Source organism: Sciurus carolinensis, chromosome 1 (assembly GCF_902686445.1).
Source record: "Sciurus carolinensis chromosome 1, mSciCar1.2, whole genome shotgun sequence".
Lineage (NCBI taxonomy): Eukaryota > Metazoa > Chordata > Mammalia > Rodentia > Sciuridae > Sciurus > Sciurus carolinensis.
Genome location: NC_062213.1, coordinates 156,167,727 through 156,301,726, shown reverse-complemented (window position 1 = coordinate 156,301,726; position 134,000 = coordinate 156,167,727). Strand labels below are relative to the sequence as shown.

Below are 134,000 nucleotides of genomic sequence, written 5' to 3'. Positions count from 1 at the left end.
GCAGTAAGAATGAAGGAAAGAAGGACTGTGTAGAGGGAAAAGAGGGGTGGGAGGGGTGGGAGGGGTGGGGGGGAGGGGAAAAATATAATAAACATCATTACCCTATGTAAACGTAAAAAAAAAAAAAAAAAAAAAAAATGTTAAGCAGTTTTTATGTGTTAGGTACCTTACTCCTATTATCTCTTTTTGGCTTCAAAATACCCCTGTGAGACAGTAGTTACTATCTCCCATGTCATGGATGCTGAAAATGGAAGGTGGGTGAGGCTAAGTGATTGGTGCAAAGTTATGCAGCCAATAAATGGTAGAGCCAAGATTCTTACCCAGGTGTGTATGTCCAAAGATTATGCTCTTTCATTATACATACTGCCTGTAAGGGCAAAATGTTTTGTTTTAAAGTCCATTTTACAAAAACAGATTGGAGAGGATCTGCCTATGTGCAGTATTCATGCCCTCCCACCTCAAGTACTGGGGATTGAACTCAGGGGTGTTCTACCACTGAGTTACACCCTGAGCCCCTTTTGTTTTTTACTTTGAGATAGTCTCACTAACTTGCTAAGGCTGGCCTTGAACTTGTGATCTCCCTGCCTCAGCCTTCTATCTCTGGGTACAGGTGTGTACCACTGCTCTCAGCTCTACCAGTGTTTGTTTTTTTGTTTTGCTTTGTTTTGTTTTGTTTGTTTTGTTTTGTTTTGTTTTGTTTTTACAAAGTCTTATCAACTTGAGTGACAGCAAACTCTGGGTGAGTCCTGGGTGTTGGGCTGGGTCAGGGCAGGGCTGCCAACATATCCAGAACTGTTTATTCATTCGGCAAATATATCAAGTGCCTACTTTATGCCAGGGCAAGTACTAGGAATTTGGCGAACAGGACAGATACCTTCTCTACTCTCAGGGTGCTTACATTTGAGTAGTTATTCTTTTCAGTTATAGCCAAGACAATTAAATTGGGACACTACTGACAAATTGGACAACGCATTGAGAAGGAGGACCATCTGGTGGAAACATGGGAAGGAACAGCTGGAAGAACTAAGAACAGATAGAAGAGAAGACCTAGAGATTAGATACATTGGGCACTTTAAATTATAAATATGACTGATATAGTTTGACCTTGAATGTATCCCAAAGGCTTATGTATTGCAATGGGCTTTTGGAAGTGATTGGATCACCAGGACTCTGACCGCATCAATGGATCAACCCATAGATGGATTCATAATTGAATGGACTATTGGGAGGTAGTGGAAACTGTAGGAGAGAGGGTCTAGTCGGGAGAAGTAAGTCATCCCTGGGGGTGTGCCCTGGAAGGTTATATCTTGTTCCCAGTCCCATTCTTTCTGTCTCCCTACCTGCATTTTCTCTCCCTCTCTCTGCTTCCTGGCTACCAGGAGGAGAGTGGATTTCATCTGCCCCCTCCCTTCCATGATTTTCTGCCTCACCACAAGCCCATGTCATGATGCCAAACAACTATGAACGGAAATTTCTGAAATTGTGGGCCAAAATAAATTTTTCTTCCTCTAGGTTGATTTTCTCAGGTACTTTTTCATAGTGACAAAAATCTTACACAAAGATCAATGCCAGAAAGCAGGCAACATAAAAAAAGAATTTTGTCATAGTTACCAGTGGATTGCCTCTAAAATTACTGGAGGTGTCCAAGCAGATATTGTGATCACTTTTCAATGACATCTTATAGAAAGACCATGTACCTGGGGCAAAAAATATGAAATCTCAAGGTTGCGCACCAGAAGTTTCTACCTTGACTTTAGTCAAGTAACTAAATCTGTTTCTTCATCTGTAATGGGGGAAAAAAAGGATGTTATGGGTTGCATGATATGATGGAACATATAGCTGGTAATCCTCAGAAAATGCCACCAAATATTATTAGTGCATTTCATAGAGGTTGAGGTAGATTTAAGTCCCTTCAAGTACACGATTCTGTGGTTCTACACTTAGTCACTTTGCTCCTAAGTGAACTTTTACAAATGCTTTTTGATTGTGCATGATTCCTATCCAAGTACCCTGGCTGAGGGAGGGCAGACAAAGAGTTAAAGGAGAGGAACATCTTCCTGTGGGTTTTTGAGGCCCCCAAAGCTGCCAGTATAGTGAACTTGTGAGACGAAGGAGAAATATCAGACTCTTCTGGAAGATGTGCCTCTCCTCACTCAGCTAAAGACTTTCTGGGCTGGAGAGATAGCTCAGTTGGTAGAGTGCTTCCCTTGCAAGCAGCAAGGCCCTGGGTTCAATCCCCAGCACCACAAAAAAAAAAAAAAAAAAAAAAAAAGTCTTTCTGTGTTTGTTTTGCCCTGATGTCCTTTGGCACATCATCTAATAATGGCACTTCTCCAGAGTGCTTGCATTTATAGTGCTTGCATTTTAGTGAGAAACACCTTCAAACCTAAAAAAAGAAAGGAAAGAAAAGAAAAAGAAGAAAGAAAAGATCTCTAACCAAAGCCTGACCCAGCGAACGCTTCTGTTATGAATAGCGAAGGCCCCAAGATCTTCCTGAATAAATAGGGCTCTGCCAGTGGGAAATGTGATCTGATTTTTCCTCTTCCTTTGCCATGGAAAAATTCCACTCCCACCACTAGCAACTCTTTGGCTAAGGGCCAGGAGGCGGTAGAGAAAGTAGCTCTTTTTCTACTTTGCTCCTTCCCTAGAACACAGAGGCCCGATGGGCCACTCCAGAGCTCGGGCTCCTCTGGCCCCTCACTGCAGTCACTCAGCAGGCTGGTCAGTTCAAGGAAAGATGATGAAGCAGAGATTTTCGGCCTCTTTCCCTGCCTTTTTTTTCTAGAGGCATACTATTATAACGAGCTAACCAGGGGAGCCTTTAGGAAGGGTCAAAGCACCAGCTGAGGGCTTTTATCTTCAAAATCTGTATGTGAGCTGGGCGCGATGGCACACACCTATAATCCCAAAGGCTGAGGCAGGAGGATCACGAGTTCAAAGCCAGCCTCAACGGTGAGGAGCAAACCATCTTAGGAGCAATCCATCAAGACCCTGTCTCTAAATAAAAACAAAATATTAAAAAGGGCTGTGGATGTGGCCCAGTGGTTAAGTGCTCCTGGGTTCAATCCCTGGTACCAAAAAGAAAAAAAAAAAAAAAAAAACTATGAAAAATGCTGGGGTGTAGATCAATGGTAAAGTACTCTGGGTTCAATTCTCAGTCCAAAAAAGAAGAAAGAGATTGAGATTGAGAGAGAGAGAGAGAGAGAGAGAGAGAGAGAGAGAGAGAGAGAAGAGGAGAAGTATGTGAATGTAGTACATTTCTTAAATTCAGATTTTCCTTGTTTTGTCATCTTTGCAGTGTTGGAAATTGAACCCAGGGCCTCAGCAGTGCCAGAAAAGTACTATACCACTGAGCTACGTCCCCAGCCCCTGGGTTTTCCTTTTGAAGCTCAAAAGCAACGCCAGCTAGGTGCAAGGAACTAAACCATACCATGGTGTAAAACAATCAACAATTTTCTTTTCAATCCCTGATTGAAAAAAGTAATCTTAAAATGGGACCATTGGCACTCATAAAAAATAACTTGTTTTTTCCACCTATAATTTGTTCAAACCCCTCTAGATACACACACACACACACACACACATGCACACACACACACAAACACAAACACATACACACAATATTTATTGTCATTGTTTAATTTTTATTTATTTTATTATATTTTTGCAGTTCAGGGGATCTAGTACCTTGTACATGTGAGGCAAGCACTCTACCATTGAACTATACCTTCAGTCCCAGGTAAATGAATATGATTTTAACATATTATTATTTTTGGTGATGGTGCTGGGGATAGAACCCAGAACCTTGTACATGCAAGGCGAGCACTCTACCATTGAACTACAGCCTCAACCCCTAAGTTACTATTTTTAGTAACTGCATAATACCTATAATTGACATCATATTTTAAAAATATATTCTCCTATAATAAATATCCAAGTGGTGTCTAGTGTTTTGTCTTCTGACACTTCAAACAATATTGCATTGAAGATTCATGTATCTATGCTCTTATTCATTCATAGTGTTATTTTAGAAGAGATATTTAGAACGAGGACTTCTGGGTTTATCTGAGGATTCTGGATACCACCAGAGGGAGAGTTCAGTGCCTTAGCAAAACACATAGCCCTCTGGCGACAGCTTTTTCCTCTTTGTTGGGAAACAGGCCTGGAAAAATAATGTCCCTTTCTATAATGTCCCTTCTCTTCCTTCCCCACACCATTATTCTCTGGCAGAAGAATAGGCAGGGATAATATATCCTTTGTAATAAGAATTATCAGTGAGCTGGGTTACTAGAGGACACCAGAGAAGCCCAAATTAAACAACCACATATTCCTCCAGTGAGTCTTTGTTGCTTTTTTCCCCCTTTTTCTTCATGAAAAGGCAGATAATAAGAAAGAGAAAGAAAAAAAACGGAATATACATTGTTGGGCTTTAATAGTAAAATAATTTAATGATGGCACCTGCAAAACCTTTGGCTTATGCCTTGCCTATGTTTTGAATATGTCTTTCTTCTCTTTGCAGACCAGAAAGAGGGAGCCAGAGGAATGAGGTGAGATCACATTAAAAGTCTTTTTTTCATTATAAATTTTGAGTTTTTCTGGCCCAGGGATTCATCAAAGCTGAAGGGTGGAAGTGTCCTAGGGTCATCTGATCTGTTCTGCCCTTTGTGTCTGGTCTCATCTTGTTCCTAGCTTCCACACATCTCTCCTTAACACAGCTGTGTTGGTCTCTTTCTTCTTTCCTTCAGCAGTTCATTAATATAATGCTTCCTGTGTGCTAGACACCAAGCGAGGCTCTGGGGACAAAGATAAAAGACACACATCCTGGGGGACTGGGGATAAAGCTCAGTTGGTAGAGTGCTTGCCTAGGATGCCCACGGCCCTGGGTTCAATCCCAGCACCATCACAAAAAAAAAAAAAAAAAAAAAAAAAAAAAAAAAAAAAAAAATCCTGGCCTCAAAGAGCTTATAAATAAGGGGGAAGAAAAATAAGTAGACTTAAATTTACAGGGGAATGAGAGAAATGCATGCAGGTCCTAGGGCAACATAGAACATGGAAGAGGGTAGCCTAACAGCAACAACCAGGGCAAATGAGCAGTGAGAAGAGGCTAGAAAGATGAAGTGGTGAACTTAAGATAGAATTTTGCCAGCACTGAATGTACAGAAGTACAGAAGGGAGATCTCTAAGAACATGGCATGAAAGTTGTGGTTATAAGGGACTTGGAGTAGCAAAAATATGATGGAAATGTGAGGTTGGAAAGTGATTAGGCAGTGTCAGATCTTAAAGGACCATGAACTTCTTGCAAAGAAATTTGGGTTCTATCCTAATGAAAATAGGGATATTTTTAAGTATACAAATGACAAGATCAGAGGTACATTTCATAAAGGTTATTCTGGGATCCATGCAGAAGATAAAGCTGGGGTGAGAGAATAGAAGCAGAGAGACCTGTTGGGAAGCTAAGGAGAAGTTTTTGAGGAGAATCTACATGAGACAGTGGCACAGGGCACTGGATAGGGGAACTTGAGAGTGGATGGAATAAACTGGTCCCGTGACTCTTCAAACATGGAAAGGAAGTGGAAGAATTTTTGGAGACCTTTAGATTTCTGGTTTGGGAATAGGTGATCACTCCATTTTAGATCTGGAATACTATGTAAGAAACTGATTTAGGAGGGAACACCATGAGCTTATCTTTGGACATATTGAGTTTGGACTTCCTGGGATGCTTCCTAGTAGAGGTGTATAAAAAGCTGGGGATGGTGGCACCTCTGATCCCAGCTACTGAAGAGGCTGATTCGAGGACAGCAAGTTCAATGCTAGCCTGGGCAACTTAGCAAGACCCTGTCTCAAAATAAAATAAAAAGGACTGGGGATTAGCTCAGTGGTGAAGCAGGGATTAGCTCAGTGGTGAAGCGCCCCTGGGTTCAATCTCCAGTACCCAAGGTGAGGAAGAGGCCAGAGGCAAAGCCAGGGGGAAATACTACCCATGTTTAAGAACTGGGTGTCAGATGAGAAATTCAAGAAGAAAAGTGAGATGGAAGAAAAAGCGAGAGGGAGAAAAAGCAGGAAAACTGGAGAGGATGTTATGGTAGAAGTCAGTAGAGCCTGGCATAGTGGTGGCACATGCCACCAGCTTGGGTGTCTGAGGCAGGAGGATTGCAGGTTCAAAGCCAGTCTCTACAACTTAGTGAAGCCCTAAGCAACTTAGTGAGGCCCTATCTCAAAATTAAAAATTAAAAATGAAAGAAAGAAAGAAAGAGAAAGAAGGAAAGGAGAGAGGGAGGGAAGGAAGAAAGGAAGGAAGGAAGAAAGAAAGAGCTGGGGATGTGGCTCATTAAGTACAAAAAACCAAAATAGTTCTTTTCAAATGGAGAGAGAAGTCAACAGTTGTTATATGTTGCAGTCAAACCTAGTTTAACTTTAAGTGAATAAATTCAAGTCTGTTCTCCCTTTGAATTTGGATTTGGCTCTTTCTCTCAATATCTTTGTGCTTGTAGTTTTTTCTGCCTAACCACCTCCCTGCCCAATATTTGCTTGTTTCACACAGTAACTTTAATGGGAATGTCTGCTCAAATGTCACCTTTGCAAAGAGGTTCTCCTTTATTTATTTATTTATTTTTATTTTTAGTGGTGCTGGGGATCAAACCCAGAGCCTTGGGCATACTAATCACCCAGTCTGCCATTGAAATACAGGGGTGTAGAGGAGTAGCCAGACCATTTTATATAAAACAACCACCATTCTCTCACTATTCCCTTATTTAGATGAATTTCTCATCATGACATTTACATTACTTGATTTTATACTAATTATTACTAGGTGATTGATTGTCTTGTCACCTCTACTAGAACAGAAGGTCTGTAAGAAAAGGGGTTTGATTTCATTTATGGCTATATTCTCAGTGCATTGCACAAAGCATTCAGTATACACAATTGAAGACTAAGTGACTGAGCAGGATGGGGTGGTGTATACCTGTAATACCAGCGACTCAGAAGGCTCAGGCAGGAAGATCACAAGTTCAAAGCCAGCCTCAGCTACTTAGTGAGGTCCTAAACAAACTTAGTGAGACCCTGCTTCAAAAATAAAAAATAAGGGCGATCCAAGATGGCGGACTAGAGGGTGACTGCATCTCCAGTTGCTCCAGAACCCAGGATTCAAGAAGGGGAGGCATTGTGAGACTCGGACTAAAATAGAGCCACGGGGTGAGTCTCCCCCACCGGGTGAAGCTCGGCCTGGGTGGCAGGCACGGATAGGGGCGGCTTATCAGAGCAGGGCAGGGCAGCTAGAGACTTCCGCAGGTAGCCCTGCTCACTCCAGCAGTGGGATCCTCCCACACGGCCAGTTTCTCGGAGCAGGCCCCCCAGTGAGATCCTGTCCGCACAGAGCCAGCTCCAAGCCCTGGAACCAGTAGCGGGCTAGGGGCAGATTTCTTTGGAAGTACTGCATTATCAAGTTCCTCCGAGATTTCAGGCTACTGAAGGCTGGGAGGTGATACACTGGAAATCTACAGGGACACTATAAGCCAATAGAGGAAATCTGCAATATCTCAGAGTCCCATTGACATCTGACCAATACGAGAAAACAAGGGAAGAAAATGTCCCAAACAAACCTAGATACTATATCAATAAAACCCAATGACAGCCCAGCAGAAGAAATGTCAGAAAGGGAGTTCAGAATGTCCATAATTAAAACAATCAGGGAAGCAAACAAGGAGATGAAAGAGCAAATGCAGGCATTGAAGGAAGAGATGAAAGAGCAAATGCAGGCATTAAATGATTGCACCAATCAACAGTTAAAAGAGCAAATACAAGAAGCAAGAGATCATTTCAATAAAGAGTTAGAGATACTGAAAAAAAAAAAAAAAAAAAAAAAACCAGAAATCCTTGAAATGAAGGAAACAATAAACCAAGTTAAAAACTCCATAGAGGGGTTGGGGAGATAGCTCAGCTGGTAGAGTGCTTGCCTCGCAAGCACAAGGCCCTGAGTTCGATCCCCAGTACCGCAAAAAAAAAAAAAAAAAAAAAAAAAAAAAACTCCATAGAAAGCATAACCAGTAGGATAGAACACCTGGAAAACAGAACCTCAGACATTGAAGACAAAATATTTAACCTTGAAAACAAAGTTGACCAAACAGAGAAGATGGTAAGAAATCATGAACAGAATCTACAAGAATTATGGGATATCATGAAAAGGCCAAATTTAAGAATTATTGGGATTGAGGAAGGCTTAGAGAAACAAACCAAAGGAATGAACAATCTATTCAATGAAATAATGTCAGAAAATTTCCCAAATCTGAACAATGAAGTGGAAAACCAAGTACAAGAGGCTTATAGGACTCCAAATATACAAAATTACAACAGACCCACACCAAGGCACATTATTATGAAAATACCTAACATACAAAATAAAGACAGAATTTTAAAGGCCACGAGAGAAAAGAATCAAATTACATTCAGGGGGAAACCAATAAGAATATCAGCAGATTTTTCAATCCAGACCCTAAAAGCTAGAAGGGCCTGGAACAACATTTACCAAGCCCTGAAAGAAAATGGATGCCAACCAAGAATCTTATATCCAGCAAAACTTACTTTCAGATTTGATGACGAAATAAGAACCTTCCATGATAAACAAAAACTAAAGGAATTTACAAAAAGAAAGCCAGCATTACAGAACATTCTCAGCAAAATATTCCATGAGGAAGAGATGAAAAACAACAATGCAAATCAGCAACGGGAGGAACTAGCCTAAAGGAATAGCCAAATAAAGGAGAAACTAAATCATGTCAAAAAACAAAAATGAGTCAAATGACTGGGAATACAAATCATATCACAATAATAACCCTGAATTTTAATGGCCTGAACTCATCAATCAAAAGACATAGACTGGCATATTGGATTAAAAAGAAAAATCCAACAATATGCTGCCTACAAGAGACTCATCTCATAGAAAGAGATACCCACAGACTAAAGGTGAAAGGATGGGAAAAAACATACCATGCACATGGACACAGCAAAAAAGCTGGAGTATCCATCCTCATTTCACATAATGTGGACTTCAAGCCAAAACTAGTCAGAAGGGATAAAGAAGGACATTACATACTGCTTAAGGGAAGCATAAATCAGCAAGACATAACAATCATAAATATCTATGCCCCGAACATTGGCTCATCCATGAACGTCAAACAAATCCTTCTCAATTCCAGAAATCAAATAGACCACAACACAATAATACTAGGTGATTTTAACACACCTCTCTCACCACTGGATAGATCTTCCAAACAAAAATTGAATAAAGAAACCATAGATCTCAATAACACAATCAACAATTTAGACTTAACCGACATATATAGAATATACCATCCAACAAAGAACGAATACACTTTCTTCTCAGCAGCACATGGATCCTTCTCTAAAATAGACCATATTTTATGCCACAAAGCTACTGTTAGCAAATACAAGAAGATGGAGATACTACCTTGTACTATATCAGATCATAATGGATTGAAATTAGAAATAAATGACAGAATAAAAAACAGAAACTTCTCCAATACCTGGAGATTAAATAATACACTATTATATGCTGAATGGATTACAGAAGACATCAGGAGGGAAATAAAAAAATTCTTAGAAGTAAACGAGAACAAAGACACATGATATCAAAATCTCTGGGACACTATGAAAGCAGTACTTAGAGAAAGATTTATTTCATGGGGTGCATTCAACAAAAGAAGTAGAAATCAACAAATAAATGACTTAACACTACAGCTCAAAGCCCTAGAAAAAGAAGAGCAGACCAATACCAAAAGTAGTAGAAGACAGGAAATAGTTAAAATCAGAGCCGAAATCAACGAAATTGAAACAAAAGAAACAATCAGAAAAATTAACAAAATAAATAGTTGGTTCTTTGAAAAAATAAACAAAATTGATAAACACTTAGCTACACTAACAAAGAGAAAGAGGGAGAAAACTCAAATTACTAAAATTCGGAATGAATAAGGAAACATCACAACAGACACGAGTGAAATACAAAACATAATTAGAAGCTATTTCGAAAATCTATACTCCAACAAAACAGAAAACCTCGAAGACATCAACAAGTTTCTAGAGACATATGAATTACCTAAACTGAACGAGGAGGACATACATAACTTAAATAAATCAATTTCAAGCAATGAAATAGAAGAGGTCATCAGAAGTCTACCAACAAAGAAAAGTCCAGGACCAGATGGGTTCTCAGCCAAGTTCTACAAAACCTTTAAAGAAGAGCTCATTCCAATACTCCTCAAAGTATTCCATGAAATAGAAGAGGAGGGAACCCTCCCAAACTCATTCTATGAAGCCAATATCACCCTGATACCTAAATCAGACAGAGACACATCGAGGAAAGAACATTTCAGACCACTATCCTTAATGAACATCGACGCAAAAATTCTCAACAAAATTTTAGCAAATCGCATACAAAAATATATTAAAAAGATAGTGCACCATGATCAAGTGGGTTTTATCCCAGGGATGCGAGGTTGGTTCAACATCCGGAAATCAATAAATGTCATTCACCATATCAACAGACTTAAAGTTAAGAATCACATGATTATTTCAATAGATGCAGAAAAAGCATTCAATAAAATACAGCATCCCTTCATGCTCAAAACACTAGAAAAAATTGGGGTAGTGGGAACATTCCTTAACATTGTAAAAAACATCTACGCTAAGCCCATGGCCAATATCATTCTAAATGGTGAAAAACTGAAAGCATTCCCCCTAAAAACTGGAACAAGGCAGGGATGCCCTCTTTCACCACTTCTATTCAACATCATCCTTGAAACTCTAGCCAGAGCAATTAGACAAACCAAAGAAATTAAAGGGATACGAATAGGAAAAGAAGAACTCAAACTATCCCTGTTCACTGATGACATGATTATATATTTAGAGGAACCTGGAAATTCCACCAGAAAACTTTTAGAACTCATAAGTGAATTCAGTAAAGTAGCAGGTTACAAGATCAATGCTCATAAATCCAATGCATTTTTATACATAAGTGATAAATCTTCAGAAAGAGAAATTAGGAAAACTACCCCATTCACAATAGCATCAAAAAAAATAAAATACTTGGGAATCAATCTCATAAAAGAGGTGAAAGACCTCTACAATGAGAACTACAGAACACTAAAGAAAGAAATTAAAGAAAACCTTAGAAGATGGAAAGATCTCCCATGTTCTTGGATAGGAAGAATTAATATTGTCAAAATGGCCATACTACCTAAAGTGCTATACAGATTCAATGCAATTCCAATTAAAATCCCAAAGATGTACCTTACAGAAATAGAGCAAGAAATTATGAAATTCATCTGGAAGAATAAAAAACCCAGAATAGCTAAAGCAATCCTCAGTAGCAAGAGCGAAGCAGGGGGTATCGCAATACCAGATCTTCAACTCTACTACAAAGCAATAGTAACAAAAACGGCATGGTATTGGTACCAAAATAGACAGGTAGATCAATGGTACAGAATAGAGGACATGGACACAAACCCAAATAAATACAATTTTCTCATACTAGACAAAGGGGCCAAAAATATGCAATGGAGAAAAGATAGCCTCTTCAACAAATGGTGCTGGGAAAACTGGAAAACCATATGCAACAGAATGAAACTAAACCCCTATCTCTCACCCTGCACAAAACTCAACTCAAAATGGATGAAGGACCTTGGAATCAGACCAGAGACCCTGCATCTTATAGAAGAAAAAGTAGGTCCAAACCTTCAACTTGTTGGCTTAGGATCAGACTTCCTTAACAGGACTCCCATAGCACAAGAAATAAAAGCAAGAATCAACAACTGGGATAGATTCAAACTAAATAGCTTTCTCTCAGCAAAGGAAACTATCAGTAATGTGAAGAGAGAGCCTACAGAGTGGGAGAATATCTTTGCCACTCATACTTCAGATAGAGTGCTAATTTCCAGAATATATAAAGAACTCAAAAAACTCTACACCAAGAATACAAATAATCCAATCAACAAATGGGTTAAGGAAATGAGCAGACACTTCACAGAAGAAGATATACAAGCAATCAACAGATATATGAAAAAATGTTCAACATCTCTAGTAATAAGAGAAATGCAAATCAAAACTACCCTAAGATTTCATCTCACCCCAATTAGAATGGCGATTATCAAGAACACAAGCAACAATTGGTGTTGGCGAGGATGTGGGGAAAAAGGTACACTCATACATTGCTGGTGGGGTTGCAAATTAGTGCAGCCACTCTGGAAAGCAGCATGGAGATTCCTCAGAAAGCTTGGAATGGAACCACCATTTGACTCAGCTATCCCACTCCTTGGCCTATACCCAAAGGACTTAAAATCAGCATACTACAGAGATACAGCCACATCAATGTTCATTGCTGCTCAATTCACCATAGCCAGATTGTGGAACCAACCTAGATGCCCTTCAATTGATGAATGGATAAAGAAACTGTGGCATATATATATGAATGATAAAATTATGGCATTTGCAGGCAAATGGATGAAATTGGAGAATATCATGCTAAGTGAAATAAGACAATCTCAAAAAACTAAAGGACAAATGATCTCGCTGATAAGCGGATGAGGACATAAAATGGGGGGTGGGAGGTGTTAGCATTAGGGTTAGGGTTAGGTTTAGGGTTAGGGATAAGGAGGGTGGTAAGAATGGAAGAAGGAAGGACTGTATAGAGGGAAAAGAGGGGTGGGAGGAGTGGGGGAAAGGGAAAAAATAACAGAATGAATCAAACAACATTGTCCTATGTAAATTTATGATTACACAAATGGTATGCCTTGACTCCATGTACAAATAGAGAAACAACATGTATCCCATTTGTTTACAATAATAAAAATATATATATAAGGGCTGGAGATATAGTTCAGTTGGTAGAGTGCTTGTCTCACATGCACAAGGTCCTGGGTTCAATCCACAGAACCACAAAAAAATTAAAATAAAATAAACTGGGGATGTAGCTCAGTGGTAAAATGCTCCTGGGTTCAATCCCTGGTACCAAACCAAACACAATGAAATTCAGTAGAAAAGGGCTATAGGTCTTATCAGGAGAGAAAATAAGGAATAGTGAGGAAAGTTTCAAATTACTTTGAGATAGTCATCCCAAATTCTTTAGAGGAACTATTAAAATCTGCCATGAAAGAATGATGATTATCTATAGCCAGAAAAGTGATTGCAGTTTAAACAACAAACCCTTCTTTTTCAGATCTCACAGCCACAGATTGCAAAAGTACAACTATTAACTAATGAAATCTAGTGTCAAATAGATATATAATCCAGAGGGTTTTTTTCCTTTTGTCTTTGTCTTTTCATGGTACTTGGGATTGAAACTGGGCCTCAGGCTTACTGGGCAAGTGCTATACCAGTGAACTATATCCTCTGTCTTAATTTATTCCTAATGTTGAGAAAGGGTCTCACTAAGTTTCCCAGTCCTCGAACTTGGAATCCTCCTGTCTCAACCTCCCAAGAAGATGGTATTATAGGTGTGTGCCACTGCACCTGGTTTCTGAGGTCTTTTATCTGCCATTGCTTTTTCCTTTTTCCTTTGTTGCATTAGGCATGTTGCCCTGTAAGTTATGGTGGTGATATCAGGACTAAACAATTAAGGTCTTATTGTTTAAATTAAGGAGTTTTTAACTTTTTAAATAAAAGACAATGCCAAAAAATTGTGTATATTATCATACACTTACACACACACACACACACACACACACACACACACACACACGGGGTGGGGAGCTGACTCCATGGCTCATGCCTGTAGTTCCAGCAACTTGGGTGCCTGAGGCAGAAGAATTGCAAACTCAAGGTCAGCCTGGGCAACTTAGAGAGACCCTGTTTCAAAATATAAAATAAAAAGCACTGATAGTGTAGTTCAATGATAAAGTGCCTCTTAGTTCAATCCCCAACACTCCCCACCCCCCAACACACACAAAGGCAAAAAAGAAAAAAAAAATGAATGGCACAGCACACACTTTACAGGAAGGATTGACCCATTAGGTTCCATCTTCTTATATATAGTTTATATTTTAAAAACTTGAAGTTGAGCTGCTTGCAGTGATGCATATCTGTAATCTCAGCGACTAAGGCTGAAGCAGGAGAATTACACAAGTTTGTGACCAGCCTCAGCATTTTTTTTTTTTTTTTTTTTTTTTTTTTTTTTTTGCGGTGCTGGGGATCGAACCCAGGGCCTTGTGCTTGCAAGGCAAGCACTCTACCAACCGAGCCATCTCCCCACCCCTAGCCTCAGTATCTTAGCAAGGTCCAAAGCAATTTAGCGAGACACCGTCTCAAAATAAAAAATAAAAAGGACTGGGGTTGTAGCTCAGTGGTAAAGCATCCCTAAGTTCAATTCCCAGTGCAAAACAAAAACAAAAAACACAACTTTAAAAGAGTCACAAATAAATCACTTATGATCATTTTTTTAAAAAGTTTTTTTTTTTTTTTTTTTTTTTTTTTTTTACTTTTCACTATTTATTTATGACAAATGTTCCGCATCCACAATTCTCTCCAGTCAAAAATTCTTTGAGACGATGCCGTCTGCCTTGGCCAATCGGAGAATGGAGTCATCTGACTCACCGATCCTGCGAATGGCCCCGCAGATAGCGTAGGTTTTAAACTGGCGATTAAACCTGCGGGTGACCTTGTCTACCTCGGCCACGTTCATCTGGATGGACGCATGGTCCTTGGCACCGATGATGCGGTTGCTGGCGGAGCATTTCCGCGGCACGTACAGGTCCACGAACTCGCCGGCGTCGTTCTGCATGTCGAAGCGCGCCTGCTGCCTCCACGGCGAGCGCGAGCGCAGAAAAGCAAATTTTGTTTTTAAAGTTCTATTGACAAGTGATAGGTGAATGATTAGAGTATTTGAAAACATGTACATTTCCATATGGAATATATACATGTTGTGTATATAATATATAGAATATATAATTTCTACATTATGATTTCCAAACTATTTTATGCACCTGTCAATTTGCAGAATTGAAAACTGAAGCTAGAATGTACACATAAAAGAACCTGAAAATAGAACACACTATAAATATTACTTCTTTTCTTGCTCCAATAATGCTGCAAGAAGTTATGGACTCGTTCATCCAATCGTTAATTTTGGCAGTCATGTGTCAGTCACTGTTCTAGGACCCAGGGATACAGGATGAATAAGGCCAACACAGTCCCTTGGAGATGAATAAGCGCAGGCAATTAGAGCCAGACTGCCTGTCTTGAATCCTCTCTTTACTAGGTGTATAATTACTGACAATTCAATGTGTCTCCATTCTGTGATCTGTAAAACAGAGATAATAAGAGTATTGAAAGGTTTGTGTGTTGATTTGTGAAGGGGCAGTGCTCAGTGAATGTTAGGTTTTAATGCGATTCTTGCCCAGCATAATGGCACATGCCTCTAATCCCAGTGACTCAGGAGACCCAAGCCAGAGGATCGAAAGTTCCAGGTCAGCCCAAGCAATTTAGTGAGACCCTAAGCAACTTAGCAGGACCCTGTCTCAAATAAAAAATAAAAAGGTCTGGGGATGTAACTTAGTGGTAAAGCACCCCTGGGTTCAATTCCAAGTACAAAAAAAATTTGTTTTGGATTCTTCACAGAACTTACAGTCCAGTGTGGGGAGAAACGGATAAGAATATTTGTCTGCATTTTACAGGTAAAGAAACCGAGGTTCAGAAAGGTTAAGTAAACTTCCTAAGTCAAATAGATAGTAGGATAGAGGTGAGACTTTGTCCTCTGTCCCAATTGACTTCGAGGCCACTGTCTCTGCCAAACCGAGCAGGCTATTTCATGGCATTTTTTTCTCAAGTGCATTTTCCATGACAAAATCCTATTGGTGTGGGGCAGAGTTTTTAAAAAGGTTTTTATTGGAAGACTTAGAAAAAATCGTAAGAATGCATTTTATAACTCTCCAGAGCCCTTCATTATCTTCAGTCTGTACATGGGGAAGTCTAGTTTCTGTCCCTTTGGATAAAAGAGAGCATCTCTCGCCTCATCAAAGCAGTCATCTGAGCTGGGTGTGGGGGCTTGCCTTTCATCCCAGCACTCAGAGTCCTAGTCTGGGAGTTCAAAACCAGCCTGGGCAACATGATGAGCTCCTGTCTCAAAGAAAGACAAAACTCAATTGTGTCATCTGGAAGGAACTAAAAATGAGTCCTAGGAAACACCATGTAGGCAGGCCGTGTTTGCCTTAGCTTCAACACAATACAAATGGGTCTTTTGTTGGTTGTTTTTTTTTTTTTTTGCGGTGCTGGGTTGTTGGTTGGTTTTAAATTTTTATGCTCTGGGCACTTTTCTGGGATGAGACTATCAGGTCAAATACAATGGTCTCTGTCTCTTCAGTTAGTAGAGTCACACACAAGAAAAAGAAAAACCAGCCATAGGTTTCTCTCTAAGACCAAACAAGACTCAGGAGAGAGTGAGGAGCAAGCTGGACGGTGAGGGACAAGTAGGCCCTCTGTAGCCATAGAAGGGGAAGCAAATTACCCAGGGCCTGAGTAAAGCTCTGGAAGTCTGAGAGGGAAAGAGAGCTAGACCAGGGTTTGGGACACGCTGTGCAGGAAGGAACTCTGTGGCAGGCCAGAAGGAGAAGCTCCCAGGAGGCAGGGACTCTTCTTCAGTTGGATGCCTGCACCTGTGCCCAGCTAACCCCCAGGGACTACTTGCTGGCTAATTGAACAGTAAAATCCTGCATCTTCCCCATGAGACTGATTCAGTAGGTCTAGGGATTAGCTCTGTGTCACTGTAGGGAAAAGGCTCTTATGAAGTAAAGATAGGTTTATTATGGCTGACTGTTCTGGAGGTTCAAGTCCAAGATCAGGCAACTGCATTGGATCGGGCCTCAGGTGAAGACAGCATATCTTGGTGGAAGCAGGAGTTGCCACGTCAGCACATTTGGGCATGTGTGAGCACACCTGGACACAGGAAGCAGAGGAGAGAGGAGGGGCCGGGTCTTAGATTTATAGTTTTCTGTTGAGTCAGGTGACCATACTCTTTTTTTTTTTTTTCCCATTGCTGTTGAACCCAGGGCTTGTGCATGCTAGGCAAGAACTCAACCAACTGAGCTATATTCCCAGCCCTGACCATACTCTTTGAAAACCTCAAATGAAGTGACATTTTCCTGTTTTATTGTGGGGAGGAGGATATAATGTGAACTATCAAAGATTTATTTTAAAATAACCCTGGCAGGTAGAAAACTATTAATAGTATAGAGATGGACATATATGATTTTTTCAATTAAGATGTATCTTTGAGTATTTTCTTAATAAAATGGTGGGGGAACATGAGCTTGAGTCAGGGATAAATCATGCTAATTTAATCTCAAAGAGAAGTGGATATAAATCTGACTGTCATTTAGTCCATTGTTCTAAGAGGAGGCAGAGGGAGGCAGAAGAGGAATTCCAGGCAGGCCAATGGTTCTGGAAGCAGCGTGTTGATCAGCTCCAGAGAAGAAGCAGGGGACTTTGCTGGCAGAGCCAGGATGTGGGTTCAACTGGGTTTAAATGACTTAGGAGATTGGTATACTGTCTCTGCATATTGGTAGAAGTCATTAGTCATATGGTTTTTTTTGTTGTTGTTGTTTTTTCCGGTTTTTTTGTTTTGTTTTTTTTGGTACTAGGAATTGAACCCAGGGGCACTTTACCATTGAGCTACATCCCCTGCCCTTTTTAATTTTGCTCAGGGTCTTGCTAATTTGCTGAAGTTGCCTCAAACTTGTGATCCTCCTGCCCCACCCTCCAGAGTAGCTGGAATTAAAGGCATGCATCACTGAGTAGGGCTCAATAATAGCTATTCAAAGTATCAAACTCAAAGCCATTGTGAAGATCAGATCGTATAAATCAAATGTCTTTGTTGAGATGGTAGTGGTTTTATTTTGTTTTGTTCTGTTTTTTGCAGTGCTGGGGATTGAACCCAGGGCCTGGTACCTGCTAGGCAACTTTTCTGCCATGGAGCCACATCCTGGGCCACCATCATGCAGTTATTCTAAGACATACGCTGTATAGCTGTGGAGTGGGGTTGCTCTCCCCTGTAATCCCTGAAACGTAGCAAGCTGAGGCAGGAGGAGCACAAGTTTGAGACCAGCTTTGGCAATTTAGTGAGATCCTATCCTAAAATAAAAAGACTGGGGACTATAGACTGGGGACTGGGTCCAATTCCTAATACTGCAACACAAAAACAAAACCAAAAATATATGCTATACAAAGACTTTCCAAGAGGTGTGGTGGTATGAATGATTTTAAGGGAATCAGTAGTTTTTCAGATGTCAGTTTTCAGATGCAATCCTTCTAAAAAGGAGGAAAGGCTGGGTGTGCAGAGAGTCATTCCAGTTTTCCTTTCTCAATTCCTCTTTCATAAACACTCTTTTCCCATTTGATAAGAAAAAAAGCATTTTCACCCCAATCTCATTCTGGTAACTTGCATCAGGTGCAAACCACCTTCCCGGCTCCAAACAGATTCTTCAAAAATACTTAGAATAGATGAAGCCTCTTCTAGTCCAGCCCATGTGCACCCAAAAGACAGCTCATATTTTCTGCTGACTTGTACACACCCTGTGAAAGAAGGGAGGGGACATCCAGAGCATGCTGGCCCCTGCTGAGATGCTCCAGATTCAGTTACATCCTAGAGTAGGGTAGAGACATGATGACAATTTTTATTTAACACTCTCAGTCTTTCTAACCCCTGACTATTGTCAAGGAAACTGAACTGTCACTTCTGAGTCTTGTGAGGACATACACACACACACACACACACACACACACACACACAGGGATTGAAACTGGTTGAAAATATTAAAGAGAATAATACCACTTTATTTCATTTGGAAACAAATTCTCATCAAGGTTTTCCCCATCCTATTTGAAATCAGAAGTGAGATAGTTGCCATGGAGATGTGGTTTAACATGTTTATTTGAATAGAAAAAATGTAGTCAGATCTTTTCTGACGGAAAAAAAAAAAAAAAGTTTGATTTGGCCCATTGGTTTGACAGTGAGGGCTGACTTTGCCTATTAGGTGTTAGTTAGGTGAACATCTTCCATAAGTCAAATGAGCTAAAAATACAGCACCAACATTTTAAATAAAATATATTCAAATTACAATGGAAGGAAAATGCCTAGTCAAGAATTTTATTACCTAAGACATTTTGAAATTGATAATATTTTAATATTCTTACTCTTTCTGAATAGAGCAGCTAATCAAACTGCCTCAAGGTGAAAAAGTAACAGGTATGATTTAATAATTGCCTGATAATTCTTGAGAAATGTGTGTGTGTGTGTGTGTGTGTGTGTGTGTGTGTGTAGTACTGGGAATTGAACTCAGAAGTGCTCTACTACTGTGCTACATCCCCAGCCCTTTTTATTTTTAATTTTGAGACAGAGCCTCACTTAATTGCTGAGGTTAGCCTCAAACTTATGACCCTCCTGCCTCAGCCTCCTGAGTTACAGAGATTACAGGCATGGGCCACTCTATCTGATTCAAAGAAAGCGTTTTTGATTGAAATGAAATTCAGAAAGTAAATGATTCTCACTCACAACTGGACAATGAATCCTTTTCTAAAATGCTTTCTAGTTCTTTACAACAGAATTCAGAATTCTTGAAATGAAATATTAAAGTTTTGACCAAAAGACCACTGATAAATGAATTTACTTAATTAATTAATTAATTTTTGGTATGGGGGATTGAACTCTGGGGTGCTTTACCACTGAGCCACATCCCCAACCCCCACCCCCCGCCATTTTTCTTAAAGGAAAGGTCTCACTAAATTGCTTACGGCCTCATTTGAGTTGTTGAGCCTGGCCTCAAAGTTGTGATCCTCCTGTCTCAGCTTCCAGAGTTACTGGAATTAGAGGCATACTCACCACACACAGTGATAAATGAATTTTAATGTTAGATCACTCTGAAGTTTTTGGAATTGCTGTAACAAAACTTGTATTTCCATCCTCTGATTCTCATGAGCAAGTTTTCTCAACACTCATAACTATGAAAATAGAAACTAGAGTAGAATTAAGCTGTGTATGGTGGCACACATCTACAATCCCAGAAACAGAGAGGTCGAAGCAGGAGGATTGCTGAATACATTAGGGTGATCAAGAAAAGTCTTCTAAAAACAAAAATATACCATAATAAAATTGAGGGAAAGTAAAGTAGAAATGTTGGTTCAGTGTGAAAATGCATTGATGTAAAAATTTGGCTGTTGTAGAAGAACTTGCTCATGTAATTTTCTTCTTTGATTGAATGATTGATTGATTGATTGATTTTTGGATGCTGGGACCAAACCCAGCACTTGGCCAGCGCTCTACCACTGAGCTACATCCTCAGACCCTGCTCATGTAATTTTCAAGAGGATGATGGTGGCTATCAGTTTGCAACCTTTCATACCTGTGGGTTTTTGCATTCATGTATTCAAGCAACCTCAGATGGAAAATATTTTCTTAAAGTTTCATCTGTACTCAACAGGTACAGACGTTTTTGGTCATTATTTTCTAAACAGTCTAGTACAATAAATATTTACACAGTATGTACATTGTATTAGATATAATAAGTAATCTAGAGACATTTAAAGTATATGGGAATATATGGGAGGATGTGCATAGGTTATATGCAAATACTCTAGCATTTTATGTTTATTTTTTATTTTGAAATTTTTTAAATTTATAAATAGAAAATATTGCTGAGCATGGTGGCACAGGTCTATAATCCTAGCAACTTGGGAAGTTGAAGTAGGAGGATCTCGAGTTCGAGACCAGCCTCAGAAACTTGGTAAGGCCCTAAGGAACTTATCAAGACCCTGTATAAAAAATTTAAAAAATAAGCCAGATGCAGTGGGCATGCCTGTAATCCCAGGGGCTCAGGAGGCTGAGGCAGGAGGATTGGGAATTCAAAGCCAGCCTCAGCAATGGCAAGGCACTAAGCATCTCAGTAAGATCCTGTCTCTCTAAATAAAAATACAAAATAGGGCTGGGGATGTAGCACAGTATTCAAGTGCCCCTGAGTTCAATGCCCGGTAAATTAATACACAGTGCCAAAAAGAAAGAAATAGAAAATATATTGGAAGAGAAAAAAGTATACAGGCTTATATATATATATATATATATATATATATATATATATATATATATGAATACACCACAGTGAATCTCACCATTATGTACATCCACAAGACTGGGATCCTAATTAGAATAAGATATATTTCATCCTTGTTAAAATATATCAAGATAAATTCTTCTGTCATGTATAATTAAAAAGAACAAATTTTAAAAATCACACAAAAAAGTAGATAGCCAAGTTTTTACTTCAGGACCTTTTCAAATCCTCACTGTTCACTAATCCACAGAATAAAAAACTTTGTCAAAAATATTCAGCCACCCCTTTTCTATCAACCTTGTTTTTTTTTTTTTTTTTTTTTTTTTTTGAGGTGCTGTGCTGGAGATTGAACCCAGGGCCTTGTGTTTGACAGGCAAGCACTCTACCAACTGACTGCTTCCCCAGTCCTGCTACATCTTTTTTGTTGTTATTCTTTTAGTTACACATGACAGTAGAGGGTATTTTGGCATATCATACATACATGGAGTATAGCTTCCCATTCCCGTGGTCGTACATGATGTCGAGTTATACTAGTTATGTATTCACATATGTTTGCTACATCTTTTAACCAGTCAATTGAGTCCACAAACTGCCGACTTGGCTCAACAAACTGCATTACCTGATCCATGATTACCTGCCCACGCAAGCTACCCCTTGAGATGCAAGAGACGAGTAGTAGTAGCCCAGGAGTGGAATGAGGAATTCTTTTTTCTTGTTTCTTTTTTTTCCCCATATGAGGAATTGACCCCAGGGCCTCATGAATGCTAGGTAACTGCTCTACCACTGAGTACACCTCCAACCTTTCTACCATTTTATATAAGGGAATTGAGAATCTTCAGATTTTTGTGCCAGAACTTTTCATAGATATTAAGGGATGACTATGCAGTTTAAAGGAGTGATTGAAGTTTTATTTTAGAATGTTAGAGTTTAAAGTGTGGTTGGGAATTATACCCCTTGCAATATTTTATATTTGTAATGTACAATTTTAACAATGTCAGAACATGTCAGGGTTACATGATTTAAAATTGTTTTAGGAGGCACTGAGGCACAAGACTTCAAAGTCGGGTGGACTAGAGGGAGGCTGTGTTCCTTGTCACTCCATAACTTTGGTTTCAAGCAGAGGATATCTGTTTCTTGGTGAGGCAGTCTTTGCTGCTTATCCATCCCCTGCTGTTTACCCCATTTGTCTACTGCAATCACCTGCAGTCTGCCAGCATATCGACACCTTTTTGAGCACAGATTGCTCACTGTCTGGTGCCTACCATCCGCTATTTGCCTGCTGCTTGCCTGTCCATCGCCTACCTTTCACCTACCCATCACCCACCGCTCAAAGTTCACCTCCCGATCGTCTGACAGCAGTCAGCAGACTGACCTCAGACTGCCAGTGGAGCACCAGTTGCCTGCTGTTGCCTGGAAGTTCACTGTCACAGTACCTGCAGGTTTGGTTACACATGGCTGCTGCCATTTTGAGAAAACAGCCAGGACTTGTAGGACCCCTGGTTGGACTGACTGAGCCCCATCTCCAGGATCCCTCAGACCGACCAATCACTCCCTGCCTCTGGGGCCGTCACATCGAATGACTGCCCCCTGCCACTAGAACCCCCAGACTGACTGACTGCACCCTATCACCAAGACCTCTAGACCAATTGCAACCTACCTCCAGGATCCTGCAACTAGACCAACAACACCCCTCCTCTAGGACCCCTGCCGGACCACCACACTCCGCCTCCAGGACCACCAGCCAACCACGCCCACACCCAGAGCTGTAGCTCCCCATTTACCAACACTTTTGGAACCCAGAGCAGCCATCTTGGTTTATCCTGAAAGCGGTAGCTCCAATCTTTAGGTGGGGCAAATCCCATCTTGAGATGCCTGCTGGAGACTGGAAGCTCATCGTCAGGTACCTCTCATACATCAGGCTACTGAAGACTGGGATGTTTGAATACTATATGATTCTTATAGTGTAGATTTTCTTTTTTAACCTTATTGACAAATTTTAAGTTTTTATTTCTTTACTTTTTTTTTTGCTCTCTTTTCCTTTTGCTTACCTGTTCCTCAGTGTCTCTTTCTCCCTTTTCCCATGCTAACAACCAACTTCTTTTGATTACACTCTCACTTTTTATGATCTAGAACTTCTAAATATTATTTTCTTATCCCATTGATAGCTACATCCTACACCCCTCCACATCCTCTTTGTCCTCTATTATAAACCGTAGACCTTATTGCAAGTCTATTTGTTATACTGAAGATAATAATTGAAATCATTCTGTGTATTATGACAATATTGTTAATGTCCTCATAGGGGCTATTTAGTTTCAGGTTGCATACTGTCTGAACTGGACACTGCTAATATTGATCTCCCCCTTAAAGAAAAGGTTTTGGAAACCTATAGGGTCATGAGAAGCCTATAGGGGAGAAACTGCAATACCCCAGATCTGCACTGCTAGAAGGGAAGATCCATGAACAACATGAAAAAACAAGGGAAGAAAATGATCCAAACAAATCTAGATTCTATATTAACAGAATCCAGTGACAGCATGGTAGAAGAAATGTCAGAAAAGGACTTCAGATTATACATGATTAAAATGATCCCAAAGCAAAGGATGAGATAAGAGAGCAAATGCAGGCAATGAATGATCACTCCAATAAGCAGTTGAAAGAGCAACTGCAGGAAGCAAAAGATCATTTCAACAAAAAGACAGAGATTCTCAAAAAAAAAAAAAAAAACCTGAAATCCTTGAAATGAAGGAAACAATAAACCAAATAAAAAACTCAATGGAAAGCATCACCAACAGATTAGACCACTTGGAAGACAGAACCTCAGATAATGAAGACAAAATATTTAATCTTGAAAATAAAGTTGACCAAACAGAGAAGATGGTAAGAAATCATGAACAGAACCTCCAAGAACTATGGAACATCATGAAAAGACCAAATTTAAGAATTATCAGGATTGAAGAAGGCACAGAGATACAAACTAAAGGAATGAACAACCTATTCAATGAAATAATAGCAGAAAAGTTCCCAAACCTGAAGAATGAAATGGAAAATCAAATACAAGAGGCTTACAGAACACCAAATGCACAAAATCACAACAGATCCACACCAAGGCACATTATAAGGAAAATGACCAACATACAAAATAAAGATAGGATTTGGAAGGCTTCGAGAGAAAAGCATCGGATTACATATAGGGGAAAACCAGTATGAATATCAGCAGATTTCTCAGCCCAGACCCTAAAAGTTAGAAGGGCCTGGAACAATATATTTCAAACTCTGAAAGAACATGGTTGCCAACCAAGAATCCTATACCCAGCAAAACTAACCTTCAGATTTGAAGACAAAATAAAATCCTTCCATGATAAACAAAAGTTAAAAGAATTTACAAATGGAAAGCCTGCACTACAGAATGTTCTCAGCAAAATATTCCATGAGGAGGAAATGAAAAACAATAATGTAGGTCAGCAAAGGGAGGAACTACCTTAAAGGAAAAACCATTCAAAGGAGAAACCAAGTCAAGTTAAAAACCAAAAATAAGCCCAAATGACTGGGAATACAAATCATATCTCAATAAAACCCTGAATGTTAATGGCCTAAACTCATCAATCAAAAGACATAGACTGGCAGAATGGATTAAAAAAAAAAGACCCAACAATATGCTGCCTTCAAGAGACTCATCTCATAGAAAAAGACATCCATAGACTAAAGGTGAAAGGATGGGAAAAAACCTACCATGCACATGGACTCAGTAAAAAAGTGGGGGTTTCCATCCTTATTTCACATAAAGTGAACTTCAAGCCAAAGTTAGTCAGAAGGGATAAAGAAGGACATTTCATACTGCTTAAGGGAACCATAAATCAGGAAGACATAATGATCATAAATATTTATGCCCCAAACAATGGTGCATCCAAGTACATCAAACAAATTCTTCTCAATTCCAGGAATCAAATAGACCACAACACAATAATTCTGGGTAACTTTAACACACCACTGTCACCACTGGATAGATCTTCCAAACAAAAACTAAACAAAGAAACCATAGAACTCAATAACACAATCAATAACCTAGACTTAACAGACATATATAGAATATTCCATCCATCAACGATCAAATTCACTTTCTTCTCAGCAGCACATGGAACCTTCTCGAAAACAGATCATATGTTATGCCACAAAGCAGCCCTTAGGAAATGCAAAAAAATAGAGATACTGCCTTGTGTTTTATCAGATCATAATGGACTGAGAGTAGAAATCAATGACAAAATAAAAACAAATTACTCCAACACCTGGAGACTAAATAATATGCTATTGAATGAAGCATGGATAACAGAAAACATCAGGGAGGAGATAATAAAATTCTTAGAGATAAATGAGAATGGATACAACATATCAAAATCTCTGGGAAACTATGAAAGCAGTACTAAGAGGAAAATTCATTGCATGCAGTGCATTCGAGAAAAGAATAAAAAGTCAACAACTAAATGAGCTAACATTACAACTCAAAGCCCTAGAAAAAGAAGAAAACAATACCAAAAGTAGTAGAAGACAGAAAATAATTAAAATCAGAGCTGAAGTCAATGAAATTGAAACAAAAGAAACAATTCAAAAAAATTGACAAAACAAAAATTGACTTGGAAAAAGTGAACAAAATAGACAAACTTTAGCCACACTAACAAAGAGAAGGAGAGAGAAAACTCAAATTACTAAAATTCATGATGAAAAAGGAAATATCACAACAGACATCACTGAAATACATAACATAATGAGAAGCTACTTTGAAAATCTATATTCCAACAAAATAGGAAATACCAAAGACATCAACAAATTTCTAGAGACATATGATCCTCCCAAACTGAACCAGGAGGACATATACAATTTAAACAGATCAACATCAAGAAATGAAATAGAAGAAGCCATCAAAAGTCTACCAACCAAGAAAAGCCCAGGACCAGACAGATGCTTAGCCGAGTTCTACAAGACCTTCCAAGACTTCTCAAAGTATTCCAGGAAATAGAAAAAGAGGGAACCCTACCAAACTCATTCTATGAAGCTAACATCTGAAAGGGAAATGAGGAAAAAAAACTCCATTCGCAATAGCCTCACAAAAAATAAAATACTTGGGAATCAATCTAACCAAAGGGGTGAAAGATCTCTACAATGTACTACAAAACATTGAAGAAAGAAATTGAGGATACCTTAGAAGATAGAATGATCTCCCATGTTCTTGGACAGGCAGAATTAATATTATCAAAATGGCCATACTCCAAAGGTGCTATACAGATTTAACACAATTCCAACTAAAATCCCTGTGACATTTCTCATAGCAACAGAAAAAGCAATCATGAAATTCATCTGGAAGGACAAAAGATCCAAAATAGCCAAAGCAATCCTGGGCAGGAAGAGAGATGCAGCAGGTATCACTATACCAGAACTTAAACTTTACTATAGAGCAATAGTAACAAAAATGGCGTGGTACTGGCACCAAAATAGACAGGTAGATCAATGATACAAGATAGAAGACATGGAGACATACCCACATAAGTACAGTAACCTCATACTAGACAAGGCTGCCAAAAACTTACAATGGAGGAAAGATAGCCTCTTCAACAAATGGTGCTGGGAAAACTGGAAATCTATATGCAGTAAAATGAAATTATATCCCTATCTCCCACCCTGTACAAAATTCAACTCAAAATGGATCAAGAATCTGGGAATTAGACCTAAGACCCTTCACCAAAGAGAAGAAAAATTAGGCCCGAGTCTCCATCATGTTGGCTTAGGACCAGACTTCCTTAATAATACCCCCATAGCACAAGAAATAAAAGCAAGAATCAATAAATGGGATAGATTCAAGCGAAAAAGCTTTTTCTCAGCACAGGAAACAATTAATAATGTGAAAAGAGAGCCTACAGAGTGGGAGAAAATCTTTTCCACACACACTTCAGATAGAGCACTCATCTCCAAAGTTTATAAAGAACTTTAAAAACTTTACACCTAAAATACAAAGAACCCAATCAATAAATGGGCTAAGGAACTGGGCAGACACTTCACAGAAGATATACAGGTGATCAACAAATATATGAAAAAGTCTCATCATCCCTAGTAATTAGAGAAATGCAAATTAAAACCACCCTAAGATTTCATCTAACTCCAATTAGAATGGCTATTATCAAGAATAGGAACAACAATAAGTGTTGGTGTGGACGTGGGGAAAAAGGCACACTCACACATTGCTGATGGAGTTCAAATTGGTGCAGCCACTCTGGAAAGCAGTATGGAGATTCCTCAGAAAACTTGGAATGGACCCACCATTTGACCCCGCTCCTGGTTTACACCCAAAGGACTTAAAATCAGCATACTATAGTGATGCAACCACATCAATGTTCACAGCAGCTCAATTCACAATAGCTAGATTGTGGAACCAACCTAAATGCCCTTCAATAGATGAATGGATAAAGAAACTGTGGTATATATACACAATGGAATATTAGCCATAAAGTACAACAAAATTATGGCATTTGCTGATAAATGGATGAAGTTGGAAAATATCATGCTAAGTGAAATAGGCCAAGCCCCAAAAACCAAAGGCTGAATGTTTTCTCTGATAAGTGCATGACAATATATAATGATGGGGAGTCGTCGGGGGAAGAGAAGAATGAAGGAACTTTGGATGGTGTAGAGGAAAAAGGGGTGGGAGGGGGTGGGGATGGAAAAAAAACTGAAAGTCCCCCGATATATATGTGAAAAGAATTCCTCTTCCTCCTCCTGCTTTAGTAATAAAAGCTGGAAACTGGTGTATCATACTTACTTGCTTTTTACCTAAGATCTGACCAATTTATTCTATATCCTGGGTAAGCCTCATATTCATTTCTTCTCTTTCAACTCCCCTGCCACTGTGTTATGTGTTGAAAACTTTGTGACCTGGTATGGTGGTGCACATCTGTAATACCAGCAATTTAGACAGTTTTTTTGGGGAGGGTCCAGGGGATGGTATTGGGGATTGAACCCAGAGGGGCTTTACACTGAGGTAGTTATTGTGGGCTGGGGATCAAACCCAGGGCCTTGCACATGCTAGGCAAACACTTTACCACTAAGCTACATCCTTAGCCCTTCTTTTTGTTTTCTATTTTGGGACAGAGTCTTGCTAAATTTCTGAGGCTGGTCTTGACCTTGGGATCCTCCTACCTCAGCCTTCCTCTAGCTGCTGAGATTGCAGGTGTTTGCCACCATGCCCCGTCATACCAGTAATTGGAGGGGCTGAAGCAGGAGGATCGAAAATTTGAGGCCAGTCTCAGCACCTTAGCCAGATCCCATCTCAAAATAAAAAATAAAAAGGACTGGGGATGTAGCTCAGTGGTAAAGCACCCGCGGTTCAATCCTCAGTAGCAAAAAAGATCCTAACTTCCCTTTCTCTCTCTCTCTCTCTCTCTCTCACTAGAGATTGAATCCAGGGGTGCTTTACCACTGAGCTACATCCTTAGCCCTTCTTATTTTTTATTTTGAGATGGGGGGTCTCACTAAGTTGCTTAGGGCCTGGCTAAATTGCTGAGATTGACTTTGAACTTGTGATCCTCCTGCCTCAGCCTCCTAAGTCGCTGGTGTTACAGGAATGTGCTGCCACTCCCAGCTGTCTTTCTTTTTTTATGTATTTGCATATATTTATACTTTTTTAATGTGGAAGAAACAAGTTTAGTATGAAAATCTCATGGAATCTGAAGCATACATTTTATTCTCAAACCCTAGTTAATTTGGAACTCCCTCTTCTGTTTTCTGTTTCCTGGCAGAGTTTGTGTGTGTGTGTGTTTAGTTATTGGGGATTGAACCCAAATGTGCTTTGCCACTGAGCTACATCCCCAACCCTTTATTTTAATTTTTAATTTTGAGTCAGGATCTTGCTAAATTGCTTAGAACCTTAATAAATCGCTGAGGTGGGCCTTGAACTTGAGATCCTTCTGCTTCAGTCTCCCAAGTGCCACCACACCTGTCCTAGGAGAGCCACTTACACTACTTCTGATCCTGAATTCTTTGTATCTGATAATGTACACGTAAGTCAATGAAATCAAAGACTCTTGACCACCTTTCTGTCTTCAGGACTGACTCTGTGCTCAATGAATACTGTCGAATGAATGAGGCAAAACCAGATACTGGGATTCGTCTAGTTTCCAGTGATTAGTCTTGAGGTGGCTCAACCTCTACACCAGTCCTGAATGCTTCCTTATCTGTGGATTTCCTTTTACTTTAGACAATAAATTCTTTATTGCTTAAATTGGTTTCTGTTGAATTTTCTATCGTTTGCAGTTAAAGCATCCTGATATAGGCTCACAATAAAAATTAATCTTAGCTATAGAAAAATTTTAGTTATAATTTTTATACATCATAGTTGAAGAGTTATTTTTTTCATTCATTTCTTCTCCTTTGTGTGTTTGTGTGTGTGTGTGTGTGTGTGTGTGTGTGTATGTGTGTGGTACTGCGATTGAACCCAGGGGTGCTCTTCCAGTAACTATGACCCAATCCTTTTTAGTTTTTATTCTGAGACAGGGCTTCACTAAAGTCGTCCCGGCTGACCTTGAACTTACAATCCTCCTGCCTCAACCTCCTGAGTAACTGGGATAATAGGCATGCATCACTATACTCAGAAGGACTAAGATTCTTTTTGCTTGACTTTTATATAATTCAAATTCAAGTTGTTGTTGCTGTAGTTGTTTTTATGGCGAACCTAATAATGAGTAATTTATACTAATGTTGACCAAAAATTGCAGGAGGTCATTGTCTTGGATTGCTCCCCTGCACTAGGTCCCTAGAGACCAGGCAAAAAATCAAATGGAGTCACTCATACTAAAGTTCTATGTCACCGTGCTGGAACTAAATGATTTATCTGAACTTCTGAGAAATCAGGATTATATACATACAGCCAAGTTTTCAGATGGGACAGTTTGTATGCACATGATAACCAAGTGCCCTCTTTAATCCTTACACAAAAGAAGTAGCCTGAAACAACCCCATCGTAACTAATCATTTATTTCCTATTTTCCTGTCTCCCCTGTCCCAACCTTTAAAATAACCAAAATATTTTTGTTTTTATTTCTGCTTTCTTCAGTCCGTTTCTGTCTAAAAAGCCTACTCAGAAGCAGGGATGCCTATAATCCTAGCCCATTGGTAGGCTAAGCAAGGAGGATAAGCCTGGGAGGTGGAAGTCAGCCTAAGCAGCATAGGGAGACCCCATACCAAAAAAGAAAAAAGTCTCTGCTTGCCCAAAAAGACTTGTTGGTACACCAGATCTATTCTTGTGATATGCTCCATTCAGGGGTCTTGCCACTTCTCTAGGTCCTACCTGGAAAGGGATCCAATCCTTCTCTGTATTTGGAACTTCCCAACTCAGGTACTGTTTCTGCCTTCCTGTGGAGTCTCAGTCCTGGAGCGTAAATGTCACAGGACAAGGGTGGTCCTTGGCATATGTGACAGAAAAGAATTTCAGTATATGTCAATCAGTGTCAGAGATTTAGTTAGGAAAGAAAATACACATTTAAGGGAGAATATGGACTATTTAAGGAAAAGACATCTTTTGGAGTAAAGTAAAAATACACACTCAGATTGCGGGTCATCTTGAGAGTGAGAAACTTTTGGAGTAAAGCATGGATACACAGTCCAGGGAAGATGCAGGCCATCTCAAAAGGGAGAGACAGCAACGCCATGGTGTTGTTGCCAAAAGCTTGGTCCTTGTCCCTGCTGCCAATCCAATAACAAGGACACGGTTTTGAGAAAAAGATAAAAGAAGTCTTATTGCTTTACTAGCAAAGGAGAAACACAGGGGACCCCTGTCCCAGAGGCTGTGATTCTGCTCATCAACGGGAACAGGGGGCTTTTAAAGAGGTGACTCAAAAGCTACATTCCACGTATTCTCTGTTGGAGTTGTAATTCACTTGTTAATTTGGGAGGTACTCATTTCTGACATCTTCTGGTGCCATCCTCAAGTCTGGATTACTTTGTTCCTATGGTGGGTGTGTGTTCAAGGATGGATAACTCTGCCTAGAATGGGAAGAAAGGTAATCCTGTTTCCTCTAAGAGTACAGCGGGAGAGATTAGGGAGGAGAGGGAGAGAGGAAGAGAAAGAGACTGTCCATTTTAAAAATAAGTTGCAGTGGCAGAGAAGCAAGGGTTTCTTCAAAGCACAAAGAGGAACACTGTTAGAGTACGGGGTGTTTATGTTTGCAGAGGGACAGTAGTTAGGAACTGGACTAGAGGTGGAGCCAGGGTGAAGTAATGTCATTTTGCCCCAGTTTTTCTATGACTTAGATATTGCCATCCTGTTACTCTTTTGCAGACAAGGGCATGGGTCAAGGGCAAGGGCCAAGGGTGAGGGCTATGGATGTGGGCTGGTTGCTCAGGAATGCTTGTTTTGCATTTCAAAGGTTCCTGGGTGTTTCCTGCGTTTCAACAGCTCATCTGGCACTTCTCTTTTGACACTCAATATGTCTTTATTTTTTTATATCCTCAAATTCCTATCTTATAAACAGGCACGCAAATTCTTTTTTTCTTTTCTTTTTTTTTTCGGGGAGTTACTTCCACTTAAGTTCTCTTCCATGTCCCTTCTCCCCAGTCAGGGGATTCTTCCAAGTCAAGGAGGTAAGGAGCAGAGAGCCTTAAACCATTTGCAAGCTGCCAGGTCAACTGTATTGTTCAAATACCACATTTTCCCCACTTCTCCTATGGGCCTAGTCGAAAACTAAAAGCCAAGAATAGACTTTTGGTTTCTTTCTTTCTGCTGTGTTATCTTGTCCTTAAGCAAATGGACCTGTTACCAGAGTTCTAGGCCAGAGGCCAGAAGGGATCCCACAAATAAGGTCTAGCCACTCGCTCCAAAAACCAAACAGAAAAGGTAATGGTGAAAAACATGAAAGGAGGGATGGGGTTGTGGCTCAGTGGTAGAGCACTTGCCTGGCACGTGCAAGGCACTGGGTTCAAGTCTCAGTACCGCATATAAATAAATAAATAAAATAAAGATTTGTCAACATCTGAAAAAAAACTATTTAAAAAAAACCTGAAAGGAAGTTTAAGCAGCAAGCTGCACTAGGAAGACAAGTGGACCCATATCCTTAGAGCTATTATCATGGGGCTGACAATGACTTTGAGGTCCTGGAGAAAGAGAAATGGGGCAAAGGTGTGAGGGGAGTGGTCTGCATAGCTGGAGGGATTGCACAGCTGCCCCGGAAGGTGATCTGGACAGGGCGCGATCTATCCGTCATTATCTCCAGATTGGTCAGGCAGGCTCTGACCCTGAAAAGAAAGTTTCCAGTTGCCTGAGGGGTAACTTGCACTTAACACAAGATGTTTATCAAATCAGACCTTGTTCCTAGAAACCAAGGTTCTGGGATTCTTCTGGGAGCAAAGAAGATGGATGCAAAGTTGAGGAAGAAAGCTAAGTAGCTAAGTCCCTTTTTTTTTTTTGACACTGGGGATTGAACCCAGGGGCACTGAATCACTGAGCCACATACCCAACTTTTAAAAAAATATTCTAGTAAGAGACAGGGTCTCGCTGAGTTGTTTGGGGGCTTACTAAGTTGCTGAGGCTGGCTTTGAACTCATGATCCTCTTGCCTCAGCCTCCTAAGCTAATAATATTTTAGGCATGTACTACCTCTGCCGACCCAAGTCCTAATCCTGTTTTTAGCTACCCATCAGACATTTGCAAGCAAAAATAGTCTAAATCCTTGTTACAATCATAAATTTCTTAGCTGCTGCATGAAGAAGGAGGAGAATCATGGGGTGAAAAATGGAAAACACTAATCTGCCATACAAGGAATGTATCCAGAAGAAGGGACTTTTCATCATTGTTTTGTTTTTCTGATACTGAGGCCTGAACTCAGGGATGCTTTACTCCTGAGCTACATCTCTAATCCTTTTTATTATTTATTTTGAGGCAGGGTCTGGCTAAATTGCCCAGTCTGGCCTCAAACTTTGATTCTCCCGCCTCAACCTCCCAAGTCCCTGGGATGAGAGGCATGTGCCACCAGACCTGACTGGCATACTTTTTATTTTGTCACTAAATTGCTGAGTGTGGCTTTGAACTTACGATCCTGCCGCCTCAGTCTCCAGAGGAGCCAAACCAATTTCTACTGACATGATAATAAAGTTCCTTCTGCTATAATCTTTACACAAAAAGAGTAACCTGAAATAATCTGATGTTCATTAATCATTTCTTTCCCTATTGTCTTATTTCCTGTCCCCACTACACAAAGAAAGTAACTTTGAAATGACCAAATTCCTTTTTGTTTTTGACTTTGTTTCTGCTTTCTTTAGCCCTTTTGTACGAAATTGATCTCTTCTGCTGAGCTCATCGGAGCACTGTTCTCCCACCCCTCAAAACTGGGGATCAAACCCAAGGGTGGTCTCCACTGAGCACAAACCCAGTCCTTTTTATTTCATTTTATTGGTACTGAGGACTGAACCCAGGGGCACTTTACCACTGAGCCGAACCCCTAGCCCTTTTTATATTTCTCTTTTGAGACAGAGTTCCACTAAGTTGCTTAGGCTCTCAACAAAGTTGGTGAGGGCTGGCCCTCAGTCCCAGTCCCAGGGGTCACCAGGATAACAAGTGTGGGCCACCCATCTGGCTCAACAGATCACTATTCTATTTTATGGAATGAAGTGATGACAGATTCTAGAATGAAAAAATAAAGCTAATTCAAATCAATCATGGTAGCCAGGTATGGTGGTGAATGTCTATAATTCCAGAAATTTGGGAGGCTGAGGCAGGAGGATTGCAAGTTAGAGGCCAGTCTCAGTCATTTAGCACTGGCTCCAGGCAACTTACTGAGACCCTGGGAAAGTAGCTTGGTGGTAGAGCACTGCTGGGTTCAATTCCCAGTACCCCCCCCCCCAAAAAAAAAAAAATGAAAAAAGAAAAAAAAGAAATTCAATTACTGTTGTGTTGAGGCAGAGCGCCATAGATGGATTGATGATAAAATGCTAATTTTAATTTTCACTGCCTTTTTTGAAGGCCAAACTTAAAAGGAGGTTCCCACAGGTGGAATTCCCTTTACCAACCCAGCCCTAATGAGCTTGACTTGTGCAGAATAAACTCGTATTCAGTTCCAGTCCCTCCATCCAGCTTGGGTAGTAAGAAAGCTACATTTCTCCTGGCAGTTAACTTTGCACAGAGGAAAGACATGTCTAGACACCTCTGATTTCCTGGCAAGTCTACTGACTCAAGGTGACTTCTAGAAAGAGTTCTGCTATTGATCGTGGTTGGAAAGATGAGTGAAGAGTGTGTAAGTTGTTTTTTTTTTAGCGTTTCACAGTGAAAAGAATGAATGTGGGCATTCAACTTCTTCAGTTCCTTAGAGAGTGCACCTTTCAAGTAGTTAGTCTAGGAAGGGGTCCCCCTCTTCTCTCTTTCTCCCTCTTTTCTTTTTCAATAATGGGGGTTAAACCCAGGGCACTCTACCACTGAGCTGCATTCCCAGCCCCACTTTTTTTTTTTTTAACTTTTTATATTAAGACAGGTTCTAGCTAAGTTTCTGAGGCTGGCTTCAAACTTATTATCCTTCTCCTCAACCTTCCTAGTTGCTGGGATGACAGGCATATGCCACTGGTGCCTGGCTTCTTGAAAAGATTTGCAAATAGTCTGTTATTCATGCAGAATAATGGGCTGTACCAGGTAAATATGAGGAGGAATGCTTATTTCTTTCCTCCCAGTTCTTTTTAAAAACTTTTTTTTCCTGTTTTTGGCCTGAGAGAACAGACTTGTAAAATAAGTGCTGTTGCTTGTTTTCAATACTGCTAAGATATAGTAGGTTAATAACCATGTGGGTTGATAAAATTTGGGGCTAATGATTTACCTTTAAGAATGTACTGTGATATGTATATTATGTCAAAATACACTCTACTGTCATATATAACTAAAAAGAACAAATCAAAAACTTAAAAGAGAGAAAAAAGAATGTACTATAAACCAAGTATGGTGGCACATGCCTGTAATCCCAGTGACTTGGCAGGCTGAGGCAGGAGGATCAAAAGTTCAAAAGCCAGCCTTAGTAATTTAGTGAGGTCCTAAGAACTTAGTGAGACCCTGTCTTAAAAAATAAAAAAGGGATCTGGCATTGTGACTCAGTGGAATAGCGCTTGCCTAGCATGTGTGAGGCACTGGATTCAATCCTCAGCACCACATATAAATAAAGGTCCACTGACTACTAAAAAATATTTTTAAATGAAATGAAAAAAAATTTTTAAAAAGACTAGGAATATGGCTAAGTGGTGAAGTGCCCCTGGGTTCAATGTCCAGTACAAACAAAAAAAAAAAAAAAAAAAAAAAAAAGAAAAAGAAAGAAAGAAAAGAACATACTATGGTACTGTGGTCACACATAATACAAGTCAGGCATCAGTCCTTCATCTACCATTTATTCTTCTCATTACCACCTTTTGGGTTTTTGAATATTTGTTGATTGCCTACAAGGACAAAGGAGCATGAGCACACTAGGACAGATCTCCTTTCTTTTCTTTTTTTTCCTTTTTTTTTTGAGGTACTGGTGATTGGTGCAGATCATAAAGCTCATACTGTAGAGGGCTTGCCTAGCATGCACGAGGTCCGGGGTTTGAATCCCAAGCACCACCAAAAAAAAAAAAAGATTCTATTCACACATGCTAGGAAAATAGGAAAATACTCCACCATTTAGTTACATCCCCAGCTATTTTTATTTTTGAGTCAGGGTCTTGCTAAATTGCCCAGGTTGGCCTTGAATGTGCTGTCCTCCTGCTTCCACCTCTGGAGTCTCAGAAATTAAAGGTGTGTCAGGGTGCCCAGCCTTTACTCCATTATTATTATTATTACTTTTTCCTTAATCTTGGCATCTTCAGTCACTGGCCTTTCTCTTACCTGTCCTGAGAAGTTTCACGGAAAACAAAGAAAGAAAGATCTTCCCTCCTTCATTCAGCAGGCAGCCAGCTCTTCAAAGCTCACCCACCACACCTGCATTCTACCCATGCTGGTGGAGGCCACAGACAGGGAGAGGAAGTCAGTGTCAACAGGGGTATTCTCAGATTTCCCTTCTGTAATAAATAATTGAGATATCTGGGCATAGTAGTGGTTCAGGCCTGTGATCCCAGCTACTTCAAATGTTGAAGCAGGAGGATCCCAAGGTCAAGACCAGCCTCAGCAACTTAGGGAGACCCTGTCTCAAAATAAGAATAAAAAGGGCTGGGTATATAGCTTAATGGTAGAGCATGGCTGGGTTCAATCTCCAGTACAAAGAACAAAAACAAAAACAAAAACAAAACTTTTCATTTACTGAGTACCTTCTAAGCACCAGGGAACCTATTGGGTGCTTTGCTATGTTATTATCTGATTTATTTTTTGAATTTCATGAACTAAACTCAAAGAGGTCAAATAATTGGCCCATGGTTAATGGTGATGATGATGTTTATAATTGAATGCTGATTATATGCTCAGCACTTTGCTTAGTCCTTCATTTTGTGGTTTCATTTAAGCCTTACTACAAGTCTTTGATGTGGATATTTTCTCCTTTTACAGAGAAGCCAACTAAAACTCACAGATATCAAGAGGCTTGCGGAGTTAGTGAATGTTGCTGTAGTGACTTTTTTTTTTTTCTTGCACCAAGGATTGAACTCAGGGGCACTTAACCACTGAACCACATGAACCACATCCCCAGGGCCCCCCCCCCCCCTTTTTTTTATTCTACTTTGAGACAGGGTCTCACTGAGTTGCTTAGGGCCTCACTTTTGCTGAGGTTGTCTTTGAACTCATGATCCTCCTGCCTCAGCCTCCCAAACCACTGGGAATACAGGTGTGCGCCACTGTGCCTGGCTGCTATAGTGATTTGATCCTATACCTGTGTTTGATACCACAAGCCTGTTTCTTCCTCTTCTGTACTCCCAAGTCAGTAGTGGAGCTGAGGGACCTTGAGGTGTCTATGTACACAGTGGTCCATTGAGGGCCTTTTTGTGATAGTAGGTTCCAGTGTCAGCTGGGTTTCTCTAATGTGTTACTATTCTTTCTGTTTCATAATTTAAGTTCCTAAAATATAAGTTCCTAGGACCTTGTAGGTAGCTAGCACTGCTCCATGATATTATAAAGTGATGTTGATAAAGACATTTCAAAAGCAGGCAAAAGAACCAGGTCATAGCACAAGGTAGGGGCTATGATTCATCTAGTTTATGTGGGCTAAAAGTAAGTTTTTTGCTTTGTTTTGTTTGTGGAGGTGCTATGGAATTGAACTCAGGGGTTTTCTACCACTGAGCTACATCCCCAGCCCTTTATATTTTTATTTTGAGACAGGATCTTGCTAAATTGCACACACTGGCCTTAAACTTGGGATCCTCCTACTTTACTCTCCCAAATTGCTGAAATTCCAAACCAGTTCCAGGCTCCACCAAAACCAATTATTATTATTATTGTTATTGGTACTGAGAATTTAACCCAGGGACACTTTACCACTGAACTATATCCTCACCCAGTCCTTTTTTTATTTGTTTTGAGGGTCTCCCTAAGGTGCTGAAGGTCTTCCTAAATTGCTGAGGCTAGCTGCAAGCTTGTAATCCTCCTTCTTTAATCTCCAACATCATTGGATCACAAGGTCTAGGCCACTGTACCTGATTCAGAATCAATTCTCTCTTTTTTTTTTTTTTTTTTTGGTGCCAAAGATTGAACCCAGGGGTGCTTTACCACTGACTACATTCCCAGGTCCCCAGGCCTTTCTATTTTTTATTTTGAGACAGGCTGTCACTAATTGCTTAGGGCCTTTGCTAAATAGCTGAAGTTGGCCTCAAACTTGGGATCCTCCTGCCTCAGCCTCCAGGATCTCTACAAATACAGGCTTATACCACCCTCTGGCAGCAAAAACGTGTTAGCAAGCCCTCCAGGTGATTCAGATGCATGCTCATGTCTGATAGGTGCACAGAAGTATCTGCTACATATTATACAATATATAGCAGAAAGAAGAGGGAAAATGTAAGCAATGCCTTCTCCCCCAGAAGCCCTTCTTTCTCTTTGATGCAGTGAAGGGCTGAAGGCGCTCAGTATATGGTCTGCAACACACTCTGAGCTATGTTAGGACTTTAGTCTATGGTATAAATGCTGGTGTAAAGGTTGTTGTCCTGGGTATGGGGTCTGGCCAATTCTGTGCTTTGGAAGAGAGGGACTATGTGGTAGGATACTAGGTCAAGCTCTACCCCTTGCTCCACAACAGAAACAGAGCAGCCAGGAATCTAGAAGAGGTTCTTCTTCACGCTGTTACTACTGTGTCCCTCACCCTCTCTGAGTTACAGGTAGTGGCCCACAGAACTCTGCAATGGATTCCCAAGGAGCAGGCAGCCTGTGGAAGTAAGGGGAAAGAGAGGGTCTAGGCGGAATGGAAAGGCATGTGGAAGGAACCTGCGCCCTTGCTGTAGGTTTTTTTAAAATAACTTTATCCTGCAGTGGGGGAAATATAACATTTATTTTTTTACTTCAGCAATATTTTCAGCAACTATATGGAAAACAGAATGGCGCCGAAGACGGAGACTTAAGGGATTATGGCACTAGTTGGGGTGGGAAATTGGAGGGCTCTGGGTAAGCCCAGTGCAGAATGAAGAAAATAAGGGTTGGGATGTGCGGGGCGCAGCGGGCAGAGACAGCTTCCATTTGCACTAGGCAAGTTGTGGGTGCGGGGCCAACATCTTAGACACGGAAATCCTGGAATCAGTTGACATTACTCTAAAGTTCCTGAGCACACGTGAGTGACAGCCCCTCCGTCCTTCTTTCCCAAGGTTCCCGGGCTTTGGAAATGACAAGGGTTCAAAATTGCTTCTGGAACATAACTGCTATGCGCGCAGCGATTGGATCAGTGGTTCACGGCTCTATCCCAAGCGCCCAGAAAAGTGTCTGGCACATAATAGGCGCTCACCAAAACACTGCTGAATTATGAATAAAGGAATGAATGGTACCACTCCAAGACTCCTTTCCTCATCTGTATCTGAAAGGTTGTTGAATAATGAAATCACATACCTTCGAACTTGACATACAAGAGACGCTCAACAAGTTGTATTTTTCCTTTCCCTTCACAATAGATCCTGGGCAATACAAAAAAAAGGTTTTTTTTTTTTTCTCTTGCGTGGTCTCCACCTCTCTTCGCCCCCGCAGCCCCCACTGGGTCGCGGGGAGCACGTGGGCCGGGGAAGGCGGGGTGGGGAAGTGGAGGGGGCGCCGGCCGGTGGTTAGAGCTGAGCAGGTCTCCCGGCTTACGTAAGGAGCGAGTCCGGCGCGGCCGGCCGGGCTCGGAGACTGTGCAGGCGGAGGCGGCGCCGCCCATCGGGATCCGGGCTGGGAGTCTCCGGTTGCGCTACTTGCAGCGGAGGTGTGTGTTTGTTTGCTTTGGGCGGAGCGGCGCGGGGCTCCCGCTCCTCGCAAGGCCCTTGGTTGGGGAGCGCATCTGCCCACCCTGGGCGGAGGTGGGCCAGTCCGATTGCGCGCGGGCGGCGGGCAGCGGCGGCGGCCACAGAGACTAGAGAATGTGACAGCCGCCCGGGAGGGGCCCAGTCGCGGACTACAGGCTGCCCACGTGCGGGAATCGCTCAGGGGCCTGAGCGTCGGGCAGCGGGGGCGCGCTTCGAGTCACCCCCTATCTTCGTTTCCCTAGCTCGTCCGAGGCTGGCTTGGGGATGCCTGGCCGCACGACTCCCTCCTTGGACAAGGCGTGGGAGTGAGACAGAGGAAGGGGTCGAGGCTGGCCGGCCGACCTCCGCGGCCCCGAAGGCTGACTAGCTGGGCGGGGGCACCGGAGTTCTCCATAACTGCTGCCTGGGGGCGAGGAGGTGGCGGAGGGCGGGGCCGAGGGGAGGGGTTGTCTTAAAAGTCTCTCCTTTCCCCAGTAGGGGCGGCTGGAGAGTCCCCGCGTGAGCAGAGGGTGCCTGAGGCAGGGGCCAAGAAACAAAGTTCCCGGGGCTGCCTCCGGGGCCGCTGTCTGGGCTGCCTGTTGGGCCGCCCGCCTCCTCGCGAAGGCCATGGCTTCCAAACTCCTGCGCGCGGTCATCCTAGGGCCGCCTGGCTCGGGCAAGGGCACCGTGTGCCAGAGGATCGCCCAGAACTTTGGCCTCCAGCATCTCTCCAGTGGCCACTTATTGCGGGAGAACCTCAAAGCCAACACGGGTGAGGGGCTGTGGGGGCGAGGGGCGGGGGTGAGCCGAGCGGGATGGGATTAGGCGGGGGAGAGACACAGCCTGAGAGGGGCCGGGGCTTCTCGGTCCCCGGCGCCCTTCCCCCGCCCGCGTGTGGCGGTGCAGGCTCGTACGTGCAGGAGAGCATGCAGTGGCTGCCCGCGGCCGCGCGGCTTAACCGCGCCCGGGGAGGAGGCAGAGGCTCTGGGGAGGATAGTGGGAGGGACCCGCAGCTCATCTTTTCTCCTGGCTCCTCCTGCTTGGGGGAAAAAGCCTGTGACTACGGGGCTCCCGGAATCAGAGCCAGGCAGCAGAAAACCCCGAGCTTCACTCTCACGCTGCCTCCTTGGGCGAAGCGGTCCCCCAGCCCCTTGGCCCCCTCCGACCCATCCCCCAGGTCCCTAGGGAGCCGCGCGTCTGCTTCCCTAGCCGGAGCTCCTGGTGCCCAGCGCCGCCCACCTGTGGGAGTCCTACCCGGCTGCGCGCTGGGGAGCCCTTGGCACCGCGGTGCTTGCTACCGCGCTCCCTTTCAGCCCTTCGGCGGCGTCTTGGCCTCGGGGCAGAGTCCTTGGTGGCTTTGAAAGGCTTATCTGTTCGCTCCCCCCTGAACTAAACTCTCCCCACCAACTCCCCACCCCCCACCCGCCAAGCCGGGGCCTGGCCGCCAGGAGACTGGAGAGAGACTCGTTCTGATAAATTACATTTTGAATCCAGCCTTCTTGGAAATGGCTTCTTGAGATGCCTCCCTCGGCTGGCGTGGTGGAGCTAGGGATACCGATCACCTATTTCCTATGGTAGCTCAGCCCTTTTGCCTTCTCCCACTCCACGTTCATACCAGTTCCAAACAAATGGGCATTCAAAGGCGAGAGGGAGCGCTGGAGGTGCTGCGAGGTACACAGCCATTCTGGGATACACGCTACTCATAATTAGCCACTCTCCTGAAAACGTGTTATTGCAGACGGGGTCCTTTAGCGGCTGTTCTCATCCCGTCCTAGGCGGTTATTGCCCATTATGGGTTAATTATCCAGGGATCTGCATTTCAGAAGCAGAGATTACTGTGAAGAGGAGGTGGAGGACAATGCTGGAAAACAGAAGGAACGCTTAAAAGCAAGGAATTGAGAAGTATCTGCAAGGCAGTTTATTCATTACTTCTTAAATAGGCTGTAAAAGTAAGCCTTTATTCCCAAGAACACTCTTCCCTCACCCCCGTGTTTGAGATGGAAGCGTTATGAGCACCAGATTACACTTTGAATGTTCTCCTGTGGGTATTGTTACCTCAAGCGGGCCTATTTTAATTTTAATACCACATTCAGATGTTTCTTATTCTTTCCGTATTTGGAATGTGGTTTGGGGGGAGAGTAGCCTGAGGGTTTTGTGTGAGGCTTCTCCTTGGTGGGGAGAAGAGTGAGAGACCACACAGTGATCCGGAGCCCATTCAGAGCACCCGCTGTACCTGACTTTCTCCTTCTGGCATGAAGGTCTTCTCACTGTACCCCCTGGGGCTGGACTAGTGGCCTTCCTTTTTAAAAGCGCATTTGATGGGAAATGGCTTCTTTCTGTGCTTTCTGAAGGGTTTGGAAAACTTTCCACTTGCTGTTTTCCCTTTTGTAAAAAAAATAACCATTTTAACTTCCCTCTCTTTTGAATTTTATTCTTTCAGATACCTTCATTCTTACACCTCCCCCCCCCCCCATCCTGTTTTCCTTTGGAATAAGAAGTGATTTTGAAATGTTCAGATTTTCTTTTTCTGGGTACTGATGGTTTTTTTTTTTTTTTTTTTTTTTTAATGAAACCATTCAAAAACTATCAGGAAAGAAGAGAAATAAAGGCTAGCATTTTGTTATGAAGTGACTTATTCTAGTGGGCTTGGGTTCTGTGGCCTGAGATTATTTTTCACACTCAGAAGGTTTACATGAGGCTGGGCATAGTGGCATATGCCTATTAGTCCCAGCACTTGAGGCTGAGTGGTTGGATGATTAAGAATCCTAGGGACCCACTACCTGGTAAATAAGAAAGCATTCCAAGGTATTTATTTTTCTGTTACCTGCTGTTTGCTTTTTAGCTAATTTCTTGGTAGAGAAGCACAACAACCTGTGTATATGTATGCTTTTGTAGTTGAAGGTTTGAAGGAGATGATGAAACACAACAAACCCCAGGAAACAACCTTGCTGGAATTTGAATTGGAAAGTAGCTCAGGCCATCTGCTGTAGCCTGGATTCAAGCAGACTCCAGGCTACATAGCTTTCTCCTCCTTTAGCCACTCCCTGATGAAAGCCTGCTCTTCAGGAAAGGGCCACTGTGACATTACTTCTGGGAAGTAAACCTTCCCTCACCTGCCCTGGCAGAGTCATCTCTTCCCTTTATACACATGTAACCTGTTGATTCTGTTGCTGCTGTTGCATATAGTTATAAGGTAGCATAATAAATGACTAATTCATCCAGTAAATATTTACTGAGTGCCTGGAATATGTCAAACAGTGTTCAGGTTGCTGGGGGCAATAGTATTGTTTTCTTTTGCAAGTGCTGGAGATCTAAACCAAGGCCTTTTGCATGCTAGGCAAGCTCTCTACTACTGAACTATACTTCCAACCCAAGCATCAAGATAACCCTGTGCTCCTTGTCTCCACTTCCACCTATACCAGGTTCCAGTTCCCACTCTGAAACTGGAGTCTGGCACACTCCCCAATGCACTAAAAGGGGTTCAGTAAATCTGTGTTGAATGTATGGGTCACTAACTCTGTCTACATCTTCCCCAGAAGTCAAATAGCAAGAGTCCATCCTGTTAAATTATCTCTGATCTATGGTAAAAGTTTGTACTTAGATGCATCTGAGATTAGCTTCCTGATAGCTGTCCCTTCCTAGGCTGCCAGGAGCAGTGCAGGCTGAGGCTTATCAAATACCTTCTTTGGAGGCCCACCCCCAGTCTTTGGCTCACCTGAATTTTCTTTAGCACACTGCATGAGTAAATAAAAGGGAGAGTTATCTTAGATTGCCAGGGACTGGATCCTATTCTCTGTCACAAGGAATATTACTTTTTTTTTCCCCTTGTGTGTTGTACGTGTAATGAGTACATAGACACATAAGGCTGATACTCTACAAAATGACTACCATTAAAAATTTTGACATTTAACAATAACTTCTTTTGCTGTATCTGAAGGATATGAGAATCCTGGTTTAGGTGTTGGACAAATAGTGGTACTAAAGAAAGTCCCATTGTTATATACTGAATCTGCTATCTCAAGTGCAGGGAAGCTGGCAGATTTCCATTTGGGAGCATGTTGGACTTGATTGAGAGAAAAGATATTCAAACCTGTTTCTGCTCTTAATTAATATTAACTACAGCTTTTACTGGGGTTTTGCAGATGGGACCAGCATGTCAAATTAGACTATGGGCTGAGTCTCTCTGAAAAGATGACCTCGTTCAAAGGGCTCAGGATTTTTGGGTACTTATTAAGTGTAAATGTGTGTTATGTAAGAGTGAAAATTTCTGAGTAGTGAAGAATAGAGAGGTTGTATTAGACTTGAGAGTCAGAGTTCAAAAGTGCATCTAAATTAACTTTAAATGATTAACCTTTTTGCAGATCCTTCAGGGTCTTGGCTTATTACAGAATCTCTGGAGCATGCTATCTATATTTCATTTTTCCTTCTAGTTTGGAAAGACCTGAACAAAGCCCAGGTCCAGCAAGGACCTGGTTCAGTTTTGAAGCATTCTCTCTAGTCCACAGGCTCACTCTACTTTGGCTTATTATTTTTAGTTTCTTTGAGTATTTTCACAAGAATTTGGAGAGGACTATTTCTGACTTCAAAACAATAAGTCTGCCTTAGCCTCATGCACATCTGAATCTTTGTATTCTTCCAGAATTATCATTTTTTTAAAGCAGCCTTTTGTTTTTTCTTTTTCTTTTTTCTTTCTTTCTTTCTTTCTTTTTTTTTTTTTTTTTGGTAATGGGGATTGAACCCAAGTGCACTTAACCACTGAGCCATATCTCCAACCCCTTTTTATTTTGAGACAGAGCCTCACTGTGTTGCTTAGGGCCTTGCTAAGTTGCTGAGGCTGGCTTTGAGCTTGTGATCCTCCTGCCTCAGCCTCCCAAACTGCTGGGATTATAGCCTTGTTTCATTCAGCCAGGCTTTTGTTTTCTTTTCTTGTGGTATAGTACTGGGAATTGCAGCCCAGGATGCTTTACCTCTGAGCCAACCCCCCACTCCACACACACACCCTAGCCCTTTTTATTTTTTGAGACAGGGTCTGGCTAAATTGTGTAGGCTGACTTTGAAATTGGTGATCCTTTTGCCTCATCCTCCCAAGTCCAAAGACATTTTAATGTTTTTATAATATTTCATTCATTCAACAGATATTACCTATTCAAATATCTCATTGATCCTAAGAGGTGAGAATCCATAAGGGGAATAGAAGTACCTGTGGAATACATAGGGTAGTATGAGAGGTGAGGTGTGTGTTATGAAGGAAGCAGAATGGTGGTGAATTAATGGCTTAGGGTTGGGGGGGCTGTCTTAGATTGTGTGATTGGGGAAGGCCTCTCCAGGGGATGAATGTCTCCCTTCATACCAACATGGGATGATGTAGGAGCAGAGTGTTCCAGAGAGAAAGAACAGCAAGTGCAAAGGCCCTTAGGTGAGAATATGCAGAGAGAAAGGAGACTTATGAGCAGAAGGGATTCAGGAGTGGGTTAGATCAGAGACTTGAGCAAGTGGTAGAGCTTTGGGGATCCTGGTAAGGACTGGATTTTATTCTAAGGGCAGTGGAAAGCCATTGAAATGTTTAAAGTCAGTGATGTGTATGAAGTGACTTTTGATAAGAATGAGTTGACTTTTTTTTAATGCTTTGTAGAGAAGTGATCCCAAGTGAGCAAGAGTGGTACCAGGGAGCCCAGTGTAAATGGGTAGAGTGGACTGTGGCAAAGGCAGAGAGAAATAGTGCCCAGTGGTCACAGTAAATTGACTGTGAGAGATGATAGAAAGAAGTCTAGAGGGAGTCCCAGGATATTGGCTTGAGTATCTGCCTGGGTAAATGTACCTTAGGGGGTTGAACTAGAGTGTGTCTAATCAATTCTGTATGGAGTGTTTGCAGTATTTGCTGTTTAAGAATGCTCTTATGGCCGGGAGCCGTGGCACATGCCTGTAATCCCAGCAACTTAAGAGGCTGAGGCAGAAGGATTGTGAGTTCAAAGCCAGCCTCAGCAACTTGGTGAGGTCCTAAGCAACTCAGTAAGACCTTGTCTCTAAATAAAATTCAAAATAAGCTGGGAATGTGGCTCAGTGGTGGAATGTCCCTGAGTTCAATCTCTGGTGCCAAAACAACAACAAAGAATGCTCTTAGGAATGTCATTTTATGTAAATTACTGAATACATATACTTTCTTTGGAATATTCCTAACTACTAGTCTAAACCACAGAGGAGGTGGGGGAGAAAACTGGAATTGAACCCGGGGTGCTTAATCACTGGCCTATATCCCCAGCCCTTTTTATTTTTTATTTTGAGACAGGTTCTTCTAAGAACCAAGTTTAGGCCAAGTCTGACCCTAAACTTGGGATCCTCCTGCCTCAGCTTCCCCAGTTTTTGGGATTATAGGTGTAAGCCACTGTGCCTGGTAGTTATTAAAGATTTAAAAAGCTAGGAAAGATGAAGACAGTTGTTCGTATCCCACTAACTTGCTATAAACAATTAATTACTAATACTTTTGTATACAGTGTATCATTATAGACTTTTTCAGAAATACATACACAACACACACACACCTATATACAGTATGTAAATTTTGAAAATTGCTTGCTTTATTTAACAATATAACATTTAACATTTTCCAAAGCCATTAAGTGCTATTCTTTAATATGGACTTAATGCCTGGGTACTATTCTAATAGAACTTGTTATTTCATTTTTGAAAAAGTTAATACATGCAAATGATAAAATTTTCAAGTATACAAGGGATAAAGTAGAAAGTTTCCCTCCCATCCCTGACCCTTGTCTCTTGTTCCTCTTAAGAACCTCTTTTTTTCTTTTACTGGATATTCATCCCAAGAATTTGCATTCATATAAATGAATATACATATTTTTGTTTTACAATTAGTATTTATACAAATATAAAAAAAAACCATGAAACTGTTGATAGTGGATACCTAGAGGAGTTTCCCCTTTGGGAGGGGTGCTTGTATGGTACGCTTTTCTGTGTTGTTTAAAATGTTTCCATAGGTTATTTTCATAACTACTTGATTCAATAAGATTAACACTGATACAATTTTATTAACTAATCTACTGGCATTATTTGGATGTCACCAGTTTTCCACCAATGTTTCTTGCCCAGGATCCAATTTAGGATTCCACATTACATTTGCTGTCATGTCCTTCTCATGTTCAATCTGTGAAAATTTCTCCAAAAATCTTACTTTTATCTTATATAACTTTGACCATTTTAAAAAGTTTCTTATTTTATATTTTCATTTTTACTTTATTTCTTTGTAGAATGAGCCCCAATTTGGGTTATCAGGTGTTTTCTCATGATTAGATTGAGATTGTCTTTTCTGGTAAGAATAGCATAGACGTGTTGGGCCCAGTGGCACGTGCCTGTAATCCCAGCTATTGGGAGGCTGAGGGAGGAGGATTGCAGGTTTGAGTGCAGCCTGAAAAATTTAGTGAGACCCTGTCTCAAAGTAAAAAGTAAAAAGGACTGGGGATGTAGGTTAGTGGTAGCATTCCTGGGTTCAATCTCCAATATGGGGAAAAATAAAAATGATACCTTAGAAGTGATATCCTTTTCTCAGGGTAGGGCAGCAATTTTTCTATTTGAAGAAAATACTGAGGCTGGGAATGTAACTTAGTGGGGGAGCACTTGCCTAACGTGTTGGAGGTTCTGGATTTGATCTTGGCACTACACACACATACAAACAAAAAGTACGAATTTATTCTTTGTTTTGCACTTTGTGTGTGTGTGTGGTACTAGTGATTGAACCTAGAGGTGTTCAACCACTGAGTTACACCTCAGCTCCTTATTTTTTATTTTGAGACAGGGTCTCCCCTAGTTGCCCAGGCTATTCTTCAACTTACGAGCCTGCTTCATCTTCCTGAGCCCCTGGGATTATAGGAATGTTCTACAGTGTGCAGCTGTTTTGCACTTAAAAAAAAAAAAAACCCCAAAAAAACAAAATTTAGCAGTTTAGCATAGAGATTAATTTCTATCAAATTCTTTCTTTTTAAAAGGCAACTCTTACTGTACCATAGTTACTTGAAATAGCTATTCCCAAATGTTTTTGTCCCAGGACCTTTTAACACATTTAAAAACTAAGAATTCCGGAGATTTTGTTTGTACGAGTTATACCTATAGATACTAAATGTATTAGAAATTCAAACTGAGAAATTTAAAGTATTTATCAGTAATAACACTAATAAAGTTGTTAATTTTTTTTTTTTTTTTTTTTTTTTTGGTTTGGGGGATTGAACCCAGAGATTTTTTTACCACTGGCTTGGTCCTTTTTATTTTTTATTTTGAGATGGAGTCTTGCTAAATTGCTGATGCTGGCCTTGAGCTTGCAATCTTCTTGCCTCTGCATCCTGAGTTGCTGGAGTTATATAGGCCTGCCTCACTGCACCCAGCATGTTATCGTGTTGCTATGAAAACTAACTTTTCTAGCCGAGTGTGGTGGCACATGCCTGTAATCCCAGAGGCATGGGAGGCTGAGGCCGGAGGATTGTGAGTTCAACGCCAGCCTCAGCAAAAGTGAGGTGCTAAGCAACTCAGTGACTCTGTCTCTAAATAAAATACAAAATAGGGCTGGGGAGATAGCTCAGTTGGTAAAGTGCTTGCCTTGCAAGCACAAGGCCATGGGTTTGATTCCCAGCACCCAAAAAAAAAAAATAGGGCTGGGGTTGTGGCTCAGTGACTGAGTGCTCCTGAGTCCATCTCCAGTCCCCCCCCCCCACCAAGAAGAAAAAACTTTTCCAAAATAAAGTTTAATGAGAAGAGTAATGCTATTTTTGTACAATTGTCAGTCTCATTAATGGTTGGCTTAATAGAAGAAAGTGGTTTTCATTTGTTCTTCATTTAATCAGTGGTGTTATATTATTTTGTCTAGTTTTCCTTTCTTTCTTTCTTTTTTTTTTTTTTCAGTACTGGTGATTGAACCCGGGTACACCCTACCACTGAGCTACATTCCTAGCTCTTTTTAAAAAATATATTTCTTTTGAGACAGGTTCCCACTAATTTGCCTGGGCTTTCCTCAGATTTAGGATTCTCCTGCCTCAGCTTCCCAAGTAGCTGTGATTGTAGCCATTAGCCAGCCACTTCACAAGGCTTTGGTTGAAGTTTGTCCTTTTTTTGGAAGTTTTTTTTTTTTTTTTTTTTTTTTTTTTTTTAATTTAAAGTTTAGAGACAGGGTCTACTAACTTGCCTAGGGTCTTGCTAAGTTGCTGAGGCTGACTTTGAACTTGCAATCCTCCTGCCTCAGCCTCCCAAGCTGCTGGGATTATAGGCATGAGCCACAATGCTGGGTTGGTCGAAGTTTTGAAGATTATCTGGCCTTAGATATGTAGTTAGAGAAAGAGGGGGTTGGAGGACCCCTGGTCCCACAGGGTTAGGGGTTTTCCTGTCTCCTGCAACTCCTCCTCTAGAGCTGTTTGTGGTACACTAGTGGTCATGGCACGCCTTACATATTATCATTTTAGATTTCACTCATCCTAATTATGCTCTCAAAGGAAAGGATTACCTTATTTGAATATTATTATTATAATTTTTTTTTGTATGGTGTTCAAGGTTGAATCCAGGATCTTGTAAAATGTTAAGCACATTGAACTATATATACCCTCCTAGACTTCCCTTAGCCCAAGGAGAGGGTTGTTATCTGTGTTCTATGTCACCTCTGTCACCTCCCTTTGCTTGTGCTTTCTTTTAAGGTACACATAAATATAATGTTATTGTAATTTATGAAGGTTTTAAATTTCTGCTTCGAACTATCTGGAAGTCAAGTAATGTCAAAATCATTCACGAAGCTTACATTTGGCTTCAGAATATTAGTTACAAATTCATCTATTATGAAGGGCATATTGAATGGCCTGTTGTTTTCAAAATCTACCAAGTAAATGGCATTATATTATGCTAGTATATCTGTATATTGGTCTATGCTGTGAGAGGATTTATGGATTGGAAATTGTTTTCCTTGTAGAGTTTTAGATAGTGTTCTTTTACATTGGGTCTCACATCTCAACCATGTATTTCCCTTGGCAAACTTTTATTTTTATTTTTGGTGATACTGAGGATTGAACCCAGGTTCTGTGGTTTGAACTTGGACATGCTAGGTAACTGCTCTACTACTTGGACATGCTAGGTAAGTGCTCTACATTCCCAACCCAACTGGAAATTTTGTTTCGGCACTGGGGATTGAATCCAGGGGCACTCCACCACTGAACTGCATTCCCAGCCCTTTTCATTTTTTTATTTTGAGACAGATTGTGCTAAGTTGCTTAGGGCCTCACTAAGTCGCTGGCCTCAAATTTTGTGGTCCTCCTGTCTCAGCCTCCTGGTGGGATTACAGGCATGTGCCACCATGCTCTGCCAAACTAAAATTTTTTAAAAGGGTAAGTAGTTAGTAGAGGCTTTTAAGGATTACCCTGTGCTCTCTACACCCTGCTCTTGACGTGTAATTCTCAGGTTGGCCTTTAAGACAGTACAAAAGGTCCTGTTTGTACCCCTTCACCAAGTCCAGTTTAGATGGTTGATGTTTTATTTTAGCAGTTTGACCTCCAAGCCCTGAGAGTTCTACTAAACATGTTTGACCACAGGCATTCCTTACTTAGCCAGAGAGATACTGAAATAATGCAAAGTTACTCTTGATCATCATTCTTAAGAAGCTAGACATCAACTATTTTTTAGCACTGCCCTATGTCAACCAGTTATTTTATTTTATTTTATTTATTTTTCTGTACCAGGGATTAAACCCAGGGGTGCTTTACCACTGAGCCACAACCCTAGCACTTTTTATTTTTTATTTTGAGACAGGGTCTCACTAAGTTGCTTAGGGCCTTGCCTAAGTTTCTGAGACTGGCCTCGAACTTGCGAACCTCCTGCCTTAGCCTCCTGAGTCTCTGGGATTACAGGTGCGTGTGCCACTGCACCTGGCTCAACGAGTTATTTAAACAGAAGCTAGCATTCACACCTGGGCTTCATAACTAGGGTTAAACTTCCTATTATTCCCTGCTACCTTCCTGGCACTGTAGGAACTACTGAAACACTGATTTCATGTCTTGCAAATGCCATACTGATACAGTTTGTCTTAGTTCATTTGTGCAACTATAATAAAATGCCTAAGACTGGGTCATTACACAGCAAATTTATTTTTCACACTGTGGGAGCTTTTGGGAAGTCCAAGATCAAGGTATTGCCAGGTCTTTGCTTCCCAGATGGTACCTGGGGCATTATGGAATGGGCAAAATGCCTCTTGAAACTTTTCCCACTTTCTTCTGTTTCTTTTATTTTTTTGGTACTGGTGATTGAACCCAGGGACCCTTTACCACTTAGCAACATTCCCAGCCTTTTTTTTTATTTCTTAGATAGGGTCTTGCTAAGTGGCTTAGGGCCTCACGAATTTGCTGAGGCTGGCCTCAAACTTGAAATCTTCCTGGCTTAGCCTCTGTCGTTGCTAGGATTACAGGTGTGCACCACTGCCCCTGACCTGTTTCATTTATTTATTTATTTAATTGTAGTATTGGGGATCAAACCCAGGGTCATCCCACATGATAGGTAAGTGCTTTACCGCTGAGCTCATCTCTAGCACTTTTATTTTTTTTTAATTTTGAGACAGGATTGCTCTAAGTGCTCAAGCTGGCCTTGAGCTTGTGCTCCATGTGCTTCAGCCATCCGAGTAGCTGGGATTACAGACAAACCTTCATGCCCCGGCTTTAAACATTTATTTATTTATTTATTTATTTATTTATTTATTTATTTTTGGTACCAGGGACTGAACCCAGGGGCGTTTAACCACTGAGCCACATCCCTAGGCCCCCGCCTCCCTTTTTTAAAAAAAAAATTATTTTGAGACAAGGTCTCACTGAATTGCTTAGGGCCTTACTAAGTTCCTGAGGCTGCTCTTGAACTTGCTGTCCTCCTGCTTTAGCCTCCCAAGTTGCTGAGATTACAGGCAGGAAAGTTCCAACCTTTGATTTGTAAGGGTACACATTCAGACCCGAACACGGCGGCGAAGAGGATCATTGCAGCTTGGAACTCCAAGCTGAGGTTCAGAAGACTTTTTAAGGTTAGGCTAGTGAAATGTGGGTTTTTATTTTTTTCTTCTGTCCCAAAAACATTAAGAAAAACACCAAATCTATTAAAAAGGGAAGCATTGACACCCCCCTAAAAAAGGACTTATACTGTTCTAAAATAGAAACCATCTGTGGTTGTGAGGAGGTAGAAATTTCTTCTCATCATGATGGCATGAGTTCTGGAACCATGCCTGAGCTTCGTGTTACCTCATTAGTCATCTGACAGATGTTTCTGAGCCTGTGTTAGGTTCAGAGAGGCATGCAGACGTAAAACTTGCTCTCTGCCCTTGAGGCACTTACAACCCAGGGTGCACATTCTAGTTTTCATTGTGCTCCCATGGGGATGTGTGTTGACGTCACCCACAAGGTGGGCGGAAGACACTGTTCTGAGGTACCTTTGGCCTGGAATGCCTTTTCACACTTCTGTGACTCTTGGAGTCTGTTCAGCCTCTTCACTTCCATAAAGCTTTTCCAAAACTGTTGCAGCTAAAGGTTGTTTTGTTTTTCTTTTTGTTTCTGGGAATGAACTGGGGGGGGGGGGTGCTTAACCAGTGAGCCATGTCCCCAGCCCAAGGGAAGACTAGTTTAGATTGTGAGGTCAGATCTCTCTGCAGAGGTGATGTTTAAGCTGATCTCTGAATGAGAGTAGGAACCAGGTGTGCAGAAATTTTGGGGGCAGAAGGAATAGCATGTGGAAAGACCCTCAAGTGGTGCTGAACCAACCTTTCCTTCCCTCCTGTACTGGAGATTGAACCCAGACCTTGCACATACTAGGCATGTGCTCTAGTGCTGAGCTATACTCCCAGCCTTTTGTATTTTGAAACAAGGTCTGGCTTAGTTGATGAACTTGTCCTTGAACTTGTGATCCTCCTGCCTCAGCCTCCTGAGTAGCTGAGATTACAGGTATGTATCACTGCTGAGCTAGGGGTGATAGGGGTGAACTTTAAGTGCAGAAATGAGAGGAGGCTGGGAGACCCCCTTGGAGTTCTATGCATGTGGAGCAGGTGGTAGGAGAGCAGACTGTAAAAGTAAGGTAGGAGCCAGGCTTGGTGCTGGCACATACCTGAAATCCCAGTGGCTTGGGAGAGTAGGGCAGGAGAAGGCAAGAGGATCTCGAGTTCATAGCCACCCTCAGCAATTTAGTGAGGCCCTAAGCAACTCAGTGAGACCATGTCTCTAAATAAAGTATAAGAGAGGATTGGGGATGTGGCTCAGAGGTTAAGTGCTCCTGGTATCAATCCCCCATACCAAGAAAAAAAAAAATTAGGTAGGCACCAGGCCTTGTGAGGCATGGCCAGGAGTTTGGACTTTATTAAAACTGGATGGAAATCCATTGGTTCCTTTTTCTTTTGGGGGGCATGTTTTTATTTTTTATGTATACCACCTTTACTGAAGTATAATTGCACACAGTAAAATTTTATCCTTTAAAAATGCACAGAACAGGGACTGGGATCATAGCTCAGTGGTAGAGTGCTTGCCTAACATTGCCTAAAACCTCTAATGTTTAACACACAGCCAGTGTTTGATACTTTTTTTGTGTGTGTGTGGTGTTGGGGAGTACTGGGGATTGAACCCAGTGGCACTTTACCACTGAACTACAATTCCTTTTTTATCAGTCCTTTTTTATTTTTAAATTTTGAGACAGGATCTCACTAAGTTGCTTAGGACCTTGCTAAATTGCTGAGATTGGCCTCCAATTTATGATCCTCTTGCCTCAGCCTCCAGGCATATACCACAGTACCTGACTGAATACTTTTTAGATGAAAGATCTTGATGGGAGTAGCCAATGTTCTTTGCATGACAGCTATAAAATATTGATTGCATATATGAGTATAGTTTTTCAATTTTCTTAAATGATGACTATAAGTGCTATCTCAGGACAAATTTAGTTTTTTCAAAAGATGAACTAATTTTTTACTTGGATTAACTCCAGTGACTTAGTTTTCAAAAAATCAAGAGTCAGGAGGCAGTGGTTGGCACATGCCTGTAATCCCAGTGGCTCAGGAAGCTGAGACAGGAGGATTGCAAGTTTGGTCCCCCAAAAGTGTGGGGATTTAGCTCCATAGTAGAGCACTTGTGGGTTCAATCCCCAGGAACCTCTGCAACCCTACCCGCCCCCACCACACAAAGTCTCTAGCTTGGATCAGGTGCAAGATCTCCATTTCCATTGAGCTCAAGAGTTTTGTTTTGTTTTTTCAGGGTTCTGATGGACTAAACACTATGCATAACAATGAATGTGTTTTTAATTCTTTCATTTCTTAGCATCTTAGAATTGAAAGGGATTTCAAGTCATTCTGTCCAAGTGGCCATTCTGTCCTGGATCTCTTCTGTGGCAGCTGACAGTTAACTCGCTGCCTCTGGAAGCAGGCTCTTTTATTCCTGGACAGGTCTAATTGTTAGAAGATTTTTTCCCCCTTGTAATGAGATGAAAGCCAACTCTTTGAAACTGTCCTCAGTAAACTGCCATCCATTTGTCCAATTCAGTCGTGAGTGTCACATAAATTAAATCCATTAGCTCTTTAGATCATTGAAAATAGTTTCAAGGCACCACTTTGCCAATTTAAGTTGCCTTTTTTCCCCCATCAAGAATAGCAGCCCTAGTTAATGCACTCTTGGTCCCATGATCACGTTTCTAGATTCCTTTTCAACTAGTCACCAAGACCCCACCAGGATGGGCCCCACGAACTGACTCCCTGTACATGTTGCAAGTTCACTCTCCATTTTCTATTTTTTCTAAATCAATACATTATTTGGGTAGTATTTCTGAATGTTGTCTTGCAGTGCACATTAACTCAGTCTTGTAAAAGCCTATGATGTCTAAGGGTGCATACTGGTGTCACCTCAGAACCTAAGTATAGGGGCTGTCAGGTCTGGGCTATTTGAATCTATAGTTCTGTCCTTTGAGTCAGGGGCCAGAAACCCTTTGCTAAGGCCATGCTGACGCTAGGACGGCGTGTGGAATTGGTGGCAGGAACTGCTGGGAGCATGGTGGAATTATCATTCAGCCTCAATATTGCAGGAGATTGGTCAGCAGTAAACAATTCATCACTACATTTGCCCAAATTGCCTTCAATTATAGTTTATTTGGGTCGTTTCCCACATAGCTGTTTTCTAAATCCAAAACTATATTGATTTGTGTTCAGTGTCTCCGTGATGCAAATGATGAGAGCTGCCAGTTTAGTGTGGCTTTAAGAATATAGACTCTGGAGCTTGAAGTGGAATCTGAAATTGTCGCCATAGCTCCATAACCTTGGGCAAGGCAGCCTACCTTTTTGTTTCCTTGTATAAATGATGGTTATGGCCAAGCTGCCTCAGGTCTTCCTGGTGAGTGTTAAGCAAGTTAGTGTGTGTCGGCAGGCTTGAGACTAGAGTGAGGCAAGTGAGGCACTCCCCCAGTGAAAAATCTAAGGGGGCACAGAAACCTCAGCAATCAAGATAGTTGTTTAATGAAAAAAAAAAAAAAAAAAAAAAAAAAAAAAAGAACAAAATGCCAGAAATTAATTAATTTTGTTTATTTTTGGTACTAGGGATTGAACCCAGGGGAGCTATACAACTGAGCTACATCCCCAGCCTTTATTTTTTATTTTGAGATTGGGTCTCACTAACTTGCCCAGGTTGGTCTGGAACTTACTATCTTCCTGTCTCAGCCTCTTGAGTAGCTGGAATGTGTTCCATTATGCACGATTTTTTATTTTAAGAGCTGGATCTGATAACTTTCCTAGACTGGAGTGTAGTACTAATCACAGTGGTGATCCCACAACTGATACTTAGTCTAGACACCAGACTGGCATTAGCACACGAGGCAGCCTGAAACTTCTAGACTCAAGCAATCTTGCCTCCTCAGCCTGCAGAGTTGCTGGGACTACAGGTGTGTGCCACTGTACCTGGTTCAAAATGCCAAACTTTTAAAGACCAGATCCAGCCAGGTGTGCTGTGCAAGCCTATAATGCCAGCTACTTGAGAAGCTAAGGTTTGAGGCCAGCCTCTGTAATTTAGCAAGACCCTGTCTCAAAATAAAAAGGACTGGGGATAGAGCTCAGTGGTAAAGCACCACTGAGTTCAAATCTCCAGTACTATAAAAATAAATAACGACCAGATGGAACAAAATTGGGATTAGAGTGGGGTGAGAGAGTGTGTTGGGCAAATGCAGGATTGGATCCTGTTTTGAATTTGAAATTTTTGTCTTTTTTAAAAAATTCAGACATACTGTTCTAGCTAAGTATGGTGGGCATACCTATGGTCCCTGGTACTCAGGATACTGAGGCAGGAGGATCATTTGAGCCCAGGAGCTCAAGCCAGCCTGGGCAACATGGGGAGACCAAATGTCAAAAAAGAAGAAGAAAAAAAAAGCAGTAAAATATATTTTGATTAGTGTTTGTTTCAGCTTTTTTGAGTCCATCTACCCTGTAACTCATGCTAGTCCTAGGTCATTGTGTTGGTGTTTGTTGTTAGTAATGAATTTACATTTGTTTTTTGGAGGAGATGAATTTTAAGAGTCTCCTAGCACCTCCACCCCACACAAGGCCAGGTACATATTTCTGTTAAGTTGACTCAGAAAGCAAATCCAAATTTCATAATCCAGGATCATTTTTGTAGGATACTGGAGGGTGTTCTTCCTTGTCTTCTACTAGAAGTGTTTTTAATGTCACATTTCAAACACTGCAGGAGCTCAAACACCAGAAAATAAAAAAAATGTGTGCATGAGCAGGGTAGAGAAGCCTAGCCAAGCCCAGCAGCACCAAAACTCTGCTCTCCTTCTCTAGCTGGGATTGTGACAGACAAGCCAGAGACGGTCGCTGCGCCCTCGCTGGAACTGCTGCTGGTGGCGTGAAATGTTCTAAGTGATAGGAGCTAGGAACTCACTGGCTGGCAAGTGGTGCTTCTGGAAGTTAAGTTATGATGATAGACTCTTTGTGTAATTCTGGTTCTGCTTTTTGCTTTTAGGTATCTTAAGGCTCTGTCATCTTTAATAGCCATTGAAAGTCTAAAAAAATTTTTTTAAAAGATGCAGAGCCGGGCATGGTGGCTCACACCTGTAATCAATTTGGGAGATTGAGACAGGAGTATTACAAGTTTGAGGCCAGCCTCAGCATCTCAGCGAGGCCCTAAGCAACTTATTGAGACCCTATAACAAAATAAGAAATAAAAAGAACTGGGGATGTAGCTCAGTGGTAAAACACCCCTGGGTCCTGTCCCTAGGATACAAAACAAAAATAAAAACAAAGAACAAATGAAAACTTAAGGCTGTGCCCTGATGGTTAAAGTGCCACATAAGGAGAGGCAAAACTGCTCTCTGTTTAGGCTTCCACCAAGGCAGCTCCCTGTAAGGAGTCACCCCTTTTGTGTGGTCTCCTGTCTTGTCTTTCCTTTTTATTTTTCCTACAGATTCATCTGATGTTGCTGTCTGCACAAAATCATTGATATGGTTGCTCTTAAACGGTCACGTAGGACTGGGGTTGTAGCTCAGTGGTAGAGTGCGTGCCTAGCATGTGTGAGGCACCTGGATTCAGTTCTTAGCACTGCATATAAATAAATAAAATAAAAATCCATTGACAACTAAAATAAAATATTAAAAGTCATAGAGCTGGGCACAGTGGTGGTACACGCCTATAATCCCAGCTACTGGGGAAGCTGAGGCAGGAGGACAACAAGGTTGAGGCCAGTCAGGTCAATTTAGTAAGACTCTGTCTCAAAATGAATAAGAAGGGCTGTGGATCTGGCTTAGTGCTGGAGTGCCCTGGGTTCAGTCCTCAATACTGGAGAAACAGTGATATAAATTGAATATTGCTACGCTTAAATACATAAGGCTGAATAGATGAATGATCCCCGTAGAAGTTATCATCTGATTTGATTAGGTTTAAATTTACCTGAAGGTTCTGACGTTTTGTTTTTAAGTTGCAAAGTAGTGGAATCTAATTATGTACTTGAGGTGGAATGAATTTAAAATGTAACATTACTTTTTTGGCTTCGGTCATTATCCTACAGTAAGGTGGCCCTACTATAGTGGACTCATCATCTTTAGAGACTCCAGGTGTCTTCTGGTTTGTAATAAAACGGGAGGGATGTCAGGGTGGCACATGCCTGTAATAATGCCAGTGGCTCAGGAGGCTGAAGCAGGAGGATCACGAGTTCAAAGCCAATTTCAGCAATGTAACAAGATTCTGTCTCTAGATAAAAATATAAAAAAAGGCTGGGGATGTGGCTCAGTGTTTAAGCACCCCTGGATTCAATCCCTGGTACAAAGAGAGAGAGAGAGAGAGAGAGAGAGAGAGAGAGAGAGAGAGAGAAAGAGAGAGAAAGAGAAAGTCACCTTCCTATACCACCTAGGAGAGAACAGCTGTGGCCACTGTGAACTACATACCTGCTTTGCTTTGCTCCTTCCATTTGACAGAGTAGGAAAGTGAATATATTTTGAAGTTTCTCTAAAACTGGTTTAGCTGGTAGAGCATTCAACCTCATTTCCATAGAATAAGCTTAATATTTGAAATCAAGGGGCTCTTACCTTGTAGGCAGTTTTTTTTTTTTTTTTTTTTTTTAATTAGGGAAACACCCTCAGATATATAAAACTCCATCAGGATTGAAATAACTGGGATTAGATTGTCCTACCCAGCAAACTGTCTGGCAGAGTTCAGTGTTTTCTCTTGGTAGTGTTCTAGCTCATCTTTAGATTAGTTAGTGAAATAATCCTTCTAGAGTTCCAGTGCTTCCTTTTTCCTTCCTCTCTTTTTTCTGCTTCTGAGCCAGCCTGGACAGAGTTTTCAAACCATACCACAAATCTATTTGAGTGTGTTGAGTCATTATGATACGCGGCATGATATGACGTATTATATAGTCATGGTGCTGTGTGGGAATAGATGTGTTCTCACAGTGGGGGTGTTTGGTGACCCTGTTAAGTCTGTGATGCTTCCTAATCACAAACATCTTTCTTCTGTAATCCATTATGCCCCATCATCTATATTCATAGATATAGATAGATAGATATAACACCTATAAAAACTTAGTTTGGGCAATTTTTGTCTGTCATGTAGGACAGTGGGACATAATGGGTTAAACGGGGTGTCAGTTCTCCCCAAGTCCACCAGTACTCTCTCAAATAGAAACCTGAAGCTGGGGTCACAAAGCTGTTCATGTTCATGTACAGCGTGACTCACCTCTTCCTCAGATTTCACGCTCCTCTGGAATTCCCTTCTGCTTTTTGATCATTCCTTGTGAGCAAGGCCTTCCCTTTTCTGCATGGCTTCATCCTGTGCTAGACACTACCCTTATTCCTTTCCCAAAGAATTTATATAATGAAGTTGCACTGAAGGTTTGAGGTGATGAGGGTCCACGTCTGGCATGAGCCGCATCGTGGCCTGCCCAGCAGACACTACTTTGTTTAGAACCAGCCCTTCCCTGTGCATCCTGCAGCCACTGTCTGTTCTCCCCTGGCTTCCAATTCAGCATGTGGCCTTCCTGCTCACCCTTCTGGTGATTATCTCCATCTTTCAGTCCTCCAATATCTGTTACTTTCTTACCCAGACACTTCTCTTTTCATTATTAACCCCTCAAATAAACCATAATTTTATCTTTTTTTTTTTTTTTAATGAGGGTGGAACCCAGGAATGCTTAACCACTGAGACACATCCCCAGCCCTTTTTTTTTTAATTTTGAGACAGGGTCTGACTCAGTTGCTTAGGGTTTCACTAAGTTGCTGAAGCTGGCCTTGAACTTGAGATCCTCCTGCCTCAGTGACCAGAGTCACTGGAACTACAGGCAAGTGCCACCATTCCCAGCCCTAATCCTATCTTTACAGATAGGATTATCTTTACAGATAGGATTGCCCAGAGCAAAACAAGGGCCAAAGCTTTGACACGTCAGGTTTTTTTTTTTTTTATCCTGATTAAAATTATAGATGAAGTTTATTCTCTCCCAAGTCTAAGAAAGAAGATCATTATAGAATTTTATTTCCTTTTGACTAGTCCAGGTCCTCAAGTGCTAGGGTTTATTATTTTTTCCTGCTTCATATATTTTACACTTTTTTCCTTTTTTTTCTTTTTTATTTATTCCATCTTCAAAACTGTTGATGAAATACTTTGCTCTGTGAGGCTTTAAGGCACTCAACTGAACAAATCCTGCCCTTCAGGTGTTTTGGTTTAGAAAATACGAGTAGGCAGTTGAAGAATAGATGAATTCTTGCGTGGGAAGAACTGGAAGAGACTAATTGCTTGAGGAAGTTAGGAAGTCCTTGGAGGCAAGGCCAGAGAAGCCAGTTGCTCCAGGACATGTGTTGAAAGAATATAGACTCTGGGTTATAATCCCAGCTGCCACAGAGACAGAGACAGAGACAGGGACAGGGATAGAAGAATCTCAGATTCCACAATTTAGCGAGGCCCTGTCTCAAAATAAATAAGAAAAAGGACTGGAGATGTGGCTCAGTGGTGGGGCACCCTTGGGTTCAGTCCCCAGTACCATGATGGTGGGGAAGGGTGGGCAGAGTACAGACTCTTAATCCCATTGCCTGGGAAGGCATCCAACTAAGTTACTCAGACATTTTCTATCTCCATTTCTGCAACTAAAAACGAAGAATAATAATGGCACTTCCTTATTGGGTTGCTGTAAGAATGAAATGAAACGATTCATACTAGGGATTAGAAAAAGACTTGGCACAGCAGTTTGTTTTTAATGTGCCACACAGCAGGAATTAGCTTAACCTTGTGCTTAAGTATATATATATTTATATACATACATAACGTATACATTCTATGCACATAAGTCTATACATAATATGTAAAACGGGCACATTTTAAAGTTGATTAATTTTTCCCTTTTTGTATACAAAACACTTCAATTTCAAGAAAAATAGCCTTCATCATGGTTCTGACAATTACTTGTCCGTTGCTTAAGTGATTGGTGACTGTTGTCCTTAGTGTTGATATTGTCGCTGTTCTTGCTGAGGGCTGGAGGGTGCAGCTGAGGAGCCCTGTGGGAGGTGTGGCAGCCTCTGCTCTCCATACTACCCACTCCCTCTGGGAGGCTGGTGCCGGACACATTTGTGGTCCTCTTGATATAGTTCTCCAAGAGAACCTTGCCAGAAAGTTCAGGGAAGGGAGGGGAAAATGAGAGCGAGAGAAAGGCTGTGTCATGGGCAGCAACAGCCATCCATCCTGTCTGAGCAGATGGCACTGGAGGAGAACAGCGGCTGATCTGCAGCCAAGATCCTGCTCGGGGAGGCAGCCACAAGGTGCAGGGCGCATCTGCTCCATGCTCCGGGCCTTCTGTGACAGAGAGGGATGGCTTTTTGTGTTGCTTTAAAAGTGAAATTCCTGTCTTCTGAGTAGGGCTGGTAATTGGACTGTGATCAGGTTACAGGGAGGCTATTCTGTGTTTTTTTTTTTTTCAGAGAAAATCTAGAGAGCCCAGGAGATTCGAAGTGTAATCCTACTCCTCAGGGCTGCCAGTGCCTGGTATGGTGGATACCACGGCCGATTTGCAGACCGTGATCCTGAAAAGATGGTTAAATACTCTGGGTCTGAAATTCTTCTGAGTTTTGGCAAACCTTTCAGATTACTTGCCTTTTCCCTACTTGTTCCTTTGCCCAACTTCTGCTGCTTCCATCCCAATCTGCCTTTCTGTCCCCTGCTGATTATGTAAGGCAGTGTGTGGTACTACGCCAGATGTTCATGGTGTGTTTATAAGTGCTTGTGTTCTGATTCTGGGCCAAGAAAATACTCCTGACATAGGACATCTAAAATGTGTTGGCTTATGAAACTCCAGTAATCTCTTGGATATCCTTGGTGCTTGGATGTTGGATCACCTTCCTTCTCAGTCACGCCAGCCCCTCCCCCGCCCACAGTCATGGCTGTTGTCCATGCATCTTTGTACCTTGGCTATTATAGGAACATATCCACTGCCAGCACATTTTTGGACCCAGAATACAAAATTAAAGTAAGTGAATGTAAATAGCCGGTCTGACTAGGGAGATAAGAGGAAAGAGACCTAATGAAGCACTGGCCCTTAACTCCTCTAGGCAGGTGGTTCAGGCCTAAGTTCTGGTCCTGACTACTTGACACCCAGATGTGTATAATCAGTGTGTTGACTGCTCATGAAAACCAGTACTCTGTTTAGCCTTTAATGGTCCTCTTCTCAGGGCAGCTGGAACCTCAGTGGATGAAAAGCAATTGCTGTGGTTCGATGAATGCTGGGGGACTAGTCCCCTACCCTGTCATATGAGAACCCAAGGCCAGGTATAGGGAATTGAAATTCACACTAAGGTAGTAGGCAGAAGGGTCCAACTCTCATGAAGATGTGGAACTTGAAGTGGTGATAAGTGAAGCACACGGATGTGCTTAGTCATGTGAGCAGTGAGTGGAAGCAGAGTTATACCCCAAGGGTATAACTGGTGGCCATTCCCCATGTCTTGTTTGTTCTTTGCCTCCTTATAAAGCCATTCCAATGCAGTTCGAGGAACAAAAAAAAAAAAAAAAAGCCATTCCGATGTTAAAAGGTATTGTCTTTTGAAAAGGTGCTGATGTTGAAAAGTGACTCACACCACAAGTTCTTAAGATTAGTGATAGAGAGATGCATGTTTGAACTTGACATAAATTTGGGATCATAGGTTAAAAAATAATTTTTCACTTATTTTTAACTAATTTTGAAATGGGGGATAAATGATTACAAAGATCTAGATAATGTTTGAATATCCCAGGGGATAATCAATTACACAGCAGATTTGAACAACTTTCAGAATAATTTTTAAATTATTAAAAATTTAAATGCCAAGAATAATTTTTCCCATCATGAGCTACAGTGGAGCAAAATGCTAATGGGGAGATGTTGGGGCCTGTGGTCAGTGAGTGTCGTGATCTCGTGGGCATCTTAGTCTTATGAACAAAAGTGAATAATCAAAAGTCTTTATGGTTCCAAAAATCTTAAATTATTTTGAAAGTTATGCTTATACCTTTGTCACCTTCTTCAGAAAAAGATTACAAGTCCCTATCAATTTGTGATTTATTAGGAAACCCTTAGGATAGAGCTTATCTGTCACAGGCAGCTGGAAGAGACAGCTTGAAGAAAGGCAGCTGTAGTTTTGGTGTTCTTACCTAGTATAACTCTCACTTGGGGCAGCTGCATGTTAGTTTGAAAATGGTAAGTTGCTTCCTTAACACTAAACTTCCTGTTCTGATAGAGAATACTTTGGAGTCTTAATCACCAATCTTTTAGGTTGACTCATATGCATTTTTGGGGTGTTTAAGAACGTCAGATAACTTTAGGAAGAGCAAGCACCTACTTGTAGGGACAGATCCTTTTCTTGTTTAGAGGTCAGGCTTGATATCCAAATGCAAGGAGTGGTAATGATCTTTCTAAATTGATTTGAATAGACTGAAGCAGTCTTTGTGAGAACCACTGCCTAACATGTGCTAACTGTCCATGTGTGTAGTCTAATCAGGTAATAGAATGCTTTGCTTAATTCAATAACCTGTTTTTCTCAGTTATTCCAGGCTTCTTATAGAATTAGACTATAATGTAACATTTAAAGAAACTATTCACATAATGTTTGATTCTTATTTTGTGAATGTGAAGGCTTTTTAGAGTCTTAATTGTCTTAAAGTCGTGACTAGTCCTCAGGTCTATTGGACAGTACAATAGATATGGCAAGGGGTATAATGAGAAGAAATTTCATTTAGTAGTTTGTGGGCCCTGTGAATGGAAGGGTGTAGAGTTTAGAGCTGTCAAGTAGAGTGGCTCTTATTGATAAAATAAGGTAGTCTCTGGCCCCAGGGGGAGTATAATATGGCATGTAGGGTTTGTGAACAACTCCATTCAACAAGAGTGACATGTCCAGTGAAAGTTCAGTGCCTCCCCAGGTGATTGTGCAGATGTGTGATCTGTTGGAGCACTTGACTGACAGGATTGTAGGGATTGCAGCCAGTGCTGTCCTGCCCACTGAGCTGTGTTCTCTGGGACAGAGCTGTGTCTGCCTGGAAGAACAGCATCTTCTGGACATGTGTGTGTGGGCACAGCACACTTGTCCAGTGGGACGCCCTAGGCCTTCTCTACCCAAGGGGAAGTCTCTTTCTGGTCTGAACAGATATATTGCGGGCACTAACTTCAGCCTGGTTGCTGGTGGATCATGGAGAAGAAGGGATTCCTCCTGCTCTGTGGTAAGAGGAGAGGAGATATCAGGGAATCATCAGGGAAAGCTTCTTAGCTGTTTTTCAGTCATGACCTTGGAGTACAGGTGATACTGACCAGTGGGAAATGGGAGACTGAGTGGGTGTGTGTAGGTGGGAGGATGCATGCCCATGAGGGGCTGGTGCACGTGTGACTTGAAGGGTAGTTCTTCAGTCAACGTTTTTGCTAGCTCTTCAAAAGCCCAACTCCAGGCCTGGCAGCTTTCTTGGGACCTGAGGTCAGATTGTATCCCTGCCTGGATCACACTTACAGGTAGCCCTGCCTCCTTCTCTTCCCTGTCTTTCCTCTGAGTCTGTAGCAGGCTTGACTTTCCACTTGGTAGAGACAGGTTATCCTGTAAGTTGTCCATACAGGAAATGATGGGAGATGAGATTTGAGAATAGTTCTGGGCTGACCCCGAGAGATTCTGAATGCCATCCCTAGGACATGTCATTTTTGTAGGCTATGGAACACATTGGTGTTGGAAAAGAAGTGATTTGTGCCAACTTATATTTTAGGAAGATCCCTGTGATCCCCATTGGAGATATGTGGACAGGGACGAGGGAAAGACCCTTGAAGGGAGTAGAGGAGGCTGACTCAATAGGTGGTGCAAAATTGCAGGGTGCTTAGTTTGGAAGGACACAGCTGCCAGGAACACATGCTGTAAGTTTCTTATTTATTAAGTCAGAGAGCCAGTACTGCAGGGAACTGAGAAGGATATTTCCCCACAGGGCACTTCACCACCAGTAATACTCAGTTCACACGGAGGCTCACTGCTCACCGTGCCCCGTCCCTTCCTTACAGGTGTTTGCTTCAAAGCCTTCCAGAAGAGTGCACTCACTTTTGGAATGTTTGTGTCCAGGGACATGCTCACACCCCTTGGACAGTGCAGAATAAGTTAAGAAAATACTCTGCCAAACTGCTTGAGTTCAAGTACAGCTCTATCACTTATGGAATTAATTTGGGCAAACTACGTAACCTCTGTGTGCTTTAGTTTTCTCTTCTCAGAGGTGGGGAATGAGTACCACTGGCCTAATCCATGCTTGTGAAGATTAAATGACTTCATGTATATAAACTGCCCAAAACAGCCCTTGGCACGTAGGAGAAATACTTATTATCTCTATGTCCTTGAAAGGAATTTGCAAAGCAGCATCATTCCAAGTCCCAGATACATAAGAATCATGTACAACTATCAAGATAACACTAGGTGGTATCATTCCTATTTTATAGACAAGGAAACTGAGGTACCATCTTGAAGGAGGCAAAAAATTTACAATATGACCAAAGTCTTCAAACTTTACATGGCTGTACTGGAATTTGAACCCACGCTTCCTAGCTCTAAAATGTCTGTTGTTTTTTTGTTTGTTTTTTGATACCAGGGATTAAACTCAGGGACTCTTTACCACAGGGCTACACCCCTAGCCCTTTTAATTTTTTTTTATTTTGAGACAGGGTCTTATGAAATTGACCTTGCTAAGTTGGTGATGCTGGCCTCAAACTTGTAATGATGCTCAGCCTCCACTGTCACTGGGATTACAAGTGTGTGCCACTGCACCAGGCTAAAATGTATGTTCTTAGCCACTACTCTAGATTGAGAAGTTCCTTCACAGTTACCAGTAGTAAGTGTCAGGGAGGGATTTAAAACTGCCTTTTTGGTATGGAGGAAAAGAGCCTGGCTTTGAGCAAGGCCAATTGAAGGGTGGCTCTTGGACATCTGAAATGACTCATTTGCATAAGTGCCAAAATGCCTTGAATTTAAGAATTTCATATGTATAATTTCATATATATATAATTTTTGTCCTGGAAATTGAACCCAGGGGTGCTTTACCACTAAATGACATCCCCGGTCTTTTCTATTTTATTTTGAGACAGGGTCCCCAAAGTTGCTGAGAGAATCACAAAGTTGCTTCAACTGGCCTGGAACTTGTGATCCTCCTGCCTCAGTCTTCTGAGTTGCTGAGTTTATAGGCGTGTACCAACACACCTAACTGTCATCTGTTTTTTAACCAAGATTTTTAAAAGCATATTTTCTTATGAGGAGAGATTCATAAAAGTGATATTAAGGATAAACAGTTTATAGGATGAATTTTTCCTTGGGAAAAATTTTTTTTCCAAGTAATTTCTTCAGTGCTAAAATATTCTCGCAGACTGAGGAATAAAGAACTTATAGTTCAGAATCACAAAGCTGTAGTTCATTGTTGATCAGGCCTCTTGGCTTTTGTTTTTTGTTTTTTGTTTTTTTTTTTGGTGTGTGTGTTTTGACATGATCAACACTTTTTGGAAAAGAGGTGGTACTGGGGAAACAGTTTCTCTTTATTCTATTCCCTCCACAATGTCTGATAGGTAGGGTAGGGCTGCCTTATGAGGGAATCGGGCTCTATTCAGGGGTCTTTCACTCTCAGCATTTTCTAGTTTCAACAATGAAAAGAACATTGAGTAATTATCTGTTTCTGGTGACTTAGACAGGCATCTTGGGAATTTGCTGTTCTATGAACAATGGTCCAGCTCTGTCGTCTGTATTCAATTTGCCCTCACTTGATCAGAACAAAAAGAGGATATGGGTATGTATATGTGTGATTTAAAGGATAGCAGCTGTGTATCCACCACCCAGCCAAGAAATAAAACATTACCAGTATCTTTGAAGCCCCATCTGTCCTTTCTCCTTCTCCCTACTCAGGCCAATCATCTTACATCATGTGGTAATTGTTCTCTTGCTTTACTGTATACTTTGTCACATGTGTGTATCCCTCAACATAACACTAAATTAGTCTGTTCTAGAATTTTATATGAATGGATATATATATATATATATATAAATGGATATATATATATATATATATATTTTTTTTTTTTTTTTTTTTTGTACTGGGGATTGAACCCAGGAGTGCTTAACCACTGAGTCACATCCCCATCCCTTTTTAAATATTTTATTTAGAGACAGGATCTCACTAAGTTGCTTAGGGCCTCAATAAGTTGCTGAGGCTGGCTTTGAACTTGTGATCCTTCTGCCTTAGTCTCCTAAGCTGCTGGGATTACAGGTGTGCACCCCAGTGCCTGGTGAATAGGTATATTTTTTAGGCAGAAAAATAGACTTGAATTTTCATTGTTTGTATTTGGGTGTGTCAGTAAAGTATAGGAGAGTATTACTTTATCTTGACTTTGATTTGAAAGTAGGCCAGATTGTCAATTTTTGGTGCCTGCCAGAGCCATCAAAAACAGGTAAAAGGACTGGGAGTATAGCTCAGTTGGTAGAGTGCTTGCCTTGCAAGCACAAGGCCCCTGGGTTCAGTCCCCAGTACCACAAAAACAAACAAACAAACAAACAGGTAACAACTTCTGATGCTCCCTGGTTTGGTTTCTCTGACCTTAGCAAAATGTGCCATAGCCAGGTACAGAGTAGTTGCTTAGTAAATCTTTCTTTCTTTCTTTCTTTCTTTCTTTCTTTCTTTCTTTCTTTCTTTCTTTCTTTCTTTCTTTCTTTCTTTCCTTTCTTTCTTTCTTTCTTTCTTTCTTTCTTTCTTTCTTTCTTTCTTTCTTTCTTTCGTCTTTTTTTTTTTTTTGCACCTAGGATTGAACCACTGAGCCACATTCTCAGCCCTTTTTTTAAAAAAAAATATATATATATTTTATTTTGAGACAGGGTCTAAGTTACTTAGGGCCTCGCTAAGTTGCTAAGGCTGGCTTTGAACTCATGATCCTCCTACCTCATCCTTCGGAGTTGCTGAGATTGCAGGCGTGTGCCACAGCACCCAGCTCAGTAAATATTTTTTGAATCAATGACTTAATTGTAATAGCAAGGCCAATGAATCTCATTTGTCATGACAGCATCCTTGTCATTGTTTTTGATATGTCTTTGTAGTGGAACTGAAAATGAAGTACTAGGGGTTAGTGTTAGGGTTAGAGTTAGGGTTAGGGAGGGGGGCAAGAATGGAGGAAGGAAGGACTGTATAGAGGGAAAAGAGGGGTGGGAGGGGTGGGGGGAAGGGAAAAAATAACAGAATGAATCAAACAACATTACCCTATATGAATTTATGATTACACAAATGGTATGCCTTTACGCCATGTACAAACAGAGAAACAACATGTATCCCATTTGTTTACAAAAAAAAAAAAAAAAAAGAAAAAAGAAAATGAAGTACTAGCTGGGGAAGACATATCCCAGTGTGATATTTTAATTTTGCTTACACATTAGTGGTTGTAGTATTTGTAAATGAATCTAGTTGTTCTGTTATGAGTAGCTGCCTTGGCGATAAAAGACCCAGTTAGCCTGGCCCTGTGGGGAAGTGAATGGAATTGGAAGGAATGGCCAGTCTTTAAGTGCATATTGCACATCTGCTTGTTTCCGACCCTCTTCACCCTACATCAGTGATGCACAAGAGAGACACCATCCCTACTGTGTGGTGGGGAAGACTGACATGAGAAATAAAATGCAGATGTGCCGAGAGCTGCAGGTTGGAGGGCAAGATGCCCGAGGGCTTGTGCAGAGGAAGCTGAAGAGGAAGGAATGGCCCTCGTGCTGGAGAGTGGAGATGGGGTGGAGGCCGTGACTAAAGGAAATAGCCCTGCGGATGTACCCAGGGACAGATCTTGGAGGGACTTGGAAGCTACTGCATGGACTGTGGAATGCTTTGAAGCAGGGGTGTGATGTAATCAGATGTGCAAGTGAGACCACTCTGACTCCACGGTAGAAATGATGTCTTGAGATGGGGAGGAGGGGAGAGAGGTCATGTTAAAAGGAAGCCACTGAATACTAAATCTTATCTTTTGAAGCTTAGCCTTAATGGGAAAATTGTCTTGCGATTTATAAGAGAGGCAGAATGACATTTAGGATTCCAGTAGCCTGATTAGGAACCCTCTTTTTGAAACTGCTTATTTTCTGAATCGAACTTGTGTGTGCTTAATCCTCAGGTCTGTTCCCCTCCTTGGTGAGCTTCTTGAGGATGCTCTCATTTGCACCCGCAGTGCTCTGCATGGTGCCTGGCACACAGTGGTCGAGCAGAAAAGTGTGGACATATGATATGTTCAGAGGAGTTTTGCCTGTGGTTCTGAGTGATGGCAGCAACTTGGGATGGAGACAGTGGTCTGGAGTGACACAGGAGCTCTCATGGGTGCTGGCAAGGATGATTGCAAGCTGATTTCTGGCTTGTGATAGTCCTTGCTTTTATGCCACACAACATTGTCATCTTTGTGCTGGCAATTTCTGAGTTAGTTATTGAAAAATGTAAAGGGGAAGATAAGACAGATAAATATTCAAAATGAAATTTTAAAAAAAACCCTTAAGGGCTGGGGAGATAACTCAGTTGGTAGAGTTCTTGCCTTGCGAGCACAAGGCCCTGTGTTCAATCCCCAGCACTGCAAAAAAAAAAAAAAAAAAGACCCTTAAATTGTTAATAACATTTGATCCCAAAAGACTTTCTTTCCAGTTAATGTATTTTGCCTGATTACAGTGGACTTTTTTAAGGTCTCAATCCCACCTTTCTTAAAACAAATCTTTTAGTGATGGGGGTCTGGGTGGCTTTCTGTAACCGTGGACTAATATCGTAGAGACATAATACTTCCGTGCTCATGCCTTCATTTAGCTTGTGACAGATAAACCTATTCCTGTATCACAAGGCGTTTACATGCAACTCGATTGGCAATATAAGAGCTCTCTGTAACTTAATCATGATAATTACTGGTTATTTTTCTACCTAACACAGTAAAATTCCATCCAATTTTGCTATTGAGAGCTTTTGGTGGGTTGGCAATCCCTGTGTTTAGGCTCAAAGTTTTAGGACAGGCCTCATTCAACGTTGGAAAACCCCTATTTCATGATAGTAATCAGTCTTTTGCATTTTGGATCTTTCTGTATTTCTGTTTGGAAGTTATTTGGTATCTGCAGTGTTTAAGCTTTTTCTAAAGAAATCCCACCTCCTTATTAGCTTTTTTCGTTATTTAGAAAGATGCACTTTCTTTTTAACCAGTCTTAGAATAATTTTAAGTGTGGATCCAGGATCCTACCCTTCAGCAGGTGACAATATTTTATTTTTTATTTTTTGGTACAAGGGATTGAACTCAAGGACACCTAACCAGTTAGCCACATTGCCAGCCCTTTTTGATTTTTTTTTTTTTTTTTTTTTTTTTTTTTTTAATTTTAAGGCAGGGTCTCTCTAGGTTGCACACTGCCTGGTTAAGTTGCTGAGACTGGCTTTGAACTCGATCCTCCTGGCTTAGCCTCCCAAACCACTGGGGTTACAGGCGTGTGCCACCAGTGCCTGGTGACAGTGTTTTATCATAGCCTGTTAAGGTGAAAGTGTACAACTTTAACAAGAAGAATTTGAAGCTAATAAAATAATCTTATCCTGGAGGCATGAATTCTGGAGAGGTGACCCACTTGATAGACTCTCTTAAGTTCTATGTTATCTTAAGGTTTTAGTTTTGTTCTTATCTTAAATATACAATTTTATAGGTGGTCTTGAATTTGAAAATTTGTGTATTTTCTGATCCCGTTAGAAATTGAAAATGTATTTTTCAAGGAGATTATATATATTTGAATGTATATTTGGTAGTTATATAGAAGAGGTTATTAAGGTGCATTGCTACAAAATTTATTTTGTAAAATGGATGAAACATTGATTTTTCTAATATATACAGTGTTGGGGATGAAACTACACACATACAAACATGTACACACTCACAATATTGCTGGTTTATATAATCTTAAACAATCTTTCCCTTTCTGAAAAAAGTTTTTCTAGGGGTGTCTTTAATCATTAGTTTTATGTGGGTTTTTTTTTTTTTTTTTTTTTTTTTTTTGAGGGGGTGGGTGGTACTGGGTATTAAACCCAGGGAAACTATACAACTGAGCTAAAACCACCCCCCTCTTCTTTCTTTCTTTTTAAAGATAGGGTCTCACTAAATTGCTGTTCCAGGCTATTATTGGACTTGTGATTCTCCTGCCTCAGCCTCCTGAGTCTCTAGGAGTAGAGGCGTGCACCACCATACCAACCAGGTTTTCTGTTTAATATCATAAATACATGGATTTATTCTTGGTTGTTGTGAAGCTTGAAAAAAGGAATAGAAATCTGTTGGCCTATTACTGGCACCCTAAATTTTTGTTCATTTGTTTTGTAGTGCTGGAGATCAAATCCAGGTCTTCCTGTATACTAGGCAAGTGCTCTATCACTGAGCTCACCCCTAGCTCAACCTTAAATTGATTAAAGTTTATTTAAAAAATCTTCCTTGTGTTTTATGAATTGTGTGTGTGCATGTGTGTGTGTACACTAAGGATGTATAAGACATTGTGTTTGTTCACAGCCTGTCTTTGGAATGCTGTTTGGGAAATTGGAGCAGGTATCTGTTTTATCCAAACATGCTACCATTAACATTTAATGATAATGTTTTTTTCTTCCAAGTGAACTGACAAGGGCCAATGAAAAGTCAGTTTTCAGGAAGGAATAGGCTCTGTCTCCTGGACCAGGTGTTTTGCTATTATAATGATGTCTTCCCTGCAGAGGCAGATATTTTTAAATTCGCTTTGCTTTGGATGCTGGTTCTGTTTGTGTGGTGGAGGTTGAGAGATGTGTTGGAAGTCTGATTTCATGTCAGGTTAGTAGAACTTGTCTATCCTCCAGAGAGGAATCAGGCTGCCAGGCAGAGCTGGGAAAGTATGTCACACTTAAATATTTCTCTTAATTAGTAAATTGGGGTGAGGCAGCTCTGGAAGTCTGCCACGGGGTTAAACTTGGGGTTGCATGGTGTTAGGTAAACCTCAGATCCTCTCTAGGGGTGGACGAAGGTCCCCCTCCCTCCGTTGCCTCTGTTGTGTTCGTGTCGTCCTTTGCTTCTACCCTGCCACCCCAACCCAAGGTCTGTGGCCTGTTCAGACCTGTAAAGCCCTGCACTTACCTTAATATTTTGTGGTCATTTTGAAATTCTTAAAAATTTTCAGTTTGCAAAAGGCAACACAAATCTAAGTAGCTTCTCTTGATTTTGAGAGTGACGTTTCTAAAACTATCTCTTAAAGTCCTTCAAAGTCTACATTCAGGATCTCACCTTGTCTAGCCCCATCTCTTACTGGCATGCTTTTCAATGGTCACTGCTTGAAAATCCAGGGACTGATGGGGTTTCCTTTTCCTCATTTCCTCTACTTGATCAGCTTACTCTCTATTTGTGTTTTGAAATGGTGAAGAATTAAGACTGTGCTGCTGGCTGTGGTTGTAGGTAACTCAGTGATACAGCACTTGCCTCGTATGCATGAGGCTCTGGGTTTGATCCCCAGCACTGGGAGGGAGGGGGAAAAAACATCAAGAAGCATAAAAAATACCTAACAATCTGCCTCATCTAATTTCTCATCACACTTTGCTTGGTTCATATCTCCTTTGAAAAAGTTGCTATCTGGCAAAGTTGGGCCATATTTGATCTTTGGATACTAACCCTCTTTGGATAACTGTCCAGGAAGATCAGATTGATTTTTGTAAGGGTAAAAAAATTTATCTTCATGGTTGTTCATTTATTCATTCATGCATCAAATTTTTATGGGCATCCAAAACTTGTCAGGTTGTATTCTAAGCACAGAGGATATGATATTGAACAAAATACTTCATTCTTAACTCATTGAGCTGTTCTAGTTAGTCAAGGCAGAAAGTGAAGTAACAAATATATCAATATATGATGTATTTAAGATCTGGAATTGCAGAGAACAGTGCAAAGTGTGCATCTTAGTTGCTCACCTCAGATGTATACGTATTGTTTATATTCACCTTGAACTTGGGTGAATGGGACTAAAAAAAGAACTGGCCTGACCACTGCAGTGTAGGACAGCACAAAACTTGTCAGTTATTCTGTGTCTTTTCTGCTAGTGATTGTTTAGTCCAGGAATGTGAATATCACAAAGGTATTACGTTCACGTAAAAGCCTGTATGTAGACATTCACTGGAGCATTATTCATAATAGCTAAAAAGTAGAAGGGCTCAGGGTGTAGCCTAGTGGTAGCATATTTACCTAGCATCATGAGGCCCTCAATTTGATCCCCAGCACCATTAAAAAAAAGTAAAAACAACCCGAATGTGCATTAACTAATGTTATGTATAAAATATGGCAGAGTCAGACTTTGTACTATTATTCAAAGGAATAATAGTACAAAAAAGGAAGGCGCTACTGATACTAGCCCAGCATGTCTGGTAAGAATGAATGAACTTTGAAGACATTATGATAAGTGAAGGAATCCAGAAACAAAAGACCATGCATTATATGATTCTATTTATAAGAAATGCTCACAATAGGCAAATAAAGGTAGAAAGTCAATTAGTAGTTTTAGAGGGAGGTGTGTGCTGGAAGAGGGGTGAAGGGGAGTGCCTGCTCAATGGGTAGGAAGTTTTTTTCCTAGGGTGTAAAAATATTCTGAAATTAGGGAGCGATGATGTTACAGGGCATTGAGAATATACTAAAAGTCACTAAGTTGTACATTTTAAAATGGAAATGTTATGGTGTGTGAAAAAAGCTGTCTGAAGGTGACTATCTTGCCAGGATTCAAGGAAATAACACTTATAAAGTACCCAAAGCATAGTGCCTGGGACATAGTGTGTGCTCAGTTAACGGTGGTTATTGTTGCTTTTAGTCCATGTAACACTATCTCAATATCTGTAAGCTGGAACTTTTGTCCACAGCTACATCTCCAGAATATTACCTGATAACACACAATGCAGTCAACAATACTTTTGAATGAAAGTGACTCCTTAAAATTCCAGTTCAGCTACTTTCTCCTATACAGGGTTCTTTTTCTTGCAGCATGTTACTGAATGTGCATAGTTGGCCTTGTTTTGAGCTGCATGTCCAGTAGTAGCAATTCAATGATTTGGAGTCCTTTACTGAACATATTTCAGCACTTAACTTGGTGAGGAAATATAGGTTTAGTCTGGGGGAAGCAAAGCAAAGGCTCTACCAAATTTCAAGGTAAAAGTGGGGTCAAGATGATTCTTGGACTTTTTCCCAGCGATATAATTCTGCTTTGTGTTGTTATAAGAACTTAATTAGCTTGTGAGAATATGGTTCTTAAATGTTCATTATCAATTGCCTGGAGGACTTAATTTTTGTTAAAAATATTTGGTTCTGAGAAATACGCAGATTTCAACTGATAATTTGTCCTGCCGAAGTCAAGCCACAGTTTCTACATATACAAAATTGTTATATCACATTCAATTGGAAGCACTTTTTCCTCTGAAAGTGGTTTTTTAAAGATTCACGTCCATTTATGAGCTTGGCATCCCACTAATGCTGAGTTGCTTTTACAATTGCGTCATCAAGGTGCCATCTGCCTATTTGAGGCTCATGGAAGGAAATAAACCTGTTTATGTTACGTCATGCAGCATCTTTTTGAAGACCAGTGGAAATTTTCCCTTTGGTCTTTCTAAGAATGGTTGAGCTTCTCAGCTTCTTTCAGTCTTCATACCCCATGTGGTTGATCATCTGTCTTTGTTACCACAAAGTGCTGGGAGGCCCGAGGCCCAGTGTGTGGCTCACCCCTGGGAAGTCTCTGACGTCTCTGTAGCCTTCTTGTACCATCCTCCCCTCTTGACTCCAACTTTGTTTTCTACTCTTATTTTTTATCTTGGCCAATTCATATTTTTCCTTTTTCTCCTACTTTTTCTGGCTGTGCCTATTTCTAGAAGTTGCTTTTTATAATTCGTCAGGAGACAAATGGTTCAAAATAAGCAACCGCGCTGCCATTCTTGAAGCCAAGATTTGAAAACTATAGCAATTACCTTCAACTTTCCCTCCATATCAGGAAGGGTAAGCGAGAAGGTGAAGCTGTCAGAAAAGAATTCATAAGCTCTTTCCCCCTCTAGAAGCCTTCTTAGTGTCTCTTTAACTGTCTTTTAACAGAAGTTGGTGACGTGGCAAGGCAGTACCTGGAGAAAGGTCTTTTGGTTCCAGACCATGTGATCACACGCCTAATGATGTCAGAGCTGGAGCTCAGGAGCAGCCAACACTGGCTACTGGATGGTGAGTGGACTGGGGGTGAGCTGGATCTCCTGGTTATGGTTTCTTTGCATGCTCCCATAATTTTGAACATATTGGAAAGTGCTTTTCTTCCCTCTAAACTTTCTGTCATGCATTCAGCGTTAGAATTTTGGCAGCATAGAAACCCACTGTGAATCCTCTTAGTTCTCTGTTTCCAGACCCCTGTCACGAGAGTCCTGACTTGAAGCAACCTTTTGTGGGATTGTTAGTATTGTTCCAGTTTCCATGGTGCTCTGTTTCCATGACTCAGTCACCTTAAGTATACCTCATCTTAAATTCGAGGTTCTTTCATTTACCAGGAGCTGCACAAATCACAGCTATGAGTCACTAGTTTTCACCTGGCTGATTAACAGAGATAGAACATCTGCAAACCTTGTACTGAGTATGTAGGAAACAAGTACTGTCGAGCATCCCATGAGCAGCCTTCGGAGGGCAGTTTAGCGACATGTGTCCTTTTCCATCCTACAACTCTATTCTGTATTTCTGCCTAAAGACGCATCTTCAAGGTTGTTTATTTCAGCATTATTGGCAAATAGTAACACGCTGTCCCTGCTCTTGAGGGGCTTATATCCCAGGAGGTAAGTCATTTGTATAAAGAAGTACAAAGAACTAGTTCCTAAGCAAATCATATGGAGCAACTTTATGAAAAGAGTCATGAGTAGTGTCCTCAGGTGGGTGAATGGGAGTTGGGGAAAACAGATTTTTTTTTTTTTTTTTTTTTTTTTTTTTTTTTTGCATAGAGTCAATGTGTACAGTTTAAGAGGGCCACAAGTGTGTGTGTAGTATTTTCCTAAGCCTACCAGCAGAACGAGGCAGGGGAAATCTTCAGGAGTATAATCTTTGATTATGTACAAAAAGGGTGGGACTGGGAATTTCTGGTCACAGCGATCACTAAAGAATTGCTAAGTAGGGGTACAACATGATCAGGTTCATTTCCTGTTGAGCTGTGCAGGAGAGATGAGGTGCTGGAGCAGGAGGGAGAGTGGCAACTAGAAGCCAAATAAGATCCTTACAGTCACAGGACTAGTGGATATTGTAGGCCTGAATTTAAGCAGTGGTTGTGGGATGGAAAGGAAGCACCACATGGGCAAATGGACTGAGGAGGGAGATGGACAGGAGTCCTGAGTGGTATTGTGGGGCATTCTTCATTGTCATCTGGGCTTTTTGACGTCTGGCTGTCATCATCCTCTGAAAAGTCATGCTCACTTATCCAGACGCTGTACCTTTGACTCACTAAGGCGAGCTCCCCAATGCTTTCTGTGTGAACATTTGTCACCACTGATGAATTCTGTCTTTGTCATCACCTCACGGTCATTTCCATATTTTAAATTCTTTGTTAGGCTTTTCATCTTGTAACTGAACTTAGGTAGTTTCAGTGAACTTAAAGATCTATGTTAGCAAAGGATCATCTGTGATCACCTTTGCTTTGGAGATGATCATGGCACGTAGGTCCTGGTACCAGGCTGCACAACTTGAATCCCAGCTCTGCCTTTTCCTGGTTGTGTTTGACCTTGGGCAGGTCACCTCACCCATGCATCAGATTCCTCATAGAAAATGGATCAAGAAAGAGTTCTCATAAGGATGAAGTGAGTGAATACACATTAAGTGCTCAGCAGGGTGCTTGCCATACAGTTGGTGCCATGAGATCTGTCATTATTATTATCTATACTGGCTCGTGTGCAGGTCCAGAATTTTTCTGGGGGGAATGGGGAGTGATGACTTGAAGTATTATCTCAAAAATAATTTTAAAAATATTTAGCCGTTCAGTCAAAAAGTCAGATAGAGCCCTGGAAAGTTCTGCATCTCCTTCCAGTGCTTGCTCGTGCCATCACTGTGCCTCTCAGGGTGAATAACTGAAGTTCTTCTACATCACGGCCCTGTTTTTAGTGGAGTGCGTCAGTCTCCTAACTGATTTAGTTTGCTTCTTTCTCTTTGAAAGCCCATCTGGTCACTTTCAGTTATGATTTTTCTTTAAAGCTCTGGAAGCCATCCATTTGGCCAAGCCAGGAGTGTGAAGAATGACTAGTTCCTCCGTTTGGCTTTAAACTCCTTATGTTACAGGGCATGTGCTCGTGCGCTGCGGAGAACGTGCCTGTTGAGCGTGCTAAAGGTGATTGAATGTGGGAAGGTCAGGGAAGGAATTCTGGGTGGCGGGTGACTCATCATCAGGTCCATATGGCTGGAGAGGCATTGTGCTAAGGGTGGGTGGAAGGAGGAGAGTGGAACCAAGCCAGTGGAACACTGCAGGGCTGGAGGCGAGTGCTCTGGGGTTGGGACAGCTCTGTCCTTGCTAAGGGACTCAGCACTACCTTGTCTTCACAGTAGTTGGAGAAGAAATAATCTAGTGTTAGTGTGTATGGGGGAGAGAGAGGTGAAGGGGCAGGAGGAAGGAGGAGGGAGATTTTTCTTCTTCTTTTTTTTTTTTTTTTTTTCAATCATTCTACCAAAGGATGTAATATATGAGCCTTGCCTTGCAATTTTGTTATAAAATCTTTTTCTTCTATGGATAGGGTATTTTTGACTAGGTACTCCTGGGGTGAAATGATAACTAGGAAACCATCAGCTATTTAAAATGTATGTACGGCTGGAGTTATAGCTCAGTAGTAGAGCTATAACTGATCTGGCATGTGCAAGGTCCTGGGTTCATTCCCAGCACCATACAAGAGTAACACGAAGTAAAACAAATATGAATGTGGAAAGGTTTTCACTTATTTTAAAAAGTGAGGTCAGTGAACTCAGTGGCTCACATCTGTAATATTAGCAACTCAAGAGTCAGAGGGAGGAGGATTGTAACTTCAACCCTAGCCTCAGCTATTTAACAAGGCCCCAAGCAATTTGGTGAGACTCTCTCAAAAATAAATAATAAAAAAAGCTGGAGGCGTAGCACAATGGTAAATCACCCCTGGGTTCACTCACCAGTACCCAAAAAAGAAAGAAAAAAATGAGGTCACTGAGGTTAGGTCAGTGGGGAAGTATATTTCAACAGGTCTTCATTTCTCAATTTGACTGCCAACCAGTGCATTTAAAGAGGAACTTGCAAGTGCTCTCCTTAGCCCTAACTCTTTAGGTGAAGGCATCAAAATATTTTAAATTTGGTATATTAGTCCACTTCCATTGCTGTAACACAATACCTAAGCCTGTCTAACTTATAAAAAGAAAAGGTTTAGTTAACTTGAGGATTTGAGGGCCCAAGAGCATGGTACTGGCCACCATGGCCACATCATATCATGGCAGTTGGCACCATGACAAGAGCACATGTGAGAAGGAGATTCCCTGGTGAGACTGGAAGCCAGAGAATGGGGTCAGTCTTGTTGTTTTACCCTTCATAAATCACTCTCATGGGAATTAACTGGAGCCCCAAAAGAACATGCTGTTTCCTTCCAAGGGCAGCATTCCCAGTGACCTCCCACTAGGTTTCACCTTGGGAAGGTACCATCACCTCCCACATGGCCACATCGGGGAACCAAACTTAAAACATGCGAACCTTTGGGAGGACACATAAAACCATATCCAGATCAGTATTGGGTTTCATGGATAGCAGCTTTAAAACTAGGAATTAAAAGTGGAATGTAACTCTTTGAATTGGAGATAAAGATAACTTCAGTATGATAGTCATCATTTGGTCTGTAGTTTTATTTAGACCATGGTCTTTTTGTTTCTGTGTGAACAGTATTGAACACTAACCGATGCTTTCTGAAGGGAATTAAATTTTCCTTTTATTTCTTTTAATGCAGAAGTTAACACTGCTTAAATGCATGCAGTGTTTGTGTTTATTTTCCTTGAGAGTTAAAGATTTTAGATCAGATATTCCAGGGTACATGTTCAGTCAGCTTTTGGTCTCCACATAGGAGGTCTCTATCCAGAATGTAAATTACAGATGAGGAGTTAGGAATTTTGCCCTGATCTTGCAAATGTGTTTTACCATACTAGACTGTGCATAACTGCTCTGACCTTATCTCCTCCTATTTTTCTTTGTGAAGCTGACCTCTGAAGTGTGTCCTATCCCACTGGGCAGCATATGTCTACTGAGGGAAAAAAAAACAACCAACAGTATATTCTGAATTGCATCTCTTCGAATGCCAAGGGCAACATTTTTTCTGTTATCCTTGTGAGTATAGGTTATGTTTCAAGAATAAAATGTATAATAGAAATGTTTGGAAGGTCACTGAAGAGTTCTCTTGAAATAAAAATGAGCCAGGCGTGGTGGTGCATACTTATAATTTTAGTGGCTCAGGAGGCTGAGGCAGGAGGATTGCAAGTTCAAGACCACCCTCAGCAATTTAGTGAGGTCCTAAGCAACCCAGCCAGACCCTGTCTCAAAATAAAACAAAAAGGGCTGGGGATGTGGGTCAGTGATTGAATGTCCTTGGGTTCAATCCCTCATACAAAACAAACAAACAACAACAAGAAGAAGCAAAAAGCAAAAAAGAATCAGAGCTGGGCATGGTGGCACACTTATAATCCCAAGCTACTCCGGAGGCTGAAGAAGGAGGATGGCAAGTTCGAGGTCATCTTTAGCAACTTTGTGAGACCCGGTTGCAAAGTTTAAAAAGAAAAAGGAAAGAAAAGAAAAGGAGAAGAACTTTGTAGCTCAGTGGTATACTTAGCATGCTCAAGGCCCTAAATTCTATCCCCAGCACCACAAGAAAAGAAAAAGAATCAGGCTCATCCCCACTGTATGTGTGTGTGTGTATGTGTGTATGAGGGTCCTAGACATCTCTCTCTCTTTCTCTTTTCAATACTAAGAATTGCTACCTTTGAACTGCATTATTAGCCCTTTTTATTTTGAGATAGGGTCTCACTTCTTGTTTTGGTACTGGGGATTGAACCCAGAGTGCCTAACCACCGAGCCACACCTCCAGCCCTTTTTATTTTTTATTTTGAGACAGGACCTTGCTAAATTACTGAGGTTGGCTTTGAACTTGTGATCCTCCTGCCTCAGCCTCCCAAGTTGCTGGGATTACACGTGGGCAACACCACGCCCGGTTGTCCTGGATATATTGCTATAGTGAATAAAGCACAGATCTGACTGACTTTACACTGACTGACAGTGAAGGAGAAAGGAGAAGTCTGTTGAAAAGGAGTGGAAGCTGACTAAGTTCCTCCAGACACAGGAAGGGCGGGAGATGTGTGTTCAGCCAACCATGGTTAGGTGAAGTGACATCTGTGTTCTGGGAGGTAAATGGAATGGTTTTTACAAGCAAGGAGTGGCATTTTTAGTCAAAATGACCTGCATGAAAAAAGATGGGTGTGTGTTTAGATTAGTCTTAGTGCCACATTTCCAGGGACCTCACCCATGCCCCAAGACAATGCAAATATACATCTGACAACTTTTTTCTGCATCCAGAATTGTGATTTGATTAAGAAATTCTGTTAATGACCCTTAAATGAATATTGCCTAGCTCATTTTCTTTGTGGGCACATGTTTTTTAATTGTTGTTTTTGTTTTTGTACTTTGAAGGTTGAGTTCGATCAAGGTATTTCTTTAAGTTCTTTAAGATATGGTTGATTTTCATGAAGGATCAGCAACTTCTAGCTGTTGTGTTTTTTTTTTTTTTTTTTTTTTTTTTTGGTAAATGGACAGAATGCCTTTATTTTATTTATTTTTATGTGGTACTAAGGGTCAAACCCAGTGCCTCACACATGCTAGGCAAGTGCTCTGCCACTGAGCTACAGCCTCAGCTCCTCTAGCTGGGTTTTATTGATTAAAAATATATACTTTTGTAGCCAGGTAGCCAAAATACTGTTCCCTACAATGGTACGTCTTTTAATCTGTGTTTTTAAACAATGTTGGTAGAATTACACAGGATAGACCATGATTCAGTGGGGTTATAAAGAGATATTTTGGTTGACCCCTGACTTAAAGTTTTAGTTCACTTCTATCTTATGATATATTTTATCCAAAGTATATAACCTGTGAAGATTTTGCATCTAGGATTGTGAGCAGAGCTCAGTGGTAGAGCACTTGCCTAGCACGTACAAGGGCCAGGGTTCAATCTTCAGCATTACTGTTAAAAAGTTTTATATCTAGCTGCCGATTCCATTGAAGCTGTTGAATTCCCTTATTCACAAATGCAAGTGCTTGTGTGAATTTCCTTTTTGTGTGTGGTACTGGGAATTAAATCCAGGGGTTCTCTACTACTGATCTATATTCCCAGTACTTTTTACTTTGTATTTTGAGACAGGTACTTGGTACTTGCTAAGTTTCCAAGGCTGGCCATGAACTTGTAATCGTCCTGCCTTAGCCTCCTGAGTCACTGGGATTACATACATGTACCACCATCCCCAGCTCCGGTGAATTTTTCTTGGTGCTAAATATGTGTAATTTTTTGCATGATAAAGTATTCATTAAGCACCAACTCAGTGCAATGAAGTGTCTGGACACCACTGTGGAGCAATAAAGACAGTGGACAGAACCTGGTTCCCTGGCATTCAGTACTAGTGGTGATTCAGCCTTTGTACTGCCTTAGGTGTGAGGAATATCTTTAATTTCTTTGATTTAAATGCAAACCATAGTAAGTCATATTTTATCCTTTGACTTCTTCTGTGGCCAGCACCCTTGCTGGCAGTATGAGCTCAGAGTAGCTGACTGAAAACATGGTAAAGTCTTGGATCTCTTCTTCTTCCTCATTTGGTATGAATTCTCTCCTGACAGCCTGTCCTCCATGTCCACTTCTGGTGGCTTTCCTCTGATTGAGCTGTCTACATACAATCTTACTATAGTATTGGACAATGGGGACAATGATGACTGTTTATTCTGTGTGTTTTCAGAGAATTACCAGATTTTAATCTTACAAGGTAGTAAGAGGCCAGTCTCAGTGGTGCATGCCTGTCATCTGAGCAATGTAGCAAGGCCCTAAGCAATTTAGGGAGACCCTGTCTCAAAATAAAAAAAAATATAAAGGACTGGGGATGTAGCTCAGTGGTAAAGTGTCCCTGGCAATTCCAAGGACTGACCCCCTGCACCCCTCCCCCACAAAAAAGCAAAGCAAAAAAAAGGCATTAAGGACCACATGGAATACATATTTAAGCAAATATTTGAATACACCCTAGAAGAACTTGTTTCAGGGATCAAAAAACAAATCAAGTATGCATTTTTGTACATCCCGATGAACTAGGCAGTGGTTGGTCCCAGGAAAGAATAGCACACTTCCTGATTGTGAAGTCCAGGAGGACTGTGCAAACACTTGCAGTGTAGGATGTGGGGACTTGAGTGAAGGGATTAAAAGGAAGCAGGGGGTTCTCTTTTGGACACAGCTATTAATTAGGAAGCCTTCCTGGAGAAGGCGACACTAAGCCATATTTTGAAGGTAGAAATAAAGCACATTTTAGAGAGGCAACATGCACAATAAGCTACAGGGGCTTGAAACAGCATTGTTTGTTCTGGAAACCCCAGGTTAACCACTGGCTAATGCTGGAGCCAAAAATATGAGCACAGGAGGCTGGAAAAGTTGGTGAGGGCAAAGTTAAACACTTCTTGAAATTCAAAAACAGGCAGTTGAATAAGCATCAAAGTTAATATTAAAAACTATTAAGTTGGAAGGAAGTTAAAAATTTTAAAACTTATGGGTTTGACAGCATAAACAACTTATTTTTTAACTTTATTTCCAACTAACATTTTAAAAATTAACTGGTTTTTAAAAATATTTTAAATTTAGGTATACTTTTGACATCAGGGCATGGTTTCTCTGCATTTGGCCATGTCCTGTCAAACACTTTCAGAAGCTCCCAACCCACTCTTACTTAATTAGGAGCCTACAAAGTAAGGCACAGGATAACAACTGTCTTCCAATGGTAAGTGTAGGTGTTAGGGGAACTTGCTCCCCTAATTTATGGAACAGGTATCTTGGAAATGTGATTAATTAATGGACTGCAAAGCTACATCTGAGTCAAACCTAACTAGTTTAATAATGAGATATTTTGCACAAAGTACCATGATAAGAAAACATGAATGTTGAAGATGAATCATGAATTAAAGCCAAATGATCCATCTGTAGTAGACTAGCTATGTTGTCCTGAGTGAACCCAAGTTACCTTTTTTTGGATTCTTCCCCCATATCCATAAATAAAGCCTATTTTTGTTGTAGGTTTGCAAGGATTGGCTAACAAGTATGAAACTTAAGAGTTCTGGAACATAGATTGTCAAAGGGAAGATCTGCTATTATTATTATTATTATTGTAATTTATTTAAATTTGATACTGATATAGATATTAGAATTTAAAATTCCAATTATAAACTGAGAAATTTTAAAACATATTCTTTTTATATTTAGTTTTTTAGTTGTCAATGGACCTTTATTTTATTTATGTATATGTAATGCTGAGAATCAAACCCAGTGCCTCATACACGCTAGGCAAGTGCTCTACCACTGAGCCATAACCCCAGTCCTTAAAAACATTATTCTAATATGAAAAGGTTATTATATTTACCGCTCATTAAGTACTCTGGACCAATGCTTAATAAATAGGACCACTCATCTTCCATTAAGACTTCTCTATAAAAATAAAACAATATAAAACTGTGTATATGAGAGAACTCAGATATTGGAGAGATGAAACAGTTGAATCAGGGAGCATGTGGGCACATGCAGGTAATTTGACGTCATTTCCCCTGTTGTTTTTATAAAAATGATCTATGATCACAATGAAATGCTTAATTCATATGGAAAAATGCGAAGAATGTCGACCAATTACCTGAAATCCTACCAGCCAGAAATAAACCATGTTAATGATGGAAAAGCGTCAATAGAAATGTGTAGTACTGGCATCAGACTGCACACACTCCCCAGGTAGGAGGTATCTTCTATAATGAATAGCAGGGGATTATTACACTTACTATCACCTCCTCTCCCCCACCTCCCTCTGAATTTTCTGTTGGCTTTTGCTGTTAAAATTTATTATGATTATTTTCCAGTAAATTTCTCAGTTTTTCGTCTTTAAAAATTTAAATGAATTCTGTGCATTACTGCTTTTACCCACCTTATTCATTTTATTTTGATTATTTTCTTGATCATATCTCTGAATATACTAGGAATGATTGAACCGTACATTCTGAATGAGTTGATTTGTACAATATGGGCTTTATATATGAGTAGAGGTGCACTAGTGTTTAACATGACTTTTCCATTCATGACTTGGTTAGTTGGATTTTGTTGGATATTTTCCTTGCTTCCCTTCCTCCTTCCCTCCGTGCACTGATGAAGTGTGGTATTTCATGAGTTTTCTTGTTTGGAAATGTCTTTTACCGTTCAACAGCCTAGCTCACTGACTGGGATATTCTTGTGTGGTCCTGTTTCTGTAGGAACTTTATGGCCACTGTTGCTTGCTTTTCTGACCTGGGTTCTTGGTGTGAAGCCTAAGGCCAATCTGACTTTCCTTTGTTGAAGGGGATCCCTGCCCTTCAGTGTGCCCGCCCGATAGACTTTCTGAAGAATTATTGCTTCATTATTATTATTATTATTATTATTATTTAGTTAGGGGTACCAGGAATTGAACCCAGGGATACTTACCCACTGAGCCACATCCCCAGCCCTTTTCATATTTTATTTTGAGACAGAGTCTCACTAAGCTGAGTCAGGCTTTGAATTCACAATCTGCCTGCTTTGGCCTCCCAAGCTGCTAGGATTACAGGTGCTGCACCACCACGCTTGGCTTCTTCATTCTTGATATAAATAGAATATCGCAATACTGGTTGTTTTTATTTATTTTTCTTACAGTATATGGTGTGTCCTTTGGATCAGAAGTTCAGGTCTTTGCTTTTAGGGAAGTTTTCCATTTGTTCAGTTTTTCTATTCTATTGATATCATTAGTTTCAATACTAACCTGAATATTCTTTGTCTTTTATATACTTGAAGTTTTTCATTTTCCTTTGTCTTCAGGCATGCTTAGATCTTTTATTTTGAAAGAATTTTATTATCATTGTTGTTATTATTATTATTATTATTATTATTATTTTGTATGGGAGTGGTGCTTAACCACTGAGCCACATCCCAGCCCTTTTTAGAAAATATTTCATTTAGAGACAGGGTCTCGCTGAGTTGCTTAGGGGCTTGCTAAGTTTCTGAGGCTGACTTTGAACTCATCATCCTCCTGCCTCAGCCTCCCAAGCCATTGAGATCTTTTATCTTGAGGACAGGAAAGAACAAAGATTACATTCTGTAACTACTTCGTAAATTCTCTCCCTGTGTGTATCATGCACTGTGCTGTGGGCCTCCCTCACCCATCTGCTCTGCTTTCAGATTTAGACCACCACTCAGATCCTTCTCAGAGCATCTTTCTCATAGTATTTAATCTTCCCATGCCACTCTTTATGCTAATGTCTCAGTCATGTGACATCACATTGATCAATACCCCTCCCCCATTCTGCCACCCCTCACATGGGTCCAGGAAAGCAAGACTATCTTGCTCCCGGCTTCATTGCCAGTACCTACAGCAGTGCTTGGCACATGGAAATGCTTATGGATGTAGTCCACTTATAGAAAGGTCTCACCTACAACCAATAACTGAGCCCAGAAATACTCAGCCTATTATTTTCATTGGAGCAGACATATGGGCCTATAGTGGAATCATGTGCAAATTCCTTCTATCTTAATTGAGATACAATGGGACCACCCTGTCTCCTCCCTGCCTTGTTTTTTTAAATGGAGACTTATGTTCAAAGGACAAGCAAGCAGAATCTTAAACCACAGCCTTTAAGCAAGGTGTTTGCAGAGAATAGCTCCTTCTTCAGTGAATTGTGCGTCTTCCCTTATTTGGAAAAGGGTGCAGTGACGCTAGTATAACTGGTTTAAAAATATGAGCTGTAAGGTAGTCATTTCATCTCTGAACCTATAGAGAAAAGTCATCACAGCAATGCCAGGGCATCTCAGTGCTGAACCTCCCCAAGAATTCCTACCTACAAAGATTTCATCCTTTATTTCTCACAGCCACTTTGAGGAGGCAAACTTGTGGTTTGAAAATCAAAGTTTCTGGCATATCTGCCTTCTGTTTATCAACTGATCACTGAGTCATGATCATGTCATATCTACCTGGTGTGTGTGTGTATAGGTGTGCATGCGTGCGTGTACGCAGCGTGCACACATGCATGCATATCTAGAGTCACTTTTTCTTTATTTTCCCCAGTACTAGGAATTTGTACCTGGGGGCACTATACCACTGAGTTCTGCCCCTAACCCTTTTTATTTTATATTTTGAGATGAAGTCTCACTAAGTTGCCCAAGCTGGCCTTGAACTTACAATCCTCCTGCCTCAGTCTGTTGAGTTGCTGGGATTACAGATGTATGCCACTATGCCCCGTTTAAAGTAGTTCCTATTAACTTGTAAACTCCTCGAGGGCAGGACTCACTTACTACAAATCTCTTACATATCCTAAAGTTTCAAAGCCTAGAATGGGTCATGTGTCCCAGGAAACTCCCAACAAACAGGAGGTGAGTCCTTGAGCACTCCACACAGTGGGCACCGTGGAGCTCAGCAGCTTATTCTTTTTACTATTTGTTAATAAAAACTGAATGAAATGGAATATGGAGGTCTTAGTTTTAAGTATGAGATTATATCATGTAAAATAGATAAGGTAATGATAAGTTGGGAGAGAGAAAAGTCCTTATGAACAGGGTTTGGAGGCAATTAATTTTAAGCTTCAACTAAGGATTCTGGCTGTTGCGAATAGTTTGAACTCTTGGTCCAGAGAAGACTGGGGAAGAATAACCACCTGTTTTTCAACTTTAATTTATTGTTTGGTGCTTAATGGTGATGAACACTGGCTTGCATTTGTAACTTGGTTCTTGCTTTCACAACAGCTGGGAAGAGATGGGTGGTCGGAAGCAGCCCTTTGGCTGCAGACCTCAGTGGAGGCAGGAAGGGGGGATGATGTTGCCTGGCCTTTTCACAAGCTGCCAACCCCAGGCGGATGTTGGATGCTGCCCTTCAGGACTTTTCCATTTGTTTCCATCAGGCGGATGGCCTGTTTTGCTGCCTGGGAATGTGGCAGTGGACTCTGGCTCTGCACCTTCCCGTGGAGTGAATGCAGTCCCAAATTAGAAAAACAGATGCGTCCCACTTCCATTCCCCTCACTGCCTGAGCTCGTTGCTGTGGCACCTCCTGTTTTAGTGACCCTCCCTCAGATTTTTGGCATGGCTGGAGGGAGCAAGTGCCAAGGCCCAGTGGCCAGCACTGCTGGGAACACACCACCAGTCAGGAATTTAGTGACATCTTACTGCACTGAGTAAATCCTTTGGGGAGCTATAAAACTGAACCAGTGGACCCCATAATTAGCAATTGTGCAAACAGATTCAGAAGAAATTTCAACTACATGAAATGTCAGCTTTCTCAACCTGGATTGGCTGTTGGAATGGATGGGGCAGAGCAGTTTTTCTAGGCTGGATTAGGGGATGAGGGATAGGGATAGCTTCATGGGGGCACCTGAGGTAGATATTCATGTTTCTGATGAAGACATCCCTGGAGCAGCCCCATCTGTGCAGCTAAAGGGAGGAAGGCAAGCTTCTGTGTTTAAGTTGGTCTTTATTTTACTTTAGCTGTTGACTTTCCCACTTTTTGGACTATTAATGGGGTGTATTTACTTGGAATAGGCTATCTAATTAAGGAATATTAAGGAATATTGCTATCCAGTCCTATAGACGTCCTGTCTTTGAGGAGTCCTTTTAAGAAATGTAAAGCACACCACAACTTTCTAATTCTCTCTTAATGGAAAAATTATAAATGCTGCCACCTGTTGACAAAATTTGAGTGTGCATCTGTTTCACTTGGCCATTAATCCCTGCTCACAGGGGATCTTACTATGTCCTTGGTACTTCAGGAGTAAATATTGCTCCAATGCTTCCAATTCTCATAGGGGCTACAAGCCAACATGTCAAGGGCAATACATGCCCACAGCTGGAGTAGCAGCTGGATAATGACACTGTACTCAACTGGTTTAAAAAGTGTGGGTCCCTGGCTGCATCTTTTCTGACATTCTGCTTTTGGCCGCTGATTGATGTGAATATCACTTGTGAACTACTTTGGTGATTTGTTTAGCCCAACTCAAACACAGCATATCAACGTAAAGAATGCAAAAGCCACCATTGCCATACAGAATCCATCATTTAGGATACTCTTTCATCTTGCAGACCCGGAAGCTTTAAAGTTAGAATCTAGGCTGAATACTCTTATATTTTTAAGAATCTCAATGTAAATTTATGATTACACAAATGGTATGCCTTTACGCCATGTACAGACAGAGAAACAACATGTATCCCATTTGTTTACAATAAAAAAAAAAAAAAAAAGAATCTCATAGATAAATTCTGCTGCCCACTTTTGGAGCCCTTGCCTTTATGCCCAACCAAAGTGACAGAGCTCCCTTTCCAGGACCTGTGAAACCCCAGACCTGTGACAGCAACCCAAACCTCAGTGGGAGTCCCTAGCCTATCCCCAGAGCCTTAGTGACCAATTCAGAGTCCAGGACACCACACCCATCCTGAAATGACGCTATTCAAGGCATGTCACGTCTAACTGCCTTTTGACTTTGTGATGCTTAGGTCAGGAACCAAAAGCTAAGCCATGCCTCAGTGTCCTCATACATGCTTCTGCTTCTCCGATTGATTCTCCCCCTCACTGTGCCCACTGGAATCTTTCCTTACAACTTTCCAGACCCCCTCTCCAGGGACCAGAGCTCTTCAGCACTCTCTGTACCATCTGCCTAAAGAAGACCAGGATCTCCCCTTAGGAGGCTTCTTTCTTTTTTGTCTCTTTGGCTACTGAGACTCATTCTGCTTCCGTAAGACATCATGTTGTCTGATGGTGGTGATGGTGTTGTTTTGACTCCCCAGTGCCTCTTTTTGTCCTTGTATAAAAGCTCAAATTTGTCTCTATCCACCCTATGTCTTTTGGTTGTCAGCCCTCTTGTTTGTCTTTTTTACCTTTAATCCCACTTTACCTTCATTTCCCCCCAGTATTGGCTCTCTGCCCCATGTGCCTTCTTCCTCCCTTGAAGTTTACCCAAGCCCTAGCCACTATTCTGCAATTGGCACTAACTCATGCACTTATTTCTCAAAACATTTTTTTTCATCTTCCCTTTATTTTTTTGCTAAATTTTTTATTGGTGCATTATAGTTGTACATATGAATGGGATTTGTTGTTACGTATTTGTACATGCACACAATATATAATATAATTTGGCCAGTATCACTCCCCAGCACTTCCTCCCTCCAAATCTCTCACCCTTTGGTCTCCTTCCCCACTGATCGCCCTTTGATTTTCATGAGATCCCCCACCTTTCCTTTTTCCTCTCTAGCTTCCACACATAAGATAAAACATGACCCTTGACCTTCTGAGTATGGCTTATTTTGCTTAATATAATGGTCTCTAGTTTCATCTATTTTCCTGCAGATGACAATTTCATTTGTCTTTATCACTGAATAAAACTTCATTGTGTATATATTCTACATTTTCTTTGTCTATTCATTCATTGATGGATACCTCAGCTGATGTGAATTATCCTGCTATAAACATGGTATGCATGTATCACTATAGTATGATGATTTTAATTCTTCAGGATAAACACCCAGGAGTTGGATATCTGGGTCATATGGCAATTCCATGCCTGTCTTTTGGGGAACCTCCATACTGATTTCCATAGTGGTTGTACTAATTTACAGTCCTACCAACAGTGTAAAAGTGTTCCTTTTCCTTCACATCCTCTCCAGCATTTATTATTATTGGTATTCTCCACGATTGCCATTTTAACTGGTATGAAATGAAATTTCAATGTAGTTTTGATTTGAATTTCTCTAATTGCTGATGTTATATTTGTTGGCCACTGGTATTTTTTCTTTTGAGAAGTGTCTGTTTGATTCATTTGCATATTTACTAATTGAGTTATTTGATTTTTTTTTTTCGTGTAAAGTGTTTTGAGTTTTTAATATATTCTAGATATTAATCCTCCATTCACAACAACTTTTTGAATTAGGTATCAGCATCCTTGTTTTGCAGGCACTAAGAGGTCAAGTTGGCAGGGTCCTCAAAGTGAGCAAGTGGCATGGCTGGCCGTGTTGGGCAGTTACGCTGATCTGTTAAGCTACATTCCCTAATCGTGTGTCCCAGGTCAGGTGCTGTAGCATTCACGGCAGCATGACTGGAAGCAAATTAGATGTGTAGAACGTCTGGTGTGTGTGTGTGTGTGTGTGTGTGTGTGTGTGTGTGTGTGAGTGGGTGGGGAAGGTCCGGCAGGTTGTTGCCCACAGCACTGGACCAGGCAGTTCCTGGAAGTCACACAGGAGTTGGGCTTCCTAAGCCGTTTTGAAAGCTTACCGCTGCAGTCAGGATTGGCCATTTCTCCCTGTCTGAGAATCTGCTTCTCACAGTCTGTGGTCCTCTATTCAGGAGGAAGCTAGCATGGTGGGCTACATGGTGTGTGATGCTGGAGACCCATAGCACTTGTCAAATCTAGTTCTCTCAGTTATTAAATGTGTGATCTTGAGCAAGTGTCACTTCGATTTTCTGACCCTCGCTTTCACAGTTTTGAAATAATAAGGCTAACACCCAACTTACAGGATTATGACTTTTGGGGACAGTATCTGTTCACCCCTTCATTCACCACCTACTATGTATCAGGTACCGTGAGCCACAAAGGATATACTAGTAAATAAAAACTTTAAAAGTTCTGACCTCATTTAGGTTACATTCTGGTGAGAGTAAAAGCACAAAGTAAATCATGTATCATCTGACAAATGATGATGAATACTACGAAGAAAAGAGAAAACATAATAGAGGGTTGTCGAGGTGTTGGATGGAGTTAGAGGCACAGTTGACAGGGGGCTGGAGAATCTGTCACTGAGGAGGCACCACCATTTGAGCCAAGAGTTAGTTGCCGAGGACATGTGGATGGCAGAGCAAGCATGAGTTGTAAATGTCTCAAGCGGGAGCATGCTCGCCTGTTTGAGAACAGTAGGACATCAGCAGGGCTGATACAGAGAGATGGACAGGAAGACACAGCCACATGGGCAGGGCCCTGCTGGGTAGGCCCTTTACTTTTCATAAAATGTACCTGCCACAATCAGGGATGCTCAACAAATGTTAACGGAGACCATATGGATCCCATGGTGATGTTGTGTTCTTTTGGTGGAAGAGAGAAGTGTCTTGACATTTTAATATATATGAAGCCTAAAGACTGCTAAATTATTGAATCATGGACTGAGAAGCAATTTAGTCTAGTTTCTCCCAAAGCAGACTTCTCTGTGCGAATGTGCCTAAACATGTGGTGTTTACTAATGGAAAATAGTGCAAAGCTCTGGACCTTTCTTGAGTTGGGTGTTTGATCACAGTTAATGCAGCATGCATGTGCTTGGACTCCTTGGAATTTGTGTCACATTGTTGCCTGAAGGTTCATGGGTAGGACTAAGTCTTTGTGCTGAATCTATCAGTCTAGATAAATTCAAATAAAAGTTCATTGTGATAAGGTATGGAACTAGATCAGAAAAAGAGATTAAGGAGCTTGCCTTTTTAAAAATAAGGTAAATTATGGATGAAAGGGACAAACAGAAAACTTCTGGAGGGAAGCGTAAGGAAGTAGCAGCTATGCTGTGCCTAGGCGGAGCTCTCCCTTGCAAGTGGGTGGGAAACTTGCAAGTGGGTGTGGAGTCCCTGTTGACCAGTGATTACAAGTGTGAAGCTGTAATTGTGGTAGAGAGCACAGAGCACTGACGACTCCCAGAACTCTTAGAGAATCTCAGAAAAGCAATCAAATAAGTGAGCTGGTGGATGGGGACCTTTACCTCTGCCACCTTTTGACTGATGCAGAAACCCAGTGAGCTTCTGGGAGAACTGCTGCCCTGAGCAGCAGCAGCCACATCCTGAGCACTCACTGTGGGCTGACTAGTAGTGTGGTTAACATTTTTACAGGACTCCATCAGCACCCCCCAGCATTACCATTGGTTAGGGTCTTTTGTGGACCACCTCCTCCCATTCCTGTTGAAGTCCTATTCCCATTGACTGTATATAGAGATGAGGTCTTTAAAGAGGTAATTCAGTTAAAATGAGATCATTAGGGTGGGTCCCATTCAAATATGACTGGTGTCCTTAGGAGAAAATCTGGACCCAGATACATGCAGAGGGAAGAGGACCATTCAGAAAATACAGGAAATGAGAGCCGTCTGCAAGTCAAGGAGGGAGACCTCAGAAGAAACTAACCCCCTCCACACCTTGGACTCAGACTTTTAGCCTCCAGATTGCAGCAGAACAAAATTTCTGCTGTTCATGCTGTTTATGCCACCCTCTCTGTGGCATACTTTATTGTGGTGGCTCTAGCAAACTGGTACACCCTTGTTTTACATCTGAGGACACAAAAGATCAGAGAGGGGATGAAACTTGCTAAAGTCCTCACAGTTAGGACCAGGTAGAGCTGAGATTGGAATGCTATATCTGATTCCAAAGTTTGTTCCTGTCAATCACATTTCATACTGAGTCCCGAGTGAGTCTGGCTTAAGGCTGCATCTTCTGATCTTAGTTGGAAACAGTGACAGGTACAGAGATCTTTGACTTCCCGTCCATTCTTCTCACTAGTTTGACTCCTCCCCTGCTATATTGCTTTCATTAGAGGCAATGCATTCACAAGTACTTGCGTTTCTCTGGACAGGAATGACCTGAATGGGACTAATCTAATGGAGCCTTAGTAAATCTGAAGACTTTTTAGTGTCAACCACCCCAGAAATGGGGTTGATAACAACCCCTAATGTTGTATTCTTGCTGAAAAGTTTTTTTTCTTTTTCTTTTTTTGGTGGTGCTGGGAATTGGACCCAGGGCCTTGTACATGCCAGGCAAGTACTCTACCAACTGAGCTATATCCCCAGGCCTTGCTGAGAAGTTTGGTGCTTCTTAAATCAATCAATGGTACCTATTAAAATTGCCAAAAGAACTTTAAAAAAAAAAATACCTTAAGTTTTTATCTCAGTTTGAGATGTTCCACTCTAGGAAGTCCTGGGACAGAATGTGAACATTCATAATCATTTGTTTTTCTCTTCTTCCTAATGATTTTGATATCCATCAGATAGAGAACCCTTAAAGGTATAATATAACTCGTTTTGCAGTTGTTCCTTCTGAATACCTACAACACTTGCATCTGCTTGGTGCTAACATCTTAAAACAGTACTCTTCCATGCTGCTTTCATTATATCTACTCCCAAGCTTTTGTATTTCCCATTGTTCTTAAACTCAATCCTACTCTGGGGTTAGAGGACAGGATAAAGAGCCATTGTCCTAACAGGACTTCTAAGATGTCAAAATTATTCTCTGCAGCCGGTAGCAGATCCGAATGTCATTGCCCAATTGGTAGGTACTACTCAACATATTCTTGAATTCTGGGTGGTTTGAGTTCTGCTAATATTGAACCTACTTGTGCTTTCCTCCTCCAGAGGGCCCCAGAAGTCAGAAACAACTGGGAACTGAGCAGGACACTGACTGTCTTCCTCACACAAGGGAGACTAGCCAATCAGATTTGAGTTTTTATTTGTCGGAGGGACTCATGCTGTATTTTTAGATCTCCCATTCTTTCCTGGCACCTCCTTTCAGCTCTCAAGCTCTCTAAGGAGTAAAGAACAATGTTTTCTAGTCGGGGTAGTAGCTAGTAGTAGCAGAACAAAGGACTGGGACTATGGTTGAGAACTCAGATCTTTTCAAAGGGTTGTCCTTAAAATTCTTCATATATACTTACCAGTTTAAAAAAATGAGTTTGTCTTATATGATCAATAGATGGATAATTATAGGTATAAATTATGTACACATACAGTGTCACCAAATGTGTTATATTTCCTATCAAATATACCCCTCAAAATAGAATGAATGAACAAAAAATTACAATAGAACTTCTAATATGTGAGATCACTTTTGAGGCCATTATTTTAGGAAACATGTTTCCTTAATGGGGCGGAGTTTGGGAAGAGTGTAGAGATGATCTTGGTTGTTTTGGTGGACATATTTCTAGCTCCAGTTGTTATCTTGATGTTTTAGTGATAAGTGGTTATCTGGGGAAAGACAGGACCTGATCCTCAGTGAAAGCATGACTTGGTGTGGATGGCTCATAGGCAGTGAGGAGGTCTCTGGAGGGACATCGGATAAGAGTGTGCAGCAGTGACTGGCAAAAGAGCAGATGCCCAAAGCAGGGGCATGGAACAGCCTTTGTGTGGCGTTTGTCACATGCAGCCCAATAAGCGCTCTGAAGTCAGCTTGGATTCACACTGCTTTGGGATTTCAGTGCAGAGTGCTGCATATTCATGTTTGAGCAACCAACTTGGTGCAGAAAGGAAAGGAGCTATCTGAATTTTAAGTGGTTCACGAGCCACCAGGACCCATTTTAAGTTGTCAATCTTGATAACTTCCAATGATGGAAAGTTAGAGAGGTGGGCTGGTGTCCTCATTTGAAATGATTTAGAAATTTCTTCTCTGGATATTGAGTCTTTTTTTTTTTTTTTTTTTTTTTACTGGGGATTGAACTTAGGGACTCTTAATCACTGAACTACATCCCTGGTTATTTTTATGTTTTATTTTGAGACTGGGGTCCCTCTAAATTGCTGAGACTGGCCTTTGAACTTGTGATGCTCCTGCCTCAGCCTCCTGAGTTGCAGGATTACAGATGTGTGCCACCGTGCCTGGCTGGATGCTGGATCTCTTATTGTATTTTCTTCCAGCTCGCCATCCATCTGGTTCTTTTACCCAACTAGGTTACAAAGACTTTTAAGAAGTGACATTAGATACAGAAAGGTTTTTGCTAGAGAAAACTGGAGTAATACAGGATAAGGACTGAGCACTCCCACCCCAGGCAAATCTGCAGTTACATTTGAAACAGTCAATCCCAAGGAGGAGCAGCAACAGTATAATTTGGGTTCATGTGACATAACTCATCCCAAATTTGAAGAAGTCATGTCTATGAGCCCAAATTTTAGTTTTGTTGCTTATTTCCCCACATTTGGGAAGTTAGGAAGGACTTGTAACTTTAAGGGTTATCTCAATCTTTTTTTTTCTTTTTTGTGTACTGGGGATTGAACCCAGAGCCTCTCACACGCTAGGCAAGTGCTCCACCACTGAGTCACATTCCCTGTTCCAAATGGCTTAAAAGACTACTTTTTTTTCCCCAAAAAATAACACTTTAAATTCTTATTATTATTTAAAAACATTTCCCAGCTCTATTGAGGTATACTTGACTAATAAAATGTAAATAATAGCTAAGATATGCGCTGGATTGTTTTCTTACGGTTATACATTGTGAAGCTTAATAATTAACCTTGAGTAGGTACAATTTTCATGTGTGGTGAGAACATTTAAAATGACTCTTGTTAGATGGGTGCAGTGGCATGTCTGTTGTCTCAGCTACTTGTGAAGCTATGGCAGGAGAATCACTTGAGTCCTGGAATCTGAGACCAGCCAGGCCAGCATAGTGAGATTCCCATCTCTTAAGAATAGATCAATAAAAAAAAATAAAAAAATAAAAGGTCTCAGCATATTCCAGGTATACAATATGGAATTCTTAACTCCATTGCCATTCTTTACATTAACATGCCCACCTTGGTTAAATACAGATGCAGGTTAAGGTCAGGGTAAAGGATCTGACGCTACTTTCATTGACTGATGCTTTAAAATATATGTATATAATTATTTGTGGTAACCTAAGAAAAATGTATACATAGGTTGTTAGTGCTGAAAGGACACAAGATAACCACTTGTCCTTTCTCTTCTTCAACTGAAGAGGAAATGGGGTGATATAACTTGTTTAAGATCATACTGGTAGTTAAGAGCAAAGCTGAGATTATAGCCCAGACTAGTTTAGTGATTTCTAGTTTAGTGCACTTTTACTTTTTGTCATGTGGTTCCTTATGTAGACATGAGGTTATTAACTGGTGCGTTTTCTTCTAATATTAAATTTATAGGGATAGATATAAATTCTTTTTTTTTTTTTTCAGATATAAATTCTTGGTTGAAGCTCCTTTTGGGATTATTTGTAGATTTGATTGTTCTGTCATTGTTTCAACGCCCAAGTGGGTCATGTCTTGCATTTGTTTTATTTTCAACATTTAGGTTTTCCAAGGACATTAGTACAGGCTGAAGCCCTCGACAAAATCTGTGACCTGGATCTAGTGATCAGTTTGAACATTCCATTTGAAACACTTAAAGATCGTCTCAGTCGACGTTGGATTCACCCTCCTAGTGGAAGGGTCTATAACTTGGACTTCAACCCACCTCATGTGCATGTAAGAATATGCAAAGTGCTTTCACAAAATGACAAGAAAAAGGCAAAATTTTTCAGTTAAAAAGTGAATAGAGGACATGAATAAACTTAAAAAAACTACATGAGTCTCATGTAATGGTGCCTGCCAGTGACTTGGGAGGCTGAGACAGGAGGATTGCAAGTAGGAGGTTAGCCTTGGCAACTTAGTGAGACCATGTCTCAAAATAAAAAAATAACAAGGACTGGAAATATATTTCATTGGTAAAACACCCCTGGGTGAATTCCTGGTACCCTGGGGTGGGGGATAAGGGAGTGTTCAAATTCAGTAGTAGAGAAGGGAAACTTAAGTGAAAAATAGGATGTCACTTTGGATCCATTGGACTCAGCAAATTGAAAAAAAAAGTAGCATCTGTTGTTGATGGGGATCAGGGAAAAAACAACACTTGTTTTCTTTTTGTTTGATAATATATTCAGAGACTCTTTTTAAAGTCCTTTTAAAACAGGTAAAGTCGTGTTTGGAGTGAAGTTTATTTCAATGTTTGTAGTGCTCCCCCCCCCCCCAAAAAAAAAAGATTATTTGTCTCTAGGGGACTAGTTTGATAAATTAGAAAGCATCCATACCATCTTAGAATATAAAGAATAATCATTAAAAAGAATTCATTAGATCCCTAGCCCTGTCTCCCCTCCCCCCAAAAGAAAAGTCAAAAGAATAACTAGTAGCACTATATTTCTTTTTTTTGTTCCAGGGATTGAATTTAGGAGCACTCAACCACTGAGCCACATACCCGGCTCTATTTTGTATTTTATTTAGGGACAGGGTCTCACTGAGTTGCTTAGAATCTCGCCATTGCTGAGATTGGCTTTGAACTCAAGGTCCTCCTGCCTCAGCCTCCTGAGCTGCTGGGATTACAGGCATGTGCCACCATGCCTGGCTGTGCTTTTTGATAGGAAGAAATTTCCTGAAAGTATTCTTGAATGAGAAAATCACATAGAATGATCTCATTTTTGTAAAACTGTGTCTACATGTTTACATATATCTGTGTGTGTAGATGTGCTGTGTTTCTAAGGCCAGGGAGTAAGTTATGAAGGATGTGCCCTAAGTTGGCAAAGAGCCCGGAGGTGGGCAGGATAAGGGGATGGGGTCACAACTGATGTGTGTGTGAGGGCAGGGGGAAGGGCTTAAGGAATGGAAAGATTCCTGATAGAAACTCAATATACTACTATATAATTACCTGAAATTAAATATGGTATAAAAGTAGGCAAATGTAATAGTACTATATCAAATTTGCTTAGAGTAATTCTTCTTCCTCCTCCTCTTCTTTTTCTCTCTCCCCACCTCCCTGTTCTTCCCCTCCCCTCCCCCTCCTCTTTTGCACTGGGAATTGAACCCCAGGGGCACTTTACCACTGAGCTACATCCCCACTTGGTCATTTTTTATTTTTTGCCTGGAGATTGCAATCTTCCCTGTGCGGCCCCCCAAGTCCCTGGGATCACAGGTGTGTACCACCATACCCAGCATAACTGTCATTTTTTAGATGTAGACTTTTTCCTTCTCTGTACTGGGAATTGAACCGAGGGCCACCTGCATGCAGCAAACAGTTACCACTGAGCTAAGCCCCCAGCCCCTGATATAAACCATTTCTAATTTATCTTTCTATTAAAAACTATGTGACTTTCAGATACAGATTGAACTAATGCTTTAATCCAATCTGATAGCGCCTAACTCCTGTTCTTGGTTGGTATGTAGTGTTTCTTGTTATTATCCATGGTATTATCCAAAGGTAGAAAAAGTAGCATTATGTCTTACTGGGTGAATTTTTGTGCAAAAGACTTGACTTGAATAAAAATGGAAGTAGTAATTACTACAGAAAATTACTTCAGGTACTAATGATGCCTTCCCCTCTTCTGGGTACTATTGTGTCAGTAATGTCCCAAATGAAATTCGTTCATTTAGGTTAAGCTATAGTCTCCTTTTGAAGTTTTCTTAAGAAAGAAAGAAAGAAAGAAAAGTAAATAGTTCTGTAATTCCTTTGTTAGATCCCCTTTTCATTTATTCATCAGTTATGCATTCATTCATTTTAGAGAAGTGTCCAGCTACATCATCCAGGCTATTCCCAGCCTCCCAAGTAACTGGGACTATAGGCATGTGCTGCCTAGCCCTGGCTAGATCCATTTTTCATTTTTATCCCAAGAAGCTACATACAATTAGGAAAATAAAATGAGTGGGACAAAAAAAGGAGTTCTGAAACAGATATGAACTCTGAAGTCCACAGCACTTGACGTCTTAACTTTGTCCAGATCTGCTAGTGCAGATTCTATAAAAAATGAACAGCTTTACCACTGAGTTACTTTCCAAAGCTATTACAGTGATATTTCCAAAGACAGCAAAGTGCTAACCTGGCTAACTCTACCAGCCCCTATGGCCAAGCTTCCTAGGAAGGAGGGACACTGTTGACCTACTGTCATCCTGGTCTTTTTGGGAGTAGTATTGTATTTACTGAAATCCTTCAATGAATTTTGAGCATTGTGGCTATATGTAAAATGAAGAAGAGGGTACATGTAGGTGATGCACAGCCTTGTCCCATCCCCAACTCTCCTGTCATGTCCGTTAACAACTATGGAATACACATGTGATAATTATGTGGCTCACCAATAAATCATACATGTATGTCATGTCCCCAAACCCCTGAGCTGTAATGGAATTTTAGTGTGTTTCAAATTTATGGCCAGTTTCTAATTATTCATTTGAGTTGCCTGACCCTTGTGGTTCTGCTCCAGCTGCCTTTGACAGATTTATTTCCTGTGACTTTCCCCTGATGAATGATAGCCATGGACTTGACATACAACATTCCAGTGTGTCCATTTTGTTCTGTGTAAATAGCTGTGTGTCTTAGGGAGATTAAAAATACTGAAAATGTTTTGTTTTTTAATTATAATTTTTCAGGTCTAAAAATGTTGTACCTGATTACCTTGGCTATTTGGGTTATGACTATTTTAATATGCTTTTAGTTATGTCATTGTTTGATCTAGTAAAATAACCCAACATAGATTTCAGAGAGGCTCCATGGTGGTTTGAAAGCTGGGAGAGATGATATCAAAATGTCATCTCAGAGAAATTTAGGATTTTTCCTAAATGAATCAAATTGGTTCTTTAAAACATTTTATTTTCCACTTTAAGAACTCAGGCTTTAGAAAATAAAGCAGTTTTAGAGTAGGAAGAAAAAAGGAGTTCTGAAACAGAAAGGAACCCTGAAGTTCACCGCAATACTTGACATCTTAACTTTAAATATTTAGAGGGCCAGAGTGACATTGTCCAAAGGTTTTTTTTGTTGGGGAGGTTGCCTGGAATTTAAATTGAATTGAAAGTACCATTTATCAATAGTAGTGGGCTGTATTTGGAAGAATATGACAATTAATAAAGATTCAATGTCAGCTCTCAGAAAATGTCAGCACATTGTACAATCCCCTACCTCATGCTCAGCTTCCTTCATGGTGCCCACTGTCTCCATGTCTGGGAGACATGTACTGTCTGGTACATGTACATGTATTGTCTGGTAGGAGTCATAGGCGAGTACATGGTTTTGCACAGGGAAATTCTGACCTGTGGAATGGTCAGTGGTTCACTGTACTAACTCGTTTCTCTGGCGTTTTCAGGGAATTGATGACATCACTGGTGAACCACTAGTCCAGCAGGAGGACGATAAGCCTGAAGCGGTTGCTGCCAGGCTAAGACGGTACAAAGATGCAGCCAAACCAGTCATCGAACTATACAAGTGAGTGTGCTTCAGTATTTTCATGGCAAAGGACCAACTGAAAAGTAGTTGGAGACTACTGGAAAGGACACTGGACAGAGTAGTGTTTCCTCAAGGTGGATAAATTCTAAAGGTCCATTGTCTCCTTTGAGCGTGGATGCAATGCAGGAATTGTAGGTGGGAGATAGAGTCTCAGAGTCTAGGAATTTGTTGTTGTTGTTGTTTTAATCCTGAAACTGTTGATAATACAAGAATTTAAACTCAGTCATCTCTGTAAAATTGCACCTAGAGGGGCTGCGATTGTAGCTCAGTGGTAGAGTGCTTTGCCTTACATGTGGGAGGCACTGGGTTCAATCCTCAGTACCACATAGAAATAAAGTAAAGGTATTGTGTCTGCATACAACTAAAAAAAAAATTGTACCGAGACTCATTTTCATCCCCCCCCACCCCGCCCCCTTGCTCCAGTGCTGCTTCGATCCCAGGTCCTCTGTGCATGTTAGGCAAGCACTCTGCCACTGAGCTACACTCTCAGCCCTTTTATTTTCCTTTCTAAATGTCTGTGATAATGGTCTGTACTTTGATACCCCTTCACAGAAGTAGGTGATCTGGACAGCAGATTAAGACTAGATGTTTTTGTAGGGTTTTTAACAAAAAAGGTCAAAACCATATTATAAATTCAGATGGCTACAAGGGCCAGACAGGTTTTTGTTAAGGATGAGGATATAGCCTACCAATAGATTGCTTGCCTTGCATGGGTAAGGGCCTCGGTTCTATCCCGAGCCCTGGGGAGATGTGCCAAACCATGCAGTTGAACTGTACGGCACCAAGGCTGATCGAGCCAATGATCACCACAGGGACACACAGGCCAAGTGTGGCATTTTTCAGGAGAAGCAGAAATATGACTCTGTGTGTGGGGGGGAAATCTTAACTTTAATCTTTGAACAAATTAAAAAATTTAAAACAGTCTGCAAGACAAACTGAACCATATGCTGACTGTTTTGGGGGTAGCAGTTTACAGCTTCTGCTATAATCAGTTTCTTAACTTTGTAGACCCCCCAATTTAGCAAACCTTTAGATTGGATATTATGATCATATTAAGATTCATTTTGTGGTCCATGACTGATTTTTGTAAGTAGCAAGGGTTTTAGAATACCAAAGATTGTCATGATCTGCTTTTGAAAAGTATATTTGAGGCAAAATTTGGATTATACCTGTCACATTTTTTTTTTTTTTTCTTAAGGGTAAAACACAAGGTACTATCGTACCAAACATTCCAGAATTGCAAAAGCCAATGGCCTTGTTTAGCTCTGCCCAAGAGAGGCCTCATACATTTTGAAGTGGGGAAGCTTGGGCAGTGATGTGTGATAAAGACCACAAAATCATGCTTTTTTTGATGCCCAGACTTTATCTGTGTTAATATTATATTAAAAGAAATCCTAAAATGCCTTTGTGTTTGTTGGACTTTGTTTTTCAGGAGCCGAGGGGTGCTCCACCAATTTTCTGGGACGGAGACTAACAAAATCTGGCCTTATGTTTACACACTGTTCTCCAATAAGATCACACCTATTGAGTCCAAAGAAGCATACTGAGCCTGCCCAGTGGAAGAGCCAGGAAGATTTGGTCATTCATTCAATCGTGTGTGTAGCATTGATGCTTTGTCCAAATTAGAAGTCAGCTGAGATAGCTTACAGCATCTTTTCTGTTTAAATGGCGAACTGATAGAAAAACTAGTGAGTAGAAAGAGCTCATGAAGAGGCCCTCCTGTCTTTCAAAAGAAGGCGACTCGACTTGTCAAGCCCTTCACAAGCAAGCAAGTACAGGCTGGATTTCAGGTGTCTATCCTACACTCTAGCTAGGTTTGGACAGCCAAGCTGCTATTGCTATAATAGCCTTTTTTTTTTTTTTTTTTTGCATGGGATGATGGTGGTCTCTGTTTCTCCCCACCCCTTCAAAGGCTGTATTGAAACACAGAACCAATAACCCTGAGAATGCTGAGGGCTCTAATCTGGGCTTTGCCACAGTTCTCTGCTTTGTTCCCCCTGGTAACAGTGGAATTGAAGCTTTATTGCTCTCAGTAGTTGCTTCTCTCTTGAGTGACTGTGTCCACAATTCATTTTTTCTGCTAAGAGTAATGCCTTTCATACATGTTCTGCCATGCTCCATGGAGTTCCTCCTTTGCAGACAGACATCCTGGAATGAAAGGATTTGGTTTCTACCAACTTTGTTTTCTTACAACTGTTTTCTCTCTTCCTAGGACATTAAATATAGATTATGAAATAATGCAGATAGTTGCAGCATTTATCCCTCTCAAATTTCTCTTTCTGTGAACTGAGAGATAGGGACTACATTGAATCTCTTCATGCATCAGGAACTGAGCCATGCAGAGGGTCTTATTTAAATGCTGGTCTGATTCTCATGGGCTTGCTCTGCTCCTTTTATTGTGAAAAAATTACCCCTCCCCACCCCACCATCAAATCTTTTGGAATCCTCAAAAATTAACCAACAGAATGTTGAAAGATCGTATTTTGTGTATAGAAGTAATAAGACCATATGGAATTACTGGACTAATAGAATAGTTAAGCTTTGTATTCAAGACAACAAAATGAATTTTGAACATGCTGCTAAATATTGATGGTGACAGTGTTTTTCTCCTGTGAGTGATCCAAGCAGATTTATAAATAGTCTTTAAAGGGAACAGAGCCTTGTGGGATTGAGGAAAATATTGCACTAGCTGTATCTAGATTAAGTCTGACAGCTTTACAATGGGAAAACAAACAGTCCCCCCGCACACCACCCCTATTCCAAAGATGCAGTCTATGGGGTGGCCATATAGTCTAGAAATAAAAAATATTACTATTTTATCAGTAAGTCCTTTGTTAAAAGGCTTTCCTGGTTTCCAGACTTGGTGGCCACTTTGTATAATTTTTACTCTCCTTTGGAAAGAACAATGAAGTTTATTCATGCTGCCTTAAAAATGTGTATCCCTCCTTCATGCACCATTCCTGTTCCCAGGGCTTGTCCTTTACTATTCCTGGGAATGACTTCTGGCTAAATCTTTATACTGGTGAGGAAAAAAAAAAGAAGCTAAGTCCAGCACTTTACTGGTGTTGAAACACGTCATTTACTTTCTAAAGGTGTCCCGTGAATCCTGAGTCAGTTCACTACCTATGTGGTAATTAGTCCATTTCCTTATACTACTGCCCAAATCCTTCTGGTTTGTGTCCTTTTGTCCCTTCATAGGAATATTCCTTGGCTACCTTAGTGAAAATACAGACCAGTCTCCTCATCCTTTTGATCACAGAAAAATAAAATTGTTTACTTTCTCTTCAATACAGTTGCCAAGTTCAGGTCTATGAAATGTGAGTGCATTATTATGTTCACTCTGAGCACTTTATAAGAGTTGCATTTGGGGATGATGATGGGGGAAGGGGCGAAAACTGGATATGTAGATAAATCCCAGGTTTCCTGGGGAACCAGGTATAGAGAAAAACACGTCCAACGTGGAGAACATTGCACAATTTAAACTAGTCTTGCCATGGAGATGATTTCCACAAACTAGGAAAAAGAAAAGTAGAGTTAAAGTTGTTATGGATAATTCAGAAGAGGAAAGTGTGGGTGTTTTTGAAGCACGAAAATCTTCAAACTCTTTTTTTTTTTTTTTTTTTTTTTCACTTCCCCTCTAATGTCATCATTGCCTTTAGAATTTTGGGGTGAGGTATTGGAAATGGTGAGATCCCTGAGTGTGGCTAGCTAAATAGGCAGGCGTAGCTGTTATCCCATCATTCAGTGAGCCTCCACAGTGCTTGCTGTTGGAGAGATTGCCTAGTACCTGAAGGTCCTTCGCTAGGGGAGACTAATGAGACAAACATATTTTCCACAGACTGAAAAGACAATGCTTGTTTCATGTCCAATGGCCTTTAAAACAAAACAACAACAGAACCATTTCTGGTTTTCTTCAATAAATGCACTAGTTTTCCTATGACTTCATAAAATCAAAGTTGTATTTAAACTATTTTGACAAAAGTAAAATTGAAGGGACATCTTTTCTTGGATTTCCTTCCAATGCCATACCTGTAGTTCCTTTACATTTGTATAGTTAGAGTCGTCTTTAAAATCCTGACCTGACCCCATATTCTGTGATTCTACTCAGCTCTAAGTTCAGTTTGCTTTCTATTATCCCAATGGACGTCCCACTTCCTGGGAACCTGAAACTGCTGCTATGTTTATTTTCCAACACGAAGGCAGACATATAGTAGGTACCATTTATTGAAGTTCTACTGAGTGAAATGTGCACTTTTAGGACTTTTACAAACATCTCAATGAATCTTTCTAGCAATCTATGAAATAGAGCTGATCCCTCTTTTATAAACAAAGAAGGTAAGCATCAGGGACTTGAAGCATCTTGCCATGTTCCCCTGCCAATGAACAATCTAGCAGGGACTCAAGCCCAGATTTTCCTGACTTGAGAGTCTGAAATTTTCCCTGGATGTTAGCAACCTATGTGTTGCCCGCAAGCAAACCAGAGCCTTGAGCTTGCTGATTTCTGCTTGTGGCCTTATATCAGAAGTAAAATTCATTATAGTGACTGCATGGCTGTTCCTCCTCACCCTTCCCTTTAAGCAAAGGAAGCTGCCAGAGGAGTGTCTGAGCCCTTGGGCCTCCCCCGTGAGTTCTGGTATGCAAATAAAAGGTGATCAAAGCAGGCTGATTGGCGGAGGAGCCAGCCTCGTGGCCCTCACCTGCCTTTTGGTGTCCGATGTGTTGTGACCCTAAGGAGCCTTTACCCTTGAGCCCTCTCCCTGGCCATGGTGCCTGCACACAGGCCTGAGCTCCTTGGAGCTCTCCAGATCTACTCTTCTTAATCAGAACAAATCCCTCCCTTGCTCCTGCCCTCAAACAAGACCTTGATGGTAAATAATCATCTGAAAGTGCTTCAGGGAAGAAATAGTGGTGATCAAGCACTAAGGGCGACCCTTAACTATTTTGTACTATCATCCCTATAATGCTACACATTATTGTTACTGAATGCAAATTCACACCTTTGCCTGTCATCCACTTCTCATGCAGGGAGTGTGGCAGTAACCAGGGGAAATTTGCATCCTGTTCTGGCCTCCTTCCCCAGGGATCACTGCTTTGGCTCCTCTCTAGCACGGAAGTTCACATGAGGCCCTGTGTCATGCAAAGCCTACCCCTGTGTTTGGTAGGGAGGAGAAAAGGTGAGAATAGCCATGGGAAAAGGTGACTTCTTAGAGTTGCTACCATTGTGGTTTTTCCTGCCATGTAGTATTAAGACAGCATAATTTCAGGTAGAAAAGATACCTGCACAAATCCATGATAGAGTTTTTAGAAAATTTAGTTCACTAGAACCTGGGTTCAGTTTTGACTTCAGTTATTTGTCTAAAGAGTTTAGACCCACTAGAGATCTTTGCTAATCATAAAAGACTGTATTTCCAAGTGTGTTGGAGTATAGGCGCTCTTGGCTGTTCTGCCCTGCTAAGTGCATTACATGCAATATCTAAGTAAATCTTCAACAATTACCCAATGTGACATGTTATCTCGATTATCTTCTTATATTTAAAGACTGAGACATGTACTTACCTACACTTATAGAGATTTATCAGAAAATTCCAAAGGGCCTTTTCTGTACATTTCCCTAATTTAAGTTCCTCATTCTTATAAGTAGCTAAACCAATACATATGCTCTAGCCTAGAAACTTCGTTTTATCTTGGTGCTCTCATGCTGAGACAGGAAAATTGCACTCAGTGGGTCATGGCGGTAGTTGCACACTGTATATGCAGAGGGCATATGTCTCTGTACTCTGCTGGGTTATAGGATCTCAGGAGGCATTCATGTCCACCAGACGAATTTCATTTGTTTACCTTTAATTTAATTGACCGTGTCTTTTCTTGCTGCAGGTGTATACCAGAGAGGCAATTCATAAGGTCAAGTCCTGTTCATAGTTGGGAGTTGCTTTCTTTTTTCCCTCCAGTTTTAGTAACTCCTGGTCTACTTGGTGTCTCCAGAAAAGAACCCAATAATGGAGACATTCTTTCAGTATGAGAACGTGGTCTTGTCATAAGTTGTCATTCCTTTCCATATGTAACTGATCCAGCCTGGTTTCCAGATGAGAAATATAGCACAGATGTTGACAAACCATGAGGCTGTATTTCAACTATGAAAGAACATCTGTTTTCTGCATTTGAGACATACTAAAAGTAAAATTGTTCATAAATGCCATACCTTATCTTTCTTGTACCAGATTGCACAATTCTTGCCAGAATAATGCCATTATCCAATGTGCTTCAGGATATTCCTCAATTTGATTGTTGTGTGTGTATGTGTGTGATGTGTGTGAGGGACATAGGAGAAAACACTTCCAAAAAGACCCGTCCTGCATATTAAACTCCTTCCTCTTGTAACAATTAGGCTATTTTAGGAAGTGTCGTGTCATTCTTTAAATGAAAGGTTTCCTGTTAGAAATTTTTCAAAGGAGCAGCTCACCTTGAAGATTCCCCTGGGGTACAAACTATTGTGTATTTAACTTGGAAAAGAATAGAAGGAAGAAAAATGAACTCTGTCTTTATTTATGCGCCAAGGAATATTAGGGCTCAGAGGACTTTTCTAGTTTTATGAGAATTTGTACTACTGATTTTTATATATTCCTGTTTTTGAGATGAACAGATCTCTGGGGAGACTGTTGAGTTACGATGGCATTTCACTGTGATCCCCCTCAAGTTCAAGCCAGTTTTTAATCCGGCAATGACCTGTCTCTTCCGTTTACTGTCCGGTGAAATGTCAGCTCAAGTTTCCCAGAAGACATGTGTTTACGATGAGTCAGAGTGCTTCTCCTTGGTGTGACAGCTCTTCCCCCCGATGTTGGTGTCTATGCTCAGCTCAGAGCATCTAACCCTGTGTTCTGTTCCGTGTATGCTCTCCTAACTGTTGATTGTACTATTGATTATTTTGGTTATCTTGCTTGAAGATTGATTCATACTTTTCAATTTGATAGAAATAAAGTTTTTTTTTTTTCTGCTTATAACTGGTCAGTTCCTTTAATGTTTGCATAGCTGCTCACACTTAACAATACTGGTTTTCACAAATGCTTTCTGTTTATGCCACTCTGCAACCATGACATTATGAACAGTAATCTCCAATTTGCCAATGAGGAAATTAAGGAACACAGTTGGTGGCAAGCAAGGTCCTGGACTGAGAGTTATGATTCCCAGTCCCACTTGTTTTTCTGCTATACCATATTACCTCATTTGTATGACCTTAAATTCCTTGTTTGTCTAGCACTTTATTCATTACAATTTTTAGTGTCCATACCTCAGTTTTATTCTTGAAGCAACTGGATGATATGAGCAGATTGGATCCCTTTAATAGGAGACGGGATCAGATTATGACTCTCAGGTCAGAGCTCTGGGGCTACTCAGCAGAAGGAGTACCCATGCAGGTTTGATCAATGGGGGAGCTAGAGTCACAGAATGAGCAGCAAAGATCTGCCGGAGAAGCCTGAGTTAGGGAGGGAGGGAGAGTGCGCTGGCCTTTCTCTACCCTGGCAGGTCTTCCCATCAACTGAACCCAGCCAGAAGCCGGTTGACCTCAGAGCCCGAGAAATGACTTCTGAACTTCTATACCCCTGAAAAGGGGAACTGGTTTTGATGGTAGTGGGGCATGTTGTAATAGAAAGCACACACTCACTCTCTTCCATTTTGGGAGGATTTTACACCCCTGCCCCATTGGCTTTGTACTTGGACATGTAATTTGTTTTGGCCATTGAAATACGCACTGAAATTGTGTCACTTTTAAGCAGAAGCACTAGGAGCCCCATCGCAGTCACTATTCTCTTTACCTCTGCAGCAAGACTGCAATGTCATGGGCTTTTTCAATCAGGAGCTTTAATGAAGGCTTGGTGCAGAGATGCAGCCAATCTGTGATGGAGGAGTAGCGAGTATGAAAATAAATGATTTTATAAAGCACTGAGATTTGGGTAGATTTTGTTGCCATAGCTTAATTTAGTCCAACCTGACTGATAGAACTAGGCTCAGGAATAGTATATGTTTTTGATACTGGGGATTGAATCCAGGGCCACTTTGCCACTGAACTATATACCTGACTGCATATATATATATTTGAGTCAGGTTCTTTGTAAGTTACCCAGGTTGACCTCAGACTTGGGATCCCCCTGCCTCAGCTTCCCGTGTAACTGGAATTACAGGCATGGGCCATCACACCCATCTGGAGCATTAGATCCTGTCCTCCAGTTTTTGCTTTGATTTTCTTCAAAAACCCCATTAAACTTGAGGGATACAAAGATAAGTAAGATCCAAGTTTTACCTTTAACTTTCTCAGTCTCTTGGGGGGAGATTGGTATGATTAGATAACTGTGTATAACTATTGAAATTAGTCCATGCACTGAGACAACAGAGTAGTAACTCCTGGCTGACCAAGTAGAGAATAAGGGATACCTGATATTTGAGCTGTGATGCTGGAAAGATAACCTAAGCAAAGGCAATGGGACATTCAAGGAAGTATGAACTTGTGTGCCAGGTGGAGGCTGACCCGGTGTGAGACAGGACCGGGGAACAAAGGGAGGATTGATTAGGGTCTTAACTCTGTTCATGCCAGAATGCACGTCATCAGATTCACATGACAAAATTGTAGCCTTATCACAGATCTGAACAAAGCTGTGATGGTAGAATTCAACAGAAGGCCAAAGTTAGCAGAAGGTAAAAAATAAAATAAAATAAAATGCCTCCTGGAGAGAAATCAGGAACAATGATGAGACCAGGTAAGTGTAAGGCAGTAGGGAATGGCAGGCTGTGAGCAAGTGGCCCACACTGTCTTCTCTGAAAGGCGAGTCTTTGCTGGCTGCTGGCAGTGGCCACCTCTGGAGTGACAGCACAGTGTTGCCCCAATCATTCAGTTTGCCAAGAGGAAACAGAAACCTGTGTTATATGAAATCTCATTTTGTAATTTAAACTTCAAGCCTATAGATTCTTTTTTTGAACCCAGTAGCACTTAACTACTGAGCCACAACCCCAGCCCATTTTTTTTTTTTTTTTTTATTTTGAGATAGGGCCTCACTAAGTTGCGGTGGCTGGCTTTGCACTTACAATTCTTCTGCTTCAGCCTCTGCACCTGGCAATCCCACAGATTTTTTTTTTTTAAGTTTTTTTTTTTTAATTGTAGAATGACACAATACCTTTTTTTTTTTTTTTTTTTTTTTTTTTTATGTGGTGCTGAGGATTGAACCCAGTACCTCACATGTGCTAGACAGGCACTCTACCACTGAGTCACAACCCCAGGCCCCAAGCCTGAACATTCTTATAGACCAATTTGTGTCTTCCAAACCCAGTGACTAGATAGCTATGAGTTGAAGGGTTAGGATATGTAGGGTTACAGATGGGACAATTTTCCAACTTTGACAAAAACAAAAGAATGCAGAGTTATTTTAGAATCCTGTGTAATTTATCAGCACTTCATATTTAAAATCACTTGAGTTTTTCCTCCATGTTCAAATGGATTTAGTAACTGCCATATTAATGTCAGTCACTGACTATGTCAGCATCCAATGAAGTGAAAACATCCCCGTATTTAAACCATGTGTATACACATATGCATATATAAAGAAAGATAATTACAATTATTGAGGGTTTACTCAAGCCAGGCAATAGGCCAGTCATTGTACACGAGCTACCTATGATGAACCTGAGACTCAGAAATTATTTGCTGTAGACTGCCCACACAGTAAGCAGTAGAATGAAAACTTCGCTGCTCACTCATGATTAGCCAGCTGTTCTTTTCCTTCTGATTTTCATTACCCAATTCCAGAGGGATGATAATTGAAGCAACTTTGGCATATGGTAGCCCTTGGTCAGGAGCGTAAGGAGTTGGGTGGGGAGCCCTGCCCCTTGGAGATGAGTAGGAGTTGAGCAGTCTTGTGTTCAACTCTTCTCCTAGCCACTATCCTGGGGACAGTCCTTGTAAAAAGCCTAGGAAACCTCCCATGGAGACATTCAGTCTCTTAGTCCATCAGGAGTTAATACCCTGCATTTCTCCATTAAGAGCCATGTACCCGGAGGGAGGATATGATTTCCTTACCAAAAGGAATCAGGGATACAAAGGGAATAGTCCATACCCAGATCGGTGAGGAGACTTACCACTCTCTTCACAGTACTGGCCCACATGCACTGACCACTCTGCCATGTACATCAACCATCCTGCCACACTGACCATCTCAGACTACTCTGAACATACTGACCACCTTGGATTCATTCATTCATTATATGCATCCACTACAATATGGAGGCTTATCAGTCTAACAGGGTCAAAGAGAGAGAAGCTGACTGAAATTGCCTCGAGGCTGAATGAACCAGCTTCTATTTTTGATCTGTATAATAAACTCTGCATTTTCCCATGAAACAAATAAAAAGGTCAATTATCTAGTGTTCTTGTGAAAGTCTTATCTAAAAATTTATAAATGTTGGTATTTATAAATTCAGAGTAGATAATGAGCACTCTGAAGACAACAATGGGCACTTAAATTTGAATCTTTCTATGCATCTCTGAAAACCCAAGCAGATCAGCAAAGACGGTAAATAAAATTACGATTAACTCATATCTACCATGTCACCAGGAAATTGAATGCTGCAAACTCCCATTTCATTTGAATGGGCAAAATGTACCTGAAATCAGTAGGACTAGCTATGGAGCCCATGTAGAAGTAAGGCAGGAATTATTTGGGAATAAAAGAATACAGTAGGTGCCAGAGAGCAATACCCTAAATGGAGAAATACTAAGAACAGTCATGCTGGTGTAGAGTCACTTACTGGAGGGGAAGCAAAGAAGTTGGAAGTATCTGTTTAAATAGTTTTTTGTTGTTTTGTTTTTCGTTTTTTGTTTTCAGTACTGGAGATTGAACTCAAGGGTGCTTTACCACTGAGCCACATTGCCAGTCCTTTTTACTTTCTATTTTGAGACAGGATCTTGCCAAGTATCTTAGGGCCTCACTAAATTGCTGAGTCTGGCCTTGAACTTGGAATCCACCTGCCTCAGCCTCCCAAGTCACTGGGATTACAGGTTTGAGTCACCATGCCTGACTAATAGGTAGTCTTGAGAAATCACTGCTTTGAGGAGAGATCAAGGAAACTTGAAAAGGAAGAGGCAGCGCTTGGAGATTTGGTGATTAAGAGGGAAAAAGAATTTAGTGAAGTTTCATGAAAGTTTAATTACATTAAACTCTCCCTTCTTGCCCTCCCTGCACTGTTAAGAAATGCATTTCAGTGCACCAAATGAAGAGGGTGCTCTTGATCTAAGAAATCTAGTGAGCTACTTGATCCTTCTTCCAACCACATCTGTAGAAACACTAGGTTCTGGGAAAATTCAAGTCTTGAAAATGAACAGAAAAGGCCAATATCCATGAAAAAAAATTACCTTAAAAAGGAGAAAAATTAAGAATCAAAATTCTTCAGTTGTTAAAAACACTCAAGATGTGAAATGAGAGTTCACTGGGGACAGGAAAGTGAAGGAAGACAGTGATCCTAAAAACTCAATTGTAAAGTAAACAGTACAGATTCAATAGAATATGCAAAGGAAACATGGAAAAGTGGAGTGAAAATTTCCCAGAGTTAAGACAAAATAAAGAAAAAATGAAAATCTCAAAAAGAAAATAATAGCTATAGAAGACAAAGAAGGTCTAACAGAGTTATAATTGAAATCCCTAAGTAAAAAAAACAAAAGGTAGGCGCACACGACTACAATCTCAGCTACACAGGGGGCTGAAGCAGTAGGATGGTGAGTTCAAGTCCAGTCTGAGCATCTTAGCCAGACTATGGCTCAAAATAGAAAAGGACTAGGAATGTAGCTCCTGGGTAGAGCACTTTCCTAGCATGCACAATGCCTTGGGTTCGATCTTTGATACCGCAAAATAAATAAATCAAGACTAACATTCAACTCTATAATTCAGTACAACCTACAAAAGATTTATTTAAAAATCCTGAACCTAAATATTGGAAGAGAATAATATGGAACTCTGAAAATTAATTTAAAATGATCAACTGTAAACATATTCTTGTATGTGCAGGAAAACTCCTTGACCCTCCACACCAAAGGACCAAGTGACTGAATATACAAATCAAAAACAACAGGGGAGGAATAATTTCAAGAATAGGTAGTGTGGGCAAAGGATTTTATATCCAGCTAAACTGGTCCTCAATTTTCAAAGATATAGGTAACTAATTTAAAAATGCAAGATTTGAGGTATGTTATTTTGGGGGGGAGGGTTATTGGAACTTTAATGCACACTGTACCACTGAGTTCTATCTGCAGTCTTTTAAAATTTTTAAAAATTTTTGAGAGACTCTCACTAAGTTGTACTGGCCGGCCTGAAAGTTGTGATCTTCCTGTCTCAGCCTCCAAATAGCTGGGATTATAGATACGTGCCACCACATCTGGTGAGGTATCTTTTAATTGATAGCCCTTACTTAGGAATCTGTCAGTACAGATGACTGGTCTTATCCAACTAACAGATAAATGAAGAAAACACAGCAAGGAACTGTGGTGAGTAGGTATTTTGTTTGACTGAAGAGACTAAAATGCAGATAATAATAAGAATAGTGAGAAGAGTACACAAATGTTCTATGTCTAAAAGTAGAAATAACAATTAAAACATTAGAGAAGGGAGAGAGAGCAGAATAAGCCACTTACTTGCTACATAGATAATAAGTGGAAATTGAGAGACATCATCCAGAACTGACAAACCAACTGGAAACCTAAGTAAAAACAAGCATATAGGACCATTATGTATAGTATTAATAAAAATTATATAACTTCCTTAATATCAAAATCAATTGAAAGGAGATAAAGAGAATACATCAATGTACCAAATACAATCAGTACAATAAATATAAAATAAAACAGTGTAGCAGAGTTAAGACCAAGCACCTCAACTCTATCAATTAATGTGAATGGGCTTAGATCATCTACTACAAGAAAGCTTTTTCAGGTTGTCTTTCAGAACAAGATCCAAGTCTATGAGGTATGCAACAGGCACATCTACAAATAATTCTGAAAGATAGGCAAAGTATACAAAGAAAATGAAAACATTAAGAAAAAAGGGTTGTCAACCTGATATGAAAGTAGAATTCAGGTTCCCAAAGTGCTGACATAAAGGAGCATGCTTCACACGATCCAAAATGAGGATATAACAAACATAAATATCTATGAATCAGCACAAACATCTGTCCAGTGTCAGACTTAAAAGGGCAAGCATCGTTTTGTGAATTCATGCACTGTATTTATCGAGGTACAGAAATTACAATGTTTTTAAGAGATTAACAAATCATCAAATAATATTTTTTAGACTTAGACATTTTCCCCCAACTTAGTTTTTAGATTTCTTTTTATCTACAGAAAATTTAAAAGAATACTATACCTGTGGTTCTTCAACCAGTATCAGTAGCTACACTTTTTTTTTTCTTCTGCATTTTCTTTCTCTTCATCCTTCTCTTTTATGGGAGAAACATTTCAAAGAAAGTTACAAACACCGTGACATAGTGTCTAAGCCTCTGCTCAACACTATAATTTTAACCAGGAAAATCCAGAGTCCAAGGAGTTCCCCAGTCTGAGACAAATTAAAATTTTACTTCTAAATATTTTGTATGAATTTCTTATTAATTACATATCATCGCAATGCCATTTTCTCAATTAAGAAAAATGAGCTTAAAATAATTGCATATTATCATCTGACCAAGTCATATTTACATTTTTCTAATTGTCTCAGAATGTGTTCTATGACTACTCCTGTATGTGCACACATAAAAACACATCTGCCTTAGAAGTTGTTTACCTATTTGTAATTAGGTACAATTACAAATTGTCAGGTGATATGTTGAGAAGTTATAAATATCCAACTCCCCCAATAGCCTTTATTCAAAGGTGTTGGTGTCCACTGATGATAACTTGCCTGAATGATTACCTGAAGAGTGGCAAAATGGTCTTTTTCTAACGATATGCTCCTTCTACATTGATTAGATATTCTTCTATAAGGAAGAACTTCCCTTCCCAGACTTGAAGAGATGGGAATTGGTGTCACTACAGAATAATTGATTTTTATTTTTTATTGTGTCCTCATCCATTAATATCACTACTCTTTTTTTCTTAGATATAATTCATGTATCCTAAAGTTCAGCTTGTTAAAGTGCACTATTCAATGGTCTTTAGTATATTCACAAGAGGATACAATCATCACTACTATTTAATTTTAGAACATTTTCATGACCCAAAAAAGAAACTCTCTACCTATTTACCTGTTCCTCTTAACTCCTCTTTCCTATTCCCAGCCTCTGTCAACCATGAATCTACTTTCTGTCTATGGATTTTCCTGTTGTGGACATTTCGTATATATGTGATAAGTGACTCTTTGTGACTGGCTCTTTTTGCTTTATACAATATTTTCAAGGTTCATTTGTGTTGTAGCTTGGATCAGTACTTTCTTCTCTTAATGACTGAATAATGTTTTAGTGTATGGTTCTACCACATTTTGACTATCCATTCATTAGTTAATAGACACTTCAGTTGTTTTGACTTTTTGACTCTTGATACAAACAATTAGTGTATAGGGTTTTTTTTAATTCCTTTTTTTATTAAAATATTTTTTATTTTTACAGACACATTTTGATTCATTGTATACAAATGGGTACAGCTTTTCATTTCTATGGTTGTACACAATGTATACTCACACCATTCATGTAATCACACATATATGTAGGGTAATACTGTCTGTTTCATTCTACTGTTTTTTCATTTCCACCCCTTTTCCTCTACACCATCCAAATTTCCTTTATTCTTCTCTTCTCCCGCCACCTCCCATTATTTTATATTGTCATGCATTATCAGAGAAAACATTCGGCCTTTGGTTTTTTGAGCTTGGTCTATTTCACTTAACATATTTTCCAACTTCATCCATTTACCACCAAATGACATAATTTTACTATTCTTTATGACTGAGTAATATTCCATTGTGTATATATACCACAGCTTCTTTATCCATTCATCAATTGAAGGGCATCTAGGTTGGTTCCACAATGTAGCTATTGTGAATTGAACTGCTATGAACATTGATGGGGCTGCATCACTGTAGTATGCTAATTTTAAGTCCTTTGGGTATAAACCAAGGAGTGAGATGACTGGGTCAAATGGTGGGTCCATTCCAAGCTTTCTGAGGAATCTCCATACTGCTTTCCAGCGTGACTGCACCAATTTGCAACTCCACCAGCCATGTATGAGTCTGCCTTATTCCCCACATCCACGCCAACACTTATTATTGCTTATGTTCTTGATAATAGCCATTCTAATTGGAGTTAGATGAAATCTTAGGGTGGTTTTAATTTGAATTTCTAGAGATGATGAGAAATTTTTCATATATTTGTCGATCACCTGTATATCTTCTTAGGTGAAGTGTCTGCCCATTTCCTTAGCCCATTTATTGATTGGGTTCTTTGTATTTTAGGTGTAAAGTTTTTTAAGTTCTTTATAAACTTTGGAGATAAGTGCTCTATCTGAAGTGTGTGTGGAAAAGATTTTCTCCCACTCTGTAGGCTCTCTTTTCACATTATTGATTGTTTCCTGTGCTGAGAAAAAGCTTGTTAGTTTGAATCTACCCCGTTTATTGATTCTTGTTTTATTTCTTGCGCTATGATGGTCTTGTTAAGGAAGTCTGGTCCTAAGCCAACATGATGGAGACTCAGGCCTACTTTTTCTTCTATTTCTTATTCTTCTATCTGGTAATGCCCAGATCCTTGATCCATTTTGAGTTGAGTTTTGTACAGGGTTGGAGATAGGGGTTTAATTTCATTTTACTGCATATGGATTTCCAGTTTTCCCAGCACCATTTGTTGAAGAGGCTATCTTTTCTCCATTGTAAGTTTTTGGCACCCTTGTGTAGTATGAGGTTACTGTACTTATGTGGGTATGTCTCTGTGTCTTCTATCCTGTATATTGATCTACCTGTCTATTTTGGTGCCAGTACTATGCCATTTTTGTTACTATTTCCCTATAGTAGAGTGTAAGGTCTGGTATAGTGATACCTCCTGCATCTCTCTTCCTGCCCAGGATTGCTTTGGCTATTCTGGGTCTTTTGTTCTTCCAAATGAATTTCATGATTGCTTTTTCTGTTGCTAGGAGAAATGTCACAGAGACTTTAATTGGAATTGTGTTAAATCCGTATAGCACCTTTGGAAGTACGGCCATTTTGATAATATTAATTCTGCCTATCCAAGAACATAGGAGATCTTTCCATCTTCTAAGGTCTTCCTCAACTTCTTTCTTCAATGTTTTAAAGTTTTCATTGTAGAGATCTTTTACTTCTTTGGTTAGATTGATTCCCAAGTATTTTGTTTTATTTTTTTGGGGTTACTGTGAATGGAGTTGTTTTCCTCATTTCCATTTCAGATGTTTCATTGCTTATATATAAAAATGCTTTCGATTTATGCATGTTGATTTTATAACCTGCTATTTTGCTGAATTAATTTATGAGGTCTAGAAGTTTTTCTGGAGGAGGTTTTTGGATCCTCTAAATAAAGTATCGTGTCATCAGCAAATAGTGACAGCTTGAGTTCCTCTTTTCCTATTTGTATCCCTTTAATTTCTTTAACCTGTCTAATTGCTCTGGCTAGTATTTCCAGGACGATGTTGAATAGAAGTGGTGAAAGAGGGCATCCCTGTCTTGTTCCTGTTTTTAAAGGGAATGCTTTCAGTTTTTCTCCATTAAGAATGATGTTGGGGGCTGGGGAGATAGCTCAGCTGGTAGAGTGCTTGCCTCGCAAGCACAAGGCCCTGAGTTCGATCCCCAGTACCGCAAAAAAAAAAAAAGAAAGAATGATGTTGGCTGTGGGCTTAGCATAAATAGCCTTTACAATGTTGAGGTATGTTCCTACTATCCCTATTTTTTCTAATGTTTTGAGCATGAAGGGTGTTGTATTTTGTTAAACACTTTTTCTGTGTCAATTAAGATAACCATATGATTCTTATCCTTAAGTCTATTGACATGATGGATTACGTTTATTGATTTACCAATGTTAAACCAACCTTCCATTCCTGGGATGAACCCCACTTGATTGTGGTGCACAATTTTCTTAATATGTTTTTGGATACAGTTTGCCAGTATTTTGTTAAGGATCTTTGCATCTATATATTCATCAGGGATATTGGTCTAAAATTTTCTTTCCTTGATGTGTCTTTGCCTGGTTTGGGTATGAGGCTGATATTAGCTTCATAGAATGAGTTTGGTAGGGTTCCCTCCTTTTCTATTTCCTGGAATACTTTGAGAAGTATTGGAATGAGTTCTTTGAAGGTCTTGTAGAACTTGGCTGAAAATCCATATGGTCCTGGGCTTTTCTTGGATGGTAGGCTTTTGATGGCTTCTTCTATTTCATTGCTTGATATTGATCTGTTTAAATTGTGTATGTTCTCTTGGTTCAGTTTGGGAGGAGTATATGTCTCTAGAAATTTGTTCATGTCATTGAGATTTCCTATTTTGTTGGAATATAGATTTTCAAAGTATTTTATCATTATGTTATGGATTTCAGTGGTGTCTGTCGTGATATTTCCTTTTTCATCACGAATTCTAGTAATTTGAATTTTCTCTCTCCTTCTCTTTGTCAATGTGACTAAGGGTTTGTCTATTTTGTTTATTTTTTCAAAGAACCAACTTTTTATTTTGTCAATTTTTGAATTTTGTCAATTTTTTGAATTGTTTCATTTGTTTCAATTTTATTGATTTCAGCTCTGATTTTAATTATTTTCTGTTTTCTACTACTTTTGGTATTGTTCTATTCTTCTTTTTCTAGGGCTTTGGGCTATAATGTTAGGTCATTTAGTTGTTGACTTTTTATTCTTTTCTTGAATGCACTCCATGCAATGAATTTTCCTCTTAGTACTGCTTTCATAGTGTCCCAGAGACTTTGATATGTTGTATTTTCATTTTCATTTACCTCTAACAATTTTTTTATCTCCTCCCTGATGTTTTCTGTTATTCATGCTTCATTCAATAGTATATTATTTAGTCTCCAGGTGTTGGAGTAATTTCTGTTTTTTATTTTGTCATCAATTTCTAATTTCATTCCATTATGATCTGATAGAACACAAGGCAGTATCTCTATTTTTTTGCATTTCCTAAGGGCTACTTTGTGGCATAACATATGGTCTATTTTTGAGAAGTTCCATGTGCTGCTGAGAAGGAAGTGAATTTGCTCATTGATGAATGGAATATTCTATATATGTCTGTTAAGTCTAGGTTATTGATTGTGTTATTGAGTTCTATGGTTTCTTTGTTTAATTTTTGTTTGGAAGACTTATCCAGTGGTGACAGCGGTGTGCTAAAGTCATCCAGAATTATTGTTTTGTGGTCTATTCGATTCCTGGAATTGAGAAGGATTTGTTTGATGTACATGGATGCACCATTGTTTGGGGCATAAATATTTATGATCGTTATGTCTTCCTGATTTATGGTTCCCTTAAGCAGTATGAAATGTCCTTCTTTATCCCTTCTGACTAACTTCGGCTTGAAGTCCACTTTATCTGATATAAGGATGGAAACCCCCACTTTTTTACTGAGTCCATGTGTGTGGTAGGTTTTTTCCCATCCTTTCACCTTTAGTCTGTGGATGTCTTTTTCTATGAGATGAGTCTCTTGAAGGCAGCATATTGTTGGGTCTTTCTTTTTAATCCATTCTACCAGTCTATGTCTTTTGATTGACGAATTTAGGCCATTAACATTCAGGGTTGTATTGAGATATGATTTGTATTCCCAGTCATTTGGGCTTATTTTTGGTTTTTAACTTGACTTGATTTCTCCTTTGAATGGTTTTCCTTTAAGGTAGTTCCTCCCTTTGCTGACCTACATTGTTGTTTTTCATTTTCTCCTCATGGAATATTTTGCTGAGAATATTCTATAACACAGTCTTTTATTTGTAAATTCTTTTAACTTTTGTTTATCATGGAGAATTTTATTTTGTCTTCAAATCTGAAGGTTAGTTTTGCTGGGTATAGGATTCTTGGTTGGCAACCATGTTCTTTCAGAGCTTGAAATATGTTGTTCCAGGCCCTTCTAGCTTTTAGGGTCTGGACTGAGAAATCTGCTGATATCGGTATTGGTTTCCCCCTATATATAATCCGATGCTTTTCTCTCACAGCCTTCAATATCCTATCTTTATTTTGCATGTTAGTCATTTTCATTATAATGTGCCTTGGTGTGGATCTGTTGTGATTTTGTGCATTTGGTGTTCTGTAAGCCTCTTGTATTTGATTTTCCATTTCATTCTTCAGGTTTGGGAAATTTTCTGCTATTATTTCATTGAATAGGTTGTTCATTCCTTTGGTTTGTATCTCTGTGCCTTCCTCAATCCAATAATTCTTAAATTTGGTCTTTTCATGATGTTCCATAGTTCTTGGAGGTTCCGTTCATGATTTCTTACCATCTTCTCTGTTTGGTCAACTTTATTTTCAAGATTAAATATTTTGTCTTCATTATCTGAGGTTCTGTCTTCCAATTGGTCTAATCTGTTGGTGATGCTTTCCATTGAGTTTTTTTATTTGGTTTATTGTTTCCTTCATTTCAGGGATTTCAGTTTGGTTTTTTTTTTTTTGAGAATCTCTGTCTTTTTGTTGAAATGATTTTTTGCTTCCTGCAGTTGCTCTTTCAACTGCTTATTGGAGTGATCATTCATTGCCTACATTTGCTCTCTTATCTCATCCTTTGCATCAGGAATCTTTTTTTTTTTTTTTTTTTTTGTGGTGCTGGGGATTGAACCCAGGGCCTTATGCTTGCAAGGCAAGCACTCTACCAACCGAGCTATCTCCCCAGCCCAGGAATCATTTTAATCATGTATAATCTGAAGTCCTTTTCTGACATTTCTTCTACCATGCTGTCACTGGACTCTATTAATATAGAATCTAGAGTTGTTTGGATCATTTTCTTCCCTTGTTTTTTCATGTCGATCATGTATCTTCCCCTATAGCAGTGCAGATCCGGGGTGTTGCAGTTTCCCCCCTATAGGCTTCTAGTGACCCTATGTTTCCAAAACCTTTTCTTTAAGGGGGAGATCAATATCAGCAGTGCCCAGTTCAGACAGTATGCAACCCGAAACCAAATAGCTCCAATGAGGATGTTAACAATATTGTCATAATAAACAGAATGAGTTCAATTATTATCTTCACTATAACAAATAGATTTGCAATAAGTTCTACAGTTTCTAATGGAGGACAAGGAGAATGCAGAGGGGTGTAGGATGTAGCTGTTAATGGGATAAGAAAAGAATATGTAGAAGTCTAGATCATAGAAAGAGTGAGAGTATAATCAAAAGAAGTTGGTTGTTAGCATGGGAAAAGGGAGAAAGAGACTCTGAGGGAACAGGTAGACAAAAGGAAAAGAGAGCAAGAAAAGTAAAGAAATAAAAACTTAAAATTTGTCAATAAGGTTAAAAAAGAAAATCTACACTATATCAGTCGTATTGTTTTCAAACACCAGTCTTCAGTAGCCTGATGCATTAGAGGTACCTGACAATGAGCTTCCAGTCTCCAGCAGGTGTCTTAGGATGGGATTTGCCCCACCTAAAGATGGGAGATACAGTTTCTAGGATTTTCCAAGATGGCCGTTGTTGCTTCCAAATGTGTTGCCAAATGGGGAGCTGTAGCTCGGGGGTTTGGGTGTTGTCGGCTGGAGGTCCTGAAGGCGGGGTGCAGGCAAGGGTCCTGGAGGTGGGATGTTGTTGGTGTGGTTGTGGGATCCTGGAGGCTGGGTGCAATCAGTTGGTTTGGGGGTCCTGGTGGTAGGGCATAGTGAGTCCGTTTGGGGGTCCTGGTGGCAGGGAACATTCAGTCGATGTAAGGGCCCTGGAGGCAGGGATTGATTTGTCGGGCTGAGGGATCCTGAAGTCGGGGCTCATACATTCTGGCCAGGGGTCCTACTGGGCCTGGCTGTTGTCTTGAAATGGTGGCAGCCACATGTATCCAAACCTGTAGGTACTGTGACTGTGGACTTCCAGGCAACAGCAGACAGCTGGTGCTCCACTGGCAGTCTGAGGTCAGTCTGCTGACTGCTGTCAGATGATCGGGAGGTGAACTTCGAGCAGTGGGTGATGGGTAGGTGACAGGCAGGTGATGGACAGACAAGCGTCAGGCAAATGGTGGATGGTAGGTGCCAGATAGTGAGCAATCTGCACTCAAAAAGTAGTCGATATGCTGGCAGACTGCAGGTGATTGCAGTAGACAAATGGGGTAAACAGCAGGGGATCGATAAGCTGCAAAACCTGTTTCACCAAGAAACAGATATCCTCTGCTTGAAACCCGAGTTACAGAGCAACAAGGAAAGCAGCCTCCCTCTAGTCCGCCATCTTGGATCCTTATTGTCTAGGTTTTTGTGTAGATGCATGTTTTTGTGTAGATGCATGTTTTTGATTCTCTAAGAAATAGCTTTAAAAGTAGAAACACTGGGTCACATGGTAACCCTATATTTAACTTTTTGAGGAACTGCCAAACTGTTTTCTAAAGCAGTTGCACCATTTTACATTCCCACCAGCCCAGAAAGAGAGGTTCACTACTTGCCAACACTTGTTATAGACCATCTTTTTTATTGTAGCCTTGCCAGTGGATATGAAGTGGTATCTCATAATGTTGATTTGCATTGCCCTAATGATGTTGGGCATCTTTTAATATGTGGTTATTGACCATTTATATCTCTTTTTTGAGCAAAAGTTATATTTAAACTCTATGTCCATTTTTAAATTGGATTGTCTTTTAATCATTGAAGAGTTGTTACAGGCATTTATACAAGACTGTTTTGGTTCTTTCAGGTCCCTTCCATTTCCATATGAATTTTAGAATCCACTTGTTAATTTCTGAAAGATGGATGGCTAAGATTTTGATGGAATTAAATCATATATTTAGATCCATTTGGGGTGTTTGAACATTTAAACAATATTAAACCTTCCAATCCATGACATGTAATGTCTTCCCATTTACTTAGTTCTTCTTCCTTGGTTTTCAATGATGTTTTGAAATTTTCAGTGTATAAGTACTTTTAAAAAATGTATTTCTAAGTATTTATTCTTTTTTTTAAATATTTTTTTAGATCTTGATATACCTTTATTTTATTCATTTATTTGTATGTGGTGTTGAGAATCAAACCCAGTGCCTCACACATGCTAGGCAAGTGCTCTACCACTGAGCTACAACCCCAGCCTGTATTTATTCTTTTCATGCTACTGTAAATGGAATTGCTTTCTTAATTTCATTTTAGAGTCTTCATTACTAGTGTATGGACACACAATTGGTCTTTGTATATTGCTCTTATGTTCTGACACCTTGAAAAGCTCCTTATTAGCTTCACTCATTATTCTTTCTCATGTTCAAATTGTCCCAAATTTCGCAAGTAGGATTTTGAGTTTTTTGTTTTGTTTTCTTTTTGTTATGGTCCCAGCACCGTTCTTTGATTTTTGGCATAAGATCTCACAGTTATCTCATACTTTTGTTTTCAAGGTCTGGAATTAGTCATTTCTCCAAAGAACCTTGGTTTCTTAGTAAGGAATGGTGTTTAGATATCTGTAAGACTTTGGCATCAGTTATGTTTGTTACTAATGTGGTCACATTAGAGTTAGAAAAAATATTTTTAATTTTAATTTTTTATTGCAACACTGAGGATTGAACCAAGGGCCTTGTGCACACTAAGCAATTGCTCTGCCACTGAACTACATTGCCAGTGTCTTTTATTTTTCTTTTGAGACAGTGTTTTCTAAGTTGCCCAGGCTGGACTTGAAATTGCCATCTTCCTGTCTTGGCCTTCCTAGTAGTTGGGATTATAGGCACACACCACTACATCCTGCTATGGTTTTTAAAATTTTAAGTTCAAATTGCTATTTCTAATTCAAACTTAAATATCCCCTGCCCTCCTTTACTTTATCTTACATTTAAAATCTTGTTTCCTGTTAACATGAATATATTTACCATTTGCTTTATCCTGGGGCTACTCCGCATGCCAGGATATAAATCAATTCATTGCATTCTTCAGAAATCAGATAGTCTACCTGTTTAAAAAATTTGCTAGTAGTTGGGCATGCTGGAGCAGGCTTGTAATCCCAGCGACTCAGGAGGCTAAGGCAGGAGGATCGCCAGTTCAAAGCCAGTCTCAGCAATTTAATGAGACCTTAAGCAACTTAGTGAGAACTTGTCTCAAAAAAAAAAAATTTAAAGGGGTGGGGAGGTGGCTCAGTTGTTAAGCACCCCTGGGTTCAATCCTTGGAACAACAACAACAACAACAACAAAAATTTGCTAATTCAGTAGTGTGCTTAGTGACCTGGTGATTTAGCTGGTACTACCTCCTTGTCATCATGTGTGAGATCAGTGAGAAGTTTCTGAAAATGGGAGTGCCCCAGGAGGGGACCTGGGTTTCATCTTTGCATCTTCATGGGGATCTATGTTTCTTCCACCTATCACATGGCTGGGGCCATTCTCTGCACTCATTGGCAATTGAGAGTAGGTTAGTTCTTTACAGTATGTTCCTTTTATTTGTTATGCAGAAAGTATTCAAGCATGCAAAAATAGCCACCAATGCATGGAGTTCAAAAAAAGGATTCCAACAACTTGATGTTGCCAGTCCTTTTTTAAAAATGTGTTTTATATATATTCTTAGTTGTTGATGGACCTTTATTTTATTCATTTATATGCAGTGCTAAGAATCAAACCCAGGGCCTCACGCATGCTAGGCAAGCGTCCTACCACTGAGCCACAACCCCAGCCCTGATGTTGCCAGTCTTTATAATACCTTAAATATATTTATGCAGGTGATTAGTAAGCTAGCAACTGGAATCAACAGAAAGAAATTATGTGACTTAGCTTTTAGCTTCTCTAGTAGATATCCTGCTTGTTTAACAGGGTACATGCTCACTAAAAAGTTTGTACAAAGAGCTTGCTTTAAAGCTTAGGAGGTAAGAATACATCAATGTTTGTTTAAAATGTTTGTGTAATGTATCTTTAGGTCTGCTTTTTCTTCTGAAGAATAAATGCAGCAGTTCTTTTCCAAATAAGCACATATATTTTTAATTCCAATGTTTGAATAGTTTTAAAATCTTTTAATAAGAAAACTAAGGTTTGCAATATTGAGAAATTAAGGATTACATCTATTTTTAAATTACTTGGGTTTAGTAAAAATTAGTAAACTTGTGTTTGCCTCCATATTTTTTGAAACGTACAGTATTTGGAGTGGCGTCATAAGTGATACAGAGGTTTGGTAAAGGGTCAGAGAAATAAAGGTCACCTGCAATCTTTTTTATTTTTTTTTTCAACACTTGGAACTTAGCACTTGTGTGATAATGAGTCAGTGAGAGAAATCTAGCTATTTGGAAAGGAACAAGTGTTTGTTTTTTTACATTCATCTGCTGAACAGAACAAACACATTCAGTATAAAACAGATATACAGGTGATTTGTTCTCCTGCTGTTCCTTCTCAGTTTCTCTTTATCATGTTGTCCTATCCAACCTATTGCTATAACATTATCAGGACAGTCCAGATGCCAATTATATGGAGAATCCCTGATATCATAACATACAGAATAACTCATGTATGTGTGTATATATGCACATATATGAATTTTCCTTTTGAATCTTCTAAAACAGAATATCCTTAAAACTCCTCAAGATTAAATATTCAAAGAATGAAATGTTTAGCATTTTCAAGTACACAAACAATATGTTTATGTTGCTGAGGTTTTTGTGTTTTTTCCTATTAATTGCAATATCTAATAGAACACATACTTGCATTTCTTGTCTCCGCAATTTTGAAAACTTCATCACAGAAACTTGCTTATGGCTTTTAATTGGAATTATGAAAGTAGTTTTTCTCCTAAGACAGTTGGTTTCTTGCCTTCCTTCTCAGATAAAGCAGTAAAAGCTGAACACAATTAGTTCTGTCTTTATTAAATATATCAATCAAAAGTGTAATGAGGACAACGCTTCATTAGTTTCCTCCAGCGACTTTCCCTTCTCTCCTAAATAAATCATTCCTTAACTTTCTAGTGACATTTGTTGTTTTCTTTTTTGTACATGAGTTATTTTTGGAAGTCCTTGATGAGTAAAATAAGTCTATGTATATGGTTGTTGAGATGATTGCTATTTTTGACAAATATTTATTATAGTAATCCAAAAATAAATATTCCAACCATCTTATACTACACAAGATGCTTATTTCTGATATAAAGATTCCAGCAGGAAAAAAATTTTTTCCATGTGGAAGGGATGTTTTGTTTAAAATTTTTTAAATTAATTTCTAGATTTATTGTATTGTGGTCAAAGATTTTTTTGGACTATTTTTGAATCTTTTTAAAAAAAAATTGTGCTGCAGAACCAGTGCCTCTCACATGCCAGGAAAGTGCTCTACTACTGAACTATCTCCCTAATGCCTTTAGGGAACTTTTGAAGATTTTTAGAGGTCAAGTGCTTGAAAAGAAGGTGTATTCTATATTATTGCACATCTAAATTTAAGTCATGAACATCTATATATAATTCAATTATTAGATTCTTTAAGTGTTTGTTGTATCTGAGCAAAATAAATTTTAAATCAGGGTTACATTATAACATACTAAGAATCCCTAATAACTTTTTACATCTACAAGAATCAGTTACTTTAGTATGTTATAAATCTATATTTTTCAAACTCTTTAAATGGGAAATGCCAATGGCCAGAATCAGTAATAAAATTTTTTTCATATTTTGCAATTAACCTGTTTTCCTTTTCGTGCTCTGTCACATATTCCTTAGTTATAATTTTCCCAGTGTCTAAAAGACAGATTTCAAGGAGGAGTGTTGGTTTTTTCCCTTTTTTTAAATTATGGAAATGATGTGTATTTAGTAAAGAAATATGGAACTGGAGGAGAGATAAGTTAATAATAGTCCAATGATCAAATCCAGTCATCATTGTTAGTTCAGTATCTTCCAATTTCTTCCTATTTGTACACACATTTCTGTTACATATAGTTATAATAATACTTCTAAGGGAGTTATAGCCTTTTCTTATATTGGTACTATAAGATAAGAATTTCCCTACCTCATCATATTGTCTTCCTAAATACTATATTTAGTTAATTCATAATCATCTAACATGAAGTCATGTCAATTATTCTTCTATAATTGGATTTTTAAAAAATTTTGTTACATGAAAATCTTTTTCTGATTTAAAAACTAGAACAAATTAATATATAACATTTACACAATATAGAAATTATAAAATATTCCCTTAATTCTTCCACTTGGAAAGTGAGCTCAATTAATATTTTAGGTGTTTTCTAGGTGTCTTCTTACTGACAGATGCAATCATGATTTGTTAGTCTATAATCTGTGTGTGTGTGTGTGTGTGTGTGTGTGTGTTTAGCTCAACAATGCTATTAATACCCATGGCAATAATAGCAACAAAAATCTTCCAGTATTATACAACATCAAAGAATGTTCTTGCATAGCATGCCTCCTGCATGCTAATCGTGTGCTCTAACACTAAACTATACCCCGAGTCTGAAGATGACATTTTTAAATTTCAAATTTGTAAATTTCAAAATTGTATTTTGAAAGTTTCCAAACACACATAAGGTTGGGGAATGTTCAACACATTGTATATAACAGTCATCAACCTTCAACATTTATCAACTCAGCCAATCTTGTTTCATCTATATTTTCACAGCCTTGGCTAATTTTCAAGTGAATGCGTGTCAGCGATGACTCGGTACTTCATGATGTGTGTATTTTTCAAAGTCCTTCACAATCTGGTCCTCACTTCCAGTTGTTTCTTCTGCCACATCTCCATGAGGCCTATGCGCCAGCTATTTCAAACCAAGATACAGCCCCATCATTTCTCAAATATACTTTGCTGTGTGGGGCCTCTGTGTTTTTGCAATATACTATTCCATCTTCTTAGAATTATAATTAAGGTATTCATAAAACAGAAGATAACATCTTTTACTCCATAGACCTAAATTTTACGTACTTGATATATCTAAGGAGTTAAAAGAATAGTGATTGACTTAAGAGGAGAATTTCAATGTATGTGTACTAGAAGACTGATATTCATAACCTATAAAGAGTTCCTACAAATCAATAAAAGAGAAATTCAATGGAAAAATAGGTAAAAGATATAATTAAAGACAGATTATGCACAAAAGAAACACAAGTGGTAAGTGAAAGATTACTAAGCCTTCTAATTAGGGAAGTATAAATAAAATGAAGAATTAAAAAATCATTTTAACTATTAAAGTTTCAAAAATTAAAGACTAGTATATCCATAATTTTGAGATTATAAAGCAAAGGAAAATTCTTTTTCTTTTTTTTTTCTTTTTCGTGGTGCTAGGGATTGAACCCAGGGCCTTGTGCATGCGAGGCAAGCACTCTACCAACTGAGCTACATCTCCAGCTCAGAAAATTCTTATATACTGGCACAGGATATGTAAATTGATAAAGTCATTTTGGAGGACCAAGTACCAGTATGTAGCAAAAATTTTAAAAGTCACAGACCCTTTGATCCTATTTCATTTCAATGAATTTATCCTACATACCCTATTGTATACATGAGGATACCCATGTGAAGTCTTTGTAAAATAGCAAGAACTGAAAGCAACCCAAATATCTGATGGTAAGGATATGGTTAAGTAATTAATAATTAATCATAGTCCTACCATATAAGGAATACTACCACTGTAAGTATTCCCAGATGTATTGTTAATGGAAAATACAAGCAATGTGTACATTATGGTACCATTTATATAAAAAGTGTGTGTGTGTGTGTGTGTGTGTGTGTGTATGTGTGTGTGGTAATCTCATAACTCAGGTATATAAAATAAATAGAACTGGTCCTCACTCACTTCCACTTGTATCTCCTGCCACATCTCCATGAGGCCTACACGCCAGCTATTTCAAACCAAGATACAGCACCATCATTTCTCAAACATGCGTATTGTATTTTTTTATAATTTAATTTACATTTTGAATCCCTAGTGTCAACCCTATAGCATAATCTCAATGAATTTGTAGTTTCTTATTCCTTTTCTCCAGGACTATGTCTGAGTTCCAAAGCATGGTTGCTGGGGATGGCAGTCAGTTCATCTGGTACTTGAGGTCATTTGTCAGCACAGGCATCTGCCAAGATACCCACCTTCTTCTTGTCTGATTCTTGGTTGTCAGTCCCTGTTTTGTCAGTCCAGTGGTTCCCTCTGCCACTCCTCTAGCATTCTGAGGGCTTGGAAGCCGTTCTGCAGGCCCAGGACTCACTTTGCTGCTCTTGCTTTCCTACCAGAGTTCTGTAATGTCTGAGAGACTGTCTAGGCAACTTCTCAGAATTCCATTTCAGGATCAGGCCACTGAGTCCCTCACTTGAAGACCTTCTAAAATCTTTCTCCCTTTCCCTCAGTCTCCCTGCTCCCCATCTCCCAGGAGAATAGCCAGTGGTGGGGAAAGTGATGATGGGATTCCCTTTGTCTTCAAATCCTCTCTTTTTCTTGTTTATTGTTTTCTCCAAAGATTTTGTGTAAACCAGGATTCGTCCTCATTCCAAGGGAGTTAGACTTTGAAAAACCAGAGCCAGAGAAGACCCTCCCAACCCCCTGTGCTTATTTTGTTCTTCTCTCTCTCCCTGTGGCAATGAATACAAGAGCCAAACTGTTTGAATATTTTGCAGCAAGGGAGGAAGTTGGTTGATATTTCTAAGTATTTTCATGCCATATATTTTACACACATTTATTCATGTATGGAAATACAAAAGAGAGGTTTAGGAAGCTGTATGTCAAAGGATAACAGTGTCCACTCTGTCTGGGAAGGGCAGCAGAGAATGGGGAATCACAACTCTGCTATGTGTCTGGGGGCAGACCCAACTCGTGAACCCATCCGCAATTCCACGTACTCCAAACTAGAGGTATGGAAACAAAAGGAAAAGCGCTGTGTACAAAAGGTACCCTTCTTTCTCTCCATGCTGGCTGATTCTTCAAAAAGGGACAAGGTGTCACCTCTTTCATCTGTTCCTGACTGGGGATATGATCAATGAGAAATGGATTCATCAAATGAGTTTCTGATCTATATTCAATTTCCATTTGGACTGCAGTGAACCTTAAGCCCTATTTTATCTCTATTGTTTCCAACTTCTCCTGTCCTTGGGCTGCTTGTTATAGCTTTTCAGTAGCTGAGAGATACTAGTGTTTGTCCTCCTTGAATTTTGGTTTTTGTCACTAAAGCTCTTTAGGGATAGGAAAGTAAAAGAACACAGGCTCTGCTTTGCCACTCTTGATTGTCTTTTAGTTCATCTAAACAGGGAGACCTAAAAGGAGGAAGCAGGAAGGAACAAGGTCAGGATCCAGAAGAACATGTAGTTCCAAAACTCCTGCAAGGCTCAGTAGAAGGGGAATCAGATCTATGTATCTGGAGCCAGGTCACACCTGTTTCCTCATTCATTCAGCCTATGTGAACGTCTATATACAAGAGTGTTCTTGCAAGCCTCTGTTCTTGGCATTGGGTGCATCAGTGTCTTAGATGGAAGTAAAATCATATTGGTTAGATTTATTTCAAGCACCTTTTGCTTTACTTATCTAAGACTTTTTAGTAAAATAATGGTTCAACCTATTTGAATATCCATCATATGATCTGACACACAGTAGATGTTCAGTATCTACTAGTGGAAGAAAAAAGAATAATCTATGAAGGGGAATAAACCATATTAAAATAAGGACTTTGGAATAAAATAAGCCTTGGCTATAGATCTTCTGTGACTACAGATCTTGAAACGAGTTCAGGGGGTATAAGTATGTTTCTTTTTTTTTTTAATAATTTATTTCATTTATTTAATTTTTTTATGTGGTGCTGGGGATCAAACCCAGTGCCTCCCGTGTGCTAGGCAAGCTCTCTACCACTGAGCCACAACCCCAGCCCAGAGTATGTTTCTAGAATGGACTTGTCCTATAGAACTTTCTGCAATGTTCTTTAACTGTCTTGTCCAATAGGTAGTGCCACATGTGGTTATTGAACACTTGAAATGTGACTAGTTCAGCTGAGGAAATTAATGATTTCAAATTAATTTTTATTAATTAATAAAAATTATAGTGATTCAAATTAATTTTTATTTATTAATTTTACATTGCAATGGTCACATATGTCTAGTGGATAGTGTATTGAACAATATAGCTCTAGAAGTTTTGATTGCTCTCGCATATTTTGCACATGACTGCAGGAAGGGAGCAGGCCCTATGAACTGTGTGAAGAGGACCCAGAAGGGTAATGAGACTGTCACTGGAGTTAGCTATAGTCAGGGCCCTGGCTCGTCTGGGAGGTGTACCAGGCTGGCTGAGCTGTTGGAGGCAACATCAGCACACTCACAGAGAGGGAGGAACTGTAACCCATTGGTAGGATGCCAGGTGGCCCTGAGGCTGGTCAACCAGAAAGAAACTAACTGCATACCTCCTTAGGAAAAACTTGTGACTGAGGGACTGAGTGAACTGCTAGCAGGGCAGGATCACCTCCCCCGTCACCCAGTGGTTATGGCTCCCTGGGCTCATCAAGCTCATGTGAAGAAAACAGAAAGTATGAAGATGTATGGAATTCTTGGAGAGTTTATTGACTTCTTAACGCATGTCATGTCTTCCCCCAACACTGTCCAAAGGAATTCCCAAATCCCTATCTGCCTGGCTTTTTCTGGGGCCACCTTTTTCATTGCTCACAAGGCTTCAACCACACAGGTTTTCTCCATGCCTGACTAGAACACTCCATGTCCCAGAGGAGCATCTTGACAAGAATATGAGTTCTGGAACCAGTTCACTGGAATTCAGTTCCTTCCTTTGCCACTTCTTGGCAACTTATTAACATTTCTGCATCTTAGTTTTTAATTTGTAAAATGAGAACAGTAATAGTTCTTACCTCCCAGAATTTTTGGAAGGACCAAATGCATACATATATGTAAAGTACTTCGATCAGTAGCCAACATATATAGTAAGTCTTGTAAAAGTATTGGTTACAGATATTAGTAATAGTAGTCCTGTGTGAGGGTTTGTTTCTTCTACCTGGACTATTTTTTCCCTGGACAACTCCTGTTCATTCTGCAAGTTTCAAAGTAAATGTCATTTTCTCAGGGAGACTTTCTCTGACTTCCAGTGAGTTTAGTCATCCCTTCCCCTCACCCCCTACTGCCTGTTAAATGTGCACCAACAGTTACCAGTCCTCTGTATTTTTCCTTCATAGCACTGATTACCTAGGACACTCACATGATTCTATTGGATGATTAGTTATTTAATGTCTTTCTCTAGACTTCAAGTTCTATGAGGGAGAAACCCACAGTTTTCCCAGCTGTTCAGGGTCGGATCTCAGGGATCCATGCAGCACGTTCAGAGTAGCTTCTAAGTGAGAGAAACCACATACGCACGTCAGTATCACAGAAGAAAGGCCTCCCAATAGTTCAAGATGAGCTCGTGATGCAAGTTTTCTGAAGTAATTATATTGTCCAAATGCTCCACTTCGCAATACCTTTCTCTCTGTCCTCCCAGTTCAGTCTGTCCCACCATCATTAACAGCCCATGGTCGATAATAAGAGTGGAGGTAATAACTCATAGAAGTGGGACACATAAACCAGTAAATGTAATTCAGAGAACTTTGTCCTCAGGGGTCCCATTGGTGATCTTAGATGTTGACGCAGTCCAACTGATCCTCCCTTGAAAATATTCATCTAGCATCATGTTGCTAGGGAAATCTCTCAGTCATGTATTTCTCCCTTAATATCCAGTTCTATAGGTGTATTAGTAAGACAACTCTAACTGCTGGAACAAACGAATGTAGACTCTCAATGCTGGGTATGGCAAAGGTGTTTCTTGCTCATATTGAAGTCCAGGTGATTGATGGAGAAGGAGGAGAGATTTTTATTATTCAGGGCTCCTGAAGGCCTTCGTGATAAAAATCCCTCAGTGTTTGCCATTGGACTTTCTGCCTCTAGGCTGATAGTATGGGCAGAAAGAGAGTGTGTAGGGTCGTGTGAAAGGTTTCAGAGGCCAAGCCTGTAAATGAGGTGCATCATTTCTCTTCTGTTTCCTTAGCCAGACATGGTTATACCAATTTACAGATGTGGAAATTTGGGCTCAGAGAAATTCACTGATTATATATAACATTAAAATGGCAAGTAAATTAGACTCCATTCAGGTCTTTGATGCCAAGCCTGGTACCATTTTCTCTCCACTCTGCTGGGGAGAGAGGCACAAGAATTGGAGCACAGTAGGCGTCTGGTTTTTTTGTTTTTTTTTTGTTTTGTTTTGTTTTTTGTACTGGGGATTGAACCCAGGGGTGCTGAGCCACATCCCCAGCCCTTTTCATTTTTGATTTTGATACAGAGTCTCACTAAGTTGCTTAGGGGCTCCTTAAATTGCAGAGACTGGCCCAAACTTGCCATCCTCCCACCTCAGCCTCCCGAGTCACTGGGATTACAGGTGTGCACACTTTTAAACCAGCTTCTGATGGTTTAAACTGAGATCTTATTTTGTGTTGTAATGATGGTCCCCTTCCTGTGTCTGTTTCCCTATTTAGTGGGTCCCTTACAGAACCCTTTCCCCTGAAGATGTGGAGTTTAGCACACTATACGCACTGTATGTCATACTTAAGTGTGAGAATCTGGACAGGTGGGGTCCTGTGCCAGCTAGTCTTTGGGGATGACCCACCAACATATGTTCCTCCTGTGTGCCTACCGCTCTTCTCAGCAAGAAGTGAAGTCCTGGACTTCTTTCTTGAACAGCTTAGCCTGTCCTTGACCAATGGAACGTGCAGGAAGTAATTTAAGGAGACCTTTGAGCTAAGGCTTTACGAAAGCCCAGGGTCTCTGGTTTCCTGCCTCTGGAACCCGTCACCATGTTGTGAGGATCTCCATGCCACCACGTGGAGAAGAATCAAGGCTCTTGACTCAACTCCACTTGACAGTCAGACCATCTTGTTAAGAATGTGAGTGATGTTACTTAAAGTGCCTTGAAGTTCCTAGAAGCAGAACTCCAAGCCCCAGTAACCTCATCTGACAGTACGGGGAAATGAGCTGCCCCCTCTAAGCTCTGCCCAAATTGCAAAATTGTTAGCAAATATGTGATTGTTGTTATTTTAAGCTCTTAAGTTTTGGGTGGTTTATTATGCAGCAATAGGCAATTGAAACGACTTGTCTGGAAGTCCTGAAACATTTTACTGGAGTTTCCCTCTTCTTACACCCAGTACCACCATTTATCATGATTGGGGAGCTTTATGTAGTTATTGCTCTTTAATTTGGCAAACCTGGAGAACTTCAGCTTGAAAAATCCATTTAACGTAGAGACTACTCTTCATCGTTCTTGGCATCACTAATAGTCTATGGGCATTCCCACGGGGACAACTGAAACGTGAAGCAGCACTATTGATTCCAGTGACTCCAGAGGACCTTGGGATGCCTTTAGATTATCCAGTGTAGTTTATATTCTGGAACTTTCTGTAAGGGAGGATCAGTAACAGGGTCACTCAGGCATGCTAGGAAGAAACACATTTAAATCATAAAGTTTGAAGGATATGATCTTAGTCAAAGATTCAAACCTTTTCTTTTCTCTCTTTTTAGAGGCATATCCCATTTATATATTCACTGAGAAAAAGATGCTGCTCTTTTTAGTCTGTCACTGTCTCTGTAAATAAATGTAGTATTATAACAAACTACTACTTATTGAGCTTATTTGATCCAACTTGCCTACCTTCTCTGTGTAAGAACCCAGAAACCACTCCAGACACGGGAACTCACATAAGGGAGTTTATTAAGCACACAGACAGAGTGTTTCCCTGCAGGGTAAGAGAGAAAATAAGAGGAAAAGAGAAAGGGCCCACGTGCAGGAGAGTGAAATGGAGGAGACAGCATGAAAGCGAGGAGGAGAGAGAGAAGCATGAAAGCGAGGAGAGGAGAGAGAAAGCATGAATGTGAGGAGAAGAGAGAAAAGAGAAAGATGGTGGGGAGCTATTCTTAAGCAGTTGAATTCCGCTGGGCTAACAGGGGACCAATAACAGAGAAGGACACTTGCAAGCTGACTGACGAACCAACAGCTAGCTAGGATGTTCAGACTGACAAGTAGTTGGGAGGCGGGAATGACTGCAGCGGAAAGGGGTTGGGGGAGCAGCTTTATATTATATTACACTCTGTATCTCAGTTTCTCCATCTGTAAAATGAAAATGGTAAATAATACGACCTCAATCTTATCACAACTATGGGGTAGTACTATTTACCATGTTAATTTTATAGGTGAGAAACAGACACAGAGAAGGCAGGCAAGTTGGTTGAGGTTGCACAGTTAGTATATGGCACTATCACGATTTTCCTGGCTC

General features: G+C 40.3%; 2 protein-coding genes across 7 annotated transcripts; one reads left to right on the top strand and one right to left on the bottom strand.

Annotated features, from left to right (window-relative positions):
• Positions 1-14,500: 14,500 nt before the first annotated feature.
• LOC124962898 (40S ribosomal protein S21-like) lies at positions 14,501-39,890 on the bottom strand. Its single transcript, XM_047522159.1, has 2 exons — positions 39,102-39,890; positions 14,501-15,307 (listed from the first exon to the last, which is right to left on the bottom strand). The coding sequence occupies exon 2, from the start codon at positions 14,924-14,926 to the stop codon at positions 14,537-14,539; it is 390 nt and encodes a 129-aa protein (XP_047378115.1). The 5' UTR covers positions 14,927-15,307; positions 39,102-39,890; the 3' UTR covers positions 14,501-14,536.
• Ak4 (adenylate kinase 4) lies at positions 39,322-101,469 on the top strand. 6 transcript variants are annotated; one of them, XM_047556994.1, is made up of 6 exons: positions 39,322-39,450; positions 39,965-40,241; positions 74,530-74,649; positions 95,726-95,898; positions 99,531-99,649; positions 101,103-101,469. In XM_047556994.1, exons 2-6 carry the CDS (start codon positions 40,097-40,099, stop codon positions 101,215-101,217), a joined length of 672 nt encoding a protein of 223 aa, XP_047412950.1. In that variant the 5' UTR covers positions 39,322-39,450; positions 39,965-40,096; the 3' UTR covers positions 101,218-101,469. The 6 variants fall into 6 exon arrangements, with proteins under 6 accessions (XP_047412950.1, XP_047412920.1, XP_047412958.1 ...); XM_047556964.1 differs by having other exon boundaries at positions 39,376-39,450; positions 39,968-40,241; XM_047557002.1 differs by lacking the exon at positions 39,322-39,450 and adding an exon at positions 39,539-39,654 and having other exon boundaries at positions 39,968-40,241.
• Positions 101,470-134,000: the final 32,531 nt, after the last annotated feature.

Coding starts and splice junctions, on each gene's coding strand:
- LOC124962898 (XM_047522159.1), bottom strand. CDS start 14,926: ATGTATATATTCCATATGGAAATGTACATGTTTTCAAATACTCTAATC.
- Ak4 (XM_047556994.1), top strand. CDS start 40,097: ATGGCTTCCAAACTCCTGCGCGCGGTCATCCTAGGGCCGCCTGGCTCG. Junction 40,242..74,529: donor GAACCTCAAAGCCAACACGG/GTGAGGGGCTGT, acceptor GTCTTTTAACAG/AAGTTGGTGACGTGGCAAGG. Junction 74,650..95,725: donor CCAACACTGGCTACTGGATG/GTGAGTGGACTG, acceptor TTCAACATTTAG/GTTTTCCAAGGACATTAGTA.